The sequence below is a fragment of the Thamnophis elegans genome, chromosome 14, assembly GCF_009769535.1.
Source record: "Thamnophis elegans isolate rThaEle1 chromosome 14, rThaEle1.pri, whole genome shotgun sequence".
Classification (NCBI taxonomy): Eukaryota; Metazoa; Chordata; class Lepidosauria; order Squamata; family Colubridae; genus Thamnophis; species Thamnophis elegans.
Genome location: NC_045554.1, coordinates 23876953 through 23996744, shown reverse-complemented (window position 1 = coordinate 23996744; position 119792 = coordinate 23876953). Strand labels below are relative to the sequence as shown.

General features: G+C 45.8%; 2 protein-coding genes and 1 long non-coding RNA gene across 4 annotated transcripts; 2 read left to right on the top strand and 1 right to left on the bottom strand.

The window, feature by feature from the left end:
* Positions 1-6180: 6180 nt before the first annotated feature.
* On the bottom strand, positions 6181-28102 carry GPI (glucose-6-phosphate isomerase). The gene is made up of 18 exons (XM_032230356.1): positions 27939-28102; positions 24590-24680; positions 23690-23758; positions 21270-21389; positions 19309-19392; positions 19072-19218; positions 16966-17037; positions 13219-13263; positions 13039-13092; positions 11929-11989; positions 10857-10900; positions 10376-10528; positions 9726-9855; positions 9225-9301; positions 8132-8260; positions 7569-7644; positions 7399-7465; positions 6181-6659 (listed from the first exon to the last, which is right to left on the bottom strand). Exons 1-18 carry the CDS (start codon positions 28055-28057, stop codon positions 6536-6538), a joined length of 1662 nt encoding a protein of 553 aa, XP_032086247.1. The 5' UTR covers positions 28058-28102; the 3' UTR covers positions 6181-6535.
* Positions 28103-28401: 299 nt separating this feature from the next.
* Positions 28402-37603, top strand: LOC116517433. The gene is made up of 2 exons (XR_004256460.1): positions 28402-28488; positions 37348-37603. It is a non-coding gene; the product is annotated as an uncharacterized LOC116517433 (long non-coding RNA).
* Positions 37604-40022: 2419 nt separating this feature from the next.
* Positions 40023-115689, top strand: KIAA0355 (KIAA0355 ortholog). Of its 2 annotated transcripts, XM_032230551.1 has the most exons (14): positions 40023-40187; positions 76110-77398; positions 98483-98689; positions 100216-100362; positions 100531-100626; positions 100722-100883; positions 104302-104460; positions 107035-107132; positions 107494-107619; positions 108627-109633; positions 110235-110400; positions 110827-110961; positions 114044-114122; positions 114384-115689. In XM_032230551.1, the coding sequence occupies exons 2-14, from the start codon at positions 76916-76918 to the stop codon at positions 114693-114695; spliced, it is 3177 nt and encodes a 1058-aa protein (XP_032086442.1). In that variant the 5' UTR covers positions 40023-40187; positions 76110-76915; the 3' UTR covers positions 114696-115689. The 2 variants fall into 2 exon arrangements, with proteins under 2 accessions (XP_032086442.1, XP_032086443.1); XM_032230552.1 differs by lacking the exon at positions 76110-77398.
* Positions 115690-119792: the final 4103 nt, after the last annotated feature.

The following is a 119792-nucleotide window of genomic DNA, read 5'->3' as shown; positions in this document are numbered from 1 at the left end:
TTGTATATATCTTTCTAAAATGTCAGACTTTTAGTTCATAAACTTGTCAAAGTTTTTGTGTTACCACATGGTTTCTATGATTGTTGAAGAATAAATGTTGGGAAATATAGATTAATTTATCTAAAAAAACTACTTACTATTATCCTAAGTTATTTTAATATTAAAAGTCAGCATTTCATTTAACCTTAGATGTTATAATCTTTTTTTCAATAAAGACATTTTGTAGTTATCTCTTGATTTTATAGTGTATTACATACAAAAAAATTGACATAAGAACAACTTACCTGTTACATGACCCCATACTAACAGTCTTTAGACTTATTTTCTGTCACTGGGAATTAGTTGAGTAGCCATATAAATTTTCCTAATAAATATTTTTTGTTTCTTTGAATAAACCTATACATTGGTTTATAATCATTTCAGCCCAGAAACCCCAAGCAATTCTAAAAAAGAAAATGAGGGGAAGGATCGGCTAATCGGTTAGAAACTTCAAGCAGCCGCTTCATGGGAGGATTGCAAGGGATTTTGCAAATCTCAGTTGGATGTGATAGTGGAGGCTGAAGAGAGAGAACACTTCTAGTGGAGATATTTTAAGATACAAAATTAATTCCACTCCTTTCTGAATAAGCTTTTTAGCCCTAATAAGTTGTAGGGTTAAAGAAGTTTCATTCTTATGTCACCATATATGCTACAGCAGAATTCCCCAAACTTTGTGGATCGGGGGGGGGGGGAAAGGATGATTCCACTCGAGTGGTGGGCAAGGCACGCAGCTCAAATTGCACAAGTGGGCACACATGCACACTGCTCGCGCCAATGGAGCGCACATTCTTACTTGCAGCTCACACAAGTGGGAATGTGCACATGTGCACTCACCCTCCACTTCCGCAGCCCAGTTCTGAACGGGTCAAGTCTCTTCTTAAAAGCCTCCAGTGATGGAGCACCCAGAACTTCTGAAGGCAACTTCTGTTCCACTGGTTAATTGTCCTCAGTATTAGGAAGTTTCTCCTTAATTCCAGGTTGCTTCTCTCCTGGATTAGTCTCCAGCCATTGTTTCTTGCCCTGCCTTCTGGTACTTAGAATGTTTTAGACTAGAATAGAGCTGGAAGGGACCTTGGAGGTCTTCTGGTTCAACCCCCTGCTCAAGTAGCTGCTCCTATGCCATCTCAGACAAGTGACTGTCTAGTCTCTTCCTAAAAACCTCCGTTGATGAAGCACCCACAGCATCCAAAGGCAACGTCTGTTCCAGAATTGCTTAGAGGTCTCTGCAAAAGACACGTACTTACTTCCAGAGAACTGTTGTTCTTGCCATTTGTGACAAGATTATCTGGCTTTAGTTTGTATGATTTCTCTTGTCTGGAGGCAGGTTATTTCCAGTGTCTGTTTAATGCATTGCCCGTCTCACAAGAAGTTACTCTGGGCAGAATGCAAGAAAAAATGTAAAACAACATGCCAAAAGCACATTAGAAAGACAAGTTTGAGTTTGAGTTTATTGATCTTGTATGCTGCCCACTCCCGAAGGACTCCGGGCAGCTCACAATAAACAAGGGAAGGGGATAAATACACAAAACAACACTTTAAAATACACAACAGTCACAGTTTCCATGGGGCTGGATATTTCGAGAGCACCCCGGCCTGTTGGAGCAGCCAGGACTTAACAGCTTTGCGGAAGGCCGGGAGGGTAGTAAGGGTCCGGATCTCCACGGGGAGATCGTTCCAAAGGGCTGGAGCTGCGACAGAGAAGGTTCTCTGCCCGGGGAGTCGCCAGCCGACATTGGCTGGCAGATGGAATCCGGAGAAGACCTAACCTGTGAGATCTAATCAGTCTATGGGAGGTAATTGGCAGGAGGCGGTCTCTCAGGTACCCAGGTCCGATGCCATGTAGGGCTTTATAGGTAACGACCAGCGCCTTGAAGCGGATCCGGAGACTATGGGTAGCCAGTGCAGCTCGCGGAGGATAGGTGTGACGTGGGTGTACCTGGGTGCACCCACAATCGCTCGCGCAGCTGCGTTCTGGACCAGCTGAAGTTTTCGAACACTCTTCAAGGGCAGCCCCATGTAGAGCGCGTTACAGTAATCCAGCCTTGAGGTCACAAGGGCGTGAGTGACTGTCTGAAGGGCCTCCCGATCCAGGTAGGGTCGCAATTGGTGCACCAGGCAAACCTGGGCAAAGGTCCCCCTGGTCACAGCCGACAAATGGTGTTCTAAAGTCAGCTGGGGATCCAGGAGGACTCCCAAATTGCGAACCCTCTCTGAGGGGCGTATAATTTCACCCCCCAGCCTGAGAGATGGAATACTTGGCCAATCTTTGGGAGGGAACATCAGTAGCCACTCGGTCTTGTCTGGATTGAGTGCCAACTTGTTTACTCCCATCCAGACCCTAACAGCCTCCAGGCACTGGCACATCACTTCTACTGCTTCGCTGAGTTGGCACGGGGCTGACAGGTACAACTGCGTATCGTCCGCATATTGATGGTACTTAATACCGTGCTGGCATATGATCTCACCCAGCAGCTTCATGTAGATGTTAAATAGGAGGGGGGACAGGACCGAACCCTGCGGCACCCCGTAATTGAGGGGCCTTGGGGTCGACCTCTGCCCTCCAACCAACACTGACTGCGACCTGTCCGAGAAGTAGGAGGAGAACCACCGAAGGACGGTGCCTCCCACTCCCACCTCTCACAACCGTCGCAGAAGGATACCATGGTCGATGGTATTGAAGGCCGCTGAGAGGTCAAGGAGCACAAGGATAGAGGGGTGACCCCTATCCCTGGCTCACCAGAGATCATCGATCAGCGTGACCAAAGCAGTTTCCATGCTGTAACCAGGCCTGAAACCCGACTGAAAGGAATCCAGATAATCGGTTTCATCCAAGGACCGTCGGAGTTGAGAGGCCACCACTTTCTCAACAACCTTCCCAACAAAGGGCAGGTTGGAGACTGGACGATAGTTGCTCAAAATGGCTGGGTCCAGAGATGGTTTCTTCAGGAGGGGCCTCACCACCGCATCCTTTAGGAGGAGCGGGAAAATTCCTTCCCGGAGAGAGGTGTTAACTATCGTCCGGATCCAGCCGCGTGTCACCTCCCTGCTGGTCGAGACCAGCCAGAAGGGGCACGGGTCCAGTATACAAGTGGAGGCACTCACCGCTCCCATGGCCTTATCCACTTCCTCAGGAGAAGCAAGTTGAAACTCAATCCATTTTATGCAAAAAGCATAAAATACCTAAGAGGTTAGATCAGCAATAGAGAGGCTTGTGATCTCACCCCAGAGACACAGTCTGTCCCACAAGGCCTGATGATGTAGCCATGTGATATGGGGGCTTCCCAAAAATTAGTAGGGATAAACATTAACTCACTGGGATGTGTGTGTGTGGGAGGGTTTCCACAAGGCAGGCCACATGGATGCGAAGACTCACTTGCCTGGGCCCACCAAGAGTCATTCCCTGACAAGCTGCATTCCTCATGCGGCATCTGATGGGACAAGCAGATGTAACCAGTTTGAAGCAGAGCCTAAAATAACCCAGACCTTTGCTAATGAACCTGCAACTGGAGAAGCCTGAAGAATATCTGCGGCTACAGCAGACCTCCCTCCCTTGTTAAAGAGAAATAACAAGTGGCAGGCCACCTGTATGTGTTCTACTTTGAGAAGAGATCAGAGTCTTCTACTGCTACCTACCCCATCTCAGGTACACACAATAGCTAATTTTCCTACACCAACCTCCATCCCCCTGGGCCCTCCACCTCTGGTGAGCTCAGAAGACGACGTGTGAGGTCTATTTCATAGAGTAAAAGATGTAAAGCACCAGGCCCAGACAGAGGAACCCCTTGCTTGAAGGCCTGCCCCCTCTCCCTTCATACAGTTTTTTTAAAAATAAATTACTGGACACGGGTCATGTCCTTTCTTGCTTCAAATCCTCTAGCATCATCCGAGTTTCTTAAAAATCCTCCATCACGGAGCTGAATGATTACAGGCCAATTGCTCTAACGTCTGTGGTTATGAAAACCTTTTGAGAGGTTGGTGCTAAGGATGCTGTGAATTTGACTTGGCACCACACCTTGAATTGCCTGAAAACCTATGCACAAGTGCTTTTTGTTGACTCCGCCTCAGTAGTCAATACCATCATTCCAGAAATTCTTCACTCTGAAGAACCCATTCAACTCACTGTGCCTGTTCAGACAGCAACCAAAAAATAAAGACTCCAACAGAGAGGACTACAAAAAACACCACCACCCCAACTGCAACCACCCTGCCTTCCTTAGAACTGTATGTTGTACAGGTTAAAAAGAGAGCTAAGAAGGTATCTGTGCATCCACACGTGAACTGCTTCAGCTTCTTCCCTTGGGATGGTGCTTTAGGGGCATTGCATACCAAACAACTAGACACAGGGACAGCTTTTTCCCTTGTGCCATCTCTCTGCTGAACACAAAATTCTTAACAGTGCTGTCTAATGTCTCTCTATATATATTTACTCATCTAGTCTGTCTGTAGTATTACTATTTATCCTTCTTATCTTCTTTGGTCTCTCCTTTTGTTGCTGTTGATAATTCTGTTGCTTTGTATGTACACGGAGTAGTTCTGTACTGGAGATGAATTCCTTGTGTCATATCTACCAGCTTCGGCCATCAATCGGGGAGGAAAGGGAGGAACAAATGGGCAATAAAGCTGTATACCTTTATGATGGGAAACTGACAGCTGAGAAAGAACAGCCCGCTTTGGAATCCAGTTCCTGTTGGCGCACTGGCATCTTCAAGGCCGTTTACCCTGAGAGTGGAATTTCACAAGCACAAGCACCTCAGTGTTTCCCAAAACATCTTGGTGGTGCCAGATTGGCTACCCACAAACACATTATTTGGGTGTGTGTGTGGGGGGGGGCGGTTAAGGTGTTCTGGGGCAGGTTTGACATTAAGTGGAATCTGTGATTGCTGTCAACCCTGAAAGGACACCACCTCCACCGTGAGGACCATGTATGCTATGTCTGCTCAAGGGAAGCAACCAGGAGATTGAATGTTGGAGGGAGGCTTCATCCAGGTCCCTCCTGGACTGGATCTCTCCGACTGGACAAAAGCTGTGGAGAGCTGTGGCGATCCACCAAGACCGAGTTTATTTACTAGTTTATTAGTGCAGTGGTTTGAATGCAGTACTGCAGGCTAACTCTGCCAACTGTCAGGAGTTTGATTCTCATCGGCTCAAGGTTGACTCAGCCTTCCATCCTTCTGAGGTCAGTAAAATGAGGACCCAGATTGTTGGGGGCAATATTATGGTGATATTTTAAACCACTTAGTACTCCATAGTGCTTTACAGCCCCCTCTTAAGTGTAAGAGCTATTGCTCTTATCTGTATTTCTGTGGGGTGTATGTGTCAGTGGTGGGTTGGCAGGTGGTATGCCCCGGTACAGGTGTACCGGAGCCTGCCCGGAGCACTGGATACTGTTCCGGTACGGAGCTTCGGACGGCCCACCTGCCCACCCAAGCTCCTCACTGATCTTTTAAGTCTTTGGTACTTCTGTGCACGGCACGTACAGCGCCTGCACGATGCTCCACTGAGCAGCTGGAGCGTCGCGGAGGCACGTAGAGGCACTAATACGCTGCACGCATCCATATGGACACCACCGGGCCCGTTCCAACCATACCGGTTAGAACAGGATCCGGAACCCACCACTGATATGTGTGAGTGTCTGTGAGTGACAGAGAAGGGAGGGGGGGGAGGAGAGATCATTCTTTTTTGACCAAGTGGCTCTTTGGAAATTAAGAGAGAGATGGAATTTGATGCCCCCAACCTGGCCTGGCCTGCAGACCATTAGACATTCTCAACCTTTCCTCAAAGGGCAGAACCAGAGAAGAGAGAACAACGGGGAGGGGGCTTGGGGGGGTCTAAACTCCCCCAACATGCCGCCTTTTCAAGAAACCTCTGAATATTTGTGGATTTGTGTTACAAACCTCACCTGACCGCAATTTTTCCCTTTGTGATGACTTCTGATGTCAAAATGGACTTAGCAGGAGCCATTCATCAAAGCGTTCCATAGGGAGACCACCACAGTTCTCTGGACTGGGAATCTCGAGATAGCATGAAGCCTTTTTTCTGAGGATGAAAAATCTAACTTTGAAGGGTCTCAGGATGCTTGAGTCCCTCTGTACACAGACCAAGACAACTTACAGTCCAAATAAGGAAGAAGAGAAAGAGAAATGTGATGATTAATTCTGGTTTATTTCAGTGCATGTAAGGCTGGGTCTTCACAAGACAACACGGAAAAGGTTTAACCACCTTCTACAGGCTGCTCCCGTCTCCGCAGCAGGGCCAAGCACGGGGACTGACACGGAAGGGATGCGGTGCTCTGCACATCACAGTTGCCATGAAACAGTCACTAGGTCAAGTTTCTAGATTTTGTAAGGGTTCCTTTACAAACACTGCTTCCGATACAACAAAGCTAACCATGAAGAACAATGAGGCCGGAACTCTTGGGAAGTCTGGCCTGGGAAGTGGCTAACAAAAGCAGCAGCTACAACACTGATCTGGGCATCAGCCATGCAGCCTGTTGCGGTCAGGCTCGGTGCTTCTTGATGAAGGCGATTAACCCGTTAGTTGAGCCATCGTGGGAGGTGACTGGTGCATCAGTTGCCAGTTCAGGCTCAATTTTCTTGGCCAATTGTTTTCCAAGCTCAACACTTAAGAAAGCAAAAAGAGGAGGAAAATTCAGGCTCCAGAATGAAAAGCTTTAAAACAGGCAGCAAATTCCTATTCTCACCATCCCCAATTGTTGCGAAATCCCCTTGTAAGATAACAGGAGAGGACAGCTGCGCCTGATGTCAAAACCAGACTGAAACATGTTTTGTTGTGGGAATCCAACCACTGTTCCTTGTAATCCACAGTTTATGGCTTAGCACACCATCACAAACGTTTAGGGGACAAAAACCAAGTTCACAACTACACAAACATTAAATGGTAAAAAGTTACCCAACTAACTTCTCAAACGTTGAGAAAAGATTGGAATCTTTTCATTAGAAGTTGACCGGGTCATTCAATATGTTAACCTAAACTGGGAGAAAATGTACCAAAAAGAGGTTTTATGGCTATGGCCATTTGTGTTGCAGGGAAGGTGTCAACTCGCAAAGCCTTCCAATTAGGGCATTGGTCGGAACCCCGACAGCAGGCACCTTTGATCTTCAGCCCAGATTCAATTCTTTTTCTCCAAACCAGGCAGCTTAAATTCATTTTGCCTTGTAAGGAACGCAGAACATTGATTGATTTTACGACTGCTCATTGCCCAGAATCACTTCTTTGAGATGGGCAGCCAAACAAATTGAACTGACTAAGTAAGGAGCTTCTAACTCCCAGGAAAAGCCAAGGATACAATCTCAGTGAGTGGAAACAAACACCATTAATAATTTGTATATAGACACTTACCCCCACTGGTCATAGCTATTAATATCCCATACAATTCCTTGAACAAAGATCTTGTGTTCATACATTGCTGGAAAAAGATTGTTTTCAATGAGAGAGCAGTGTTAATAATAAGTCTTTTGAGACAATATATTTAAGTCAAGAAACAAAAATATGAAAGAGGAAAAACTTACCAATTAAGGATCCAAGAATGAATGGAGTAAGTTTAGTAAAGACAATGGAATTGGTTGGGCGGTTTCCTTCAAAGACCTTTCAAGAAAGAGACAGAGGTGAAGTTTCAATGTTCAGACACATCTGCTAGTGATAAAACACTATATAAACACAATATCTTGAAGTCAAGAAAGTTTAGGGTTGGCTTCATAAACATAAACCGTGTTCCTAGGCATCCCCAATGTTACCACCTCCTCATACAGAGAAGCTCCTGGTTGCAACCCCTTTGGAACAGACTCCCACAATTCCTCATGTCCCTTTAAAGCAAGCTCAAGCTTGACGCAGCTCACCAACCTCAGGCTCTGCCCTCTATCCAGGTGGATTAAAAGGCTCATCCTCTGAAAGCTCCTAATCAATGGCAGCAGGCTAAATCAACCCATGGCATCTAGGGCACAAGCCTTGATCCCTTCCCCTTTGAGAGGACCATCCAATCCACCATCCATTGAGCAAATCAGGGAGCAAACCGAAGGAAGGCACGGTAAGTGGGCTCCCACTGAGATCTGGGGGAAAGCTGGATTCCAAGTACCTTATGTGGAAGGAGCTTCTCCAGAGCCTCTCCACTTAGTCCAGCGGCTTGTAACTCCTGGCGGGCCTCCTCTGTCGTCTTCCCTTTCATTAATGCCTCTGTTTGAGCGAGAAAGTTGGCCAGAAGAATCTAGCAGGGAAAAGCCAGAGGTTAGAATGGCAAGTTGGGCACCTGGCTGGGACAAACAACTTCTCTGTCAACTCTGCAGAATTCAGAAGTTCTGCTGAAGAGCAGCTACCAGGTCTGTAGGATCACCAGCTAAACAACAGGGAGGTCAAAAGATGCCCGGCGGGCATTCCAGGGCAACAAGGCAAATGCCAAAAGGCCAAACCTAAATCTGCCCCCTAAGTCCAGCCTGAGGAAATTAGGAAAGCATCCAATTTACATGCAACTCAGCTGTCTTATACTTTTCCCTGAAAACAGGAGAAATTGGCTCACTAGAAAAGAGGGAGACATTTAGATATGGCAGAAGTATAGAGATGTGTGTCTTTTCTTTTGTTATGCCCCCACCTTTTGGTGTGACTTTGGGGCAAAGGACACATTTTCACATGGGATATTTGGGCTTTAGTTTCTCAGCTTTGCTAGTTAAAGAAAGATCTTTCTCCGGCTAAAATTCCAGAATGCCAGGACAGATGAAGGGGGACCTGACACAGGTTGAGGTGCCTTCCTAAACTCTGCTGGGTCACACCAGGGTCTTTAGAACTGCATGGATCCACACCCTGGCTTGTGTTTTGCCTTTCCAGCAGCCAGACTCTCTTCGAAGTCTGCAACTTGAAATGGGTCCACAAATAAGTCATGGCTGAAACAGAGAAATTACAGCAGTCGATTCTTGCCGCAGGTGTGTAGATTGTACACCTTACAATGGCAGCAACATTATATGGAGAAATATAATAATTTCTCAAAACAACAGAAGAAAACGCAGGGTCAACACACTATTTTGAGAGTGGGAGAAGTTATCCCTGTATAAAAGAAAGAGTCTCATGAACTGACCCCTTTGAAATTATTGGAGGCAGGAAGGTTGCTTGTATAAAACGTGATGGACTCTGGACGATTAGCACAAGAAGGTTAGGAAGTTAAGGAAAAGTGAGCTTACCTTGTGATGCAGGCCATTTCTGATTGGATTCTGGGTCTGGGCTGGAATCAGAAAGTCACAAGGGATCATGCGAGTACCTGCAAAAAGAGGAAAAAGTCATTTTACAATAGCAGGGACACGGAACTCCTGCTGGTCATCTTATCTCATCTCTGGTCCCGGTCATGCAATCTGCTGGTGAGGCCAGCTGGAGCTCAACAAGATCTGGAGGGTCAGAGTCTGATCCTATCACGATTGCTGTACAGAGAACATCACACAACTATGTTGGCCATCAAGAACTTTGCGGACAAGTTCTGTGCAGTTAAACCATACAGCTTTGTATTCTAAATGTTAGCCTATACTCCCTCAACTCTCCCACAAACTAACTTGATGGAAGGCACAGCCGTTTGACCCCCAGGAACTCCCACCGAAGCGAATGCTTTCCTACAGTGGCTCCAGACAAATTGGACTCCGGCCTTCTTTGATTGGCTAAGATGGCTTTAAAAACCCACCCCTTCTCTGTACCTTGGTGAATCAGCTGATAGAAGGCATGCTGCCCATTGGTTCCAGGTTCACCCCACACAATTGGTCCAGTATTATAGTTCACACGGGTGCCTTTCCTTGTGATGTACTTCCCATTCGATTCCATATCCCCCTAAACAAGAACAGCAGAAGACCATCAGGCTCACTTAGCCCTCTGAAAGGACAGGAGAGCGTGGACAAGGCCAAATTCTGGGCCAGAGATGGCGCAAGGCCACGCGAAGCATGTAAGGAGAGTCAGGTATTGCTTAGGAACACATCCACCCCATACATGCATGCAGCAATGAGACTGTTCCCCCACCCCCAATAGCAATAGCAGTTAGACTTATATACCGCTTCATAGGACTTTCAGCCCTCTCTAAGCAGTTTACAGAGTCAGCATATCGCCCCCACAGTCTGGGTCCTCATTTCACCCACCTCGGAAGGATGGAAGGCTGAGTCAACCTTGAGCCGGTGAGATTTGAACCGCTGAACTGCAGCTAACAGTCAGCTGAAGTGGCTGCAGTACAGCACTCTAACCACTGCACCACCTCGGCTCTTTGTGGCTCAGGACCACCCTCAAAGAAGCATGGCCCTCAACTCCCCTCTCCACGTGAGAACCCCTTCTGCTAGAGAACACAAAGGAGTCACCTCACCTGCTGAAAGTAAGCAGCAAAGCGGTGCATGTACTGGTCATAGGGCAGCAGCGCATGGGTCTCTGTGCCGTAACAGTTGATGTACCAGACCCCCAACATCGCCAGCAGAACGGGGACATTCTTCTCCAAGGGAGCTGAGCGGAAGTGGTTGTCCTTTGGGGCGAGGAGCATAAAAACAATACTGGATTAATAGGACAAGCTAGACCCCTAGAAGGCCCAGGGCAAAACTCTAATGGAATACGGAGATTTTTAGGGCTTCCCAATTCAGATCCACTGCTAGGAGAAACATTGTTTTTTTTTTTAAGCTGAGGCCATTTTAGCCAGAGGGAATTCTAACCTGGGCCCAATAGTTCAGAATCCTCTCCGTGGGCAGCAATTTGCTTGTTATCCTTTGGGAGTGTAACTCGAGGGCTACATAGAGCCCACAGGCCCCTATTTTCCCCAACTCCAGATCAGCTGCCGAGAAGGTTCAGGGACTTACCATCCAATGGGCTCCTGCCAGCAGTTTCTCAAAATTGTCAAAACCTAAATAAAATTGTTATATTATTATGTATGCAACATTTCAAGAACGCAGGCCTTAAAGTCAAAGGCGGAATCCTATGTGCTGCTGCCCAAATCATTGCCCTCGAGGGGTTTTGAAGTAAATACTCATGTGGCTAAAAGACCCTCCCTCTGCCTGATCAGAAGGCTCTTGGTCCCCTCCCTCCAGACTATCTGCCTCCTATGGGGATCCCACATCTGAATATCTGGAAGGTGCAAATCACAGGAGTTTGTTATTTTTTTCTAGCAGTGTCTCCTCAATTGGTGCATCCCCTGGCATTGCAATATCAATGGACCTGACTTTTTTCTTTTCCACAAGCGTCTCTTTCGACCCAAAAGTCCCACATGACCTTGAATTGCTCATTTTCAAGAACTTTGTGAATTGGGTGCTCCCAGTCATTTTTGCTGCCTTCGAACCCCAACTTCTTCCAATGTATGAAAGTCAAGGTATTATGTCACTGGGAGATTATTGCTATTGCTATTATTATGGTTGATCTTCAATTGGATTCACAGTCTGGGACTGGTAAAAATTTCACAGTCCAAGTCCTACCCAAGGACCTAAGAGCTCTTAAGGGAGCATCTGACTATATAGGCAGTTTCAAGTAAGGTGGGGTTCTTTTTTTTGCAAAGTCAGAATATCCAGGTGTAATAAGTTCAAAATGTCCATGTACCTGGGCAACTCTTCAGGTATTGCTCCAATAACTCCTATTGCTATTGGTACCATTCATTTCTTCTTCCTCCTCCTCCTCATTATGCTGCTTGGCATGTGCATTGAGCGGTTTTGTACAGGCAACAAATTTCTGGTGTTTCTAATCCCACTTGGCCAAATAAACTATTCAGATAAGCATGGAAGCGCAAAAGATTGATGGAATACCACAACCTTCCAAGGTGTTTTAAAAGCATTTCTTTCCTCGGGAGAAGCTGCCTTAAGAAAGACCCAATCAGTTATTCAGCTAAACTAGCTTTCATCACCCGCCATGGAATAGTCGGTTCAGAGGGAAGCAGATACATACCAATATGCAGAGCAATGGAGAGGCCAATGGCTGACCATAGGGAGTAACGTCCACCGACCCACTGCAAAGGGAGAGGGTGGAAGGAGAAACAGAGGTTACATTTATCTGGAGCATAGGAGTGAAAATGGAAGCTTTGGGGAGGGGGGGGGCACAAAGTCTAGAAGAGCCCTTCTCATCCGGCATGAAGAAGCACCCTGTGGCCACCCTTCCAAGTTCTGCCCTGTTCTATACGTGAGAAGAAGAAAGTCAGATGGGATACTTGATATGTTACTAAGATTAACAAGCAGGGAAATAAATATTGCAACTGACAAATATTCCCCGCCTTCCTCCAAAAGGCAGATTACTCAGAGCCAACCTCCTAGGGCTTTGCATATGAGATGATCAAGGCTCCCCATTTAAATGATTAGCCCTACAATCAAGATTGCACTTCTGCCACGCAGCCCACAGCTTCCCAAAAACTTTATTGCCAAAGCCATTTTGCTGCAATCACTTGGGAGATTCAGGGGTCTCCAACAAGATGTGACCTTTAGTGGCCCAAGTGACAAGCTTTCACAGGCAAATGTCACGGCTTATAATAGCATCTTTGGATCGGCCTGAAAGCAATTAAAGCTCTTTTTACCCAGCAGCTGTTTAAACCAAGATGAAGAGCAGGATGGGCCTGGCCACTGAGGAGCCCCTGGCAGGAGAGCTGAGGAGCAATTGCAGATGCCCTGCCCTGGCACTGCTGCTGCCACAGCAAATCCCATGTGCCCCTCTTGGCCGTTCTGCCCCACATCCACTACTGCTCCTGCAACGGAGGCCACAGCCCAGGAAAAGGGGGGGGGGCTGGCAAAAGTCTGAGTTCTTTGAGCATTGCTGCCAGAGGACAGGATCCATTGGGGGGGGGAGTGGATTTATATTCCAAAACAATTAGAAAAGAGATGTGAGGTGGGAAGAAAAGCTTTACGACACCAGTATTTCAAGTGAATCAGGGTGTTTCAGGACCTGTGTTGAACACAAGGATGCCACTGCATGGCCGTGGAGGGGGCATAACACCTTCTCCAAAAGGATGCTGGCGGTGAGAGGGAAAAACTGTCCAAGTAATGGTGACCCTACATAGATTTTACTTACATCCCAAAACTCAAACATATTTGCAGTGTCAATTCCGAAGTCTTTGACTTTAGGCTGAAATACCAAGAGAAGAGAAAGCACATATGGAGGTTTGTAAGGATGTATTTCCCAGCCGTCATCCCCCGCCGCCTCCCAAGGACAGGCATTCGCAGGCGAAGGCTCCCAGCGATATGTACTCACCCCATTGGTAGAGAGGGCAGCAAAGTGCTTGGCCACAGCAGAAGGCTTTAAGTAAACAAAATAAACCAATGAGAGCAATGTTACAAGTTTTTAAACATAAGATTTATGAGAAATTTTTAAAACCAATAAAAGATGAACACGAAAAAATATACAAAATTAAATAAAGGAAAAGAAATATTTAAAGTAGTGATTTCTGATTTTTTTTCCTTACAGCAGTTACAAACCCATTGTAACTCCTCCCCCCATCAAGGCTCACTTCATCAGTGAACCTATTCAGCCCTTTTCAATCAGCAAATATAGAAGTCATTCCTTTTGCATTCATTTTCAACAAAAAGTCCATCAAGCCCTTTTCCTGTCTTTTATAATAAATTACTTATTGTTTCAACTTTGGTCAATCAGCTCAATTTTGTCTCTTCTGCTAATCCCATCATCTTCACAGTCCAACCCTCCATTTTTTCCATCTTTGTGCACATAAATAACAGCCTCCCTGTAATCATCGTATATAAAACCAATTTTCCATGAGTCTTTTCTACTTGGTTCTCTGTGAGACCTAATAGAAGTAATTCTGGTTTCATCTCCATATTAATTTTGAAAATTAATCTGCATCGTTACCTATATTTTGAGCCAATATTTTTTCCCTTTTTCAACATTACATCTTCTGAGGAGCAAAGGATCCCTCTGGAGCAGCCAGTAGTCGCTTCTACGTTGTGAGATTTAAGTCATGCTTAAAGAAATTCCTTCAGAGAAGGCAAATCAAGAGAAAAGCTGCTCTCCGTCTCGATTCAAGGCAGCCTATGGGTAATGCACCATTGCACAGTGAGCTCCAGAGAGTCTTCATCCCAGTGGGAGCCTTCAGAGATGCCAAAATGCGATTTTTTAATGGCCCCAGTTTAAGAAAGGCAACTCTGGGGGAACTGCAAGATTAAGATAGCCTTTATTGCCATTTTTTACCACGAGCAACTGGGCCACATTAACAATGACATTCTGTCATTGTTGCTCTCAAGAGAAAGTATACAGCTACCCATAACACACATATATACATGCTATATACATACATATATACCTAAACCCATAGATGATAGATAGGGGATAGATGGCAGACAGACAAATCATTGTCCATTTTGAATACATAATGGAAAGAGGAGAGTTCACAAGGTTGATACTACTGTGTTTCCTGGAAAATAAGATAGGGTCTTATTTTTGGGGAGGTCTTATTATTTTTGAGGTGCAGGAGGCAGCGAGCGTGGTCACCTCATGGCTGCTGCTGTGTTGCAATATTTTCAAGGAGGCCTTATTTTAGTGCATGTGCTCAAAAGCCCCATTGGAGGGTCTTGTTTTCAGGGAAACAGGGTATATGGAACACAACTGAATCTAGATGTTCTGCTTTGGATACGAGGAAGGCAACTGAGGTCCTAAGAAATTGATCATTAAGATAAACCAGATGAATTAGGATTAATATGACATGCGTGCTCTGCTCCCACAAATAAGAACTGAAAGAACCCAAAGTTTCTAGGGAGCAGGAAGGCCTACTGCCAGCAGGCAGCCTGGCATGAGAGACTACAACTGACTCAGGCAAGGATGAAGGCAGGGAAGCAAAGGACCTGAACAAGTGAGAGGCAGGCCTGGATGAGATACCACCCAACGGTTCGGAGGCTCCCATAGATGGGTCCCTTGGCAATTTACAGACTGCTATGGGAATCAAGAATCCTTCCCCCTTTTCCATTCAGAGGGAGTCCAGAAAGCTGGACACAGCCACAGATTGCCAGCTAATTCAACGGCTGGGCCTCCCCAGCTGCCAGCATGCATTGTGCACTTTGGAACACAGCCAATTAGCGACTTGGAAGGCTGAGAACTCATTGCTGGAAAGTGTGTGTGTGTGTGTGTGTGTGTGTATGCATGCGTTTAGGCTGTTGTTGAGGAACATCAGGGACACCCCAATAATACTGCTCCTGTTCTGAATGCAATCTGGACACCACTTCCGTTATGCCTTCAGCTGGACAATATCACGTAAGAGTCCTCCTGGGTCACTCTAGGCCAGGGGTGTCAAACTCTATTTCATTGAGGGTTGTGTTTGACCTCAGGGAGCTGGGGTGGGCGTGGCTAGCGGACCAGATCTAAGTACCCCGCAGGTCAGATCTGGCTCCTGGACCTTCGGTTTGATACCCCTACTCTAGGCTATAGTCCCGTCCCAGAAACTCATTAATGGGTCCTCATTGATTCCTCTACACTTTCAAAAACTAGTCTTTCCTCTACACTTTCAAAAACTAGGCTTTTATCAGCTAACTATCCCTGCCAAAGATAATCTGATAGGAAACAGATAGCAGAGAAGCTACTGGAGAATAGAAGGAATAACTTGAGAAGCCTATTTATAGACCATCTCTGAAAAGGCCACTCTCCCTCTGGCCATAGTCCAAGGAAAAGCATCCAAGTCATCAAAGCATTCTCATGTTGTCGTGCCATATCACAAGCCCCTCAACGCTGCAAGGCGTTTAATAAAACAGCTTGGGTGAAACTGGGTAGGCAGACGCCCCTTTCAGGAATGGGTGCTTCACCCCAAGTAAAATCCCCTTCTGTGCCAAGTTTAATCTGACCGGGATGAATAGTGGCTCCCTCCTAAAGCAGAGTTGGGAGTCCATGGTTTGGATACAGCTTTAGCAATGGATGCCCCTCTCTTCTGCATCAGGAACTTTGGCTTGAAAAGCAAAGGGGGAGGGGCAATGTGAGGCCTGCAGCCATCTTTTCTTTTGGGTCTTTAGCCTGCCACACCTTCTATTATTCTGCTATGCATTTTCTATTGTGATGAAATGGGAGGGGGGATTGTACGGAGTTAGATGCTATGTAGCCATAACAAAATTCTTTCTAGAAAGCCAAGGTCATCCTTTGTCTCTGCACCTGACCGGAACTGGATGGGTGGAAGGTGCCAGCATGGCAGTGGGAGATTGGACCGAGTGATGGACTTGTGGGTATGGGGATGCAAGATCTTGAACTTTCCACTGGGTGGGGAAACCCGGGAAGCCTTCAGATTCGGGTTTTCCCAGATGTGCCAACATGGCTCTCTTAATAAACTGGAACTTTGAGCAATACTTTGCCTTGGATTCTGATGTACTTTTGGATGCTATTTGAAAGCCTGACAGGCAGGTTGATTTGACTTTGAATGTAGACTTTCAGGTAGGATGCCAAAGTACCAACAAACCCTTGAAAAATTCAAAAATTGTCCTTCTGAAGATTCAAAAAAGGCCTATATATATCCACACACCTTTTATAGTAAGAACTGTTTGCATGACACCAGACAGAAGTTTTGCAGTGGTGAGTCCTATCTTGTTCCCGATCTTTAAATCATTCAAAGACAAAGCCAGGCAAATTATGGAATGCTCCCAGGTAAACTGAATACCCAGCAACCGTCAGTCGAGATCTCAACTTCTCACAGGCTGTAGAGCAATCAACAACCTTCTCAGGATGCACAGCCCCTTCCTCTGGGAGGACAGGCATCTCTAATCCTGCTGGCATTTGGAAGCAAGTTAAAACCATCTTTTGGCTCTTAGTTCTTCCTGGCACCTTTGTTTCGTTATTTCACTTTTCTCATTTTGTGTTCTCTCTTTTATCTTTTTGTTACCCACCCAAAAGACTGGGATGGGAAATGTTGGAAAAAAACAAAGCCACCCAGTGTCATTCTAGACAGCTAGATAGGTAGCACATAAATTATAAAATAAAATAATAAAAAATAAAATAAAATCAACCTTTACTTACATCTTTAGCAGCTTGAAGGAACCATTCTTTGGCAGTTTCAGCATTCGTGATGGTTTCTTGAGTGGTAAAAGTCTAGGAACCAAGAGAGAAGAAAGAGTGAAAGGCCTGGTTAGGTCATCTAGCAACTCAGTACCTGGTGGAGCAAAGCCAGGGTGAAGGTCCCTTCAAATGGGCCCTGGGGCTTCTTGGGACAGAATCAGCTGTGCAGCAGTCGCAGAGACAAAGGTTGAAAGTCTTGGTAACCCGACTGGTTGCAGAGAGAGAATGGAGAACTGCTTAATTTTGAATCAGGTTAGCACTAACATAATGAAGCATCTTTGTGAACAGGCCAAATAAGTTCCTTTTCAACTATTTCATTACCAAGGCCTCTAAGGAAAACTACCCCGATTCTACAGAAAGAAAGGCTAAATTCCATGCTCACTCACTGATTGCATGTTTTGGTACTTCATTAGGTTCTCTCAGTCACAGAAACGACAAAAATACTAGAACTCCAAGCCACTACAAATCAATGACATTCTGACTCTTTAGCGATTCTGCTTCGACCTGTCTAAATAACATTTTGCATGTTTTTAGTTCTTTGACTTAATTTGATATTTTAACTATTATTGCAAACATACTTGTTTATTACTGGGAGAAGGAAACAATCCATTTGGAACTCTTTATGCAATTGGGGTAAAAGCCACCAGAGCCCCAAGACTTATTCCTGGAAAAATGTGTGTAGTCCCATTCTCTAACAGCTGATCATTGGTAACAACTTGGAATCATTGGTGGCTGCCTTCCCCCACTCCCCCCATCCACCCAACATTTAAGCAGGCAACTTGGCTACTGAGTTCCAGCCAATCTGCTCCTTAGCCAAACGTGGCTACAATGTAGCAACTGCAATTGCTTAAGCTCACTTTTTCTTCTGCAGCTGTTTCTGTGTCACTCTCTCTCTGCCATGTTGTTGTTCATGCAAAAAATTGGTTGTAAGTGCATGCACCGATCAGATTTTTTTTAAAAAAAAATACTGTTGAACTTATGAATGGTCATCAAATGAAGTAGCCACTAAATGAGAAATGACTGTTTTTATGACATAATTATGCAGCTGATTAGGGACCAATCTTCTCTACTGGATCTACTTATTCAAGCACTCACATGTAACCCTAGGGACTAACATTACCTCTTCTCCCAAAATAGTTTGTTTTTTTAAAAAAAAGCAAACTTAAAAAATGCCACTCATACCGTTACATACCTATCTAGTTTTTCAACAATGACAAGATAGTTTTCCCAATGAAAATGTAAGGCCAAATATTTTAACCCATGGAGTCATCGTGGTAAAGTACTTAGAATGCAGTATTGCAGGCTGATTCTGCCCACTGCCAGTAGTTCGATCTCAAGGTTGAATCAGCCTTCTATCCTTCAGAGGTCGGGAAAATGATAACTCAGATTGTTAGGGGCAATAGGCTGGCTCTGTAAACACCTCAGAGAGTGCTAGAAAGCACTGTGGAATGGCATGAGTTTAAAAGTATAAACGTATAAGCGCTATTGTTAATGAACCCAAATGTACACTGTGAAGTTCTCTTTATATATCAGCCTCCAAAACCTAATTATTTCCAAGAAGGGATTACAAGGACTGTAGCAGTGCACAAATTGCATTTTGCATCCATCACACTTCCCAAAACATTAGAGTGCCTAGATCCAGAGTTTTGCTATCATTTGAACCAAAGATGAGGCAAAGATAAACAAGATGCCTCATCCTCATAACCCTCAACAGAGGGGTTGGCCCTGGCTGGATGGCCCCAGACAATCTCCATCACCATATTATGCTCATTCCAAAATAACACTTGGTGTCAAAAGACCCCAATGACTGCTCCTTCAATGACTGAGCTGGCCACCCTGGAGAATAAAACAGGAAGCAAGCCAGTTGCTAATCCCTCCTTAGTCTTCGTATGGATGAAAAAATGAATGCTTAGGGCTCACCGACACTTTGAATCTTTTCCACCACATTAATGATCCTGAGCTGCTTCAGCAAGGCTCACCCTCCAGATTGCCAAGAAAGGCAGAGACCGCCTCACCTCTACTGATGAAAGAACGGGAAAAAGTCTCCTTCCCCAGAGCAGGACATACCTTGGAGGCAATGATGAAGAGCACTGTCTCAGGATTCAGCTCCGCCAGAGTTTTGGCCATGTGGGTGCCATCAATGTTGGACACAAACCAAACACGAGGGCCTCCCTTGGAGTAAGGCTTCAGCGCTTCGGTCACCATGAGGGGCCCCTGGATGAAGAAGACAAGCCTTGAACATTGCTATGCTCCGGAACTCACCAGTCCTGCACAGGCAGATGCTGCAGAGACTCACTCACTCACCAAATCAGAACCACCAATGCCAATGTTGACCACGTCCGTGATGGCTTTTCCAGTATAGCCCTTCCAGTCTCCACTACGGACTTTCTGTAAGAAAGAAGAGAACGGCCTGTTCAGAAAGTATGTTTGCCTCTGGGGGCCATCAGGTTTTAAAACTTTGCTTTAAAACAATGCTGAGGCTGAATGCCTTAATATTCTGCGACTGGGGACGTCCAATCTGCTCATTTAAGTAAACCTGCAAGATCGTTTTTACAATTCTATGGTCCTAATTTTACTCTTCAATCTGCGATTCAGCCTGTTTTCTTATTTTGCTTTTTTATGCTAGAAATGTTTCCATGGGCCTTTCTTTTCATGACTCCGTTGTGCCTCCCCAGCCCAACCTCTTGCCTTCTCCAAAGTATGCTGCTATAATTCCACAACAAACAAGGGCATCTCGCTCTTTAGACTCGAACTGTAGGTCCACCACACCACATTCTACTTGGACAACTATATTCACAGCAAGATGTTTACCATCCCCCCTAAAACTCACAAGCCTGCAATTTAATGAGGGTTACAGTAATACTCAACAACTATCTGTTTGAGGACTGTTCAAACTTACAATGATGCTCAACAAAGGGACTAATGATCTGTGCCCAAAGCTAAAGCTGTTGCAATAAGCATACACACACACACACACCATCACAATTCAGAGCCAGCAGCCCACCCACACTTATGACCATAGTGATGCTTCAATTCACCCCACCTCTGCCACTTTGGCCCCCTGTGCTCCATTACCTCCTAGGCCAGTGATGGTGAACTTTTTTTTGGCTCCCTTGCCAAAAGCAGGGAGACCGCAGGAGGGGGGGGGGTCATGCACAGGTGTGCCACACCTATAATGGAATGTGCACAACCCCAGCGCGCATGACCAGCGCTCCCCCCCATTTTTGATGTGCTTTTTTCACCCTCCTCAGGCTCGAGAGGCTTTATAGATGTCTGGGGAGGGCGAAAACTGCCTCCCCTGCCCCCCCCCCCTGCCCCTCTGGAGGCTTTAGGAGCTTCCCTAAAGCCTCCGGAGTGTGAAAAACCGGCCCTAGGGGCAAAGCAGAAGTTCGGGAATGGACTTCCGGTTTGCTCGTAGGGCCGGTTTTAGCCCTCCGGAGCCTTCAGGGAGGCTTCAGGGAATCTCTGCCTGAATGTGCGCTGGCCAGCTGACAGGGCAACACCTCACACAGGCGGCACGCGTGCCATAGGTTCGCCACCACGGTCCCAGGCTGACTCCTCCATCTTCTTGCTCCCGCTGCTGACGAAGCCTGGCCAGCGTGGCCCTAGGCAGCTGCTGGCTGTTCCAGCTTTCCAGAAGCTGTGCATGGCCTCCTTCAGATCCTGTGTAGCCTCCCCAGAAGGTTTGGAAGCCTTCCAAAGGCTCACCAGGGGGCCATGGGCTCTTGGAGAATGGTGTGAGTGGCCTTGTGGAGAAGGACTGGCATGGCCAGAGGGTCTTGGTGGGCAAGGCTATTTGGCAGCAGGATCAAGTGAACGGTGAAGGTCCAGTGCAGGGTGGCGTGGGCATCTGGGCAGGGCTTCTGGAGGGAAGGGGGGCGCCATTGGAGGTTTATGGGCGTTGGATGCTTCTCTATGTGGGGGGCCTTTTTGCTGAGCTGCTGGGCCAAGTGGGGGTAGCTGTGGCCTCTTTCCCTGCCCCCCTTGTGCTCAGGCCACACTGCAACACCCATCAACCTGTGCTGAGCCTCCAAGTCCCTACCTGGGGCTCCGTCTGCTTAACCAGCAATTCTCGCATTACAATGGTGGCAGCTGGGATTGTGGTTGTTAAGCAGAGTGGCCACATGACGCCTCAACCATTTTACCTAGTGACCAGTCCCAATTGTGGCCGTAAGTCAAGGTAATACAGGTATAAGTCATAGCAGTATACCACCATTTTATGTAATACAGATAGTCCTCGGTTAATGACAGGAAATGCTTTATACCTGACAGAAATTCTTCATCTTCTCCAATACTTTGTTGACTTCTGGAACAACATCTTTGCCTTCAACGAGGATTGGAGTATTGGAGCGATTCCGGAGAGCGATGTGAAGCACAGCTCGGTTCTGCAGCAGGAAGTGAGGAGAGGAGAATGAAAGCAAGTTCAGCACACACAAACCCTTACCCACCTCCCCCGCAACTACCCAAGAGAGACCTGCAGCACAAGTGCCACTCTGCTGGGCATTCAACCAGAGTAACTGTTGATCTAGAAACCAGTGCAAGCCAAGACTATTCCATCTTCCTGTCACCTCGCCATTCCCACAATCCCCTTAGGAAAGACTGGAGGCCTCTTCGGCCTGGTTCCTCCTACAGCCTTTCTTCATCCTTGACTTGTGACCTCCCCAGAAAGGCTGCTTGCCTGTTTCCTCTAAAGGCAGGCTCCACACTTTGTGTAAAAAATATAAATGTAACGTGGTTCAAAATTGCTGAGAGCAAAGCCAGTCACAGCTTTCTGGGATGCCAAGCGCTGAGGGAGCAACCACAGGCAGGCTGCACAGGACCATAGCCGCCACAGAGGACTTTGGCCTGTTGCTGTGACAGGGGCCTGAGCGAGCCTTCCCGTGATGCTCTCCCAAGATCACGCTTAAGTAACCTGGCACTGCACCAGGCATGATTGGTGCTGTGTCGGTGTCTGGAAATTGTGACAGCCGAAGGGCCAGGAGGGAATGCCAACCGCTAGACTTGGCTAGAATTCCTCCCGATAATCAGGTAGTTGCAGCCCCCTAAACTAGTTTGGAGAACAATGGCTCCATGAACGTTGATAGCTTCTCTCTGTAAAGTTTTAATAGGTTTTTCCAAACCAAACATTTTAGAAAACTTAATAAAAAGCATTTCACTAAGAGATCAGTAGGCAGCTTGTCCTTAGCGGTCAGCCATCTATTTTTATTTTCACCAGCAAACCACCAATTATCTGAACTGAACATGGCTAGCCTATCCCATCACCTGCACATTCTGGTCCACAAATCCGGAGGCTAGGAAGAAGCCTAGGTTACTGGAGATTCTTCAGAAACCATTTAAATATTGCTTTTACTTTTGTGCAGCTATTACACAATCAAATAACGAACATAAGCTGAGGGTTATAGAAGAGGAACTCCAGTGGATTCTGAGGAACTTGCTTTGCTCATGTAATTCCTCTAAGATGTATTTTAAGCTGCCCTCCACCCTCCCAAAGAGCATCGGGTCATTTGGCTTTGCAGAAGCAAAGGGTTTCTGCAAGACTTTCCACGGGCATCTTTTCAGAACTTCTGACTATCAAAACGACACAATTCTGCTCAGATGACATTGTCAAAACCAGTCGGCAGATTTTATGTAAGTATTTCATATATAATTAATAAGATGCCCAGTCAGCTTGTAAGGGAGATGGGTGGCATAGGAATATAATAAATAAAAATAAAATAAATAAAATAAAAATAGTTGAATCAAGTCCTCATAATGTGTGTGTGTAATAAACCTATTTGCTCTTAATCTCAAGCCTCCAAAACCAGATCATAAATGTTATTTCCTCTGCTGATCTGACCACTGTATTATTTGTGGTCTCTGCATTTGGACAGAAAGGTCCCAGGGAGGTTGTGCTTCTTGACCTGATGCCTTCTCCTACTCTTACTCCTTCCAAACTGGAGTGGGAGGAAAAGGAGGAAATATTATACCACCTGAATGTCATGGGGAGGCCTGTCTCCACACCCAGATTTTAGAGACTCATGGGATGTGCAAAACAAGGCAGGGGAGGCAGGAGATGCGGCTTCTGCATTCTTTCCGGCTCCCCTACCTCCAGTAGGCACAGCAGACCGCAGTTTCCCTTGGATGGCCAAGTGCCACATTGTCCCTGGGCCTGCTGTATGCATGCGCTACTTCTCCTCTGGATCAGAAGGGGCCTGGGACAGAGCAGTTGTCAGCAGCCAGGGCAGGGCATTTTCTCTGTATGGCTGCTGGATGCATCTGGCCTATTTCCAAACACCACCTTACTTTTGCCAGCTCTCCCCCTTCCACAAATTTGGCCTAGGCTCTTCAGTTTAAGGAGAGTTATCTTCCATTTTTTCACACATTTGTATTTATATCTTGGGCCTTGGGATAAAAATACCCAGTGATGCTAGACACCACTTTCCTCCACCCTCCCCCACCCCAAGGAGATCACCCAGCCCTGGGCCAGACTGGCCTCTCAAATTATTTTTCTGTTCTACTTAAGAACCCAAAATTGTTCGGATCCAGTTGCTTACAGCTATTAATCCTTTAAAAGAGTTGAAATCCGCCGATCGGATGGGCTGAAAAAAGCAACCAAATGATGGCACACTCTTCTAGCCCGAAGCCTAAAGGTTACTATTTCACAAGCATGAAGAACCTTCAGATCACGGATAAGAACAGCTCCTACCTCAGTGAAGTTGATTTTTTCTCCAGTGAACATTTGCTCTCTAGCTTTTTCAACGCCTCTCGATTTGGCCTGAAAGTTAAAGGAGCTGTTTAATGTAGGAAATAACAGGCTTTTCAAATCCTCCAGCACAAACCAGATAAATAGCTGGTCCATTTTCCATACATAGCCAACTTCTCCAGGTATCTGAGCTGACCTTTTGTCTGGCAGCTCAAGGTAGCCCTATGTAGCTGTTCTCTTTCTCACTGACTCCCATAACAACATCCCTTCCAGGTGGGCTAGGCTGAAAAACTGGCACAAAGTTAGCCCAGGCATTTTCCACAGTGGAATGTGGGCTGGAACCTGAGTATGCCAGGTGCAGGTCCAACCCATCCCCATTGCTGGTCATCAGGGAGGCTGGTGCATTAATGGCAGAGTTCTTTTCTGCTTCATTTTCTTTCAATTAGAACTGGGCATATCAGAGACTCCTAGTCGAAAAGAGGGCACTGAATTCACCCCTTTCTCATGGCAGAAATCGAACGTCCCTGACAGAGAACCACTCCTTGTGGTCCATGTCTAGGAAAGGGGAAAGTAAAATATCCCTTAGGAAAGTCAGGTCAAACCCCCAAAATACCTCCTATGGTCAGAATTAGTGGAGGCAAGTGGTAGATCGAAGGATTTATAAAGAGGAACACCTAAAGCCCAACCTGCCAGAGCCTAGAAATATGGAAACACCACCCTCTATCAATTCATCAATGTTTCTATCTGGAGGAGATTCGTTTTAGATTATTTATAAGATGAGCTGGCTGTGTGGGGATTTTTGTTTGCTTATGGTTCATTGTAAAAAGCACATGCAATGCAGGTCATACATAAATGTGACCAAAAGTTTTAAAACATTATTGAAGACGTAACGGATTAAATTACCAGTTCCACCAGCAGCTTCATAACTTCTTCTGTAACAAGATTCTTCGAATAGTCCACCAAGATGTCCCCATTCTCTGTCTTCAGGGTCACACTGCAAGAGAGTAAGCAACTCCATTGCATAAACGAATATCCTACCACTTGTCTTATCTGAGGAAGGAAAATATGTAGAAGGAAAATCCTAATAATCCGCTAATCCAAATAGGAGCCTGAGAAAAGGCATCAGACAAATGATAGTAAACATTTTGCTGTTGTACAGATTATTTTTAAGCAAGCCAGTTTTTCAGGGAAATATCCACAGGTGTCAGTCCATAGGGAAAGAAGAACCAACATTAGGAATGAACAGTTAACTCCTCAGCAGTTCCTCTTCCCAAATCAAGAAATAAAGGCAGCCAGCAGCTGAGGTACCTCTAAAATATCCCCGAAGGGAAACATGGGTGAAGTCGTCATTCCAAATTTCCAAGGAAGGCTCCTACACTATGGCAGAGCAAGTGAAACACTGGGACAACACATTAAATAGAGCAAGCAGCTGGCTCTCAGGTCAGCTCAGGACAATACCGCCAATTAAGGCTACTTGCGTAGGCTTTAGTGCACCCATTGCCTTGGAAGGGTAGCACATTGCTAGCACCAATGTTACCTAGTTTAGGTAATGAAATGCCTGCAAGAAAACAAGCTCAGAGAGCACCAAGGACCCCTCATTTCAACTTTGAGCTACGCATATTCCCCATTATAGGGTAGGTCTGGTTTTCTATCGCAGAGCAGGACCTGAAATCAGAGAAATGGTCAGGAATACAAAGGAGTCCCGGAGTTAACCAAATCCCAGAGGTTATTCCTCTCAGTCTCTAAAAGTTTACACCACCACCTCCTCACATGCTTTCTTCTCATGCTCATTTCCCCATGTACCCTCCAAGAAACCGAGCGCTCAGAGAAAAATAAGCATGTCATGTATGCCACAGGCACATTGAAAAATCAGGGGCAACTTGTCTTTCTCCAAGCTCAAAAATTCTTCTGCTGCTGAGGAATGTTTGCCTTCACTTGAGGAAAGATAAGAAAATGCGTCCATAGAGCATCAAACAGGAACAGAATTCACTGGGAATCCTGGGCCTTTGGTACCAAGGTGTGCCCCCCCAAAGATACTGTCTCTGCACAGCTCCTGGTCATTCTCCTTCCAAGGTCTAGCTGGACTTGAAGCTTCTCCCTCCTATGCAGTTCAAAAATTTTGAAAATTAGTGTACAGCATAGGCTGGAAACTTTTTTCTTAGAGTTTATGGATAAAACAGTGGAAAGATCTCATGGTGTTTTGTTGTTATGTAAGATAATAGAAACACAACTTTATTTGCTCAGCTTTGGAAAGATCCTATCCGCAAATGGTTAATAAAAACAGAACTGGCAACAGCTCTCATGATAGAAAAATAATCACCGAAGAAATTTATAATTGGAAGCCCCTTTTGTAAATCAAATTTTGACATACGGATATGTTGATTGTTAAAACTTAAAAAGGGGGAAAGAATTACTATTTTCCTTTCGGGGGGAAATGGAAATTTTATTATAACCTTAAAAATTAAGAGTCAATTTTAAGCATCCTTTCTATCCCTGGAAGAAGTCCTAAGAAGAAGTTCTTTGTATATTGGTGTTTTCTTTTCTTTTTTAATACCCTTTTCACACTATATCTATTCTCTCTTTACTCTTATAGTTTCTATTGTTAGTTTGTTTTTACATGTATATTTAATAATTTAATATATGTAATAAAATTATTTGACAAGAAAATGTAGCTTGTTATGTTGAAAAGTTACTTGCTTTTGTAATAGATACAAAAGAGTAAAGAAAAATAGTGAGGAAAAGATGTTCTTTATTGTATCAAAAGTTCCAATGCATTTCCAAGGAGCCATCTTTCATTAAGAAATCAAATGAACTGGAGAGCTTGTAAAAAGTGGATACTCATTTCCTCCTAATTTTATTTTGTGGCTATTTCCATAAATAGATCAGCCAAAACAGAACTCTGATGAGTTCTGAAGGGGTATTTTAGAAAATGCTTTATTTATACCTCACCAAGACATTGATTGCACCTCTTACTCAAGGAGGGAAACATTCCACAAAAACGTTCAGTTCAACCATAAAAAAATGTATTTCAAACTGGACATGAGAACATGAGAATCCAGATTTTCTGGATGTGCAGGATATTTTCTGTGTTCCTTCAGGTCATGTTTCTGGCATAAGTGGTTTGTCCTTGCCTGCTTCTTCTGGCAGTTTTCAAGGTCACCCAGGTGGCTTTGGGCCAGCAAAGAAGCAGAATTCTGGGTTTGTAGCCTGGTGCCTTAACACCACACCCAACTGACCCTCTGGATAGAGAAGGCGGAAGAAATCTCTCCGCAGGCAGAAAACCAGAAAAGAGCTACTTCCTGATTTTCTTTAAAATGTTGAAAGCCATTTTGCAACAGGTAGTGGAAACTCTACCCAAAACCACCAAAACTAGTTCAATGAACAGGCTAATGTTTCAAGAGGAATGCAAGAGCCATTTACTGCAAACTGACCACACATAGAAGAAAGCAAAAGCGTTGCTTTGGATGCTTATTTTGCTATCCCAGTTATCATCAGAGCTGCTGGGAGTCCAAGGACATCAGGTTTCTACAGAGCAACCGAGGAAGCAGCTTCACACATTCATGAAGGCCCATCGGCAGAAACAGCCCCCGATTCTCCCTTTGCACAATCCTCTCGACTTGCTGGGTTCGTGCAACGCACAAAGACAATCGGGGACTGACGCTAATCGAGTTGGACGGAGGGAGCCAAGGCAGCCGCGGGGCCTTCTCGGGGATGGTCCTGGGGGAGGCGCGGGTGCAGCTTCCACGGGGCTCTGCGGGCCCACCAAGGAACGACGGGCGGAGGCCCCCATGGCTCTCTGGGCCTGAATGGGTGCAAAGGAAACCCCCCACCACCGCCCGCCTGTTAGAAGCGGCCGAGCCCCAGCCACGCACAGAGGCCCCTGCGGGAGGAAGGGCCCGAGCAGAAGCGGCGGCCACGCAGGGCGCCCTTCCCGGGGTTCCCTCTGGAGAGGCCCCCGCAGCGTCTCTCCCCACTGCGGAGCAGAGCCGACCCTTCGCCCCCGAGCCCTTCCGGCCCCTCTCCCTGGAAAGCCCCCACCCACCCAGACCGCCTTTCCAGAGCCTTCTGCGGCGCCTGGGCTCGGTCCTCCGCGCCACGGGCCTCCAGGCCGCCCGCTTTCCCTCCCTTCAGCCCCGGGGGACCTTTCCCCAAAGCTTCCCCGCTTTGCAGCCGCCACCGCCCCTGGGTCAGCCCGGGGAGGGGGAGGGGGAGGCCGGTGGGGGAGGAGGCCGGAGCGGCGGGGGGCGCCCACCTGAACTTGTGGAAGCGCTCGGGGTCGGCCTCGAAGAGCTTCCGCAGCACCAGCTGCCCGGCGTGGGCCCGCTGCCATTCGGCCAGCCGCTGGAAGCAAGGATCGGCGGAGAGCGCCATGATGTGTCGGGGAGCGCAGGAGGGGGGGAAAAAGGAGGGCACGGGCGCTTTTGACCGGAGTCTAAGCTCCGCCCCCCTCTCTTTTGCCACGCCCCTCGCGACGCCTCTCCGGGGACGCTGCTGCTGCTAATGCAAGAAGAGGAGGAAGGAGGAGGAAAAGGAGCGCGAGCGCTTTTGGCTGAGGCTCCGCCCCACGATTCGCCACGCCCCTCCGGGGACGCTGTTGCTGCTGCCTCTAATGCGCGAGGAGGAGGAGGGAGCCGCCCCGCCTTCGCCCCGCCCACCGGACCCCCCGCGGCGGCTTTCTAGGGTCACGTGAGGCCTCTGGCCCAATCCGGGTCGCCCTTTGGTCGGAACGGACGCTCCTGACTCGGCTTCGCGTATCGTGTGGATCCCCCATGGCGGTTTGCTCGATTAAAGCTTAATGTAGGGTAAGGTGACCAGATTTTCAGATTGGAAAAGAGGGACACCCTTGACCGGGGGGGGGGGGGGGGGGGTGTTGATTAAAAAAAAATTTTTTTGTCAAAAGGTCACCCCAGGACACTGAAACCAGCATAAATACGAATCTGTTGCCAAACAAAATTTTGATCACGTGACCATGAGGATGCTGCAACGGTCGCTAAGTGTGAAAAATGGTCGCAACGGTCGCTAAGTGTGAAAAATGGTCATCAGTCACTTTTTTCAATGCCATTGTAACTTTGGTCACTAAATGTTTTCCCCCTCCTCGAGACTCCTCACTTAGCCTTGCTTTTCTATATTATCTTCACTGACACTGTTAGTTTTATTGTTTTCTTGAAGAGATATTTTATTATTCTTTTGTAAATCCTTTTGGATTTTTTCATGAAGAATTCCAGTATAAAAATAAAAAAACAACACCATAGAGTAAGCTATCTTTTTCAAATACACTTGCAGTGGCAACCTATTACATATTACCTGGCAAAAGAAATCAGTGTTTCTTAAAATCTCTCCTTGGAGTCCAGAGGGTCAGACCCAATCAAGGGTACTCAAAATTCAAATTTGCCAGCCTATGTTGAAATCCCATCAAACAATTGTGAGAATCCACAGTAGCAGTGAATACTTAGATTTCAATATTTAATGCAATACATATTGATAAATATAACCCATACAAACAAATACCATTTTGGGATCCTGAGAGAAAATTTTTAAAACAAAGACAGTAATATAGATTCAGGCGGCTAACACATACAACTGTAATGTTTTGAACATATTTTTCTCTCTACACTATACAGCCTTCTGATGCATGAAATGAAACTCTTACTCTTAACTCTATAGGCACACAATCTTTCCAGTAGTTCACATACTAGTTGGTAACATCTTAATTTGAGGCTTGATTGGAACATTATACAGTTATTGAAAGACAGTAAAATGGACATCAACAATCTCACACCCTGCTCAAAGTTGTGACAGCAAGTTTAAATTTTTGACCTTAACTATCAAGAAAAAAAACAATTTTAAAACTGGCATGTCAGTGACTTCTTAAAAGTCAGGATGCCTGGTCAAGATTAAATTGCAGGTAGATTTCTTATCACTTTCTAAAAAGAGAAAAATTCAGAACATAACAAATAAAAGGTTGTGAATTTCACAGATGAGACAGAAAACCACAAATGGGCAAATATGACCTACAAAGGCATGAATCTCCCATATTATGGGAATCCCATAAACCCTGCAGATGTTCATAATGAAATTATATTTAACTATTTGGGACAGAAAGACAACACAGGCTATTTTTTTAAAAAATTCACCAATATCACACCATAAGATTCTTTATCTTTTCTTTGCAACAATTCCTAATGGCACAAGAAATCTCCATCAATATCTATCCCCAAGAAGAAAACTCTTCTTTAACAGCAAAATAATGTAGAAAAATTACAAACAATAACTCTTTTCAGCTTTATGCACCACCCCAGTAAACACAAATGTTTGATCAGAAAAAATATGTCCAAGATAGGAGCAATAAGCTATACACCATGATTTAGGAGTTTGATTTTTTTCAAAAATAAATGCTAAAATACTAAACTGTATATATATGAACATTTAGGTAAATAGTGTTCTGTATACCCTCTCGGAGGCGGCGATGGATCCCAATCACGAACGGACGCCGCCAGCAGATAACTTCCAAGCGATTCAGGGGCTTTTGCCAGGCGGCGGGACCCCCGAAAGCGAGAGAAAATTGTCTGCAGGCAGCTGGCAGCGCCCCAACCTCTCCTCCTGCCGCACGGATCCATTTTGATTCACGAACGGATTCCGCGGCGGTTCAGGGGCTTATGCCGGGCGGCGGGACCCCCGGAAGTGAGAGAGGAAGTTCCGGAAGCGAGAGGCTGCCCCGGCGATCGATCCCAATCACGAACGGACACCGCCCGCAGATAACTTTCCATAACTTTCCGGGCGGCGGGACCCCCGCACGACGTTCTGTGCGGGCGGCAGCCGCTGCGCCCATGCTCTCGGAGGCGGCGATCCCATTCACGAAGAGGCAGGAGGAGAAGTTGGGGCGCTGCACGAACGGACTCCTCGCGGCCGCTCCCACGCTCTCGGAGGCAGCGATCCCATACACGAAGAGGCAGGAGGAGAGGTTGGGGCGCTGCACGAACGGACTCCTCGCGGCCGCTCCCACGCTCTCGGAGGCAGCGATCCCATACACGAAGAGGCAGGAGGAGAGGTTGGGGCGCTGCACGAACGGACTCCTCGCGGCCGCTCCCACGCTCTCGGAGGCAGCGATCCCATGCACGAAGAGGCAGGAGGAGAGGTTGGGGCGCTGCACGAACGGACTCCTCGCGGCCGCTCCCACGCTCCCGGAGGCAGCGATCCCATGCACGAAGAGGCAGGAGGAGAGGTGGGTGCGCTGGCAGCTGCCCCGCAGACAACTTCCACACGCTTCAGGAGCTTCTGCCGAGCGACAGGAGCCCCGGAAGCGCGTGGAAGTTGTCTGCGGGCAGCTGCCGCTGCGTCCACGCTCTCGGAGGCCCAGAAGCGAGGGGACGTTCTCTGCTGCCGGCGCCGCTCCCCCGACCTCTCTTCCTTCCGCGGCGAATCCCATGGATTCACGAACGGACTCCACGGAAGGAAGAGAGATTGGGACAGCAGCGGGGAGGCCCAGAAGCGAGGGGACGTTCTCTGCTGGTGGCGCCGCTCCCCCGATATCTCTTCCTTCCGCGGCGAATCCCATGGATTCACGAACGGACTCCACGGAAGGAAGAGACATTGGGACAGCAGCGGGGAGGCCCAGAAGCGAGGGGACGTTCTCTGCTGGCGTCCGCCGCTCCCCCGATATCTCTTCCTTCCGCAGCGAATCCCATGGATTCACGAACGGACTCCACGGAAGGAAGAGAGGTCTGGTCTGGGCAGCACGCACAGAGCGGGAAAGGCAGCACCAAAGCCTGGCCGCGAGCGAGGGAGCGTGCGGCGAGCAGCGACGCCGGGCTGCTTCCTCCTCCGCCGCGTGCTGCTTCCTCCTCCGCCGCGTGCAACGCCGCTTGCCTTCCCCCCTCCTCCTCCTCCGCGAGCAACGCAACGCCGGGCTGCTTGCCTTCCACCCCTCCTCCTCCTCCTCCGCGAGCAACGCCGGGCTGCTTCCCCCTCCTCAGCCGCGAGCGAGGGAGCACGCGGCGACCAGCAACGCCGGGCTGCTTTCCCCTCCTCCTCCTCCGCCGCGAGCGAGGGAGCACGCGGCGACCAGCAACGTCTCCTCCCCCCAGCGCCTCCCGATTCCCACGGTACCAAATTAATTAGACAATACAAAACATACTCACCACCAGTGAGTAAGCGCAGCAGCTGCAACCCCAACAAGAAAGAAAGACGAAATAAAATGGAGAACTCGCGCATGCGTCCTCAGCTAAGGAGTCCAGCCAATCAGTGAGCTGGTTGGCCAGCTCACTGATTGGCTGGAGTCCAGCCAATCAAATTAGTGAGCGGCAGGCTGGGCTGGCTTAAATTTGTAGGTAGCATAGAACGAAACGATGAGCCAGCCCAGCAGCTGATGGGCGGGAGCTGCCAGCGCCAAAAAAAGCGTGCCTTTTTAAAAAGCGGGCGGGACGCGGGAATATGCATCAAAAGGCGGGGGTGTCCCGCCAAAAGCGGGACGTCTGGTCACCTTAATGTAGGGGTGTCTAAACTTGGGAACTTAAAGACGCGTGGCTGGCTGGGAAATTCTGGGAGTTGAAGTCCACAAGTCTTAAAGTTCTCAAGTTTGGGCAGCCCTGGCTTAATGGGAAGAAGAGCTGGCGAGTTTCCGTTCCGTCTGAGGGAAAGTGAGCCGATTGTCCTGACAGGAAAAGATGCCGCCTGTCTCTCTAATCCCCAAACGGGGCTGGAGCCTCAGATTGGAATGGAGGAAGGTCTCTGCCAGGCTAGGAACCGGCCTTGGCCACAACCGGCTGCCATAACAGGCGGTGTAAGGAAAAAAAATCCCAGCTCCAAGCCGTGAATGAGATGGAGGCTGATGGGTAAGAAGCAGAAGCACCAGCAGCAGCCTCTGATTCTGGCCCAGCTAGGCAAATAGCAATAGCAGTTAGACTTATATACCGCTTCATAGGGCTTTCAGCCCTAAGCGGTTTACAGAGTCAGCATATCGCCCCCAACAACAATCCGGGTCCCCATGGCTGAATGAGTGGATGGATCTTTATAGTTTCTGTAACCTTGCTGTTTGGGATTTGTGCAACATGGGCTTTGTGTTCTGAGAGGGTGTTGGGTAGTTCTTACTGTGGTTGACGGCTATGACCTGTGTTAGATTTTTGGGTGAGGGGCCGCTTGGTCTAATCCGATCACTCTGCTTTTTTTAGCAGTTAAACTTTGCCCTAAGGGGTTTCAAAATATCCTGTCTTGAATGGACTTCTGCCGGCAGTATTTGCTTTGCTTGTGAATGGAGCCATCTTGACAGCTGGTTTCCTCATTCAATAAGCTTGTTTGGCATCTGCAGTTAGCTTCTTCTTACAATGTTTCCTTTAGGTGTCTGGATGGATTGTGGAATGGTCTTCAGGCAGTGTTTTTTATTAGTGAATTGGTCTTTTGGCTTTTCTGAGGCTTTTCCCTATGGCTAATATTTTATTTGGGATGGAAGGTTTGATTTCTTCTTACAGTAATTACCGTACTCTAGAGACAACCCCTAGGAACTAGGACCAAAAAAGGTAATTTGTATATAAGAGCAAGGGATGGTAGAATTAGAGAAGTGGGAGATGTAATCAGGAGCAGAGATAATGTATTCACTTTAGACGCTTTGGATAGGTTGTGACGGCCTGGGTACTCAGCCAGTGAGGAAAAGGTGGGAGGTAATTTGGGGAATACACCCTGTTTCCCTGAAAATAAGACTTCCCTGGATAATAAGCCCAATCAGGCTTTTTCGTGCATGCACTAAAATAAGCCCTCCCCCCAAAGTAAGCCCTTGCTGAAAATATTGCAACACAGCATTAGCCATGAGATGACCATGGTCACTGCCTCCTGCACCTCAAAAATAATAAGAGCTCCCCAAAAATAAGACTAAGCATTCATTTGGGGGGTCAAATTAGGGTAGGAGGCAATAAGGAATATAAGGGAAACCTATTGATGATCCAGTGTGTGTGTGTGTGCGCGCGCGCGCACGTGGGGCACCCTCTTTGCAAAATAGTAAATAAAATTACCATTGTTTTCTCTTGAGAGTTTTGGCTGGTGTTTGTTTACTTCAAAACTAGACAATGAAGCCCACAATTCTGTTGTACCATCTGGCCTGCTACCATCCGAAGGAGAAGTCAGCTTGGCAGTCTTTCAAATCTCCCTCAGCCAATTTGGAAGGAAAAGGGAGAAGGAGTCCTGGGTGCTCTCTGAGCTTGGTTGTTTTCTTGCAGATGTAACATTGTTGGTGCTAGTAGAAGTGGATTTGCTCTCAGTTCATCTTGTATAGAAGAGACTTTGGAGGTCTTCTAGTCCAGTCCCCCCTGCTCAAGCAGGAGACCCTATACCATTTCAGACAAGTGACTGTCCAGTCTCTTCTTAAAAGCCTCCAGTGCTGGAGCGCCCACGATTTCTGAAGGCAACTTCTGTTCCACTGGTTAATTGTCCTCACTGTTAGGAAGTTTCTCCTTAATTCTAGTTGTTTCTCTCCTTGATTAGTTTCCATCCATTGTTTCTTGTCCTGCCCTCTGGGGCCTGTTGTTGGTACTTGAAGTTGAGGTCCATTTTCTAAAGGCTTCCCCTGTCAGTGTTGATGGAAGTGGTCTTGGAGGTTGGTTGGTTGGCTGATTAGCCAGTTGGTAGTTCCTCAATTGTGGTAGTCTTCTTGATGATGGTCTGATGCTAATCTTGGAATTGATCTCTGCTCATCTGGGTGCTGATTGCTGGTGGAGAGGTGCTTGGGACTTTTTGTTCCCCTTTTGGTTTGTTGCTTGTCTCTTTTGTCTGGTTTCATATCTATAGCAGGTAGATATTGTTTATGGCATACCTACCTATTTGTCAAGAGGTCCAGATTTCTAGAAATTCCCTGGCGTTTTTGGATTTGGCTTGGTCTGGGATGGTCACTTTCCCATTTGAAACTATGGTTAGGTCTGTCCATATATTGTGAAATTAAAGAGTTTTCATCATGTCTTCTACCTGCTAGTTGTTTTCATGGATGCGTTCTGCTCATCTGCCTGCTTGTCCTATGTAGTGGTTGTTGCAGTCATTACATTGTTTGTTGTGGACGACCCCTGTTTTTTGTGGGCTGCTGGGTCTTTTGGTTTACTTAGGGTGTTTTGGAGAGCTTTAGTGGTACACTGATTCCATGTGGTTATAATAGACTGTTGATACCATGTTTCCCTGAAAATAAGCCAGGGTCTTATTTTCTTTTGACCCCCAAAATAAGTGCTTGACATTATTTTCGGGGAGGCTTTATTATTTTCGAGGTGCAGGAGGCGGCAAGCGTAGTCACCTCATGGCTGCTGCTCTGTTGCAATATTTTCGGGGAAAGGCTTATTTTAGTGTATGCGCTCAAAAGCCTGATTGGGCTTATTATCCAGGGAGGTCTTATTATCAGGGTAGTTTCTGAGATATTTTTGATGTGACAGTGTTATTTTTATTACGGCTTGTGTTGGTTGTGCTATATTGTGTTTGAATGGCCAAGCACTTTTTGATGAAATTGCATGATATTAATTTTGTTGGAAGACATTGTATAGATGCACACTTTCCTTTTTCTGTTGTTTAGAGTTGCTGCAGTGTGTTACTGCTTGTTTAAATAGAGTTTTTATGCAGCTTCTCTTGTGGGGGGTTGGGTTATTGTTCTGGCAATGGAGCACTTAATTGGTGTGGATGGTTTTTGCTACACTGTCTTGTGTTTCTAGTTTGCCATCATTGTCTCTTGATCAGGGATATCCAGGAAGGTGTCAGCCTCTATATCACTTTGCTTGCTATCAGCTGCCATAGTAACCAGGGGAGTGGGTTTCAGTATTTGGGAAGAGGGAATTTTGCTTTCACCATCTTCTGCGCATGCTGAATGGACTTGTTTAGGCCTGGTCAAGGCCACCGTCTCTGCGTACCAGATGGATGAAGCCACCTGAAGATGCACCCCTTGGGAGCTAGAGACTGGACACTTAGCTTGGGGTTGTTGGGGGGAGGGTGTTGGGTAAACTTTTGATATATAAAATTCTGCGCCTTTAGCCTCAGACCTTGCTTTACTTTCTTTGCTATCAGGTCATATCCAGTAAAAGTACCTTTTCTCTAAAACCATGGGAGTTGTGGGTTTTCTTTCTTGGATTTTGAAAGAAGCACATCTGACATTAAGCAGGGTCTGCTTTATCAGCCATCCTGGAGTTAATACTTCCAAGGGGGCTGAGCAAAGAATGTCTAACCAAGGCAACATCCAGGAGGACCTGGGCGCTGCTGGATCCACTCCTCCCCTGGCTCACTCTGGCTGGGAAGAAACTGAGTGGATGGCTCACATTGACAGCCATTTATAGTGTCACATGAGCACAATTTATGAAGTTTTCCTTGTTTACTTCTGGTTTCCTGCAATAAACACTCAGTGGGGAAAATGGATTTGCTTAATGATTGCCACACTTGCTTCACTGTTATAAAAACAGATTGCAATTCTGAGTCAGGTTATGTGGTGCCTCAATGCATGACAACAACTTACAACTGAAATTCTACACAATTCTAGACAAATGGTTTTCCAATCTATTTCTGAAAGCCTCAAGTGAGGGAGCACCCACAACTTCTTAAGACAAGCCTTTCCACTGATTATTCTGTCGGGAAATTTCTCCTCAGTTTATATCAAGTGAGCTTGGGGGGGGGAGGGGGGATGGCTTCAAGTCAGTGTTTATTCCTGATTTTCATTGGACAAGTCCCTGCCGTTTTCTTGGCATGGTTTTTTTGGAAGGGATTTGCCATTGCCTCTGGGGTTGAGAGAGGGACTAACTCAGCGTCATCCGACTGCTTTTGTGCCCAAGGTCTCCCCGTTTCTAGACCAAAGCTGGCTCTTGAAGAACTGAGTTGCAGTTCACAAAAATATTATGTCTTTTAGTACAATTTGTTAGATTTCAGCGGCAGGCTCCTAATTTGGGATTATGTATGTGAAGCAGTCCAAGAATTGAATTGGTTTATAATGCTGTACTTGACATCTACAGCAGATGGCAGTGCACAGTAGCACACAGGCATTTTTCATCAGTGGCTTTTTCTCTGTCTTCACCTCAGACTAGTCTGCCTAAAAGAGTTTATGGGTAATAAAAATAAAACTGATAAAAGGTTTAATTCCATGTCCTGCACAACGTTTAGCCCTTTGGTGGTTCAAAATAACAAGCAGCATAGGTTATTTCGCAGTTAAGACAAGCTGGTTACCCTTTTAGTTTCAGGTTTAATGCTGTTTGTTAGAACAATGTGTTATTAATCTGCTGTTAAGAGTCATTTAATACTGCTGTACACACCTATATCACACCTCAGTCTGCTTACATTGGGCAAAATTTTTAAAATGTAGTTTTTATTTAAACTTTTTAAAAATATAAAACTACAACAAACTAATATAAACAAAGTAAGGGAAAAAAGGAGGGAAAGGAAGGAAGAAAATAAAGGGAAAACAAACTGCAAGAAAAGAAAAACAAGTAGAAGAAAAAACAAAAGAAGGATACAAAGTAGTTTCCAATATTCTTCACAGCAGTTATACAGTAAGTACAACTATATTTTAGCCTCTCTATCTAAAGTTAAATCATGATGCTCTTCTTTCTAAATCCGTCTAATCATCAAAACCATGAATCATGTTTTCCCCTTTTTATGCAAAATGTCTACAATGGGTTTCCAGTCACCAATGCATGTAAATACTGTTTTTTTCTCCAATCAAGTCAATTTAGCGATTTGTCGCCTGCCCACCCAGCAGTTCGAAAGCATGCAACATTGCGAATAGACAAATGGATACCACTTTGGTGGGGAAAACCTAGCTGAGTTCATGTGTGCGGAGAGCAGAAACTGGCAATGGACTTGGCCGGACGAAAGGCATCGTGACACAAGGCGAAGCGAGGCGAGACTGGCAGAGGAGCCCAGAAAAGCCAGCACTACTATCGTAATCAGCTGGTGTAAAGCTAGTTCACTCCCCACCATGTACCAAGGACAGGCGCATAAGCACCGAACAGAATGAACCAGCAATTTCGGCTATCAGGAGGACTGCATTTGTGTTTAGCATGTGTAGATTTCCCTGATATTGTATGCCATACACTAAATAATTTTTTTTCAAACTATAACATAAATGTCTATACTTTCAATCACATATTCTATTTGTATATCAGAATCAAAATTGTAGCCAATTTAAGCTTACATCCTTTGACCTTTTTTCTTTTTAAGTTTCAATAAAAGCTTATACATTTTAGCAATTACACATCATTTGTACACAATTCCATTTCAAATTCTTACATTGTTAAATACCATGAATGTTTTGCCTATTTTTTTCTGATAACTAAGTAATGAAACCATTGGCAACAATGTCCCTCTATCATCGGTGTTCTCTTTATTTTGGCATTTCATGATATGTTAATTCTCTGCCTATTGTGTCTGAAATGCTTCTTGTGCTGAAATTCATAAGGGTGCTTTGGGCACAGCCTGGTTTGTATCTATTCCTTCTCAATGTGGCACATTTAACATAATGATTTATGTTAATTATTTTGACTGTTGTATTATAAATAGCACATCACCCAAATCTCAGATCATATCCTACTAACACTAAACATCTTTTATTTCTCAGGAATACCCACTCTTTCATTGCAACCAAACAAGTTGCAAAATACACTTTCAGATCAGGTAAAGGTAAACCCAACCCTCTTCTTTCCTTTGCATGTTATAGCACTTTATACTTGGCTCCTAATTTTTTCCCTTACGACACAAACTTAAATATATTGTTTTGCAGTTACAGGGAAAAAAGTAAAAGGGAAACTTTCTGCCCCCCCAACCCCCCCCCCCCCCGTTTAAACTTTGTATCCTTAATACTCATTTGACATTTATTTGAGTCTCATTTGATACTCTGTAGTTGCATTCATTCAGTAGCATGTAGAAGCAGTCGGCGTGAGTTTAAATGGACTCCAGAGGATGGTAGAGGACAGGAAGGTCTGGAGGAACGTTGTCCATGGGGTTGCGATGGGTCAGACACGACTTTGCAACTAGCAACAACAATAAGTTGCATTCATACTCTGTTTCATATTATCTTTATCTCTTTTGTTTTGTAAAATAGACCAATTGCTTGTGTTCTGTAACATTAAACAACATTCCTATGAAAATCCAGTCCACTGGTCTATTTAATATTTTCAAAAGCACTTTTTGCCAAAAACATATTTCAAAATTACTGTTCTTTGTACATCAAACCCTTGTTAAGGTTTTTGCTAACTATTTAAAATCCTTTAAAACAATTTTAACTTTCTTTGATCCAGAAAAATAGTAGATTCACCAAGCAGTTTTTCCTTAGTCTGCCAATTGGAAGATCTTTAACTGTAAATTTTTTATCTGATAGTTGTTAAAAAAAGGATGCATGAAGCTTTGGAATGACATGGAGGGAAGTATGCAGAGGGGTACCCCAAGGCTCTATCTTAGACACAGTATTCGTCAACATCTTCATCAATGATTTGGATGAGGGGATGGGGAACTCATCAAATTTCCAGATGACACCAAGCTGGCAGGAATAGCCAATACTCCAAAAGATAGGCTTAAGAGTCAGAAGGATCTTGACGGGCCCTATCTAAGAAATTGAAATTCAGTGGTGAAAAAATTACAATTAGGCAAGAAAAACCAGGGTTCTGGTTTTTAAATAGTTTATTTTTTTAACAATTACCATCTTGGAAAGTAAATGAGCAGAAGAGACACCCAAATAATTTCAACATTTGGGGTGGACTCTTAGTAAATTATGAGTCTCTCAGCGCTGGATAACCACAATCACTCCTCCTCTCAAACATATGACTAGTTTTTCTTTTTCTTTCATTTTCTTTTCCCCTAATTACTTGTATTGGGATTATTCTTTTTATTATTTATGTTGTTTGCATTTGTTGTCATGGATTGCACCAGTGAGGCTAAAACTAATTTCGTTCTATTTAGTTTGTGCAATTACAATAAAGGCTATACTATTAATATACATCAGGGGTGTCCAACCGTGGGAACTTGAAGACTTGTGGACTTCAACTCCCAGAATTACCCAGCCGGTATAGTCCAACCGTGGCTGGCTGGGGAATTCTGGGAATTGAAGTCCACAAGTCTTCAAGTTCCCAAGTTTGGACGCCCCTGCTATACCTAATGAAGAAGAGCACAAGAGTTGAGAGTGATAACCGTCCTCTTCAAAAGAGAGACGCAGGCGTGGAATCCATTCCCCTCAATCCCGACCCAAGCCACGCGCTCCTCTTCCCGGGGGACGAGCCTGCCGGCCTGCCTCCTCCAGCGTCCCGAGACCAGCAGGAAAAAAGCCGCTCCAGGCACCCCACCGTTTCCGGCCGCCCCGCCCCTCGCCTGTCAATCCAGCGGAAGCCCCGCCCCACGCAGACCCCTCCCCTCGGCGTCCGGCTGAGAGCCACCGCTGCCGTCGCCGCCGCTCCTCCGTTTCCGGGCCGCCGCCGCCGCCCAACCGCTAGCCCGCCGCTCCGGAGCGCAGCCAGACCCCCCGCCCGAGCCCGCCTGACGGGCAGAGCGCCGCCGGCCGTCAGCGCGGTGGCAGGTGAGCCAGGGCCGCGCGCCACGGGGCCTGGGCTCCCTCAGGAGGGCCCGTCCGCGCTGGGAAGGGGCGCCGCTGCCCCCGCGCCTGACGGGCCGCCGCCCAGCCCCGCGCACGGGAGGGCCGAGGCGGGGGTCCGCGGAGGGGAGGGGGAGAAGGGAGGCCCCTGCCCGGAGGGCGAAGGCTGAGGGCGGCCAGTGCGCCTGCGCCGGCGGGGCCACGGATCGCCCCTCGCGCTTCGGGATCCTCGGCCGCCGCGCCCGGAATCCCCGGCTGCCCCGGGAGGACAGGGCCGGAGGCGAGTGGCAGCCCGGTGGTCCCGGCTGGGGTGGGCCGCCCTGCATCCCCGCGGAGGGCCTGGGCCGGTTGCCTTCGCAGTAATAGCAGCAGCCGCGGCGTCGGCTGGGAGGTCTCCCGGGGCTGTAAGGCGGCCTGAGGCCCTTTGAAGCTGGGCTGCTTTGAGTAGGGAACGGCCCCCTTTGGGAGCGGGGATCGCGTCAAACGGAGGACTGGATTCCGTTGGTTTTGAACCTGGGGAAGAAGCCGAAAGAGCCTCGGTTTTTTTTTGGGGGGGGGATCTGGCCCTGCCTTGGAAAGTTCATCGCCAGCATCCTTTGAGAAGCAGGAATGCAATAATGGGTCATTTCCAAAGCTTAGATATTTCATCAAATAGTAAAAAAAAAAAAAAAAAAAACAACCCAGAAAGAATAAGCCAGCATCTGAAAAGAGAACATAAGGAGGGAGCTTCATCTTTTTTGTTTTTGAACCTTCTCAATAGGATTGAATTTTCAGGAAAGACTTCCAATAAGCAAAGCATGATCCCCTCTATCCTAAAATTGTTATTTTTAGTTTATTTCTTGGGTGTGATAAATTTGCCATTAAGTTGCAAGGTTACCCCTATATAGAGTTTCTAATTGTGCACACCGTAATATTAAACTGCTTGTGGTATAATGTCTTGCTTTAATGCAGTAACAGTATTAAAATACACATGAAGGCCCAATAAACAAAAGTGTTGAATATGAAAGCATGTTGAGCTAGTGGGGTAGCTTTATCTCATAATTTTAAATGCTATAAATAAAAAAGACATCAATAAAATTGTTTGGAATAGTTCTTATATATATTTGGGCTATTTGTACATACATTAGCCTGCTGCAGCAAAAATTTTAGAGTTGTGATCCTTTCAAGAGTATAGTAACACATTTATCGTGCTATATATTGCATGGACTATAGTGTCCTTATCATCCAGTCCATGAATTATCTCAGTTCAGCTGATTTCATAGGTTCACAGGAGTGGGTTCAAAGAAAAAGAAAAGGCAAAAATTTACCATTATGCAAAAGATTAAGCAGGAACATCTTTAATTTAGAGTTCAGTTGTTTCAACAGGCTTATTTGAAGTATATTTAGTTAAGAATGTTTCTCTTAAAAGAGCTGTGGAAAGTTAAAACTTGCCATTTTTACATATGTTATTGTTGAATCTTATATCCTTTAAATGTGTTTGTTTGAATTCAGAATTATTCTACTTGTAACTTTCAGATGGTATTTATGCGGCAGGAAAAGTGCAGTTTATAAGGAAAAGGCATACTATGAAGCTGGTCTGCCTTTGAATGCAGCTTATCTCAGTGTTGTAAGGAGAACTGAGAAAAGGAGTTTTATACAATATTTGGTATCTTCACGTACTTTAGGAATGATAAGATAAAATGTACTGTGTGAATAAAATGCTCAGCGGTACAAGTAGATTTACAACAGTTCATCTAGTGATGGTTCAAAATTACAATATCACTGGAAAAAGTGACATGATCGTTTTTCACACTTACGACCATTCCAGCATCCCCATGGTCACATGATCAAAATTCAGAGACATATTTTTGATGGTTGCAGTCTCTCAGGGTGACCTTCTGACAAGCACACTTAACAAGAGTGTTACTAACTTACCAAACTGCAGTGGTTCACTTAACAATAAGAAAATGGAGCTTCACTTAACAACAGAAATTTTGGGCTCAATTGTGGTCATAAGTCAAGGGCTACCTGAACTGCTCTTCTAGCAGTATTTCTATTAGATTCCCTGTGTGGTTTCTACTTTAAACATATTTTTTTCCAAATTCCATGATATTTTTTTTATATTATGTCAATTTGTGCTTCATTTTCCTGCAGTTGGAAGTATATTGCAGTCTATATATATATGTAAGACTGCTCTTTATTTTTCTATTTTTCTGCTGTTCTGTCTTTATATTGCTGAGATGATTGTTTTACCTATGCAGCCTTAATAAATTTAATCCTGTGATGCTGAAATGGCATATATGCCAGTGTTGCAGATGGAAATGCTGACTTAAAGTTTTTGGGAGCCGCAGTAGAAGTTGCTAATTAAGGAAAGTCATTGTTCGGTCACTGGTATGACATGAAGTTGATATGCGGATTGAGATCTCAATTGTGCTGTTAGTGAATGGATTTGGATAAGGGACTGGTTGGATTCACACATTGTATTCATCTGTAATATGGCCTGTTTGGCCACTGCTGAGTCTGTAATGTGAGCCACCAATTAGGACTTGTAGACTATAGTTTGTGAAATAATATAACTGCAGATGCAACTAATGATGGGTTAGTCAAAGACTATAGTTAAGCACAGTATGTGAGCCATCTATGTTTTTTCCTGTATTATTGAAAAGTTATGAAAATGACTTTAATAGAACTTAATAAAGGCATTAAACCTGTAGTATAGCATGGCAAAACTTCCAAGAACTGAGTAGCATTTATAGTAAGGTTTTCTTTTCTAAATGACCCACAATCTGTGCTTGCCTTTATGAAACTACTGTTGAGATATGCAGTCAGACTCTCGGAAATTTTGTGGCTCCAGGAGGTGGGACGGATGTTACTTTGCTCTTCTGGATTCACAGATGTTAAGAATTGTCCTCATTAAAAGGAAGAGAGAAACAAATAGCCCAACAGGCAAGAGTATTGCAGTTTTCTTCATAGCCATCTTTGTAAACAGCTTGTTTTGGGGGCATAAATGTCCCACAAGATGTTTTCTTAGTAAATTATATAATCCTTTGTGTACTACTTAGTGTTGCTGGTTTGAATAAATATAGCTGTCTCATAGTCAACACACATATTAAGCATGATTTATTAATAAACCACAGTTAGCTGGCTTGCCTATTGTGTTAAAGATACAAGCTGTGTTTTATAGACTACAGTTGTTAGGTTCATACAAGCTAAGCAAAAGTCAACAAATATTTAGTCAGTGTAAAGTTCTCTCAATTATGGCTTGTCAACCATGGCTTATGTCTTATTAAAATGTGCAAATGCTGTAGATGCAAGAATCTTCTTTGAAAATATGAACTATGGCTGCTGACATTTATATTTAAAGATATTACATTGTTTTAGTTAGTGTAATTTGTGAATATAACCAGAACTAAGTTAAAACCATGTTAGATTTGATGCAATATTTGAATTCAGCATCTATTCAAAGTCTTATTAACTAGGAACAAAACTTATTTTAATATGTGAACTTGCCATTATGCATGCATTAAAAAGCAATAAAGGATTGTAATTGTAGGAGAACTCATGTTACAAAATCTCTTGTAGACGATATTGTATTCTGGATCCTACTGTATTTTACATTTTCAGGTGTTAAACAGGCACTTGATTTATGAAAATGAATCAAATTGATGCATAATAAGGTTAAAGCAAATGTGTAAACATGCAGGTCCAATCCTAAATTTCAGTTATTCCGCTGACCTACTGTTATAACAAGAGCCTGTATCTTTCTTTTGATGCAAACGTACTCTGTAGTATTATATTTCACTTTCAGATATCTGTGTTTTGAGACACTTGTTACAGATAGGCATTTTCTGTTGATTCTGCACAGGGGAAAAATACTGTTATAGAGATGAAGTTTGATACATGTTATAAATTTTGTGGTTATTGCCTATCTAGAAATGTTAAATGGATAATTACAAACTTCAGCTGTTCAAAATATTAGTATAGTAGTTAACCATGATTAACCCAGTTGGATTCACAATCAGAAAAATTCATAAACCTTGGTACATAAGAGCCGAGGTGGCGCAGTGGTTAGGATGCAGTACTGCAGGCCACTTCAGCTGACTGTTATCTGCAGTTCAGCGGTTCTAATCTCACCGGCTCAAGGTTGACTCAGCCTTCCATCCTTCCGAGGTGGGTGAAATGAGGACCCAGACTGTGGGGGCGATATGCTGACTCTGTAAACTGCTTAGAGCAGTGATGGCGAACCTATGACACGCATGTCAGTGCTGACACGCGTAGCCATTTGGGGTGACACGCACAGGATTTCATGCGATTCATCCTCGGCTCCTGCACGGCCGCCGAGGATGAAAGAATCTGTGCTGGAGGAACGGGGGGGCGGGACATGTGATCTCCCCCGCCCACACTCACTTACTGTATCGCCGCCGCCCCTTTCTGAGCGCAGGGGCTGCTGGTAAGGCGTGCGTGCTGTGCGCACACACGTCATCAGCGCGGCGAGGGAGGACCCGCAGGAGAGGAGCGCGGGAACAGTGCGCGCCTCTCTCCAGTCAGGCCGGCACAGAGAGTCTACTCCTGGGACTGTCGGTTACGACCGCACCACACTTATCTCAGTTCATGGCAGGGCTGTGGAGTCTGCTGCTTCCAGCTCCACGTCCTCATCAACATGCCGCTCCGGCCCGCCCCCGCTATGAATATTCATATTCTTCGCCCTCGCGTCACTAGGAATATTCATAGCAGGGGCGGGCTGGAGCGGCATGTTGATGAGGACGTGGAGCTGGAAGCAGCCGACTCCACAGCCCTGGTTCACGGCACCCCAAACAAGTTCAATAATATCAAGGGCAACATACGAAATCGACTGATGAACAAAGAAGTTATTAAGCAGGTATGTTAAATAATTTGTTTTTGGTTTATTAAATACAATTATATATTGCAATTATACATTTTTGTAGTTTAAACGATAAATTGCGCAAAATTATGTTTTTGTCGAAGTGACACACAACGCGAGTTATGCTCGATTTTTTGCCGATTTTTGACACACCACGCCAAAATGGTTGCCCATCACTGGCTTAGAGAGAGCTGAAAGCCCTATAAAGCGGTATATAAGTCTAACTGCTATGCTATGCTACGTAGAACATACTAAGTTGAAACTATCTAAACCATATTAAAATACAGGATAACAGTTGGAAGGGACCTTTGAGGTCTTCTAGCCCAATCCCTGCTCAGGCAAGGTATATAATCCCTGCAGACAAAGGTTTGTCTAGTCTCTTTTTAAACACTTCAAGTATTGGAGCAACCACAAAGTCTGGAGGCAAGTTGTTCCATTGATTAATTGTTCTAATTGTCAGAAAAATTCTCTTTAGTTGTAGGGTGCGTCTTTCCTTCATTAGATTAGTTTATTAGTTTCCATCCTTGGCTTCTGGTTCTGCCTTCTGGTAAATAAGTTGACCCCCTCTTCTTTATGGCAGCCCCTCAAATATTGGAACATTGTTGTCATGTCACCCCTTTTCATTAAACTAGACATACATACCCAAATCCTGCAACCTTTCTTCATGTTTTAGTCTCCAGCCTCCTAATCATTTTTGTCATTCTTCTCTGTCCTCTTTATAGAGACAACATCTTTTTTACATTGTGGAGATCAAAACTGGATGCAGCATTCCACGAATCTCACCAAGGCATTATAAAATGGCATTATGTGGTCTTGCTTCTATCCCTCTGTTAATGCAGCCTAGGACTGCATTGGCTGTTTTGGCAGCTGCAGCACATTGCTGGCTCATATAATTAGCTAGCTGTGAACTTGTAATTACAATTTCTTACATAAATTATCATCATGGAGACATGTTGGCCTGGTTCACAACAGTCTGTTTAAACACCATTTGTCCAATTTGCCATTCATTCAAAATGCTAAAAGCCAAAATCAAGCCAACCATATTATAGCTTAGTTTGATTGATTGGTAATTATTGAGAGGTCAAAATTATGAAAATTATGAAAGCTTTGCCTTTTATTTATGAAATTAGTGCAATACTTCAGATGAGTATCATATAAGTATGTACAGATGAGAATACATGTATGCAATGACATAAAAATGTGAATTTTTCTAACCTTAATGTCAGGCCTACAGCCATCTTAATGTGATTTAATTGTATACACCAGCCAGCTGAGAATGAATCTTGTTAATGCAAATTAGTTATAAGTGAAAGCTAACAGTACTCAATGCACGCTTAATATAGTACTAGTTTTCTGAAATTAAAACTTTAAGTGAAGCCAAATAGGTTGCTGGTCATCCTCTTTTCTTTTACCTTTTCCAGCATTTTTCAGAGAGCTAGGTATTCATAAAATGTGTCCAGGGTAGGATATTTTACTATAATAATTTTCATTGCATTACATTTCGGTTAGCTATTGACCACATTTCATGGTTTACTTTAAATTCACTTTATTGAATTGCCAAAATTGCTGGATCCATAAGTGTAAAACCTTTATGTAATTTATTGATTTTTGGCTTTGGGCATAAATCCAGCTACCATATTTTTCAGAGTATAAGATGCACCTTTTTTCCTCAAAAAAGAGGCTGAAAATCTGGGTGCGTCTTATACACCGAATACATCATTTTTTGCCTTCCAAAGCCCCGCCCCCTTCTTCAAAATGCCCGTGCATACCCATGGGAGCTTTCAGAGAGCTCCTGGGGCCTGGGGAGGGCAGAAATGAGCAAAAAACAGACCATTTTTTGCCCCTCCCTAGCCCCCAGGAGTACTCTATAAGCCTCCATAAGGCTATGCATGCAATTTTTTTGACAAAAAGCGGGCCCGTTTTCATGAAAAATGGGCCATTTTTTTGCTCATTTTTTGGGGGGCCCAGGAGCATTCTGCAAGCCCCCCCCCCAAGGCTATTCATGCCTTTAAAAAAAATGGGCCCGTTTTCACGAAAATCAGGCCCATTTTTGGGAGGTTTGCAAAAACTTTTTTTTTTTCCTTTTGGAAAGCTCTTTAACTGATTGATGATAATTAGATTGATCAAGTGCTTTGCCAGCAGAAATAAAGTCTTAGGTGCTGCAGATTGTCAGCTATTTCCTTCTCCAGCACATGGATAAATACACCTGGAAACATCTACCTACCTTCCTACTCTTTCTCCCTACCTACCTACTGTATTTCTCTCTCTTTCTCTCCCTCTCTATCCCTCTATCTACCTATCTACTTTTTTAAAATTTACCTCTTCAAAACCTTGGTGCGTCTTATACTCCGAAAAGTACTTGTGTTCATTCAGGAAGCAGTGGCTAAAGCAAATATAGTTTAGCATAATGCATGAACTCAGTTACTAGGTCTGTACATGATGTCAAGCAATTAAAGCCAGACTTTATAAACTCGATTCACATGCTGAGCTAAAACAGCATAGGCAGAGGTGGCTTCCGGCAGTCACTACTGCAGGTTCACTTGTGGCTACGCTGCTCGTGCATGCACAATACAATAAAAATTGCTCTGCGCATGCACAGAAACAAAAAACAAGATGGCGCCTATGGTGCCGCTGGGAGAACCAGTTTGGGGGCAAGGTAGGCCTGGGTCACTGCCGGTTCCAGCGACCCAGACCGCCAAACCACGACCGGTTCAGCCGAACCGGTCCGAACCGGCAGGAACCCACCAATGAGCCTAGGACTGAACCATATTATGGTTTGCATGATGCACGAATAAGCATTACTTTCCCCATTATTTAGTCCTTAAACTGCTAGATTGGTTGAGTTTTCAGTAATTTCAGATCTTACTGTAGTCCACAAGTTATTTGTTAACTGATGGAAGTCTAATAATAAAATAAAATCTCTCTCTTTAAACAGATTGGCCTTAAAATTAGAGATAGAAATAGATTCTGCTGAAAAATGATAAAAGTATGTTCAAACTGAGAAATCTCACCCTGATGTAATGGATCAGGGTCAAGATAGTAGATTTAGTAGGTAGCAGTAGAGTACAGATGAAATTGCCATTTGGATACTGAAGCTTAATTCCTCCTCTTCTTTAAGATAGGAATCTGGATGGGCAGTGAGCTGTTACTCTTTAATGCTGTGAAAGATGCATCTCATGAAGGCTTGTGTTATTGTTTATGTATGGCACAGTTGCATAGCTATGCATAGCAACATTTAGGGTTCTTACCTGTGGTGGGTATTCCAGGCCCTCTTTTTCTTTCTTGCATAAGTTCAGATGGGGGTTATTTCCCCCTATTTTTGAGAATGTTACAGGAAATAATTCCAAGCTGCAGGGTGAAAGAATGTGGGGTCAAATGGAGCACAACTGAAATTAGTGATCATTAAGACAAACCGCTTGTTTTTTAGTGAGTGCGTTAAAAGCAAGTGTCATTACTTTGTTTTCCTCAGAATTCCATAGCCTTATCATTCATCCATAGTTTCCTTTTGCACATATATTTCCCAGTATGTAATCTTTATTTGAAAAATAATAACAATGGAGAAATTGTAGTTTAACTTCAAACAGAACTATTTGGAATCTACCTGACTTAAAGCATTTATGTCTTTCTTCAAAAGGAATATGGGAAGACCAACTGCTATGAATACGATATGACAGGAATGTTCTGGGAGCCAGGTGGAAAGTAAATTTGGTGAATTTTACAGTTAGAAAAAATAATCTTTTTCCCATTGAAAATAGAGCTTAATAATTAGAGAAGTAAAAGTAGAATGACTATATCTTTCCTTTATCCTCCATGCATGTTGGAGTATAATTCCTTTATTCATTGGCCAATCAGATTTAGAAGCAAAGTGATTATGCTCCAACACAGTTGGGAAATAATAGTCTATAAAATCACTCAGCTGAGCTCCATTGCCTATGACAATTACGGTAACTTTTAAGATAGCATGACAGAATAGAGCAGTGGCTTTTCTGTCTTAATACAAGGGGCTTTAGCAGTTTGTGCATGCCTGGCATTGTTGTTTTTAGAAATATTGTTCAGTAAATGTTAAGAATAAGTTTACTATATTTTGTGCCTTTGCAAATTTATGGCTGTCTTTTCAGAATTTTTAAAGCTCTTTAGCTTTAAAGAGCTATATTACACAAGCCAGAAAGAGAGCTGAGAAAACATCTACAGACCCCTTGATCTAAACTGTTTCAATTTCTTCCCTTGGAATGCCTCTGTAGGACATTGCATGCCAAAATAACCAGACACAAAAACAGTTTTTCCACATGCCATCACTCTGCTAAACACGTAGTTCCCCCAACACTGTTTTATGCCTAAGCATATCTGACCATGTAGGGAGACTGTATTGCTATTATCCTTCTTCTCATCTTTCTATTACCTACGCCTTTCTTATGATTATCACTTTGTTGGTTGTATCTTATCTGTGATTGTATCTTATGATTTATCACTTTCATTGCTTGTATGTACACTGAGAGCTAATGCACCAGAGACAAATTCCTTGTGTGTCTGGCCAATAAAGAATATTCTATTTATGTTTGAAGAATGTTTTGACTGAGTAACACAGCTTTGATTTAACCATGAATTAATAAGGAGTGAATCTTCAAGTAGTTTGAGAATTATCAACCAGCGTTCAGATTCTTAAACCAAAACTAATTGCTGTTTGATTTTGAGTTTTTTAAAATTATTATCTTGAAGTAAAAGATATTTATTTTGGTTATTGAGATTTTCAAACATATTTCGTCCACAAAGGATTTATCTTTATAATTTTGCTAGCATTGATAAAGTTTAGAAAAGCATTAACTGGAAAGGACACAAAGATGGAGATATAAGGATTTATGTGTGGATTGACACTAGGCCTGTCTCTAACATACTAAGACAGGGCATTTAGGTCACAAGATGTAATGTTTCATATGAGAAATAATGTCTCATAAGACAAAATGGGTTCATTCAATAGGTCTGCAGCCTATTCTTATCTTTCCTTTGTTGTTTCTCTAAGCCTGTGTTTCTTAACCTCGACCACTTTAAGTAGTGTGGATTGGCAAACTGGCTGAGAAATTCTGAGAGTTTAACTTGACTTAAAGCTTTTACAGATATGTTGTAGGATGTATGGAAAGTTGTTCTAAGTTGCCTTTTGCAATTGACTGATGGTGAATTTGTCAATCCTAATGGTATTCAATAAAGTGGTGCTCCATTTGTTTTGGAATTGCACCCAAGGCATATATGACTTGGTCCTGCCTTTGCTTTCTTTTGTCAAGGTCGTTTGATTTCTGTTTGTAGATCTTTGTATTTTGTTATGTTTTCCATTTCCGTGCAGAGGTGGCACTTACTATCTGTTGCTGTCACAAACTTAATTCTTTAGTACATTAAACCTGAGCAAAATGGCACACTCGGGATCAGTCTAAGGCTTTCTGACATGCTATTCTTTGTGCAACCTAATAATTTGACCTGTGTTGCATAGCAATTAATTTGTTGCTTGGTTTTGTGACTTTAAAAATATCTTGACCTAATTAAATCATGATGTTTGCCTTGTACTTGTGGCTGAAAAGATAATCTGATTAATCTAGTCAAACTGCTAGTGATTAATTTCTGATTTTACGGTAAAAGTATGTTGAATTTTGTAGTGAAAAACTGGTGTGACCAAGGAAATTTATGATCAAGATAAAAGTAGTTTTCCTTTAAAATCTGAGCGAGTAAAATGATTGTCTTCTACTTAAGTGATTTTATTTTATTGCATAATAAAATAAATTAGCTTTAATCAATGAAATTTAACACATTTTGCCTGTAGATTTCAAAGAATATAAATTCAGTTAACTTAATAAGGTAAAGTAAGTGTTCCTTTGTTAGTTTCTAGTTTTCTTACTTTATATTGTGAAGAAGAAGTAAGATGAGCTCAGGCTATATTTCTTGTATGGTAAGAAATGTTGAGCAAACTCAACATTTAACTCAATCCGATTATTAACAAATTATTATTCAAGAAATTAAATATATGGAGCTCAATAGTGAAGATACTTAACAGTCATCAAATATGTTGAGGATTGCAGAAATGGTAAATAAATGAAAATATATTAGAACAAGGTGCAAGTTCATTTCATTAAGCAACGCAAGACTTATGAAAAAGATGAAATTTGATCATGATTGGGGGATGTGGTAGTTCAGCGGTTAAAGTTGGTGAGTAGTATTAACTTTTTGTAGTAGCTTTTTGGATCATTCATGTGCAGTTTGCTTTTTCGCTCAGACTTGAAACTAAATGTCAGGATGGATTTAAAATGTTTTAGTGGAGCTTTAATTGCACATTAAAATAATATAGTGGGTTTGTTAATAAGAAACTGAAAATTAAAATTGAAATAGTTTTGAGTTACTAGTATTCCAAAATGATAAACCAAGATTTGATAAAATGTATATGTTGCTTGTTCATTTACGCAGAAAAGCCCTTTAGCACAATTACCATATTCATGCAAAATGATATCTTGGATTTGAAAAGAATTCTCATTTCTTCTTCAGAATGGTGGGCCTATGTACAGTGGCTGATTTGTTCTCACTTGGCTTCTTCTGTCAGTGGGTGCAGCTACAATGCGTAGAAACTTTCCAGGGAGAAAGAATTTAATGTTGCATTCTAGCAAGGGCTTCAGGCATTCTTCTCCCAAGCAAGCCAGTAATAATTGGAAACCAGTGTTAGACCCTGGCTTTAGACTCTAACGTGGTGGTAAGTAACTTCAAAGTACAGAGGGTCCTTGCTTACCAACCAGATGTTTGTTCAAAGTTATAATGGTCCAATGAAAAAATAATCTAATGGTCCATTTATGACCTTCACAGTTCTCCTCAATCATTTTATTGCCATTGCAATCAGTATGTGTTGAAACATTGAAAGCAATGCAACCATGCCTGCAGCCTGGGGCTGAGGGCTGCAACACATCATATAAACAGCTTACAGCTTAGCCTTGAAATCTTCTCCTGTTTGTTTGCTCTGCAGGGCGTTGGGGAAGCAAGCGTAGACAATAGTGGAGAGATTGGTGAGGAAGAGAGTTCAGGAGAATAAACCGTTTGGTCTTCCACAGATCAAAAGGAAATGTTCACGTTTGCAGTGGGAAAGGATCAGTGGAGAGATTGGAGAAAAAGGGATGTCAAGAGAGTGCCGTAATGTATTTATTCAGCACTCCCTGCCCAAGTCTGCCTGTGACCACATTGCTTTCTATGTGTGCAAGACAGTAGGCAGGCATCAGAGCCTTCCCAAAGGGTGAGGGAGTGATCAGGAGGCAAGGAAGAGGAAGATGTGAAACTGACTAGTTTGGTCTCTTTTCATCCAGAAAATACAGGTAGTCCTTGACTTATAACAGTTCACTTAGTGACCATTCAAAGTTACAACAGCACTGAAAAAAGTGGCATAACCATTTTTCACACTTATGACCATTGCAGCATCTCCATGGTCATGTGGTTTACATTCGGATGCTTGACAACCGACTCACATTTATGACGGTTGCAGTGTCCCGGAGTCACATGATTCCCTTTTGCAACCTTCTGACAAGCAAAGTCAACGGGGAAGCCAGTTTCACTTCACAAGTTTGTTACTAACTTAACAATTATGGCAAGAAAAGTCGTAAAATGCGGTAAAATTCACTTAACACATATCTCACTTAGCAACAGAAAATTTGGATTCAGTTGTGGTCGTAAGTAGAGGACTACCAGTATAGTCATGGCCACCTGCTTTCCTAGTTAGCGGAAATGCTTAGTACAATTGTGGTTCCAATTAGGGTTGTTAACTGGGTATCAAATTTAATTATGATCAGTGGTTTGATGGGAAGTGGCAAACCAGGCATCATTTTTTTCTGATCATTTTTTTTAAGTTGGGAAGAAGTAAGCAGACTCAATAGGACAACATAAATTACTATGCTGTAAACCATAAGCCAGATATATTTCACCTGATAAAGGAGGAGAGCCCCTACTTTTTCCAGAATGGGAGGAGGGAATGGTCACACGTGGGTTTTATCACAACCTGATTGGTCCAAGGCTGAGAGGAAATCTATAAATACTGGTGCCTGTCCATTGCTAGCCCAGATTCTCTCAGCCTGGTCCAAGCTGTAGAGTAGTTGGATAGGTTCTGTTTGTTTTCTCCTTTTGGGTGAGTTCTATTCAGTCTGATTCCTATTTGGCTAATTGGGCACTTTAAATTTAAATTCTAAATTGCTCTGCTGCGGCCCCAAGGGACAGATCTCTGCCTCGGGCGGCTGGGGGAGAGCCCAGTGGGGCTCTAGTCTCCCCCCCGCAGGCCAGGAACCTTTGCCCGTCCCCGGGTGCGGGGGTGCGGTTCCATTCAAACTGCTTCGTTCAAACTACTTGAAGGGGCTGTTTTTTTGCAGCATTCAAACTGCTTCGTTCAAACTACTTGAAGAGGCTGTGTTTTTGCAGCAGGAAAGTGAAAGTGAAACTTTAAGCCTCGAGGCTCCAGCTTGCAGATCGCTCCGGAGGGGGCCCCTCGCTGCAGGCTTCCTTTGTTTGTGTTGCCGGGGAAACAGAGCAGGGGGGGAGAGCGGCTCTCCCTGCTCAATTTAAAGTGAAGCCGGCTAGAAGCCTGGCTGGGCTGCTGGTGATTATTTCCAGCCCTTTTCTCCCGCACACGGAGTTCCGGTGGCCATTTTGGAGGCTGCCACGTGCGTGAGGCCTGGCCCTTATCGACGGGCCTAGTGCGGCCTAGTGAGAGGCCTTGAGCCTAGGTCTCCCCACAGGCTTCAGGCCCTGGTCTCAGGTGGGACTTTGGAGGCCGATTCCTGCTCCTTTCGTCAGACACGTGAGTGGGGCATGGACGAGGGAGCGGAGATTCCCCAGGGGCAGGGGGCAGGCCCTACTGGGAGTGAGGAGGCCTTGGATCGGGAGGTGGGGAGGGGGGCTCCCCCTCAGAGATCCCTTTCTTCTAGACGCCCCTCCAGTTCTGTCTCTAGGGATGAGGCAGCTCGCCATAGGGCGCTGGAAAGGACCTTTGCCAGGGCAGAAAGGCAGGCCCAGTCCTCCAAGCCTTTGTCTAGGGACAGATCCAGGTCCCCTGTTAGGCCCATTTCAGAAAGGTCTCTACTTAGAGGTTTTAGCCCGGCTTCTTCATGCAGCTCCCCTGGTAGGTCGCAGGCCTTCTCCAGGAGGGGGCGTTCTCCATCCCCCATAGATGATCCTCTGGAGGGCACGTCCAGAGGCCCCTGTTCCCCCCAAAGGTTGGCTCCTCAGGGCCCTGCTTCTACTTATGGGGATGTGGAGGATCTGGATAATCTCCCTGAAGGGATTAAGAGGCTTATTTCGGCAGCCATCACTCGGGGCATTGCCCAGCGGGACAAAGGCTCCCTTTACTCTAGGCATGGTGGGCTGAACAGGGCTCAGTTTCGGGCTTCCTCCCCTTCCATGATCAGTGAGGCTTCATTCCTGGGTGGGGGGGAGTTACCCCAGGAGATGGGATTCTCAGATGATGAGAATACCACTGTTTCGGAGGAACCTTCTTCTAAGGTCCTATTTATGCCCGCCTTGTTTAAAGTTCTCTTGGATAAGGCGAGACACACCACCAAGGTCGGAACTGGGGATCCCTCTGTGCCCCCCCCAAGGGATCCCGACATGGTCATGTTCTCTGCCACGGCCACCAACAAGGAAGAGATCCCTGCCCCTCCCTTGTTCCTAGAGGTTCTGACCGACCAGTGGGCTAAACCTTCCACTTTCTCTTCTCCAGGTAGTACCGACCGTCGACATTATAACATGGAGCAAACCTTTGCTCAGGCCATTCAGCTCCCGACGGTTGACACCCCTGTGGCCGCATTGGTGTCCTCCTCCCCGGTGGTGTCGGGCGATGCGGCAGATAAGATGAAGCCGGAGGATAAGCGCGCAGAGCTTACCTTGCGGAAGAACTTCAACGCCACAGCGTGGGCCATTAAGGCGGCGGCCTCGGCTTCCTACTTTAATCGTGCCACGGTCATGTGGCTCAAGAAGCTGCAGGCACGCATTCCCATACAGGAGGACCGGATCCATCAGGATCTGGTCAAGATTCTGGCGGCGTGTCAGTTCTCAGCTGACGCGACCTTGGACACGGTCAAGTTTGCTTCTAGCGCCCTGGCCACCTCGGTCACCTCCCGTAGGCTCCTGTGGTTGCGCCATTGGCAAATGGACAACAAAGCCAAATGGGATTTGGCGGCTGCCCCCTTCAAGGGGCCCGATCTCTTCGGGGAGGCCCTTACTCGCATCCTCGTGGAGGATAAGGACAAGAAGAAGGTCCTACCCTCCACGGCTAAGAAGGCCGAGAACAAGCCACGTCCCTTCCGTAGGCAACGGTATAGGGCCCCTAACTTCGGCTATAACCAGCGCTTCTCTTCTTTCTCTTCTGACAGGCATTTCTTGGGGCAGCCCTTCCAGGACAGGAGCCGTTTCCAGGGCCAGGCTCGGCGGCCCTTTCGGGGGGGAGGCGGCCGTCCCTTCCGCAGGGGGAAGTGACTCGAACCCGAGTCATCCCATCGGCGGCCGCCTCGCTCTTTATGCGGACCGGTGGGACGACATCACGTCGGACGCCTGGGTTCGAGCCACGGTTCGTTACGGGCTCAGGTTAGAATTTCTCTCCACTCCTCCAAATCTCTTTCGGTCGTTCCCTCCATCCCGGAGTCGAGAGCGCTGCCGCCTGCTGAGTCAGGCGATCGCCCACCTCCTCGAAATCCATGCGGTGGAGGCGGTTCCCGCAGGGGAACGGGGCCGGGGCCACTACTCAAATCTCTTCGTGGTCCCGAAGAGCACGGGGGGTTGGAGAGCAATTCTAGACCTCAAGCGCCTGAACAGGTTTCTGGTCTACAGGCGGTTCAAAATGTCATCGCTCAAGTCCATCCTTCAGGGCATCAGGAAAGGCGATTTCCTGGCCTCCGTGGATCTCACGGAGGCCTATCTTCATATCCCCATCCTGCCCGCTCATCGCCGGTTCTTGAGGTTCTCCCACGGGCCCCACCATTACCAGTACAGGGCTCTTCCCTTCGGCCTGGCCTCGGCCCCGAGGACCTTCACAAAGGTCCTGGCGGCTCTGGCGGCCCATCTGAGATCGGTCCCGATCCGCCTCCAATGTTATTTAGACGATGTCTTGCTTCAGGCGGGCTCCCTGTCTCAGGCCGTTTCAGATCTTCAGATTACCATTCGAAGCCTCCAGGCCCTGGGGTTCTCGGTAAACTTCGAAAAGAGCCATCTCACTCCCTCCACTCGCATTCTGCATCTGGGGACAGTCATAGATTCCAGGTTGGGGGAGGTGCGTCTGTCTCAGGAGAGGCAGGTCAGCCTTCGTCGGCTGGCAGAGAGCGTTCGCACAAAGCGCTCCGTTTCCATCCTCTCTCTGTCGCAGTTATTGGGCAAGATGGTCTCTTGCATAGGGATTGTCCCGTGGGCCAGACTCCATCTTCGGCCCCTTCAATGGGAGCTTATCCCCTATCAGAGGGGACGAATGAGCAATTCCCTTCGGACTCTCCGCATCTCGACGGGGGTCCGTGCATCCCTGGTGTGGTGGCTCTCCCCGGCCATCCAGCGGGGGTGTCTGTTCTGGGAGCCGAACAGGGTGACCGTCACCACGGACGCGAGTCTGTTCGGGTGGGGGGCCCTGGTGGGCTCTCGGATGGCTCAGGGCAGATGGACGGCCTCGGACCTCCGTCACAACATCAATTGGCTGGAACTGAAGGCCGCGCGTCTGGCTCTGAGTCACTTTCGCTCCTCGGTGGAAGGGAGCCACGTTCTCCTCCTGACGGACAATGTGGCCACCAAGGCGCACATCAATCGTCAGGGCGGGACCCGCTCGAGAGCCCTCTGGCTGGAGGCTCTGCGATTGGGGTCGTGGGCGGAGAAACACTTACAGTCCCTGGTGGCGGAGCACATCTCGGGACTCTCCAACGTCCAGGCGGACTGGCTCAGTCGAGCAACTCTGGACAACGGCGAGTGGCAACTCCACCCGTCGCTGTTCCGGGAGATCTGTCGTCGGTTCGGGTCCCCCCGGGTGGACCTGTTTGCGTCTCCCGAGAACACACAACTCCCGCGTTTCTTCACCCGTTTCCAATCCAGCTCGGCGGAGGGCACGGATGCCCTCAGGAGCCGGTGGCCCCCGGGCCTTCTCTATGCCTTTCCCCCCATTCCACTCATCCCGGGGACCGTCAGGAAGGTGGTGACGGAAAGGGCCCTGGTCATTCTGGTGGCCCCGTTTTGGCCCAGGAGACCCTGGTTTGCGGACCTGGTTCAGCTGTCAGTGACTTCCCCGTGGAGGATTCCGCAGGGGGAGGTGGTCTTACGGCAGGGGGCCCTGATTCACCCAGAGCCTCAGTGGCTTCAGCTGACCGTTTGGCTCTTGAACGGCGGCTTCTAAGGGGGGCTCATCTGTCTTCCGGGGTCATTCGCACCATCGAGGCGGCCCGTCGTCCCTCGACGACCCGCATTTATAACTCCACCTGGGCAGCGTTCGTCAGTTGGTGCTCCCTCAAGGGCATCTCTCCCGACAGAGCCACCATCCCCAACGTCTTGGATTTCCTTCAGAAGGGCCTGGAGGACGGGCTCTCGCAAAACACCTTGCGTCGCCAAGTGGCGGCTCTGTCCTCGGTCTTGGGGGGGGCGGGGTCTTCTTCTCTTTCCCAGTCTCCTCTGGTCAAGCTGTTCCTCAAGGGGGCGGCAAATCTCAGGCCTCCCCCCGTTCATAGATTCCCCACGTGGGATCTTCCGCTTGTCCTCAAGGCCTTGACGGGAGCTCCGTTTGAACCTCTCCGCTCGGTGCACTTGCGCTTCTTATCGCTGAAGGTGGTCTTCCTGGTGGCCATCACTTCCGCCCGGCGTATATCCGAGCTGGGCGCCCTGTCTTGTAAGGACGACCTCTGTCATTTTCACCAGGACAGAGTGGTCCTTCGCCTTGACCCGGCATTCGTCCCCAAAGTAAATACCCCCTTTCACAGGGCTCAGGAGATCGTCCTGCCTGACTTCTGCCCGAGTCCGTCCACTGACAGGGAGCGTCTTTGGCATCGCCTGGATGTCCGCCGTGCCTTGCGGATCTACCTCCGGCGGACCAAGGATTTCCGCAAGTCGGAGGCCTTGTTCGTCTCCTTCCTACCTGGAGCTCTGGGTTCGAGGGTGTCCTCGGCTTCCATCGGCCGTTGGCTGCGTCAGGCCATCTCGGAGGCCTACGTGGCCTCAGGGCGGCCGGTTCCGTCAGGCGTCACGGCGCACTCTACAAGGAGCGCGGCAACCTCGGCAGCGTGGGCCACGAGGGCCCCGTTTGAAGACATCTGCCGGGCGGCTACCTGGGCCACTCCAACCTCGTTCATCCGACATTATCGTCTGGATGCTTTCGCGTCAGCGGACGCGTCTTTCGGTCGTAGGGTCCTACAGGGGGTGGCAGCTGAGGCTCCCCTTGGTTCCTAGAGTTCCTGTTCTCCCTCCCTGGGACTTTAGCTTGGGTATGTCCCACGTGTGACCATTCCCTCCTCCCATTCTGGAAAAAGGACGTTGGTCTTACCTGAACGTCTATTTTCTGATGGGAGGAGGGAATGGTCACAACCCGCCCTGAGTTCTGTCTGTTGGGGCCAAGGGGAGGGCCCGGGGGGTGTTTCCCGGGGTTTGTTGTGTTGTTTCTTGTTTTTCAGTTGTACCGTTCATGTTCGAGAATCTGGGCTAGCAATGGACAGGCACCAGTATTTATAGATTTCCTCTCAGCCTTGGACCAATCAGGTTGTGATAAAACCCACGTGTGACCATTCCCTCCTCCCATCAGAAAATAGACGTTCAGGTAAGACCAACGTCCTTTTTCAGTAAACCCCCTCCCCCTTTCTTTACATTATTTATCATATACTTGTGGCTGCCCATCTCACCTGATGTGACTCTGAATGGTGTACAAACAGAGATACTCATGGAGTCGTAATGGCTCATTGCAGAGCCAGAGACTGTGAGTTCTTGTAAAGGAATGTGTGGGTGACCTTGGGGAAGGAGGGGAAGAGAGGCTGCCTGGGAAAGAATCAGAGAACTGGAAGAGAGGCAGGAGCCCCAGTCAGAGAAAGAAACTCGGGAACCACCTGCCATAATGGATCAGGCAGGAGCTGTGGGAAGTTTGGACTTTCAAACTTGCAAAATTCAGTTAATGCAGCCTTCCAGAAAATTAGAATTCACTCATTTAGTCATGTTTTCTTTCTGGTTTACCCGGAAGGGCTGAGGGTTGTAATCCTGCCTTAAGCACAAAGCCAGCTGGGCGACCTTGGGCCAGACACTTCCCCCCACCTCTAGGAAGGAGGCAATGGCAAACCACTTATGAAAAACTCCCCCCCCCCCAAACTGCAATACAGGCGGTCTTTGAGATTGTGCATGATTGGATGCAAGAAAGAAAAGATCATGCTTTGCCTATGGCCTTTCCCCCCCATTTTTGCTTGGTCATCACCATAAAAAATTCAACAGGCATGAAGGATATAAGTTGAGAAACTTTGGTTGCTTTTATGAAGGGCCGTACAACAAGACTGAAAAGCCAACTATAGCTCTAAAACAATGCACATATTGTATATATATGAGGACAAAAATACAATTCATTTCAGTATAGCTCTTAATTCCAACTGATTTGCAACTAATTTCAGGGCTCTTAAAATACTAAAATATATGTTATAAAATATATTTTAATGCCAAATTATGTTTCATAAGTACATCATACACTATATTGCCAAAAGTATTCACTCACCCATCCACATAATCAGACCCAGTTGTGAGCGAATACGTTTGGCAATATAGTGTATTTTAGGAGCTGATTTAAAGATTTATAGTTATTGGGAGCAAGGATGTCAAAATCCGTAGAAAGAAGGGTACTTCAAAGCAAAAAGGAGCCTAAATTTAAGGCAATAGAATAGTAGATAATCTCTTATTTTGATTAAAGAGCAATGCTGGAGAAGGGTATTTAATACTTACTTTTTTGAAGAAAAAGCAGCAATGATTGTTACCCTTTATTCCTGTCCCAGTGGTACAGAAGCAATGCATTAAGTTCGTTTGGGAAGACTGCTGTTCTGATTTAGCATAAGCAAATTATGCTCCGATCCAAAGGAAAGAAAAATAGAAGGAAATCCATTCTTGTTTCTCCCATGTCACATGATCTTTGACTCTGAAACAAGACAGGTATAGGTTCTCCTGCATGAGCAAGGGGCTGGATTAGAAGACCTCCAAAGTCCCTTCCAGCTCCTATTCTATTCTATTCTATTCTATTTCATTCCAGTCCATTCTTACATATCCATTTCCCCATAACACTTTTTTTCATCAAGACAATTCCAAGTTCTTCTTTATCAAAAGATGCTTCCAAGGAAGTGGTGCTGTCAGCCTCTGTTTTGCTGCTTGCTTTTCGGCTGCCATTGAAATGGGGAGAGCGGGGCATGGTATTTGGGTGTGGGAAATATTCCATACAGGAGAGACTGTAAGAAGGGAGTTGTTCTCACCATGTACTGTGCATGTAGCGGGGAGAGGAGTTTCCCGCCAAGGCCAACTGTCCGGCATACCAACCTGATGATGGGTTTTGAAGATGTCTCCCACATGACACCTGCAGAGTAATTGGACTGAACTGGGATTACCAAGGGGAGGGGAATGGGTCATACATTGATATGTATGGTTGCGGTCGCTTTTATCTCAGATCCAGCTTTTCTTAGCTTCTATTTACTTATATCCAGCCCCGCTTAGATGGAATGGATGATGTGGACTTTTAATTGTATTTTTTATTCTTAAATTTTAAATGTTTCTTTTGTCTTGCTGCGAGCCGCCCAGAGTCCCAATGGGAGTGGGCGGCATACAAATTTTATTAAACTCGAAACTTATAACCAGTAAAAGTACTCTTAATTCTGCAAAATGGAGTTGAGTGGTTTCTTTCTTGGTTACTAAGTGAAGCAGCCATGACAGGTGCATTGTGGCTCAGGAAGGTTTGGGTTTGTCATGCAGAAGCAGTGGTGGACATTAATTTATTCATTCAATTGATATGATGCTTGTCTTACTGTTTTGAGTGATTCTGGGTGGTTTATAATAGTATAAAATATACATATAAAAGTTTAATAAAATTTAATAAGTAAAAGGTTAAAACTAACTACACAAACGGTACTGGGGTGGACATTTTTCTCTCACTCTATCAACCATATCCACCAGAGGATGCCCCATCTCCATCAACCATGGAGCCAAGTGGCAGAGCCAAATTTGAAGGCTCTTCCAGAAAGTCAGAAGGGTGGAAGCAGATCTCACCCCAGGAGGCAAGAGGTTCCAGAGGGTGGAGACCACAGCAGCCTCCTTGATCCCACTAGTTGAAATGTTGAGCAATTTAGTTGCATCAATCAGTTCTCTATTGGCATTTGCTCATGGTTCTTACCGCGCGCATGCACAGGGGGGCAGGGGATGGACGGATGCACATTGCATTTTGGTGATTCGGGCGTGTGCTTTGGGCACTCAGTCTGGAAAAGGTTAGCCCTCACTGCCTGGGCCTGAGAGTTATACTGGAGAAGGCTATCAGGCAGCCGATCATTTGGTAGGCAAGAGGGGCATTTGCCAGTGGCTTATTTCAATTGGGTAGGTTTATAGGAAGAAGCTATGGGCCCTAAGCTGTTTAGGAGTTTAAAGGTCAATGCCAGCACTTCAAATTGTTTCCAACATTTGGTAGATAGTACACGTTTTTCAGGACTGACACTCTGTGATTCCTGTAGTTTGGTACCAGCTAGCAAACCTGTCTTTTATCTGACTAGGAAGTTTGGATACTTTTCAAGGCTGGCCTCATGAAGAGCTCATTCCTCAAGTTGACCCAGGCTGTAACAGACTTGTGAATAAAGGTCTGCAAATCTAACCAGCTCAGGAAAGATGGCAGCTGGCTGAGAGTTGTGAAACACACACAGTTCATCGCACAATTCTATAGATTCAGTGAAAATGGAGGTTAAGGAACAGTTCCTAACTGCAGGTGTCAAATATGTGGCCCATGAGCTGCATGCGGCCTACAACCTTCTGAGGGTAGCCCAAATCAGCTTAAAATGCAACAGGGAAATATTTAACAAAGTAAAATACAATAAAGCACTGATGATATTCTATTCAATCAGAATAGAGCTGGAGGAGACCTTCAAGGTTTTCTAGTCTAACCCTCTACTCTGGCAGGAGACCTTATACCATTTCAGACAAGTGACAGTCCAGTCTCTTCTTAAAAACCTCCAGGGATGAAGCACCCAAAAGTTCTGATGGCCAGCTGCTTACTTCCCTCCATGTAGATTAAGGCTAACTAGTTGTGTATAGTTCGTCAGCAGTTACAAATCCCTCTGATGGTGACGTTGTCTACCTCACGTTTTTCTACCTTACCAAGAAGTGGTTTGTGGTTTGTGGTCTACTTTGTCAAATTTCTTACTGAAGTCTAAGTATACACAGTATTTCGCTGGTTTACTAATTTAGTCACTTTGTTAAAGAATGAAATAAAATTGGTTTGGCATGATCTGTTTTTAACAAACTCATGCTGGTTTTTAGTTATAACTTTATTTCTTTCTAGGTGTTCACAGATATGTTGTCAACTCTGAAGCAAACCTGGTTGAACCATTGTGCTGCCTCATAGTTGCCACAAACTTTTAGAGGGGGAAGGGAGGGGGGAAAGTAGATATGCTTGGTAATAGTCAAAACAAAATGTTTTCTTGTGTGAACCAAGGTCATCCCAACAGGTGGCAGTTGAGGGAAGAGAGGAATGATCAAGCACCGTGCCAGCTACTCCCATTGAACAATGCGACTTATGACATCTGGGGAGGGAAGATTTGCTTTTTTAACTAGGGAAAAACCACAGGAACTTTTTGAGTTGGCTTTCACTAACTGTGCCGATATGATGTACTGTATCTAATAAACATATTCTTTGAGGAATCTACCTGCCTTGAAGTTCTGATTTTAGTGGATGCGTTACTCAGAATGCTGACATATGTTTTTTGATGATCTTTTCCAGTATCTTCCCAAGTATTGATGTTAACCTGATAGGTCTGTAGTTTCCTGGATCTGTTTTTTTTCTCCTTTTTTGAAGATGGGAACCACATCAGCTCTTTTCCAATCCTCAGGAAATTCCTGTTCTAGGATTTTTGAAAGATATGGTACAATTGTTCTAAGATAACATCTGCCAGCTCCTTCAAAACGTTGGGATGTAATCCATCAGGTGATTTGTATTCATCAAGATCAGATAGGTGTTTTCTAACCATTTTTTGCTTATTTTCATTTTAATTTCTAATGTGTCTTTTACAGGTATGTTTTGATAGGTTGGGCTATAGTTTCTTTTTGTAAGAAGACAGATGCAAAGAATGAGTTAGGCAGCTCTGCTTTCTCTCTGCTGCCTGTTACTTCTTTGCCATCTTCTCTCTTTAGTGGACCTACTTGTTTCCTTGATTTTTTTTCTTGTTATTTATATGTTGGAAGAAACTATCTTTGACTTTTGTTGCAAGTCTCCATTTATTCTGAGCCTTTGCTTTCCTGACTTCCAAAACAGATTGAAATTTCCTCTTTCCAAAAAGGAAGGATTAATTAATATCTTTTGGACTGTACATAGTTCATGATTGTTAACTTCATAAAATTTTCAGTGTTTAATAATTAAAGTTGAAATCAACTTAGAATACCTTTAGAGAAGAAGGAAAGAAGGTGGAAACTGAAAGAGAGGGGCAATTTTCTTTTTTCTTTTATTACAATATTTAATTTGGAAAGAAAAAGAAAAATTTAAATTTAAATGCTTACAAACTATTGGGAGAAATGCGATCTCACAAATAGACATAAACATCAACATCAACTCATAGGGCTGGATGGGATCTGAGAGGCCTTCTAATCCAACCACCTCACCTGCCCAAGGCAGGAGTCCTTATTCCATCCTGGGCAAATGGTTGTCCAATCTTTTCTTGAAAACCTCCAGCAATGGAGCACTAAGAACTCCGGGAGGCAAGCTGTTCCATTGACTAATTGTTCTCATCATCAGGAAATGCCTCCCTATTTCCATTTGGATCTTTCTCTGACAAGCTTCCACCCATTGCTTCCTGTCTTGCCCTCAGGTGCTGTGGAGCAGCGGTCACCAACTGGGGGTCCCTGAGAAAATTTTGCTGGTCTGCAGAAAAATTATTTGCATTTTTTATATTGCACTAAATCGGGGTCCTCAAACTACGGCCCCTGAGACGGATACATGCAATGAATGCTTGTGTTGCTGCGAGAGTCTCCTTCTTCAGGGTCTTTTTGTGCAGGTCGGAGAGGGGCAGAAATTCCAATGGGGTCTGCTTCAGCTTCCGCGGGGGGGGGGCCTTTGGGCGAAGACTGGAGGGAAGAGCCGCTGGTGGTGAAGAGCCGGAGGGCCTCGTTCCAGTGGGACTGCATCATGGCCTGGAACTGGCTGACCATCTCAGTCCGCTAAGCCTCCAGGTGCCAATACCTGGCCTTGCACTCCCACAGGTCTTCCCTCTGCTTGGAAAGCCTATGCTCCTAGTCCTCAGTGAGGTGCTTCTGCTGAGCCTCCTTCTCGGTCAGATCCAATTTGAACTGAACCAGCTATTTTGCCAACTCTTTCTCATGGTGGCTACCTTAAGGTGACCAGACGTCCCGCTTTTGGCGGGACACCCCCGCCTTTTGATGCATATTCCCGCGTCCCGCCCAGCTGTCAAGATGGCTCCATTCACAAGCAAAGCAAATACTGCCGGCAGAAGTCCATTCAAGACAGGATATTTTGAAACCCCTTAGGGCAAAGTTTAACTGCTAAAAAAAGCAGAGTGATCGGATTAGACCAAGCGGCCCCTCACCCAAAAATCTAACACAGGTCATAGCCGTCAACCACAGTAAGAACTACCCAACACCCTCTCAGAACACAAAGCCCATGTTGCACAAATCCCAAACAGCAAGGTTACAGAAACTATAAAGATCCATCCACTCATTCAGCCATGGGGACCCGGATTGTTGTTGGGGGCGATATGCTGACTCTGTAAACCGCTTAGGGCTGAAAGCCCTATGAAGCGGTATATAAGTCTAACTGCTATTGCTATTTGCCTAGCTGGGCCAGAATCAGAGGCTGCTGCTGGTGCTTCTGCTTCTTACCCATCAGCCTCCATCTCATTCACGGCTTGGAGCTGGGATTTTTTTTCCTTACACCGCCTGTTATGGCAGCCGGTTGTGGCCAAGGCCGGTTCCTAGCCTGGCAGAGACCTTCCTCCATTCCAATCTGAGGCTCCAGCCCCGTTTGGGGATTAGAGAGACAGGCGGCATCTTTTCCTGTCAGGACAATCGGCTCACTTTCCCTCAGACGGAACGGAAACTCGCCAGCTCTTCTTCCCATTAAGCCAGGGCTGCCCAAACTTGAGAACTTTAAGACTTGTGGACTTCAACTCCCAGAATTTCCCAGCCAGCCACGCGTCTTTAAGTTCCCAAGTTTAGACACCCCTACATTAAGGTGACCAGACGTCCCGCTTTTGGCGGGACACCCCCGCCTTTTGATGCATATTCCCGCGTCCCGCCCGCTTTTTAAAAAGGCACGCTTTTTTTGGCGCTGGCAGCTCCCGCCCATCAGCTGCTGGGCTGGCTCATCGTTTCGTTCTATGCTACCTACAAATTTAAGCCAGCCCAGCCTGCCGCTCACTAATTTGATTGGCTGGACTCCAGCCAATCAGTGAGCTGGCCAACCAGCTCACTGATTGGCTGGACTCCTTAGCTGAGGACGCATGCGCGAGTTCTCCATTTTATTTCGTCTTTCTTTCTTGTTGGGGTTGCAGCTGCTGCGCTTACTCACTGGTGGTGAGTATGTTTTGTATTGTCTAATTAATTTGGTACCGTGGGAATCGGGAGGCGCTGGGGGGAGGAGACGTTGCTGGTCGCCGCGTGCTCCCTCGCTCGCGGCGGAGGAGGAGGAGGGGAAAACAGCCCGGCGTTGCTGGTCGCCGCGTGCTCCCTCGCTCGCGGCTGAGGAGGGGGAAGCAGCCCGGCGTTGTTCGCGGAGGAGGAGGAGGAGGGGTGGAAGGCAAGCAGCCCGGCGTTGCGTTGCTCGCGGAGGAGGAGGAGGAGGGGGGAAGGCAAGCAGCCCAGCGTTGCACGCGGCGGAGGAGGAAGCAGCCCGGCGGCGCTGCTCGCTGCGCGCTCCCTCGCTCGCGGCCAGGCTTTGGTGCTGCCTTTCCCGCTCTGTGCGTGCTGCCCAGACCAGACCTCTCTTCCTTCCGTGGAGTCCGTTCGTGAATCCATGGGATTCGCCGCGGAAGGAAGAGATATCGGGGGAGCGGCGGATGCCAGCAGAGAACGTCCCCTCGCTTCTGGGCCTCCCCGCTGCTGTCCCGATGTCTCTTCCTTCCGTGGAGTCCGTTCGTGAATCCATGGGATTCGCCGCGGAAGGAAGAGATATCGGGGGAGCGGCGCCACCAGCAGAGAACGTCCCCTCGCTTCTGGGCCTCCCCGCTGCTGTCCCAATCTCTCTTCCTTCCGTGGAGTCCGTTCGTGAATCCATGGGATTCGCCGCGGAAGGAAGAGAGGTCGGGGGAGCGGCGCCGGCAGCAGAGAACGTCCCCTCGCTTCTGGGCCTCCGAGAGCGTGGACGCAGCGGCAGCTGCCCGCAGACAACTTCCACGCGCTTCCGGGGCTCCTGTCGCTCGGCAGAAGCTCCTGAAGCGTGTGGAAGTTGTCTGCGGGGCAGCTGCCAGCGCACCCACCTCTCCTCCTGCCTCTTCGTGCATGGGATCGCTGCCTCCGAGAGCGTGGGAGCGGCCACGAGGAGTCCGTTCGTGCAGCGCCCCAACCTCTCCTCCTGCCTCTTCGTGTATGGGATCGCTGCCTCCGAGAGCGTGGGAGCGGCCGCGAGGAGTCCGTTCGTGCAGCGCCCCAACCTCTCCTCCTGCCTCTTTGTGTATGGGATCGCTGCCTCCGAGAGCGTGGGAGCGGCCGCGAGGAGTCCGTTCGTGCAGCGCCCCAACCTCTCCTCCTGCCTCTTCGTGAATGGGATCGCCGCCTCCGAGAGCATGGGCGCAGCGGCTGCCGCCCGCACAGAACGTCGTGCGGGGGTCCCGCCGCCCGGAAAGTTATGGAAAGTTATCTGCGGGCGGCGTCCGTTCGTGATTGGGATCGATCGCCGGGGCAGCCTCTCGCTTCCGGAACTTCCTCTCTCACTTCCGGGGGTCCCGCCGTCCGGCATAAGCCCCTGAACCGCCGCGGAATCCGTTCGTGAATCAAAATGGATCCGCGCGGCAGGAGGAGAGGTTGGGGCGCTGCCAGCTGCCCGCAGACAATTTTCTCTCACTTTCGGGGGTCCCGCCGCCTGGCAAAAGCCCCTGAATCGCTTGGAAGTTATCTGCTGGCGGCGTCCGTTCGTGATTGGGATCCATCGCCGCCTCCGAGAGGGTATACAGAACACTATTTACCTAAATGTGCATATATATACAGTTTAGTATTTTAGCATTTATTTTTGAAAAAAATCAAACTCCTAAATCATGGTGTATAGCTTATTGCTCCTATCTTGGACATATTTTTTCTGATCAAACATTTGTGTTTACTGGGGTGGGGCATAAAGCTGAAAAGAGTTATTGTTTGTAATTTTTCTACATTATTTTGCTGTTAAAGAAGAGTTTTCTTCTTGGGGATAGACATTGATGGAGATTTCTTGTGCCATTAGGAATTGTTGCAAAGAAAAGATAAAGAATCTTATGGTGTGATATTGGTGAATTTTTAAAAAAAATAGTCTGTGTTGTCTTTCTGTCCCAAATAGTTAAATATAATTTCATTATGAACATCTGCAGGGTTTATGGGATTCCCATAATATGGGAGATTCATGCTGTCAGCTTCTGCCTTGCTGTTGCTTCAGCTGCCATGAAACGGGAAGGGGGGGGCTGGTCTTTGGGAGGGGATAATTGATGTGCTGGAGGAATGTTCTAGGATGTACCAGATATTGGGATTGCGCATGCGTGAGTGTTCCCGCCTGCATCAACGGCCTCGACATTCCATCTTTGGCCTGTCTTTTTGAAGTTATCTCACACCTGACACTTGAAGGACTTATGATTGGCCTGGAGCTATGATCCTAAGGGGTGGGGAATGGGCTATTCTATATATCAATCGCTTTCGCGCCTTATTAAGTAGACTTTGCTTCGCAACTGCTTGCTTACCATTTATAATTAGTAAAAGTACTTTGAATTTCCAACTCATGGAGTCTCTTAGTTTTCTTTCCTAATTATGGAATGGAGTAACGCTGACAAGAAGCAAAGTCTACTTTAAACCCTTTCCAGGAGATTTACGTCTACCGTGAAGGGAGATATGTCTTCACCGATCAGAGATACGGAAGGGGCCGTTAGCGGCGTGGATTCCAGCGAAGCCGGACCTCCTGAACTTTCGCTTCACGAGCCAGAGGGCCCCGACCTATCACTTCATGAAGATTTATTTCAACTGCAAATTTCCAGCCAGCCGGACCTTCCTCCCCCTCGATGGTCTACTTCGGCCAGGCAAAGAGAAGAAGAGGCGAGCTGGAATGCAGGGATCACTCAAAGGCAACCCCAACAACCAGCGCTGGAGACTGGAGCTGTGAGAAAACCCCAGAGGAGTGAATTACCTGATTATTGGGGTCAAAGGTATTTTGGGGAAAGAAGGGGGGAAGATGAAAGAGACTGGAGAAGCTGGCGTCAACAAACTCCACGCGCACCTTCACCCCCTCCCCCTAGGCCTGCTTCACCCCCTGTGGCTAGAGGCTTTGCTGGACCCGGGGCCCCTCCTCCCCGACGGCACCGAATGGCAAAAATCCCTCCCCTGCCTGTGCGTTTCAATGGTGATTCTGCTACCCTGGCCTCTTTCATTATGCAGGTCTTTAATTCTATGGAGATTTATGGCCGTGATTTTGAAACTGATGGCAGGAGAGTCCGGATGGTTCTCTTATCTTTAGATGCTGAAGCTGCCACGTGGTCCACGGCTTTGCATATGTCTGGTTCTCCCCTCTTGGGAGATTTCAACCGCTTTATGGAGGCTTTCCGCCAACGCTTTGATGACCCTTTGACAGAGAAACGAAGCAAATTGAAATTTATAACCCTTGAGCAAGACGATAGACCTGTTGCCCAATACATCCAGGAATTTCAATGTCTGTCACAATACATGAGAGGCTGGGGGGAGGACGCACTCCTGGACAAATTTGCTTGGGGGTTAGATGAAGACATTTATCAGCAATGTGTCAATCGTAACCTGCCCAGGCGTTTGGTCACTTGGTTTGAACATGCTGCAGACGCTGAGCTCGACCTCACCAGGCTCCGTTATGCCAAAGAAGAAAGAAAGAAGCGAAAGGAGAAAGCTGCGAAGTCTTCTCCCCCTCCTGCCAGGAAATCCCTCTTCAAACGACGGGGGGAAGGGAGGGGGCCCCCTTCAGGCCTCTCCAGACCGTTAACCTGCTTCCGTTGCGGTAAATTGGGGCACACCGCCCCCGAATGTCGTGCTAAATTGCCCATCTCTGCTCAACCCCCTCCCAAACGTGAGGAAAAGTCTGGCAGAGTCTCAGAGAAGAAGAAAAAAGAAACTGCCTTCGCTGTGGACAACAAACCCCCTCCTTTCGCCCAGCCATTAGAGGGAGACGCGGACGCCAACTCCTCTTCTTCTGAAGATTCCGATGATGACACATCGCCTCACTGGGTGAGTTCAAACAAAGGGCCCCTGCTAATCCCCATTGAGTTAAAAGTACCCCCCCAGGGACCACCTGCCACCCTTCTGGCCTTGCTCGACTCCGGCTGTTCCCGATCCATGATCAATCCGGCCATGGTGGAAAAATTGGGCCTCAAATTGCGCACATCCCCTGGCTCCGGAAGTGGAACCCTCACATAAATTGGCGCACAGGCCGCTTACGCGTCCGCTCCAGGGTGCCTCCAGTGGGGGAGGACTCTCCTGAACAACCTGTAACTGACATTCCTGAAGTGGTCGCTAGAGGGCAGGAGAGAATTGCAGGAGAGGAGAAAATTCCGAAAGAGTATTGGGATCTTAAGGAAGTCTTCAGCGAAAAATCTTCAGACAATCTACCCCCCCACAGGCCTACTGACTGCTCCATAGACATTTTACCCGGGGTTAAGCTCCCTAAACCCCAGATCTACTCCATGTCTCCCAGGGAAATGGAGGAAATGCGTTCTTTCATTGACAAAAATTTGAAACGTGGTTTCATTGAACCGGCTCGCCCCAAAGTGGCTGCCCCTGTACTTTTTCGTGAAAAAAAAGATGGCTCTCTTCGTCTATGCTGTAATTTTAAAAATCTTAACGCTGTATCAACTCAGAACCTCTACCCCCTCCCGTTGATGAAAGACTTATTGGCACAGCTGGGGAAGGGCCGCATCTTTACTAAATTGGACCTCCGGGAAGCTTACTATAGGGTCCGCATAAAAGAAGGAGACGAATGGAAGACTGCTTTCAACTGCCCTCTTGGTTGTTTCCAGTTCCGGGTTATGCCTTTTGGCCTACAGGGGGCTCCTGCTGTTTTCATGCAACTTATTAATGAGATCTTGCACGATCACCTGTATAAAGGGGTTATCGTATATTTGGACGATATCCTTATCTATACTCGCACATATGACCAACACGTCGCTCTGGTGTGCACTGTTTTGAAAAAACTACGTGCCGCTGACCTCTATGCCAAATTGTCTAAATGTGAGTTTCACCAAACTAAAATTGACTATCTTGGCTATCGCATCTCACCAGATGGCATTGAGATGGACCCTGAGAAAGTGAGGGCGGTCACTGAATGGGACGCACCCAAAACTCGTAAACAATTGCAAAAATTTTTGGGTTTCGCTAATTTTTACCGTCAATTCATTCCCTCTTTTGCTAAGATTGCTCTTCCTATTACTAATTTGCTCAAGACTAAGGGCGATCCAAAACCTAAACCTAATAGGCCTTTGGACTGGAACATGGAATGTCAGGCGGCATTCGAGAAACTTAAACGCCTTTTTGCCGCTGAACCAGTACTTAAGCATCCTGACCTAGACCGGCCTTTCGTCGTCCAGGCTGATGCCAGTGATGTCGCCGTAGGGGCCATTCTGCTGCAAACCAACGACCAAGGTAACCTGCAACCTTGCGCGTACACCTCCCGAAAGCTCACTGACACGGAGAGACGTTGGGCGGTTTGGGAAAAGGAGGCTTTCGCGGTCCGTTGGGCCCTGGCTACGTGGCGCCATTTCCTAGAGGGCGCGAAACACCCATTTGAGGTGTGGACTGACCACAAGAACCTGGAAGCGTTGCGGACGCCTCGTCGTCTCTCCCCCAAACAAATGCGATGGGCCCAATATTTCAACCGTTTCAATTTCACTCTAAAGTATATCCCGGGAGGGAAGAACTTCATGGCGGATGCTTTGTCCAGATTACCTCAATATAATTGCTCTAAACTGACTATCGTCCAACCACTCCTGGCAGCTCCGGTACTCACACGTCAACAGACCCAGGCACAGAGAGAGGTGCCTCAAGATCTACTTTCTGACCTTAAAAAAGCTCTTGCTCACGACGACTGGTTCCTGAACCATCGTGACGAGTGCACCATGAGGGACGATGTACCGTGGATTGGTGCTAAATTATACATCCCCGCATCCCTCCGCCTCGTGGTCCTTCGCCGCGCTCATGACTCCAGATTGGCGGGTCATTTTGGATTCGTAAAAACTTTACATCTCGTGAAGCGACAATTCTGGTGGCCCTCTTTAAAAAAGGACATTGAACTTTACGTGGCTAGTTGCCCTATTTGCGCTGCCGCCAAGAAACCACCTGGGAAACCGCAAGGACTGCTCCAGTCCGTCGCTCGCCCAGTTGCCCCTTGGAAGGAGATTTCTATGGACTTTATTGTTGAGCTTCCCGAAAGCCAGGGGCATACCGTTATATGGGTGGTCACTGATTTGTTTTCCAAGCAAGTTCATTTCGTGCCTTGTCACAAAATTCCTTCCGCCAAGGCATTGGCTAAACTGTTCATTTCCCACATCTACCGTTTGCATGGAGTGCCCGACCGTATTATCTCAGATCGGGGGATCCAATTTACATCTAAATTTTGGAAGGAATTTCTCAAGCGCATCGGCTCCGCCCAGGGCCTTAGCTCCGCCTACCATCCTCAGACTAATGGCGGCTGTGAACGTACAAATTCTGTTCTTGAGCAATATTTACGTTGCTTCATCAATTATCAACAAGACGATTGGGTGGACTTGTTACCACATGCTGAAGTGGCCTACAACAACTCGGTTCACTCCAGCACAGGGTTCACCCCTTTTCGGGTCGTTTACGGTCAAGATTTTGTTCCTATTCCCGAATTGCCTAGTGACCAACCGCAAGTCCCTTCAATTGCGGACTGGAGTGAACGCCTCAGTCACATTTGGCCGTTGACCCTTTCCACTTTGGACGCTGCTCATAAAGCCCATAAGAAGCAAGCAGATAAAAAACGCACTCAGCCCTATGAATACCGCCCTGGGGATTTGGTATATTTGTCCACAAAATTCCTGCACACTACGCAGAAGTCAAAGAAATTGGGGCCCAAATATGTTGGCCCTTTCCCTATTGTAAAGGTCATCAATCCTGTTTCTGTTCGTTTACAATTGCCAAAACACCTCAACCGCATCCACCCGGTTTTCCACATCAACCTCATCAAACCTGTTCGGGTTTCCCACTTGCGCCCCCCAGATGAACCTCCGCCTACTCCGTTACTAGTGGATGGGGAACGTCATTTTGAAGTTCGTGCCATTCTTGATTCCCGCAAACACCGTAATCGCATCCAATACCTAGTGGCTTGGAAACATTTTCCTCCCTCCCACACTGAATGGGTTGATAAATCCCATGTTCGAGCTCCCCGTTTACTTCGAGACTTTTATGCTGCTTATCCCGACAAGCCTTGACTTTCTTTTTCCCCCTCCCTCTTTTTTTTTTTGTGTTTGTCGTTTGTCTGTTTCGTTTGTTTTTTTTTACAGGCCTAACAGCCTTTTTTCCGGGGGACGGCCGGATGTCAGCTTCTGCCTTGCTGTTGCTTCAGCTGCCATGAAACGGGAAGGGGGGGGGCTGGTCTTTGGGAGGGGATAATTGATGTGCTGGAGGAATGTTCTAGGATGTACCAGATATTGGGATTGCGCATGCGTGAATGTTCCCGCCTGCATCAACGGCCTCGACATTCCATCTTTGGCCTGTCTTTTTGAAGTTATCTCACACCTGACACTTGAAGGACTTATGATTGGCCTGGAGCTATGATCCTAAGGGGTGGGGAATGGGCTATTCTATATATCAATCGCTTTCGCGCCTTATTAAGTAGACTTTGCTTCGCAACTGCTTGCTTACCATTTATAATTAGTAAAAGTACTTTGAATTTCCAACTCATGGAGTCTCTTAGTTTTCTTTCCTAATTATGGAATGGAGTAACGCTGACACATGCCTTTGTAGGTCATATTTGCCCATTTGTGGTTTTCTGTCTCATCTGTGAAATTCACAACCTTTTATTTGTTATGTTCTGAATTTTTCTCTTTTTAGAAAGTGATAAGAAATCTACCTGCAATTTAATCTTGACCAGGCATCCTGACTTTTAAGAAGTCACTGACATGCCAGTTTTAAAATTGTTTTTTTTCTTGATAGTTAAGGTCAAAAATTTAAACTTGCTGTCACAACTTTGAGCAGGGTGTGAGATTGTTGATGTCCATTTTACTGTCTTTCAATAACTGTATAATGTTCCAATCAAGCCTCAAATTAAGATGTTACCAACTAGTATGTGAACTACTGGAAAGATTGTGTGCCTATAGAGTTAAGAGTAAGAGTTTCTTTTCCAATCTGAAAATCTGGTCACCTTAGGCTACCTGGTTCTAACAACTGCTTCCTATTGGGGCCCTAAAGCGCCTGGGCAGGGAGGTGAGGAGTGGCTGAGAGGGGAGGGGCGAGTGGGGGCCGGCGAAGCACCCCTTGACATGAGTGACATTAGGTTGCCCATGCCCACCTAGCCATGCCCACCCAGCCAGTCATTAGGCAGATCATATTAGTGGTCTGTGGGATTTAAAATTATGGATGTGGTGGTCCCTGAGATCCAAAAGGTTGGGGACTCCTGCTGTGGAGAATAAATTGTCACACTCTTCCCTGTGCCAGCCTTTCTATTGTTAGGTGATAGTTACTGTGGCTTCCTTAAGTCTTTTCTTTGTTAGTCTAAACATAGCTAGTTCCCTTAGCTGTTCATTGTACTCCATTATCTTAACCAAGAAGTAGGTCGTGATCTACTTTGTCAAATACTGGAGTCTACGTACGCTAAATCCAAAATGTTTCCTCGATCCACTAATTTAGTCACTTTATTGTAGAAGGCAGTACAGTTTGTTTGGCATGATCTGCTTTTAACAAACCCATGCTGGTAATCGGCTTGTTCATTCTCGGCACTCACAAATCTGTTGCTTGATCATCTTTTCCCAGATAGCCCAATGATATGCCATGTAGGGCTTTATAAGCAACAGTAGGCACCTTGATCCACATCCAGAAGCCTACTAAGAGTCAGAGCAGTGGCATCATATGGGTATGAGAGAGGCCAAAAACTGCCTGAACTGGATCAGTTACAACTTCTGAATGCCCCTTACGGTGTATTTGTAATATAGAGCATGTTAGAGTAATCCAAATAGGAGGCGATTAAGGTAAGAGTTGCTGTGTGTAGTATGAGTTACTGTGAGCAAGGCTCCCTGGTCCTGACATGGTGGGATACAACCTGTGCAAAGTCTCCTTAGCTGCAGCTGCTCTTGGAGTAGGAGCTCTAAGTCCAGAAGGAACCCCAAATTCCCTACCAAGTTCCCTGGGGAAAGGTATCCCTGGGCAGAGTTAATGGTGGAAAAGGAGGCCTCCTTCTCAAAAAAGCCTGTAATCCTCCGTTAGACCCACACAGGCCCCAGACAATAGGGAAGGACCGTTTTGATTGGCCCAGAAGGGAAGTGTGCAACTGAGAGGAAGTCCAGCTTTTGCATTCCCTTCCTTTGTAAGTCAGCTGGTATTGATATGATTTACTTTTTTATAACTTATAACCCTCCTCTGGATAGTGAGCAAGCTCTAAATATTTTAAGTAAAGAAAAAACTCCATAATTTAATAAAGATGCACTATGCTCAAATTACTGGTTTCTAACTGCTCGGGTGATTTGCAGTGACATTGGAGAATTGGAAACAAGTGGTCTTAATACTCTTGGACTTAACTCTTCATTTTTATTACTTCTCCTTTCTTTTTGCTGTTTCTAATGGACTTGAGAGCCAGGAATATGGCATTATGTTTTAGGTGTAAAAGTGGCTTGCATGAGCAAGAGACTGTAGAGAAAGAAAGAAAAATTTTCTAGGCCTTATCCTGTATTTTTTTTTTAATTATAGTTTCTGACACCTATATTGGTAGTCTTTGCTTTACAACATTTCATTTAGTGACCATTCAAAGTTACAACGGCATGGAAAAAAATGACATGACCATTTTTTACACTTGGGGCCATTGGAGCATCCCATGGCCATGTGATCAAAATTTGACAAGCAAAGTCAGTGGGGAAGCCTGAGACGCTTAACAACTGTGGTAGTAACTTAAGTGATTCACTTAACAGCGGTGGCAAGAAAAGTCATAAAATGGGGAAAATTCACAGTGAGAACTGTCTCACTTAGCAGTTAGCTCAATTGTGGTTATAAATCGAGAACTATATATGCATTCAGAGGTGTATGTATACAAGTGTGTCAGATAGACAGATTTTTTTATCCAGCCGGAAGGTCTCCAGTATTAATTTCAATTAAAACTGGTGATTTAACTGAGAAGTGGCAATGCTGGGGGTTTTACAGTATTTCTAAGTACTCTTCAGCAAGACATTTTCTTAAGATCGCTCACATTTAAATATCTGACTTCTCTCAAGGCATTTTGCAAGACAAAAAGTATAAACAGGAAGTGTTGAATATCTGAACTTTAGATTGAACTATAAATGACAAAAGACTTGTGATATCTTGAATATATTTATTGTATTTCAGTTCAGTTTACAAATAAGATACATAAGTGTTTATGTGATAATCTACTATCCAGATTATTGTCAAGACAGGTAGGAGTTAACTTTTTATAATAGAACATATTACTAAACAATAAACTTTTTGCAATTTTCCCTTGCCAGGAAATGACCTAGAGGCCTTACATTTCTGCATCCTATATACTCTACAATCAAGAAAATTGAACCCTGAAAGCACCACTTAGTAATATTAAAAGGAAACTACCTCAGCACCAAGAAGCAAAAGTGGAAAGGCTTGCAATAAAAAGAAAAGAAAACATATGTTATGAATAAAGTGTAGTAGCAAAGACTCTAGAAAAATATATGCTTTTTTCAGTATTAAGATGGGATTTGACTGACGGGCTCTGTCAAATCAAGAAGTTATTTTGTCTGCTGATGTTAAGACTCAGTGATTCTTCAAGAATAGTCATAGTCTGCATTACTCATCACTGTTGAGCAGTGATTTTGCTTTTCCTTTCCTAATACTAACTGAAGAAAAATATAACAATGGTACTAATTTTTAAACATGAGTTTTCTTCAGTTTAAAACAATATTAACACCAGGTGTCAGAAATGCATTGACAAGAAAACTACAGCAAATGGTTTTTGTGTCTTGTACATTGCAACAACATTTTGGGTGCCCACTGTAGGATGCTTAAGGAGGAAATAGTACTTTTAGTTACCACCACTTGCTTTTATGATTATAATTTGTAATTGCAGCAGTGCTGCATTTGAACAACAAATTGTACAAGTCAGCAAAACAGCTGCCATTTTCACTACTGACACCTAGTAACTAGATTTTTTTTTTCAAATGCCTTTTCTGAAAATTATGTAAATGCTCCTCCTGTGCTATTGCTACACATAGATGGATTTCCAAGAGAGCAACTCATGAGAATGAATTAATTCAAAAAACCCTTGGCCAAGTACTTCCTTATGTATTGCTGCAGTGCACAAGAAAGTAAAATGGACTATAAGCGGCGCTTTTTGCTTGGCGGGTCCAAGCAAAAAGGGCAGCAACACCAGCAGTATCAAGTGCCAGAACTGGGCAAGACTCTGGGCGCCTCCTTAGCATCTTCAGCTCCAACCTCTCCTCTGGTTTCCCTGGCTGCTGCTGGCAGCTGCAGTCACGCGACTCCAGTCGCAGACCTCCAGCAGGGAATCTCCAAATACCTAGATGCACTCAATGTATTTTGTCGTGCAAGCACTTTCCTCACAGACCTTTTCAGCAGTGTATTCCGGAACTCGCACTATTCTAAGGCAGCTATGCAACTGAAGGACGTGCAGGAACATGTCATGGAGGCAGCAAGTCGACTCACAGCAGCAATAAAACCAGAAATTGCAAAAATGCTCATGGAACTTAGTGCTGGAGCAGCCAACTTTAAAGATCAGAAGGAGTTCAGCCTACAGGACATTGAGGTAAGTTCCTTCCTTCCTTTAGGCAAGATATGCTAAGAGGTTTTAGGGTTGCAATCAGGTTAGACATATCCAGTAGAAATTAGAGAAACATCTGAGCTACTTGCACCTGGTATTTCCTTTGGAAAAATAGTGGTTGTATTCCTATGAAATGTTTAACAAGTGGACTGATGATGTCATAACACATACCTTCCCAAGTAACTAAAGAACTGCTAATAAATGTATGACAAAACAAACTTTCATGGGGTTGTGGAAAAATGGTAAGTTAGCTTTAGCTTAATACTGACATTATAAGAATGAATGCAATTGTTGTTTTTAATTTCCCTGGAATCTATGGATCCCTTTTCTTTTATATCAATCCCTGTGCATGTAGGAAATAAAATGCAAAAATTCACCAACATACCCATCTATTACTGCAGTGACATTTCAAAAAACAATTGCATTATAGTGTAGAGTTTGGAAGTTTAAACTGAATCCATGTGTTTGAGTATGCTGCTTCTAGACATTACCTCTAAGAAGATGAGATTGATCTAAGATTAAGTTTCGAACCCTTTGAATCTTTTTTGAGGTTTGGTACAGTATTCAGAAATGTGGTGGTGGAATTCCGCGACTCGCAGGTATCCAGGGCCGTTTTCGGGGCCGCGCGGTCGCCGTTCCCCAGGCGGCCTGCCTGCCTGCCGGCAGAGCTCTCTCTCTCAACCCCTCCCATTCCTTGGCACTCCAGGTGGGAGGCTTTAAAAGGTGGTAAAATACTTGTTTTGCAGTGTGGTAGAGTTTGATTGTCTCTTCCAGCAACAATCGGTGTATATCGAATAAGAGCCACCCATACTGATAACACACCTTCTGTTTGTAATAATAATTAGCTCTCTTGAATTGGTAATGCATATGATAAAGCCCAGTCCTGAAAAGATGGGCGATCCTCTGAATTGCTCCTCTGTTTGTGGAGAGAGAGATTGAGCTAATTTTGGATGGTGTCATATTTTTTTTAGCATTTTAGGCTTGCTAAGTAGCTTTTAAAAATGGCTCAGAACACAGAATAACAGAGTTGTATATAGGGACCTGGGAGGTCTTCTATTACCCCTCCCCTGCTTAAGCAGGAGACCCTATGTGATTCCAGACAAATGAGGGTATAATCTGTTCCTAAAGCATCTGTGATGGAGTATCCACAACTTCTGGAGGCAAGCCATACCACTGATAGTTTTCACTGACAGGAATAAAATAGAATGGAGCTGGAGGTCTTCTAGTCCAGCCCCCTGCTCAAGCAGAGAACCTAGGCAATCACAAGACAAGTGACTGTCCAGTCTCTTTTTAAAAACTTTCAGTGATGGAGCACCCACGATTTCTGGTGGCCAGCTGTTCCACTGGTTAATTGTCCTCACTGTTAGAAAGTGTCTCCTTAATTCCAAGTTGCTTCTCTCTTTGATTAGTTTCCAACTGTTATTTCTTGTCCTGTCCTCTGGTGCTTTGGAGAATAATTTGACCCCCTCTTTGGGGCAGCCCCTCAAATACTTGAATACTGCTATCATGTCGCCCCTAATTCTTCTTTTCTTTAGACTAGCCAGACCCAAAATCTGCAGTCATTCTTCATATAGTTTTGATCATCTTGGCTGCTCTTCTCTGAATGTTCTTTTTGGAGTATGGTGACCAAAATTGGTTGCAGTATTTCAGGAAATTTCTCCTTGGTTCTAAAATGGATATCCCTCCTTAATAAGTTTCCATTTATTACTTCTTGTCCTACCTACAGATACTTTGGAGAATAATTACCACCTCCTGTCTGTGATAGCCGTTCAGATATTAGAGGACTGCTATCATGTCATACTTAGTTCTTCTCTACGTCAGACCAGACATTCCCAGTTATGGCAAACATTCATATGCTTTAGCTTCAAGTCCCCTAGTCATCTTGGTTGCTCTTCTGTAGGAGATGATCAGGCTGAGCCCGAGGAAGGGTCAAATGTGTCATAAGTCACTAGACCCTGCGCCCCCACAAGAGATCTTAGTCCAGCCCACCATGAATGCCACCTTAATTCCTACTCATTTGACCTTGACTGTTAATAGCTGACGTTTTTGTAGAGAGCTTAAGCTTGCAATAAATCTTTATACTCATTTGAACTGCCAGAATCTCCTGCTTGTCATTTGGAGTTCCTTGGTAAAACCATGGTGCTTTACAAAATGTGTGGCTGTGTTGAGAGTCTGTGGGGGTGCGGTCTGGTCCAAGGCTGCTGTGGCATCCTCATTCTAAGCTGCAGCAAGAGCCTTAGCTGAACTCTGCAAAAGCTTTGGAGGGAATCCCAGCTTCCTCTGAAACCGCATAGGGTCCAACAGTCCTGACCGCATAGGGTCATTCTCCTAGGCGCTGCTTGGAGTGTCCAAGCACGCGTTAACTTCAGCTTGCTGCCCAAGGAACTGAGTTTAAATTTGATTGTAGCTCCACCTCTTGGTTGCCTCAGAAGCTCAGTTTTAAAAAACTCAGTCGCCCTACAGGACGTCTACTCTGGGGCTCCAGTCCTTGTGCAGCAAGCGGGACCCCAAATTATAGCTTTATTCTAGATATTGTAGCTCCCTTGTTTTTAAGAAGTTTGGATTAGTTTAGTTAGGTTGCAGATAGGAAATTCTTTGCAGTTTGCCTTTCTGTTAGCTCCGTCTGCCTTTGTATCGCGCACACAGGCTCCCTGGAGCGCTGGCAGCCCGGGCATTGCCTTGGGCAGCTCGTAGAGTCGGGATCTCTCCAGGGCACCATTTGCTGTGAGTACTAGGGGGGCAGCCAGGTAGCCAGAGCCCCCGACAGGAGCGTTAGGCTCTGTGCGACCCGACAATGCTCCAGGCGCGCGGCGCGAGTGGCCACCATTTTAAAAGCCTCATTTTGGCACGCTTTCGCCTCCAGCCTTTGCCACGCAGCCTGTCAAACACAGCGGATCGCTGCGGAGGGCCGCCGTAAGCCCGGAGCCTCGCATTGGGTGGCCAAGCAGGCTCTTGCCCTCCTTTCTACCAAAGCGGCTGCGGGGAACCTGGGCTTGATCAGCCTGCCTACCTGCCATCAGCGCGGATCCGCCGGCGCGAGGCTGTCCCTTCCAGCCAGCTCCAGCCTCCCTCTCCTCTCTTCAGCCGGCTAGGCCTCAGAGCCTTTCGGAGGCCCAACACGTGGATCAGGCTCTGACCTACCTCAGGCCTGGTCTACTGTCGCTACCAGAATGGAGAAGCAGCTCAGCTCTCACAGCGTGGATGAGAGGCAAGGGGAAAAGACCTGGCCCACTCCCAGCAAACGTAGCAGGCCCAATCCATCGGGCAAGGGAGTTGGGGGAGGGTATTTCCCCACGGGAGAATCAGCCAAAGGCAGGGATGGCCTCCAAGGCTGAAGAAAAGATGGTGCTGCGCTGCAAGAAGGCCATGGAAAAACAATTTCAGAAGGCCCAGGCCGCACAGCGCAAGAATCCTGTGGAGTCCTTCCCAAATGAGATCGGAGGTGGGTCCCCCAGAGGTGAATCCCAGCGAGGGGAATCTCCCTTGGGCCCAGGCAGTGAGGACTTTGGGTTTTCCCCCAACCTCATAGGGCATCCTTGGGATCACCTACCCATTCCATGGCTTTAGATTCTCTGGCAGACTTGGATTCGGGGGCTGAGGAGGAATCCTTAGCTCCCTCAGAATTGGAGTCCCCTCCCCCTCAGGGGCAGGAGTCCATTTTGTCTAGGGCCATGGAGGAGGTTGTGGCTCATGCCATATTTAAACGCATTTCCGATGGCATGGTGCAGTTAGCGGCCAAGTTGCCCTCTGTGGCGCCCAAGCCAGCTGCCAGCCAGGCCAAGGCCCCTAAGGCTTCAGAAGCTAGGACACCATCCCCCACCCCAATGGGGCTTAGTGAGGTATCGGACCTGGAGGAGGCTGAGATAGAGGTTCTGATTCTATCTGATGATGAAAACCCCGCCCCTGAGCAGGCCACCGGCTCAGAGCTGTTTAATCCCACCATGTTTAGGGCCCTTCTTACCAAGGCCCGGGCAGCAGGGCCCCAAATGGGTCTTCCGGCCCCTGAGGCCAAACCTCCATCTGACCCTGTCACGGGCGTAAGCATAGGTCCCCAGGATCCCGGTGCAGGCCTATTTAAGGAGGTGCCTCCACCCTTGGACCTAGTTCTAGCTCCTCAATTATTTATAGACATTATCCAACGGCAATGGGCCCAGCCGGGGACAATGGCCAATCCAAGTGGGACGGACAGAAAACTGTTCACTATGGAGGCCCCACTGGAGGAGCTCCTAAAAGCTCCCCCAAGTGGACGACCCTATCATGTCCCTTATTTCCCCCTCTTCCCTTCCCGCGGAATTGCTGGAGGGGCTTAAGGCGGAGGACAAGAGGGCGGAATCCGCGGCCCTTAAGACTCACCAGGCTACCGCCTGGGCCATGCACGCTTCCGCCAGCTCCTCTTATTTTGGCATTGCAGCCCTCTTCTGGCTTCGCAAATTGCGGGCTGGGCTTCCGGCAGAGAACTCCAGAACTAGGCAGGACATCACTAAAATTATTGCCACCGTGGAGTACTTAGTTGACGCATCCCTTGCGGCCACGAAATTTTCCTCCAGGGCTCTGGCCTCGAATGTCACCTCGAGGCGCCTGCTGTGGCTCCGCCACTGGCAGGCTGACAAGGCGAAATGGAAGATGGCTTCCGCTCCCTTCAAGGGGGGTAAGCTTTTTGAGGGGGCCTTGGATCCATTCCTAACTGAGACCAAGGACAAGTGCAAGGTGCTCCCTCCCCGGTCACTAATAAATAGGAACGGAAGGGCCAGCCCTTCCGCAAAAATTCATTTCAGAATAACGAGCCCTCCACTTCCTCAGGTGGTCCCAGTCACGCCTACGGTCCCCCTCAGGATCGCTCCCAGGATAGGTCCTCGTTTAGGGACAGGGGAAAGCAGCAGGGGTTCCGCAAGTCTTTCCGAGGGGGCTAGTCTAACAAGCCCTTTAGGAAATCCAAGTGACCGTCACAGGGCTCCTCCCATTGGCGGCCGGCTCCAGCTCTATGCCGCCCAGTGGGTGGAAACCACGATGGACATTTGGGTCAGGAACACGGTCCGCCACGGGCTGACCCTGGAGTTCCTGTCATTTCCCCCGAGAACCTTCCTCCGTTGCCCCGTCCCCAGGTCCGCCCACAAGCTCCAACTCATGAGGGCGGAGATAGAACACCTCCTGGAGATAGCGGCCATAAAGGAGGTCCCCAGGGGTCAAGAAGGCAGGGGGTTCTATTCCATCCTCTTCCTGGTCCCCAAGTCATCGGGCGGTAGGGGGTGGGTGAGGGCGATCCTGGACCTCAGGAAGCTGAACAAACATCTGGTGTACAAGCGCTTCAAGATGCAGTCCCTCCAAACCATCCTGGGCTGCATCAGACCGGGCAATCTGTTGACTTCGATCGACCTGAAAGAAGCATACCTGCATGTTCCGATCCACCCGGCGCATTGCAAGTTCTTGAGGTTCCAGTTCGCCAATCACCATTACCAGTACAAGGCCTTCCCCTTCGGACTTTCGTCGGCCCCATGGACTTTCACCAAGCTGCTGGCTGCCGTGGCTGCACGGCTCCGGTCTCTTCCTGTGAGATTGGAATGCTACCTGGATGACATCCTTATCCACTCGTCGTCCAGGGGGCAAGCCCACGCAGACCTTCACCACCATGAAGGTCCTGCAGCTTCACGGGTTCTCAGTCAACCTGGCAAGAGCCACCTGGACCCGACCTGCAGGATCCAGCACCTCGGGACGATCATCGACTCTGAGACCTGCCAAGTCTTCCTTACCCAGGACAGAGTTGACAGCATCTTGACCCTGGTGAGGGGCATCCGCTCGACTGGGTCTGCATCGGTCCTCTCTCTCTCTCAGCTGATGGGGAAACTGGTGTCATGCATCTTGGTGGTCCCGTGGGCGCGGTTGTACACGCGGGAACTGCAGTTGTTCCTCCTCCCTCTCCAAAGGAGGAAGGCCAGCAACTCCAAATGCGTGATACGGGTCCCCCCGAAGATCCTCCGATCCCTCCGGTGGTGGCTGTCGGATGCCCTCCTCAAGGGCAGTCACTTCAGGGAACCGGAGCGACTGATTATCACCACAGCCTCTTCAGCTGGGATGCTCATCTAGGGACCTCGGTGGTCCAGAGCAGGTGGTCGCCCTGGGTCGCTGGGCGGAGAGACATCTGGCATCAATTCGAGCAGACCACATCTCCGGCGTGGACAACGTGACGGCGGACTGGCTCAGCAGGACCACCATCCAGAACTTGGAATGGCGGCTACACCCGAGACTGTTCTGTCAGCTGTCCCAGAGGTTCAGCCACCCGGTGGTCGACCTGTTCGCCTCGCCAGCCAACACGCACCTCCCCCAGTTCTTCACCCGGTTCCACTGCCCTGGGGTGGAGGGCACAGATGCTTTAAGGTCCCGCTGGCCTCCGGCTCGACTGTACACCTTCCCTCCTCTTCCTCTAATTCCACATGTCATCCAGAAGATACTGGAGGAGGGGGCGGAGGTGCTTCTGGTAGCTCCTCACTGGCCGAGGACTTGGTTCGCCGACCTGGTAAGTCTGTCAGTGTCCCGGCCGTGGCGCATACCTCAGGAGCAAATCTCCCTCAGCCAGGGGGCCGTCCAACATCCAGAGCCCCAGTGGCTGCAGCTGGCCATCTGGCACTTAAGGGGGACCTCCTGAGGCTTCATCGCTTTTCCGACAGTCATCCAGACGATTTAAGCCTCTAGACGACCTTCCACCGTCAGAATCTACAAGGCAACTTGGTCGGCCTTCTTCCGTTGGTGCCTCAACCGTCACCTTGTGGCATCCTCCGCGACCATCCCGCAGGTCCTCGAATTTCTGCAGGACGGTTTGGACAAAAGGCTGGCGCCGAACACTCTCCGCAGACAGGTGGCTGCCTTAAGCACCATTCTGTCTTCTGACACTCAGCTACCGCTTTCCACGCATCCCCAGGTTAAGGGCTTCCTAAAAGGGGCATCCAACCTCTGTCCGCCTCCCATCCAAGGTATCCTACCTGGGACTTGACTGTCGTACTGCAGGCGCTTGCCGCGCCTCCATTTGAACCATTACGAACGGTAGTCCTACGCCACCTGACACTTAAGACTGCCTTCCTGGTCGCCATCACCTCAGCCCACAGGATATCGGAGTTGGCCACCTTGTCAGTTAGAGGCGACCTCTGCATCTTCCACTCCGATAGTCATCTTACGGTTGGATCCTACCTTCGTCCCGAAGATTAACACCGTCTTCCACAGGACGCAGGAGGTGATACTTCCGGACTTTTGTCCTCGCCCAGGCACCAGAGAGAGGTAACATGCAATGTGGCGGGCGGTGCGCATCTACATCAAGTGGTCCACTCCTTTCCGTAAGTCGGAAACCTTATTTGTTTCTTTCCAACCGGCTTCCATGGGGAAGAAAGTCACGTCCTCCACCATCGGACGCTGGCTCAGGGCAACCATCAAGATGGCTTACGAGACTCAGGCCAGACCGGTTCCTCCGCGTATCACAGCACATTCTACGAGGAGCGCAGCGACTTCGGCCGCCTGGGATACTCAAGCACCAATTGAAGAAATCTGCCATGCTGCAACGTGGTCTGATCCGTCTCCATTCATCCGTAACTACAGACTTGACACTTTCGCCTCTGCTGAGGCATCATTTGGGAGAAGAGTTTTACAGAGAGTTGTGGCAAGCACCACGGCCCCGGACATTTCTTCTTCCCTCCTGACTTCGACATAGCTTTGGCATGTCCCGTGCTTGGACACTCCAAGCAGCGCCTACGAGAAAGACCATTGGCTTACCTGAATGGTCGTTCTCTAGGCGCTGTGGAGTGTCCAAACCCACCTTAAGGTGGGGCCGCGTGGTGTATTATTAGCACCTTCATGTCTTGGACTTGGACTCTAACTTGTTCGGTCATGGACTATTGTTCTCCTTCATTTTTTGAAACTGAGCCTCTGAGGCAACCAAGAGGCGGAGCTACAATCAAATTTAAACTCAGTTTCTTGGGCAGCAAGCTGAAGTTAACCCGTGCTTGGACACTCCGCAGAGCCTAGAGAACGACCATTCAGGTAAGCCAATGGTCTATCCTAATCAGTCTTGGAGTGGGCTGATCAAATAGGGACACCTCTCTTTAATTAGGAGCAGTCATGACAGTGAACTCATACCAACATTCCTAAACTCCAGATCACAAAACCACAGCCCCAAGACAAAAACAGGCACAATGTGTGACCTCTCCCCCCTCCCCATGTGAGTCAGGCCCTGACTGTCCATGATCCTCAGTGAAGTGACCTTCTGTCCATTTTTCTTGGAAAAAGACTGCACATTCCATTTTAGTCAAGTATCAAGAGCCTGACAACACATCCCTTTATCTTATACCTTTGATTTGTTTTCACATCCAAATGAAGATCTTTCTCTTATTCTAATCATCTTATTGGTTATAGCCTTTTTTTCTCCAGCTTCTCAATAGGTTCCCAGACCACAGCCTACTTTTTAGTAAAATAGAAAAATGTGGGATAGACAGCCTCACCACCAGATCAGGGGTGAAATTCAACCAGTTCAGACTGTTCTGGGCGAACTGGTAGGAACGATTTGAAGTGGTTCACCGAAAAACCACCCCTAGTTGGCCCTGCCGATCAGCCGATTGCTCCTTCTGGCCGCTACCCGCACACCCACCCACCCCTGCCCTATATATGTTGCCTTTGCCCACAGGCCCAGCTAATCGCCTCGCCCACTCAGCTTACCAAAGGTAAGCAATGCATACCACCTGCTCACCCTTCACCTTGGCTCAGGAGCCAGGGTTCAGGGACATGCCATTCCTCCAGGCCCCGGAGCTGCCCACATCTCGCCCCCCTTGTTGTGAGATGCTTGCAGCTGCCACCTCTTTTTTTCGGTGCAGCTGGACACTTTTTACACCAAAAAAGAGACGGTGGTTGTGCAGGCGTCTTGCAGCGAAAATTACCAGAGCTGCTCTGCTTCTTGAACGCGCTGCCACCACCGCCCTGTTCCATGTGCCGGCCATGCATGCACACACCGTTGCCTGCTGCCACTGTGGGGAGAGACTTGCCCGGACAATTCCAAGCGAAATGGCACAGCAGGCAACAGTGTGTGCATGTGGGAGGCCTTTGACAGATTAGGCCAGGCCTGGGCCGAAAATAGGTAGAATAGAAATTCAAACTTTTTTCCTACCAGGTTCTGTGGGGGTGACGTTGTGGTAGTTGGTCGTGTGACTGAATAGGCGTGGACATGATAGGCGTGGAATTGGCAATGCCCACTCAGCCACAACACCCCTCCACCAAGCCATGCCAATGGAACCAGTAAGGAAAAATTTTGAATTTCACCACTGCACCAGATTGATTCATAACTAGCTGACCAACTGCACTCAACATGTAGTTCTTAATAGATTGTATGTAGTATACGATCCCCAAGCTTAATATGTATCATCTGCAAATTTGAAAATCATATTTTTGACTGTGCTGTTCAAAATATTTATGATTTATAAATAACACAGAGCTTCTGCCTGACAGTCCCCACTAAGTTAAAACAGGCATACTAATCAATGATTTGTTTAATACAGTTGTTCAACTTTTTCCAGTCTTATGGTAGTGAGGTTCACAGCACACAGTTTGCCCTCTTCTCACTCTCACTTACTTGCTCACTAATAAATAGATCTTTTATTAGCAAGTACAAATACAGCCAAAATGTATGGTACAATTTTATATTCAACTTACTCTACCAAATTACTTACAAGAATTGAGTTAGTGATTAGTTGTTTGGGCCCTGAGTTTGATCTTGATACTATCTTATTCTAACCTGGTCAGAATCATTCTTTTTTTCTTGCATAAATGCTTGCTAAACAGCAAGATTATGCCACTCCAGCTTAGTGATGTCTCTCTTTATGTTGTCAATAAGCTTTCTTCACATCTTCTTAAGCTACGTGTTGCTTCATGTCCTATGTGTTTTTGTAAGAGATACCCCTGGTAAAAAAAATTCATGTTCTAAATTTGCAAAACTCTCCTGTGCAACTGGTACGGTTAGTTAAATTTTCTGCATTCTTGTTCTCTATATCCATCCCAACAGTTTGCCTCAGGCATTTCTGTTTTAAGTAAAAGTGACAGGTGCCACTTTATTTTTATTGCATAGTGGCTATTGCTGATACCACATGTGTTACCTTGCCATCTAAGCGTTGGGGAGTACATAGTCAGAAGTGTATTTTTCTTTTAGCATAATACTCACAAAACATATACTCACAAAATTTATAACGGGGTATGTAAGTATATATGAATGAAGTTACATTGAAATATATCTCCTTTTATTATAGATAGGTGTGATTGTTCTTCTGTGTCTTCCTGTCTGAGTTTATGTGTAAGATGATTAAAGTATTATTTCCAGTCCTCAGAGCTGTTAAGCTTCTATGGTGTTTATAGTGAGGATAGCAAGCAGCATGTATTTTATTTTATACTTAAAGTAACTTCGAAGTTTAGGTTAAAATACTCTGCTGGTAAAATCTGCCCAACAGTTTACATACAGAGGCTATGCCCGTTTTGGGAAGTTTTTAAGGAAAAGCGGGAGAGCATTTCTTGAGGATGATTTAGCAGGCTTTCTGGCACAATTTAACAAAATAACAGATGACAGGTGATTCTTGACTTACAACAGTAATGGAGCCTGCCTATTATTTTTGGAAGTCAAGTTATATGTTAAATGAAATGCATAATGAATGGCCTCCCCATCCCTGCTTTCCCCAATGCATTGGTTAAATGAATGAATGGATCGTTAGGTAGAGCATTGAGTGACTTGGGTTGGGGAGGCCTAGTGCAGGTGGAGGTGCACCTCACCTTCTGAGATATCTCATGCTCTGCTTCTTGCCCCTTGGTTCCCCAAATCCCTATGGGCCTCCTCTATACCCCACCCTGTCACACACACACTTACCTTTTGAACCCAGGAAGTTAGCATAGGGGAAGGCTGCTCTGTTGCAGAGCTACATGGCACAATCCAGGAGAACAAACACTGCTGCTTTTGCTCCCCTTGCAAAAGGCGAAGAATGGGGCATTGGGGAGGAAAGGATTGCGGAGGGAGCAAAAGCAGCAGCATTTCTTCTCTTGGATTGTGTGTAAAGTTAGCTGTCAACTCTGAAGTTGGCCTGACTGAGGCCATCTTTGAGGCTTCAGTGTTGCCACAATGGAGATGAGGGTTATGGAGGGGGAAATAGAAATAGCTGGGGGTTTGTAGCCAGAACAAAATGCTTTCTCCTGGGAGCCAAGGACATTCCAACAGGTGGCTAAAGAGAGGAGGAGTGATGTTACCAAGCAACGGGACAGCATCCTGATTAGACCATGTGTCTTTTTGTTTGGGAAAAGGGGAAAACTTTTACTTTTAATTGGGTGAAAACTGTGGAAACATTTAGAGCTGGTTTTCACCAGCCTGTGCCAATATGATAGATCCAATAAACCTTTTCTTTGAGGAATCTACCTACCTCGGAGTTCTGTTTGTTATGGGTATATTACTTGGAACTTTGACACTAGTGTGGCTGGCACTGGGGAGGACAGGATTGTGAGGGCAGCAAAAGCAGAAGGATTTCTTCTCGATTGTGTCACATGGCCCAGCAATGGCTCAGCAAGGGAGCCGCCTTGCCTACTCTGACTTTCGAAGTTCTGGATATCTTCAAAAACTAAGTAAGCGAATGGTGATTGGGGGTGGAGAGGAGTGGCAAAGGAGGCCCAGTGCCTTTGGGGACCTGGCAAGCCAGGATGTGGGGGGAGGGGAAGATATAAGTGGGTGAGTGTGCTGCAGCATCTCTGTGGTTGGTCATAATGACTGCGAGATTGCTGCAGTGGGTTGTAACTTTGAAACGGGTTCATAAGTAGCTTTTGGGGAGGGTGTTATAGCTTCAGACATTCGTTAAATAGCCTGTTGTACCTTGAGGACTATCTGTCACAGTCACTTTGAATGCAGTAAGGATTGTCTGACATGATCTGTTTTTAACAAACCCATGTTGTCTTCTAGTAATGTTTGCTTCTAGGTGTTTGCAGATCTGTTACTTGATTGTCTTTTCCAGGATCTTCTCAGGTCTTGATGTCAGGCTGATCAGTTTGTAATTTCCTGGATCCGTTTTTCTTTTTCCTGTTTTGAAAACTGGAACTCAGCCAGCTCTTTTCCAGTCCTCTGGATCAGACTTTCCCAGCCAGCCTCTTTGAGAGTGAAATAGCTGCTTACTGAAGGGATTCCATCCCATGTGGCATGAAATCAATCTGGTAGGAAGCCCTTTTGCTCTTAAAGAGGCTGGCTGAAAAAGTCCATCTTGAAATCCAAGCAATATGTGGTGTGGAGCGTTTGCAGCATGGGGTGTTTGCAGCTGCCCCCCAGAAACAAGAGGACTCCTGGCTCCAACCCCCCCCCCCCCCCGCTGCAAATGCTCCATGCCAAAAACCTGTTTGATTTTGGAACTCGGCTTTTCCAGCCAACGCAGGAACCAGAGGGAGTCATCTTGGCATTAGCAATGTCTTGCAAACTTCTCTGCTGGCTTCTTCATTGACTTTCCAAGGAAGGGAAATTGCAAGAGTGGGGGGGTCACACAGTGGTAGGTTCCTGCTGGTTCGAACCGGTTTCCCCAACCGGTAGTGGTTTGGCGGCCTGAGTTGCTGGAACCGGCAGCAACCCAGGCCTGCTACGCCCCCGAACTGGTTCTCCGGGCGGCACTGTAGGCACCGCCATCTTGTTTTTCGCTTCTGCGCATGTGCAGAAATTTTATGGCACTGTGCACATGTGCACATCAGGCGCACGCACGCAGTGCGCCCACGAGCGAACCAGCAGTACTGCCTGCTCGAACCCACCCTTGAGATCACATGATTGCAGGGCATAAGTGTAAAAGATTTGCCAAGTACCTGTATTGCAATTGTGTGATTGCAACAACATTGCAATGGCCGTAACTTTGGGGGCATGTTGTAAGTTTCCGTTCAGCACCATCATAGTTTCAAATGGTTGTTAAGCGAGGATTGTCAGTAGTTGGTGATTCTGTAGAGAATATTGGTACATGAACAGAGAATAGTTTGATATTACCTTGAAAGGATCCTAAAAGCCTTCAGGCCTCCTATAGCATATAACAGTGATGGAGAACCTTTTTGGCACCGAGTGCCAAAAAGATCGCGTGGAACCGGTGCACGGGCACGCACTCTCATTGGGGCCATGCTCTAGAAAAGCTGAATTTCTGGGTTCTAGCGCACTTGCGCACCCAATAATCAGGTGGCCGGCATGCATGCGCACACCAGTTTTCAGCACTGCCACGCACAAGAACGACAGCTGATCGTCATATGCACATGCACACCAGAAACCCGGAAAACAAACAGGCAAGTCTGTGCATGCCGGGAGATATGGTTTCACATGCCATTTTGGGCACGCTTGCCATAGGTTCGCCATCACGGGCATATAGTGTTATGGGAATTAGTTATTTTATTTTATGTATTTATTTCATTTATTTTCTCCTTTTCATTCAAGAAGACCAAGGTGATGTATGTGCTTATGATTGTATCCCTCACATTGCATCAAAATGAAAGTTGAACTTTTCCTAAGCCCTTTTGGGGGACTATTGCTAAAACATACTGGCGTGCTAGTCAGAAGAATTAAAACCATTTCCAAAAATCATTTTGTTCCTTTAAGCTACTGCAGTTCCTGGAGAGAAGTATGAGGTGCAAATCAAGTGAAACTTTTGATGCAGGCTTTGGAAATGTTTTGTCTGGAACTTGTAACAGTGCCTCCTATCTGCAAGCAGAGGACAAGTTAGGGTTATTCATATACCAACCTGCATTGACCCTTTAACGTCTGCTCGGAATCTTATTCAGAATTGCATCCTTAATATACACGTGCTTCCTGCCTGTCATCTCTTGCAAGCTCCCTAGAAGCTATTCTTAAGCAAAACTGCAAGAGATAGCCAAGCTTCCTTGTCCGTGATGAATGTATTTAAGAATTTTCATGTAATAAAAGTCTATTCAAAAGAAAAAAAGAAGTGCCAGAAAAGAAAATGAAAGTTAGGAAATAAATAAATTACTTCCAACCATTTTTGAACAGATAATTACAATCTTATTGTTCCCCCGCCCTCTTAAATGTTTTTCACATCCCCATCCCTCCTCATTTAGTCTGAATCTGTCTCGGTCTTCAAATCCAACAATTCATTTTTTTATTCAACAAAAAATCATATAAGATTTCCATCTTTCAAAAAAGTTTTTGTTCTTTGTTCTCTCACTAAACAGAGAACATTAACATCTGTATGAAAAGTTTCGTCATTCCTGCAAATTCTGACATTTTCACAATCCCCTCCTCCACTGTGGGAATTCCATTATTCTTCCGTTGTTGTGCATACAATAAATTTGCTGCAATTATGGTATATATCAATCTGCCATGAGTTTTTCCTAATGTATTGTCCATACGTTCCAATAAAAGAAGTTCTGGTTTTTTAGCACTATTCACCTTTTAAGATCCTTCGCATTATTATATGAATTTGTATCCAAAACTTCGTAGCGTTCTCACATGTCCACATGAATCCTGATGGGCCTGTGCTCCATCCACATTCAGATGCTTAGCAACTGCCATATGCCCACTCCTCTAAGGTCACACATACTGGGTGGTAATTGAGAAAAATGTCATCCCTTCCACTATTACAATCTCTGGGTAAACCTAAGACACTTTTATTCAAGTGATGATGGTTTGTGCACATAGACAATCTTTTAACATAAAACACTCAAATTTTCTTGCATCTCAATCTGCAACATTTTAAAGGAAAACCCGTATTTTAAATGGATATAGAATTGTAGGTTCTGAAATTTTGTAAATTAAGTCGGCTGTGTTGACAGCCTGCTCTGTAATCATAACTTGTTTTTATTTATCATAGTAGGCCAAACTATGGGGCTGCAAACTTCTTTGTATTATCATGTGCCCTTTAGTCTGATATTTTCAAAGTAAATATGAAAGTAAATACGTATATTAAATACATTACTTTAAGTAAAATAAATTGGATTCAAAACCAATGGTTTTGTTTCTTTAAGAGGTTTTGTAATTTTTTCCTGCTATTTTCTTGATGAATACTTAAAATAATGAAACTTCACAAAGAAGTCAGTCAGCATACCTAAGCTGTTAGGCTTAAACTTTGTAGGAAGAAAGGAAATGATTGAATTGTAATGGAATGTCAGAGGAGACTGGATGTAACGGAGGAGGAGGAGTCAGCCACTACCAGTTCTACTCAAGTAGACCATTTCTGACCAATTCTTGTTAATAAATAAATAAATAAAGTACGGGGAAAGGTTAAGAAGACCATAGGTGCTTTGGTCTGTGAAAAGTGTTTTGATTGTCATTCTTTTTTTAATCATAGAATCTTCAAAATACTGGCATCAGTTAATTTGATAAAAAATACACTTCAGTCAAATAACTTTCCTTGAAAACTCTTCCAGATTCCATTGGCAACAATATCACGGATAAAATACAAGGTTTTTTTTGGGAGGGGGGTGTTACATAAGTAAATGGCAAAAGTAACTGGAATTATATATGTATATTTAATAAGACTTCTATAATAGGATAATCATCTGAAACTTTACTGGAACACTTGAATTTTATTTAAATTTGCATAGGAATCAAATACTGAAAATAGGACTAGCTGACTTGTAAGTTGCTTATAAATGTATGAGTCTATAAAAAAAAATTTATTCCAGGAAACAGTTTCTGAGCTACAGCTGTTCTGACAACTTGTTAGTGTATCAAACCCTGCTGATCAATAAGATTTCCACAGATTGATTGATTGATTTGACTTAGGCTCTGCCCAATTACAGAATTCAAGGTCAACTTGAACAAATAAAAATATATAATCTAAGTAGAAAATGTTAAATAAGATGCAACACAAAAATCTATAACACACTCATGCCACAAGGGGTTGCAATCATCCTAGGTCAGAGCCTTGGAGAACAGCCAGATCGTTAAATCCATAGGAGCACCAGCATGGTGGGAGCCCTCCAAATTTCAAGGGGAGCCTCATTCCAGAAGAGACTAAGATGGTTCTAGATAGATAGCACTGCTTGATCAAAGGAACCCAAATAATACCAATTCTGCCAGATTGAATCTTCTGGATTGACACCAGAAGAGATCAGTAGAATCAGGTAACGGAGCCCTGTGCATACTGGGAAGCAGTGGGGCTTGCAAAGCAGGTCTCTTGCATTGACATGTTGAAGGATGCTCAGGACTGCTATTGCTGTCGCTTTCTGAGTAGTATTTAAAAGCAGCCCCGTGCAGAGTGCTCTGCAGGGATCAAGCAATGAAGCGACTAGTGATATGCAGGTAGTTCTCGGCTTAGCACTGGAATTTCCATCACAAAGGGATGTGATTGTAAACAGCAGTGCCACAGGACTGCATTGCTTAGCAACAGAAATCCTGGCATTGCTGTCATTAATTGAATTAACACTAGTTATTAACTGAGGACCCACCCCTATCAAAGCCGCTCTGCCATAATCCCTCCCAGTCTTGAACTTTGGTAAAGTAAGGGACTGCCTTCCCCTCCCCTCCCCATCTATCTACTCTCCCCCATCTCTGTCCTTCAACCTCCTTTGTGGGGCTGAGAGCAGCTCCAGAACCGGGGAACTTGTTTGTGCTTGTCATCCTGTAGCTTTTGGGGGGCTTCTTGGTGTTCTGTGGTTCTGGGGATTTCTTTACATGCCACTGCTCTGGGGCTGCAAAAAACACCTGAGCCAAAGCGCAGAGCAGGAAGCCACAACCCTCATAACACCCGGCCTAACGTTGCAGACCAGATATTCCCTGTGATACTCTATGCAAGTGAAAGTTGGGCTTTGAAGAAGCAAGATAGGAAGCGTACAGATGTTTTTGTACTCTGGTACAAAATAAGATTCCTAAAAACAACATGGACAGCCAAAACAAACCAATGGATCATCTGACCAATCAACCCTGGATTTTCACTCAAGTCACAAAAGTGTCACCGGCTGAAATTGTACTCCTTCGGACAGATTATGTGAAGACCTCTCTCTGGAGAAGGCTCTATGCTGGGAAAAGTAGAAGGAAAGAGTTTTAGTTTTGATTTTAGTTTAGTTTATTAACTAGCACAACCATATTAAATACAATAAGATAAATAATGCTGTGTATTGGGATATAAACATATTCAGTGAAATAATCATATCCGATCATCCCCTTGGCATCAAACTCCAAACTAATCTAAACTGGAAGCTCTCAAGTTGAATGGTTTTAGCTGTAAACATGGCAGTTTTTCTTAGCGTCCATGAGTCTGTGCCTTGGTTGAGGTAAGAGCTTATTGAGGGTTCCTAAAGGGCTATCTTGTCAATTAAATGCTATGCTCTGTCTGAAGCATTTAATGGACATTCAAGGGGGATGTGAGTGATGTCCTCTATTTGCACTGGGCCACATCTACATCTGTTTTCTGGATTGAGGTGCTTGATGAAATTGTCCAGGTTTAAAATCAAGGTGCTCAAATCTTACTCTGATTAGGACTATTTTTTGATCTTGTATCACACCATAGTTAGATATCTTTCTGTTGTAATAACATTCTGAGCCAACCATTTCAAAGATTTGATGTTAGTAAATGCCACTTTATCAACGTGAGCACTAGTATTAAGAACCTTCTGTTTGAACATGTCCTTGACTTGGCCAACTGAGATTAAATATGGACATGAATAACCCTGGAGTTTTGGTAAACTGATTTTAACATGTTAATAGGATGGAAGATGCCATACTGTTTAACAAGATACTTATAGATAATTTATTATGATCCACTGAAAGAACCTTCAATCAGTAGTTTGAAAGCTTGAATTTTTGTAGAGCTGTGGATGGAGTGGATGCCTATTTAAGCTCTTGTCTACAGAGGCCGGGGTGTTTTTATTTGTTCCCAGAAGGAACAAATTTAAGAAGGTAGTGTGGCTTCATTCAAGTAATGACATTTGTGGCAGTTTTGCACCATAGGTGGTGCTTTAGCCTTACACAGATGTTCCTCAGGTTGTGATGGCACTTTGGGAACAGAATATCTGTTGCTGATTGATAAAGCTCATTATCATGTGACCACATTGCTTAGCAATGGCAATCCCACAGCCCAGAACCAAACAGGTTGTTAAGTGGAAAAGAAAAGAGGTAAGCTGGTGGTGGGCACTACAGATGGGTAGGTGGTGCCCTGGGCTGGAGCCTGGTCAAGAGAAAAAGCAGTGGAAGCAGGAGGAGCAACCTCTTTACTTCCTGCCAGCTTCCCCATTGAGTTTGCTCGTGGGAGGCTGGCAGAAAGGATTTGCAATGGGGATCATGTGGGACTTTGCACCTCCTCCCATAAGAGAGAGTTGGTTGCCAGGCACCCAAATCGTGATCACATGACTGGGGGGGGAATGTTGTCATGGTTGCAACTTCATGGACTGGTTATAAGTCTCCCTTCTTCAGGGCCATTGTGATTTTGAATAGTTGCTGAATGAATGGAGGTAATCCTAGCGCTGCCCATATTGATTTTTAACCTTCAACTCTGGGAGGAATCTAGGTGTCCCTAGTGGACCACCATTCAGGTATGAGCAGCCGTGTGGAAAGCCAGTGCTGTCCTGGGCTGCTACATCAGCAGAGGGATAGCATAAACATCAAGAGAAGTGATGGTGCTGCTCTATACCACACGGGTGAGGCTACATTTGGAATATTACTGTCAGCCTCTGTTTCGCTACTTGCTTTCGGCTGCCATTGAAACGGGGATGGGGAGGCCTGGTATTTGGGAAGGGAAGTTTTAAGTACAGGAGGGATTGTGTAAACGGAGTTTTGTTGTCAACATCTACTGTGCATGCTGGAGATTGTGATTGGAGCCGCCAAGGCCAACTGTCCTGCATACCAAGCTGATGATGCTTTTTGAAGATGGAACTCACATGACACCTGAGGGATTTGCAGATTGGACTAGGGATGGGGTTACCAGGGGGAGGGGGTTGGGTCACATATTGATATCTATGATTTCGCACACTTTTGCCTCAGATCTTGCTTTGCTTAGCTGCTATCTTTTCATAACCAGTAAAAGTACTCTTAATCCTGCGAAATGGAGTTAAATGGTTTCTTTCTTGGTTGCTGAGGGAAGCTGGCTTGACAATTACATCCAGTTCTGGATACCAGAACTGAGTTCTCTTTATCTAGTTTTAGGATCTGTATGGAGAACAGATAAATTTCCAGTAATATTTATGCAAAAATATTAGAAATGCAAGAGCTCGTAAACTTTTAAGTGCTACTTAAGTGCTACTGTGCTTCACAAGGGCAGGCTTCTTCGTTGCCCAATGTCCAGGAAGGATATTTGAATAGGTGACCTGCTGCCTGGCGTCTGCTCAGCATTTGAGCAAAAGGAGCCAGAAAGATTTGACTCTGCTGCCCAGAAAAATGGGGGCTGAAAAGTTTCTTTTAGCTTGTAGCTTGTGAATGGATTCATTACCCAAACTTCCAAGTGGAGATAGCAGCAGTTCCTAGCCTCAGTGACCTTTGTGATGCCTGTCTTCAGCTCCCCCCAGATAAGCCCCTCACCTTTTATTGGTTTCAATTCATGGCCTTCCCATCAAAAGGTTCCCACGAAGGCTCAGCCCCAAGAATTCCTTTTCAGTCTTAAGCTGCTTCTTTATTGGTCTAGGAAACTAATCAGATCTGGGTAAAATGATCCTGTTATTTCTTGCTCCTCATTCTGAGAAATTAAAGTCAGCAAAGACCCCCTTTGTGTACCTTCTAATCTTGGTTGAGTTGGGTTTCCAGCAGCTAAGTTTCCTTTGATTGCTGCATTCCTACCTGAAAGTCCTGTGAGGAAACCCAGGAGGGAGTTTTTCAGATGATCTTGTCTCTTGGCCATTTATGGCCATCTATTCCTGCTCTCTTGACTCCTGCTAATTTAGCCTCGTGTGTATCTGACAAGGTTGTGCCTTTCCGTCTTTCAAGACATTGTGTGTCACTTGATTAGAGACTGATTCAGATTATTGGGGGGGGGGGGGGAGAGAGAGACTTTGTAACTTTGAGCCACTTTTTTCAGAGCCTTTTTTGGTTTGAATGGTCACTAAATGAATTGTTGTATGTCGAGGACTACCTATATATGCTTTGCAGTTGCAGTGTGAAGTTTTAATACTGTGAACCATGGTCTTTCAGTATAGAGGAGGAATGCTGTATTAATTTCAAAAATATACATAGGATAGTGAAATAACATTTTTCCTGTAGAGTCGAGGGAGGGGTTACTCGTGGGTATAGTCACAGTTTGATGGGTCCGTAGACTGAGGGAATTTTCTTCAATATCCCACCATTCCCTATTGGCTCCCAGTTTCCTCAGTCTTTTGGTCCAAGCACTGCTTTGGCTCCTAGGTAGGAAATATTTAAAATTCATAAAAAGTTCATTGGATATTAATTTGACTAATTGATTATTCTAAAGTGTTCAAAATTCCAAATTAACTGCGATGCTGCTCCTAGGGACAGTTGTTTCTGTCTTGCGCGATGTAGGAGAGCCAGTTGGGCAATTCCCTCCTGCCTCGTGGGGCGAGGAGCCCTGACCGATTACCGGGCTGACGAGTGTGTCAGGCTCCACAAAACAGCTGTAAAAGAGCACACAGAGGGCTGCGATCCAGGCACGACTTGGCTGAGGAAAAGGCGTGCCATGACTTTAAAGCGACCAGAGGCTTTTCAACACCGGCAGCCGGTCGGAAGGACCCTAGCGAGCCACAGACTTCAAAGGTGTCATCCTTCAACCTCAAGGAAACTGGGAGCCAATAGGGAATGGTGGAATATTTAAGAAAATTCCCTCAGTCTATGGACCAATCAGGCTGTGACTATACCCACGAGTAACCCCTCCCTCACCTCTACAGAAAAGACACCTAAGGACCAACGTTCTTTCTCTCAAGTGGAGCTTGATTTTGGGTGATTTTGTGAACAATTGCATGGAAATGGGCTGCCAATGAAAAGCTGAATGTGCTTGGGCTGGTTCATATTTGGGTAAAAGGCCACTGGGAAATGCCAGGGTGTGTGGGGGGAAATCAAGGACGAGATAATGAAATATTTTGCATGTAAAGATCTAGTTTGAGTACAACCCACCCCCTCCTGTTCCTGAACCTAATGATGGTCTATTTTTTCATTTTTATTTTTAACAGGTACTTGGACGCTGCTTTTTGACCGTGATGCAGGTTCATTTTCAGTTTCTATCCCAGGCTTTGCAGAAAGTCCAACCAGTGGCTCAGTCATGCTTCATTGAGGCTGCAGCCCAGGAGAGAAAAAATTCTAGCTTGAGTGAGACATCCAGCACAAACCCCCCAACCGAACTGGATGAAGCAGTGCGGTCGTGGAAGGGAGCAACAGAGGTAGGACTGGGCCGCTGTGTGGAGATGTCAGGAGTTCTACATTCAGGCCTCCATCTTTAATCAGGATATATGGAAAATGGATTGATCTTGGCTTCCTTTATGGTAGATAGTTTTCCATCTGTAGGGAGTTTTCCAATGGTCACATTCAGAAGACATGTTTCATTAGGTTAAAGAGTTTAGTGGGTGACAGAAAATTTGACCCAGCCAATCGAACTTAAAGGGGGCTACTTTTAGTCTCTTTATCCACTCAATTGATAAAAGTAATTCTGCTTTATCAACTAAGTGGATAAAATAGCTGATGAGAAGGATAATTAAGACTTCTAATTTTGCACCAGGGGCAGAACCTTAGAATGCTGTATTAATAACAATCGCAATAGTGTTTAGGCTTATATACCACACTGTAGCGCTTTGCAGCCCTCTGGGCAGCTTACCACTGTAGAAGCATTATTTGCATATTGCCCCTAACAATCTGGGTCCTCATTTTATGGACCTCGGAAGGATGGAAGTCTGAGCCCCATTAGGATCGAATTCCAGGCTGCAGGCAGAACTTGCCTTCAACGCTGCACTTTAATCACCGCACCACCAGAGCTCCTTCATTTTTGTGGGCATTTGTGGATGAGCCCGACAATATTTTATTGTTGATCATCTATATTTCAAGAATCTTGTCAGACTATCTGCCTTCCTTTGGGAAACAGATATAGATTAGAGCAGGGCTGTCAAACTCCCTGCTCACAGGCCAGATGTGTCATGCGCTGGCCACGCCCATGCACGGTTTAGTGAAGGGGAAGTCCAATACGTCACATGATGACGCTATGATGATGTGAGTTTGACAGCCCTGGCTAGAGGTTTGACCTGAGACGTTTCCTCCCTGAATGAACTCTTTAAGTTGGGGTGTCTCATCCCCCTCCAGGCAAAGCCCCCTTACCTTCAGCTGCTGGTGGCTCTCCCAGTTCCACCCCAACCTTTTGCCACTGGCCAAGGCAGAAGCGCCTCACTCCCTTGGCTATCTGCTTTGGTTGCTTATCTGCCTCCTTTGAGGCCCCAGCTTCTACTGGGGCCATTTGCTACACAGGGCTAAAGCCAGGCTGGGTTTGGAAAGTTTTAAAGAAATAGCTGGCGAAGATAAGAGAATTATTAGAGATGGCAAAATTGACTTATTTATTTAGAGAAACGACAATAACTAACATTCATTAGTGATTGGAAATGCCTTTTTTCTTTTCTTTCCTTGCTTTTTCACTTATTACTTTCATTTCCTTTCTTCTTTCAAAATTTGTACTATTTTTATTTCTAAAATGTTTTAGAAATGATACAAATGAGTTACATGTGTATAGTTAGCCTCTGTGCCTATCACGATGAGGTGATCTTTGATCAGAGCTGTGTTTGAAAAAAACGCTGCAGAGTCTCTTTCCTAAACTTTGGATAATGTCCCAGCATGAAATGCAAATGATGAAATTTAACTTAACACCATTCAAAGTGACTTCTGTCACTTTGTCACCTTCTTCACCTTTCCTGCCATCTATTTAAAGGCCACTTCACGGCTTCGAGAGAAAGAGGGAGGACGTGATGGCGGTTTGGCTGGAATCGAGGTCCAGCAACTCTTCTGCTCTCAGAATGTGGCCATTCCAGAGCACCAGCTAAAAGAATTGAACTTGAAAACAGACAGTGCTTTGCAGGTCAGTTTCCCTGGTGGGGTTGTTTTCTTTACTGTCTAGACTGGGCACAGCCACAGGTCCATGTTGAGGAGTGGTTGAATAGTGGGGTGATTTTCCTTTGTGGGGTTTTATGGACAGTTTGTTCTGATATTCATCTCTCTATGTGGTGCTTTTTTTAACATATATCAGGCATATAAGATTGCTTTGGAAAGTTTGGGTCACTGTGAATATGCAATGAAGGCCGGTTTCCACTTGAATCCAAAGGCAATTGAAGAAAGCTTGCAGGTAAGAGCCTCTTTCTCTGGATCTAGTCAAGAGGGGCAAACCTGCTGGGTAGCAATTGAGTGGCTATGTTTTGCTTTGGTCTTTTGTGTCCTCAGGGCTGCTGCAGTGAAGCTGAAGCTCAGCAGACGGGACGGAGACAGACTCCCTCTCAGCCTATTCAGTGTGAGCTGCCGACAATTCCCATCCAGATAGGGGCCCACTTTCTGAAAGGAATATCCTTCAATGAATCTGCAGCAGATAACTTAAAACTGAAAACGGTAAGTCTGTAAAGGTGTTATGAGAACTCGGGGGTGGGATGGTGATAACAGGTCATCCTTGGGACGCTGAGGCCTTGGATAACAGGCTGGAACCAGCTGGGAGGGAGTCCATCCTGATGGCCCAGTCCCCCTCCCTAATTCCCATGCAGTTACAGCAAAAGTGAAAGCATTCAAAGCAATCAGCCCCAAGAAGCTTCCCGCCTCCCTTTCGGAATGGCAGCTTTCCGACAGGAGCCTGTCACATGCACCTCTCTGAGAAACACCCAATGCTTCAACAGTGAAGCTGTTCTTACAACTTGAGGTAGATCAACTATGTATTACATTCCTGGTTCAAGAAGAGTTGGAAAAACGACTGCATGTGCAACCAACAACTGAAGCTGGAACATTTCCACCCCCTCCATTACGGAGCACAAGCGCCAATATGGAATATAAGAACATGGATAAATTAGCTGCAGTCAACTCTCAAGACCAGCTACCAAGATTCAGTGGAGAAGTGCCCTTAGATAGTACATGAGATGTCCGAGCCCTTGTGCCAATCCTTATTGCCATCACAATTTAACCCAGTGATACGCTACAGCTGCTGTAATCCTGGAGATGATTGGATGCATAATACATTTAAAAGCCCTCCCCCCCGAAAATGAGGTAAGAAATTTTGAGGGATCTCCAAATTTTAGAGGGAGATTAGTCTGTTGATAGAACAACAGAAAGTTATAGAGATTAAGGATAAGACTTGATTACTGAAAAAACACAAGGGCCTGACTATCTGATGCCTTAGAGCTGTGATGGCGAACCTATGGCACATGTGCCACAGGTGGCACGCAGAGCCATTTGTCAGGGCACGCGAGGCGCGCTGGCCAGCTAACTTCGGCCTTCTTTTGAGGCCATTTTTCACCCTCTGGAGGCTTCCTTGAAACCCTATGAGCAAACCAGAAGTCACTTCTGGGTTACTCATAGGCCCAGTTTTAGCTCTCCAGAAGGCCCCTGAATGCTCCGGAGGGCTAAAACCAGCCCTACGAGCAAACCGGAAGTCCATTTCCGAACTTCCGGTTTGCCCATAGGGGCGGTTTTTCACCCTCCAGAGGCTTCAGGGAAGCTCCTGAACTCTTCAGAGGGCCTCCGGGGAGGGGGGGCTGTTTTTGTCTTCCCTATAAAGCCTCTGGAGCCTGGGGAGGACAAAAAAAGCACACCAAAAATGGGGGGAGTGTTGGTCCTGTGCGCATGCGCACTGGGGTCGTGCACATAGCATTATGGGTGTGGCATGCCCGTGTACGACCCCCCTGCGCTTCTCCCGCTTTTGGCACGCGAGCCACAAAAGGTTCACCATCACCGCCTTAGAGAATGCTGAAGCAAAGCTTACGGCACTGGCTACCAGATTAAGGAGGTATGCTAGTAAAAGCAGAGGCTAAGAAGATAAATGGCCAGTTCTCCAAAGAATCATCCAAGGTGAACTAACTGCAGTTCAATAACAAAGAAGCAGCAGAACCACCAACAGCAGAAAATCAACAGAACTGGAAGAACATCTTGGAGAAAGAGAAGATAGGTAACACCAGTGTAAAGTGGCTGCAGGAACTGAGAGCAGAGCACAGCCATCTCCCAGAATACAAATCGATCACCATCGCAGTAACAATGGTGGACATCCAACAAGAGTCCCTCTCTGAGGGGGATGGGTGGTTCCGAAATGTGAAAAATAAAAAAAAAATAAAAGAAGCAATGGATCAAGAACATGAACAGCTGAACAATACCTGGTCTGGACATGAGCATTGCCTACAAACCCCCCTGGGCTAATCAATAAAGTAACACCTAGCAGCACAGATGCTGCTAACAGCTGGCTTCCACACAGGACAGGGCTGATTATGAAAGACCCCCACAAGGAAACATACCAACCAACTACTGTGTTTCCCCGAAAATAAAACTGCATCTTATATTAATTTTTGCTCCAAAAGACGCATTAGGGCTTGTTTTCTGGTTAGGCGTTATTTCCGGGAAAAATATGGTTCTAAATGCATCCATCTTGGACTTAACTCTTAACTGGGGCTTATTTTTGGGGTATGGCTTATATTACAAGCATCCTGAAAAATCATGATAGGGCTTATTTTCCGGTTGGGTCTTATTTTGGGGGGGAAGGGTACCTGTCAATAACCTTTCCCTCCACAACATGGAAAGCCCTTTTAGACCTTCAAGGTGCTGTTAGAAGAGACAAGAAGCAGTATTACAACATCTGTAAAGACACTGAAGATAGAAACAAACAGAAGATAGCCCCTCAAATACTAGAAGAGACAGTACATCACTCTTAGTCCTTCTCTTTGTTAGAATAGACATACCCAGGTCCTGCAGCTGTTCATCATACGCTTCAGCCTCCAGTCCCCTAATCATCTTTGTTGCTCTTCTCTGTCCTTTTTTTGGAGTTTATAAAACAGAATGAAAGCAATTTTTTGTAGCTGCCAGTAACCTAAGATGAAGTCTATCTGGCCCCATGACCTACATTTCTTTAAATTGGTTACATTCTTATATTCCCCTTGCCTAACCTCGGTTTTCTCCAATGTCATAATATTGGTCAGCTAGGTCTCTAATTTCCTCTGGTTCAAAATAGAAATTAAAAGTTCTACCTTCTTGCCATCCATCACACTTTCTGGAACTACACAGATTAAAATTCGTTCTGTTAGCATAGTCTATCTTGAATTCTGCATATCTTCTCTGTTTCTATCAATTGGCACAGTATATCTGAGCTGCAGAAAACCAGTAGTTTTCATTCAAACATGAAAAAGTTGCTTCTTTTCACATTCTTTTTATATTCATTCATTCATTTTTATACATTCTACATTTGGTCAATCAGTTATGGCCTTGAAACTTGCAAATATCTTAATAGGCAGATTCTGTTCTTGATTAATTTAATAGTATAATCAGATAGAAAGCCTTTTCTCTGCTATTCCTCTTGGTCTGTGGGATTCCTATCATTGGGATAATTTCGACGGAAGAGAGCAGAGCTCCACTTGAAATATCATAGCCTGGCTCTTGTTTTCAAATATGGAAAGTTGGATTTAATGTCAAAAATAAAAATTAAAGCAAAAGCCTCTCTTTAAACTATCCCCAAATCTCTCCAACAGGATGATTTCATGCATTGTTTCTTTCTCTCCACTCAGTACCACTTTCCAACATTCTCTTGTACTGCTTCTGGATGCCATTGGCATTTCCTTTTGATCCTGTCCATGTGCACATCGAATAATTGGAGCTGGAACGGGGGCGTGGCAATGCCTGGAAGCAGTAAGTTTGTGGGAAACTGGTGAAGTTTGGCTTGGGCCATCATAACTTGAGCAACGGTACTATAAGTTGGCAGTGCAAAATAGATTGAGTTGGAGTGGGCAATATTTACCTTGCTTGTTTTTTTTTGCTTAACCCTCCCCCTTGTGTATATTGACAGCACACTATGATACAATTAATTAAAGAAGCTGGCTACCATAATGGAATGACTCCAAGAGATGACTCTCCTGTGACAGAAGTCCTGAATCAAGTTTGCCCTTCTACATGGCGGGGAGCCTGTAAAACGGCGGTACAGTTGTTGTTTGGACAAGCTGGGCTGGTAAGTAGCGGTGGATTGACAACTGCATGAAGATGGCCAGAGTTAAGGGAAGGCAGGTCTTGCAGCCCTGAAAGAGTAACATTAAGTTACAGCATTTGGGCCTGCAACAAAATGATGGATTCAGGGTTTCCGCCAGTTTATTTTCTTCACTTTGCTCCTCTCAACCGCCCTCCTCCTCCGCTTCGTCACTCTTGAGACGATCACTTCTAGGGTTTTCTGTTGATTTCTCCCCTTCAGTTTTTTTCCTTTGATCTTTGCAAGTATTGCCGATAACACCTCTTGTCTGTAGAACCTCTGGTCATAAATGCTTCTAACCACGAACAAAAAATTCACACAATGTTTGAATCTGGTCATGAACACGTACTCGAGGGGCGATCAAACACGGCTATGGTCAATTTCCCCTTCCGTGCCATTTTTTTGTAAGTGCCAAATTTCTTGTTGTTTGTTTACTTGTTTCCTGTTGTTTGGAAAAGGAAATGAAGAAGAAGCAGGTGGGGGGGGGGACAGGCCCTTGGCTCATGCTGCCACTCAGCTGCTACTGCTGGTGATTTTGCTCCTCTGCCCCACTGGTTGTCCTCTTCCTCCTCCTCCTTCTGACCGCCGCTTTGGCTCTCGCCCGCTCGGTCTTGCCTTGTGCCTATCGCTTGCCGGGCTTGAAGAAGAGGCTGGCTGGGAGCTTCTTCACAGCCGCTGTTGCTGCCTTGGCTACCTCAGATGCTCTCAGCTTACCTTCACTTGTCAGCAGCCAGAGCAGCATCTGGAACCCCAGGGAGAGACCCACAAAGCATCTTGGGGGATGTAGTATTTCCTCTTCGGCGAGGTGGTGGAGGGGAGAGCAGGAAAGGAGATGGAGCTGACTTTCAGGGCTGGACGGACGGGGGGGCTGTGTGAACCAACCAGGGGCGGCAGAGGCGCTTTGGACGCGATACTCTAATTGTTAAAAAGAGGGATAGAAAGAGAGAGGCTATAGGATCTCGGGGATCCTTGCGAGGTGCAGAAGGCAAACTTGGCTGGAGTAACTGGGGAGGGGGGGGAGTCAGCCTACCTCTTCCTCCCACAGTTATGAGCCAAACTTTTTCCAGGGTTCAGTTTTAAAGAAATGCTCAAGTGTAACTTCCCCTCCATACCCTTCCTCTCGTGTCCTCGTTCGGTTTTTTAAAACTTTCGGAGATAGCTGCTCTGTGTTTGTTTAAAGGTTCAGGTCACGATCAAATCGGGTTGCAACCAAAGTTATGGAACGAATTGTGGTCTTGACCAGAGGTTCTGCTGTCTCACGATATCATTAATCAGCCCGTTCTTCCTGATCATTGTTTTGGGAAGGACATATAAACTGAGATCAAAATGGTTCTGAGCAGAAATTTGTACACATTTCCCTGTATGGAAGATGGAGTTTCACTAGTTTCATCTACTTTACCATGTTTTTCTTTGAGTTGTGAGAAAAAGAGATGTCCAAGTGGGCTTTTTCTAGGTACCTCTTGTAGCAGCTTAGTTTTGAATTTGACATGGGAAAGTATTTCTATTCCTGATGATGTTTCATCCTGATTTCGGGCAGTTGTTTTCTTCCTCTGCCCACAGGGGAAAAATTAGAGGTGGGTACATAGGTAGTCCTTGACTTACAACCGTTCGTTCAGTGACTTTCAAAGTTACAGCATCATTGGAAAAAGTCACATGACCAGTTTTCACACTTATGACTGATGCAGCATCCCCAGGGTCACTTAGTCAAAATCTGGGGACTTGACAACTGACATGTATTTATTTTAGGAGTCACTGAGTGACTCTTGAACGCCAGTGTCCTTTGAGGTCCATTGTTTCTGGTGAGTTGAACAGAAATCCCTTTGGGTGCTTTGCAGAGGCAGAGAAGCAGTTTCAGGAAGTCCACTGCATTGCTTCTAATTGACTGTGCTGGTGAAGATCCTGTTTGCTGGGTGGTGGTAGAGGAAACATCTGTCCAGCAAGAACAATGGCTGCCGGAAGCCATTTCCCAGGCCGGGGGTGTGGAAGGTTAATTTGGCTGGGATTGAGTCAAGTTCGATTGACGGATAGGCTGGTTGTGTGCTTGTTTCCTCTGAAACAGACAGTGGGTGTCTACCACTAAAACCTGCTCTCTCAGAGTGCAGACTGTTTGAGGCCTTTGAGAGGTGAGAGCAAAGCCTTCATGCAAGGGACCAGAGGGTGGTCAAGATTTGACTTTTCCAATCTTGTCTGGCAGTTTACAGGACAAAGCAGGATTGAAGTGGATCCCCTGAGTTCAAATGTTTACACCTTTCCAAAAAAGCATGAAGAGGAAGATGAAATTATCAGCTGATGAAAAATGCTTAGTGAAATGCTCACCTCTTAAATACATCCTGAACTTACTTAGCTATTACATTTCATGATTAACATTTCAGTACCTCCTCATAACTCTAAATACCATTCATATATATCTCTTGTTTTGATGTTTATATACACTTGGTCAGTGTTTAGCTCCCCAGGGGCCATGGTGGCTGCGACAAAATGATTTGTTGTTACGTTTGAAGAGGGACATTCTAGTACTTTTAAAGTGGCGGTTGTTTACTTATTTTTCTTTGCAATCAGGTGGTTGTAGACACAGCACAGAATGAAAACAAAGAAGCTTATGCACCACAAATCAGCTTGGAAGGCTCCAGAATTGTGGTTCAAGTCCCATCAACTTGGTAATTAGAATTTGCTACTTAAGGAAACCCAGAATAGTATTGTGTGTGTGCTTTGGTGTGTGGAAAAAGTTAATAAATTGTATTAAAAATCTTAGTGTGCTTTACAGTATCATCCAAGCTATCCTAATACAGCAATTTGAAGGAAGTAAATAGTTTGTCATGCAGTTGATAATTACAGTGGTAATAAGTTTTGAATCATCTCTGGAAGCTTCACTTCACACTGAGAGCCTGCCTAACCTTTTTCAGAGGATTGTGCCATGATCAGAACATTGGTAATCTGATCATTAATTAGGAATACCAAGTAATGTAATTAGTAATACCATTAGTAATCTGTGAATATTTGATTCTCCATCTGCATCAGGTGCCTGAAAGAAGATCCTGCAACAATGTCTCTCCTGCAGAGAAGTCTGGATCCAGAGAAAATGTTAGGACTGGTAGATGTACTTTATACTGCCGTGTTTGACCTAAATCGCTGGAAAGAAGGAAGGTAGGTAGGCCTGGCTGTGGCTGCGGTTGGTACAGAATTAGCATTGCATAACACACCTTGTTCAGGTGAAAATGACTATGAGAAGCTTCATCTAGTTCAGGGGTGTCCAAACTTGGGAACTTTAAGACTTGTGGACTCCAACTCCCAGAATTCCCCAGCCAGCCATGCTGGGAGTTGAAGTCTACAAGTCTTAAAGTTCCCAAGTTTGGACACCCCTGATTTAGTTATTGAAGCCACTTACACTATTAATCAGAATTTCTGGGCAGCTGCATTTGACATGGTAGGAAAACCATGGTGGGTTGGTTTTTTTTTTTTCATACACAGCTTCCCATTTCAAGGGCATGATAGAGTGATAGGCCTCTGAGAAATTTGCTTTAACCTGTAGCTTTAAAATGGGGATTGGATGGGAGTGGACACAGAGAAATCCACAGAGAAAGAGGATGCGATCACTCTATAGCAAGGGACTGATCACCCAAAACCCAGATCAGAAGATCCCCTACCCCGAGAGAAAGACTAGATCTAATGTGTGACCTCTCTTGTGGGTTGGCTCTGCATAAGTTGTCGCATGTCCGTGGTGTCCATGAACTCCTGAATCAGCCTTGTTACCAGGTTCAAAGAAGGCAGCCTGAACTCCACTGCTCACCTAGCTATAGAGTTGTGGATCTCAGGCAGTTGCTGCTATACTGCAAGGAAAGAGATAAGCAAACAGAAACCCCAGCGGATCAATCTCCCCTAGTAAGTCTCCCATCCAGCTGTGTCTGGAGCAGGACACCTGAAGGCCTTTGGAGACAACCCTCAGTCTCCATACCTGTCCTGGAGTCTTGGCTAATGCCACACCCAAAACCCAGGGGTGCACATTACAGAGAGGAGGCACAGACACACCTGATTTCCGTACTAGAACCAGGTAGGCCATTTGTTTGTATTTTGTTTGTTCCTGAATTGGATGTTTATCTGGTTTTCTGAGCCATTTTTAAATCTGAGCCGGAAGGTCATTTTTGTTTCGCCAGGGAACAGGCGTTGCCCTACATCCAGATCCAACTGCAACGTGAGAGCTCTGACTTTGGAAGTCACACCGACTTACCGTCTGGAAATGGCAGTAAAGCAGCAGGGGGTTTGCAGAAGACTTTCTCAAAGTTGACATCACGATTTACCAAAAAAACGTCTTGTACAAGTTCGAACAACAGTGGGAATTACTCCATTCCTAATATACCTTCTAAAACCCATTTTATAGCTAACAACTCAGAGGACAAAGCAAAACTACCAAGTAATGCGGATGCACGACTGCAAAGTATTTTGAACCTTGGCCACTTTCCGAGGGTTCTTGAGCCTGCCCAGCTGATGCAGAGCTCAAACCATCACGGGGTCAACGGCCTCCTTGAAAGGCCGGAGGGAGGCATTGTGGAAGATGGTAAGGATGCCAAGGGCATGAACTTACCAACTGACCAGGAAATGCAGGAGGTCATTGATTTCCTTTCGGGTTTCAACACGGGCAAGTCCCAACAGACTTCTCCCCTGGTGAGAAGGAGAACCTCGGTTGCCTCGTCTTCTTCTTCTTCTGCTGCAGCAGAACAGAAAGCAGCTGCTGTGCAGCTGCCGTCACTACAGGCGTCATCTCACACCCCACTGCACCATCTTCAGCCCGGGATGCCCCAGCAGCCCCATCCCCAGAAACCCCAGCAGCAGCAGCAGCAGCAGCCGCACTATCAGCCCTTGCGCCAGCCCATTGGATCGCAGCAGCGCCTGCCCAGTAAGTGGCCAGGGGGTGCCAGCCAGCCCCCCGGCCAGGCTGTTGGGCCAGGACTGTCCTCGTTGCCTCAGTGGAGCAGCCACGCCTTTTCCGACCTGAGCTCCGACCTCTACAGCCTGGGCCTTGTGAACAGCTACATGGATAACGTGATGTCAGAAATGCTGGGGCAGAAACCTCAAGGGCCAAGGAACAACACATGGCCAAACCGTGACCAAAGTGATGGGATCTTTGGGGTGCTGGGAGAATTTCTACCTTTTGACCCTGCAGGTAAGTTCAGCTAATCCGTACCTTATTTCACAGCGTATTGAATGTCTCCAGATGTTTTTGAGTCCCAGGTCGTTATCCTGAACTAGCATTCTCCTCTCTGATCTGCTGTAGGGGCAGCCCAATTTTGAATTTAACCTGAAACTTTCTGTCCTCCTTTGATCTGAATTGCTTTATTTGTTCTTGCTTTTCAGCTAAGTTGTGTTTATGCTTTTAATAACATAACTGCTGTTGTAAGCAACCAACGGCAGCTTTTTATGATGATTGTTTTATTTGTATTCCTTTTCCGATCAGCAAAGAAAGTTTTCCTTCAGGGGTCTGTGGGCATCAGCCATTACTGCTTCCACTACACTGGGCATTGCCTGTGTTGCTGCTTTGCTCATGGCTTGCATTACACAAAGACAACTTGCCAGGAAAGCACTTTTCTGTGAAGTGCTGAATATTCAGCATTCAACAAACATTCTGGACTACTAACTGCTTTCTTATGCATATCCATGGATGCAGGCACACACCCAGGGGTGGCTTGCTAAGCATAAAGGATTAAATCAAGGGATAATTGGGGAAGAAATAGCTGACTGATAGAGATTCCTTTTTTTCTGCCCAGTTGGCTCAGATCCAGAGTTTGCCCGCTATGTGGCTGGAGTCAGCCAGGCCATGCAACAGAAAAGGCAGGCCCAACACTTTCGTCGCCCCAGCAATGCACGTAGCAACTGGTCTCATCCTGATGACCTCCACAGGACCTGGCCCTTCCCAGAGTATTTCACAGATGGGTAAGGAGCCTCTTGGTAACTCTCCTTTGTACACTGTATTGTGCAGACCATTACAGAAATTAAGTCAATTGGTTTTAATTGATTGTTAGGAGGGTGTTTTATTGTTCCAATACATTTTATTTTTTTAGATTAAATGTTCATGTTGCACTTCTCTCAGGTTCAAAATGGCACATATAGATAAGCAACGCCTCTATTTTTTTCCTTTTAAGAGCGCAGGATATTTAGCTAAGAATAATTCCAAACATAGGAATTTAAGCTATAAGATAAAATCTGTATTTTACCCTGCAATCTAGTGAATTTGAAATTGTCCCTTGAAATCTTGCCCTCTCGAGATTGACTCTGAATAGGGAGTGCAAGAGCCCCATCCCCCCCCCCCCCCGCTCCCTGGGCAGCAGCCCTCAACCCGGCCTTGCTGTTTTTTTGCAGGGAGATGACCAGCAGTTGGTCAGGGACTCAGGGGGACTCTGCCAGCTCCAGTGACGAGACCTCCTCAGCCAATGGAGACAGTTTGTTTTCCATGTTCTCAGGGCCGGACATTGTGGCTGCTGTCAAGCAAAGAAGGTACGTCACACAAGGAACGTGTGCTTTGCAGAAGAGCTTAAGAGTCTTAACTGTAGCTTTTTCCTTGGCCCCAGCAGGAACCCCAGAAGCAGCCCTGTTTTGAAATTCAGATCTCTCTCCTTTCTTATTGTCCCTGAATTGATTCCCATGTAAGTTGGTGCTTCCTCAACTTACTCTATAGATTTATGTTGTGGCCCAGCAGGAGCCATTAGAGCTGCCGCCAGACTCCGACAGCGAGGGGTCTTATGAGTTGGCCTTGGAGGAGATGGAGGACCCTGGACAGGGTGTCAACTCCAAGCAGGGCGAGGAAAGACTGGTTGGCCACCAGGTGGCGGCAGAGCATTGGATCAAAGGGAATGTTCCTGAAAGTATTTGGGAGTTGTATCAGGAGGCAAGCAGGCTTAGGTCTACTCAGCGTAAAGGACAAAGGAGGAACTATAGGAGATGATTGCAAGCAGCTGTTGCTCATTGGGATCCTCGTCTGAGTATAAAGAGACTGCTGGTGCCACACCCTGGTTGCAGAAGTCAATGTTCCGTTCCTGTTCTAGTGTTGGGTCTTGTTTGCGTTCCCCGTTCGCTTGCAAACATCGAGTAAAGTCAACTTGGATAAGTGACTTGATTTATATAATCCTGTTTTGCAGTAGTTTATGAGTTATAGGACTTTTGGTAGAGCAATTTATCTGTGTTTATTTTGGGCTCGCAGCCAGCAAGAGCCGGGACTGATAAAAAACATTCCTTTGAACGTTCTGTTTGGCTTTCGTTTCTGAACTGACAAGGTGGGGGTCAGAACAGATTTACACCGTGAATGGGGGGCTGAGAGACAGAATTTAAATAGGTTGATGACGCATACATGGATCAGTTGCGATGGCCCTGCTTTTGCCGAGTCAGGATAATTGCTGTAAAGAAATTATGAAGAGAGTCTGTGTGGGAATGTCTCACCTGTCCAGGTAACAAAAGAATGGAGCTGGTATGCATTGGGTATGGCTCCGGTCTTGGGTCAGAGCCAGTAAATGTGTTCACACAATCACTGGATGCCTCCTAAGGGTAACCCAATGACCTGGGTTTGCATGGCACCTTGAATCTTTGCTTAGATATCCAGCAAGTCTTTATTAAACATACTTGAACTACCATGTTTTGCCGAAAATAAGACAGAGTCTTATTTTCTTTTGACCCCCCCCCCCCCAATGTTGTTTGGGCCTTATTATCAGGGAGGGGGTGTTATTGGTTTGAGGTTGCTGGGTAACTGCTCTCTTGCAAGCGGGCGCCCGAAGAGCCGGGTATAGCCTCAGGGGCAAACGGCTGTGTTGCGCTGTCGCAGCAGAGCAACACAGCAGCCATGAGGTGACCACGCTCATGAGCAGCCACCAGGCAACCCTCCCGTTTCCAGCTGGGCAGAGCACCATTCACTGACCCAGTAATATCCCAAAGGCGTTAAGCCGCATGGCGCTCTGCCTGGCTGGAAAGGGAGGTTGCGCGAGTGCCTGTTCCGCCCCGGCTCGCATGCCTCCCAGCCTCACCATGCCCTGGCCCAGCTCTCCCTGCAGGGCCAGGGTACCGCCGCTGCCGCCAAGTATAACCGGCTTTCAAACTCTGGAGATTCGCTGCATAGTTTTCCGGCAGCGGCCGTTCTGGGACTAGGCTCTATGGTTGTGGACCAGCTGCCGGAAGACTCTCTGTCCCACCAGAGTCTTCCAACAGCCAGCCCACAACCATAGATCATAGTCCCAGAGCAGCCGCTGCCAGAAGACTCGGCAGTGGATGTCCGGAGTTTAGAAGCCGGTTATACTTGGAGCTCAGTGACGGCGCAGCAGCAGCAGGGACAGCTGGGTCAGGGCATAGTGAGGCTGGGAGGCACACGAGCCGGGGCGGAACAAGCGCTCGCACAACCTCCCTTTCCAGCCGGGAAGAGCGCCACACGGCTTAGCGCCTTTGGGATATTACTGGATCAGTGAGTGGTGTTCTGCCTGGCTGGAAAGGGGGGGTTACCCACACTCCATCTGGGCACAGCACCACTCACCAACCTAGCTGTCACTGCCCCTTCATTTAATAACCAAGAAAGAAACCACTCAAGTCCATATTTCAGAATTAAGTGTACTTTTACTGGCTACAAACGAAAAGAAGCAAAGCAAAGCTGAATCTGAATAAAAAGGCGCGAAAGTAATAGATATCAATACAAGATTCAATCCCCTCCCCTTGGTACTCCAGTCCATAGTCCAATCATAATTCACCCAACTGTCAGATGGGAGACATCTTCGAAAATCATCATCAGGATGAAATGCTGGACAGTTGGCCTTGGCGGGAAACTCCCTTCCTTCTGCATGCGCAAAGAGATGGTGAGAATAACTCCCTAATTAAACAGTCCTCCAGCACAGAATGATTCCCCTCCCCCCAATACCATCCCCCCCTCCCTGATTCAATGGCAGCTGAAAAGCAGCAGCGAAGCAGAGACTGACACTAGTGGTATCCCAAAGGCAGCAAGCAATGTGAGCACCTTTGTCCCCCCTCCTCCCGGCTCCTGCGGCTTGGCGCCTTCGGGATATCGCTAGGTTGGTGAGTGGCACTCTGCCTGGCTGGGAGGGGTGTCCAGGGGGCTTGTTTTCAGGAGGGGCTTATATTTTTGCCCAACCAAAAAATGTGGCAAGGCCTTAGTTTCAGGACTGGTCGTCTTTTCGGGAAAACACGGTAGATGAATTCTTGGTTGAGTCCAGCGAGCTGATAGGGGGAGCAAGTACAACTTCCCAGTTATTCCAGAAGAATACTAGGGTACTAATTGATGGAATTCTGAAGGAGAATTCTCAGAGTGTTGTGTGTGGATAGGTGGGTTGGTATCTCCACTGAATGGAATCAGTTAATGGGGCATATTTGGGGGTGCCGTGCCTTCTTTCAGTGTGACTATAGATTTACTGAATACAGGATTGCATAGATTAAACATTTTTCTTTTCATTAGACTATCATGACATTTTCCCTTCATTGAAATGAATACATGTAAATCATTGCTTGTAAATCGCTTTGAAGAGAGATGGGCGGCAAACAAATTTACTAAATCAATCAATCAACATTTTTATTTTTTTTTATTTTTCAGGAAACACAGCAGTGGGGAACAAGACACAAGCACACTTCCTTCACCACCACTCCTTTCCACCGTGGATGATCATAGCCAGGTAAGTCTTGGACTGAATAGGGAGCCTCTTAAAGAGGCTCAGAGTGGAAGGCCTGCATTGAATGTTGGCTTGCGGGTCAGTTTTCAAAAGCAGCAACTTGACCACATGGAGATTCAGATTAAGCCGCTTTCTTAAACTAACTTCCTAAATTAAAGGCTGGTGACTCCCCATTTAAGGAGGGGTTGGGGGAGGGTGTAAAGTCATTTTTCCCTCTCCTTGGGGACCGAGTGTGAAGCTCAGATGTCCTCCTTGCTCTTGCAGGACAATAAAACGAAAACTTGGCCCCCGAAGGCTCCTTGGCAGCACACGCAGTCGGGCCCAAATATGTCTTTATATCAGCTAAGCAGCCCTGCCAGCCACTGGAACGACACCATGCAGATGCTGCCGTCTCCCGTTTGGTCAGCCGCCAATGACTGCCCTCCGCCCACAGGGATGGTCTCCCCGTTTGCCTACACCCAGCAGCCTCCGCAGTCACCACCATTGCCCCTGGCTCAGCACAAGCAGGGGCACAAGGGCTTTAAACCTTTTCCGGGCAAGCACGAGCGTCGGCCATCCTATCTGCCACAGTACTGATGCCCCGTTTCCTCCTGGCCGGAGAAGCAGCAGCCGAGGACCAAAGTCTTTGGTATGATCCGGGCTGTCTTGGTTTCGGCCTGCTGGGGAGGGTGGGGGGAGTCGACAGCTTTGGTAGTGAAGTTTCTCGTTCCTGGCAGCCCTTGGCACACGGTGTCTACACAACAGCCTAAACTGTGACCCTTTCAAAGCCTATGGATGCCCCGGTAACAAATGGTGACACGCTTACCACAGAAAACACTGTATTTTATAGCTATTTTTTCATATAGATTTATAGTTACCATTTCTTGCTAAAACAGATTTGAGTATTTTTAAGCCAATCTAGCAGTTTTGCTCAATGCTCATTTTCTTCAGATTTCTAATTGACAAAATTATAAAGTCTTCGCTCTGAATTTCACAGGCTGTGATAGCTTTTTTAATGCAGTAATTGCTAATATGCTGCAAACTTTGAAACAGGAGTGGGGCAAACAACGACTGAAAACCTAATTCTTTCCAGTTATTTAGTTTGTGCAAAACAGCTGGAACCGCTCAAAATCTGTGAAAAGTGATCTGGCCAAGCAGTGAGCACCGTCCACCTCCATGAAGCCCTTTTGGTGGGTTTATGACACTACATCTGATACTCTTACATTTGGCCAAAGGCATTATCCATACAGTGCTCCTTAAATATATGAAAGAATAGTTAAGACTGCTTGCAAATATAAGTCTTATTTCAATGCTAGACTTAGTGTGTAAAAACATGAGCTGGCTCAGAAGAGAGAGAACTTAAAACACTATTTTTTGTAGTGCTAAGAATTAAAATAAAGTACTTACAGTCAATATGTGCCATTAAATAAATGAACCTGTGGGATTAGAGATATCTTCCAACCAAAGTGGATCTGGGGAATGACTGGTGCTTCAAATGGGAAAAAGGTAAATATGTATAGTGATCCCATTGTATATTAATTGAAGTGAGAGAAGTCTTTATAAAACCTATTTAAATTTTCATATTTCATCTTTGAAAGAGTAATTATAAACCACAATATTTTCTGGTATAAAGGTTTTTGACAGTATTAATATTATTTTTATATTTTCTTAATTCATATCATTCTAATACATTGACAAGTAAAATGGGTTATTAGTTATAAATACACATAGTTTTTGATGAAGATAAAAGCACATTTAAGTTCCCATTTTCTACAAACTTACATGTGTATATTAAAGATACCAAATTTATACATACATATATATATATATATATATATATATATATATATATATATATATATATATATATATATATGCATATATATATATATATATATGCATATATATATATATATGCATATATATATATATATATACATATCACATATATATACATATATATGCATATATGCATATATATACATATATATATGCATATATATACATATATATGCATATATATACATATATATACACGTATGTGTATGTGTGTGTATGTATGTATATATATATGTATGTGTATATATATATATATGTATATATATATACACATACATATGCATATATTGAAAGACACTAAATGTTGGGGTGGATAGCATAAAAGCCCTTCCACCCTCTGCTTGTGCGCCGTTTGGCGGGCCTAAAATGTTACTCTTTGTGCTGGTTAAGGATGCCAATGTTGCCTGTATTTATGATATTGTCATCTTGTTTCCTGAAATCCCATCCTTACCATGTTTACAGAACTGTTTGCTGTGCATAACTTTACAGTCATGTGCTTTGCACAATCAGTGTGGCTTCTGTCTGTACATTGTTAATGTTCTGTACTTTCTGCTAAAATGTTGGTGAATTTAAAAGTGATTTTGAGTCTCCTCAAGTATACAATTGAAAACTTGTATTGGACCTAAAATTGATTGCAGTTGTATGCCGCAAGGCTTTCAAGTACAGATATATGTTGTGTTGAAATTTCCTTTAGAGCATTTAAGCTGCTGTTGCAGTTGAGTGACAAATGCAAACATTGGCAATTTTCTAAAATTGAAGTTAAATAGTGGAAATGCAGGTGAATCATTTTTTGTCTGGTAGGTGCTGCATCATCCACTGCTTCCAGTTATTCTGAACACCTATAATTTTCCCAATTATTGGCAAGCAAGGTTTCACACAGCCAAGTGCAGGGGGCATGGTGCTTAGTCAGATTATCTTTTAATGCAGTACTTATGTGAATAACTAATGCTTTGGAACTGGAACTGTACCTTTTGTTTTTAATGTTGAAGCACCTGTAAGTAAAAACTACCCTATTTGCTTTATTAAAGATATACCTTTAATAATAGATTATATCTTGTTAAAATAAGATATATCCAAAAGATAACAAGTACAATTATGTTGAAAGTTATTCTCCTGCTGTAGCTGGAGAGAATCGTTAGCTGGGCTCCTCCTCATTCTGGCAGACAGGAACAATTTTGGAGTACACAAGGTGGAAGTAAGACTTCCCTCCTACTGGGAGTTGGGAGGCAGCCCCTACTGCATGGATTCTACGGTATACCTGCCGCCTCCATTATCTACGGCAAGAGCTTCCCACTAATCGGTCTCCAGCCTTTCCATTATTGTTAAATATTTTGGTGTTATGGATTGTGGTGCCCTTTAAAAAGCTTGTAGATCCTGTAACTATCTTGAATACTTCAGGAGACATCTCCGATAGATGGCTCTATAATTTGGAGGGCTGGCCTTCCAGCAGCTACCTATCCAGGAGGCCCAGTCACCTCATCTGCCAGGCAGCATTCTCTTCTCACATCCTGGGGGTCCTCCTTGGAAAGCCCAGGGCAGATTCCTTAGGAGTCATGGTATCATCCTTGATCCCTTTGCCCCTGACATGGACCAAAGGGGGAATGGGGTGTGGTGTTTTTTTAAGAAAAAGAACATTGAACGCCCAGAGAAGAGGGGCCCCTATGGCTGACCCTCTCCCTGGTGGATTTCTGAATCTAGGTAGGTGGGAGGGGAGAGGAGGCTGTCAAAGGAGCAGGTTCCCATGAAGCTTTTATTCCAATCCAGTTTCTCATAGCTGAGCAAAATTTGTTTTATAAAATTCTCCTTTCTGAAGGAATCCAATCCTAGCCATCCACTAATCCATTATTGAATATGGTAACTGAAGCCTTCCCAGTAGGAAGCAGCCCATTCCATGCCCCTTCGTGGAAAGCAAACTACCAATCAAAGCAGCAGCAGTCCAGATCCCAAATAACAAAGACTTCTCAAGATCTTTTTTTCCCTGTTTGCCTAAATGACCCACAGCATCATAGATACCTGAGTGCTTTGCTGTTTTCCATAGCCATATTATAGAATCCAAGGCCCTGTATCACAATGGATTTATAACTCTGCCCTGGTGATAATAGGAAGAAAAATACTTCCAGGGGCTCCAAATCATTGGTCACATTCTTGCCACCAAGGCCATAAAGGCAGTTCCACTGGCAAGAGTCTTAATTTATTACATGGTTTGTTTTCCATAGTACCTCAAAACAAGGTGGATTGGAGTGGCGTAGATTTCATAAAAATAAGTCAGTATGCGAGTCCTCCCTATTTCTTATGGACATAAAAAATCCCTTTCCGGTTGCCTTCGGCCTAGAAAGTATTAAGCTTCTTGGGAAAATTTACATACATTCTTTGCCTATTCCACGTTCTTGAGATATGAATATCAGGGATGCCTCTCCCCATGGACCCTCCTCCTTTTGGGGCTGGCATTGACTTCCAGAATGTATAGAGACACCAATCTACCCAATTCCAGTTGACCTCATTAAAAAGCCATGCTTCCTAGTTTAAAAAAAGACAAACATAACATCCAGAATCCAATACTTCTTACCTTGGCATCACTCAAATATATGTACCTAACAATGTGCAAGCTACTGGAAACAATTTCAGGTAGGTGCCTGGTTCTCCCAGATAACAGAAATTATAGGAGTTATCAGGTTAGACTTGCATGTCAATTAAACTGAATAATCTTGGTTTATGTCCAGGGCCTCATCATGCATGGCTTGAGTTCACTCATACCCTGTTTGGGCAGGGGGTTGGACTTGAAAACCTCCAGGGTCCCTTCCAATATAATAACCTTTTTACAATGAGTGCTGTTTTCCTTTCAGAAAGCAATAATAGTGGGAAAACATGCTATGATTTCACTGGACCTTACACATGGAAGAGTCCTTTGAATAGTGGATATTTAAGGCTGTAGACAGGAAATCCCACCTTGGAAGTATCCCCATTCATTCTAATCACCACCAAAGTTAGTCTTCTGAATTGGAGGATCCGTAACCATGGCTACATAGTCAGTGGGCCACACAAGGCTTGAGCATACCATAAAATTTTAGTGGGCTGGAAAACCAAATCTGTAGAAATCTGCGTTACCTTGAAATACATTTACTACCTTGACAAGGTCGTCTGATTTTTGCAGAAATGAACACATATGATACGTGAAAGCAGAACCAAGTCTTAACCTGTCGCAAGAGAAGCTCTAAGAAATTAGGAAGAAGTGGGATTTCAGTTTCTGTTCTTCTCGACAGAACACATCTAGGGCTCCTTCAGTTCCAAAGGCAGATTTGGTTTAGCTGGTCTGATGTGGAACTGGTAGAATGTGGAACAGGGATGTCAAACTCACGGCATCACGTGACATATCCCAACCTTTTTTCCCCTTTGCTAAACTGGGGGTGGCCAGTGTGTGACGACGTGTCTGGCCTGCAGGCCATGGGATTGACAGCCCTGATGTAGAAGAATGTAGGTTCTCCTGTTGAACAGGGGGCTGGACTGGAAGACCTCCAAGGTCGCTTCCAGTTCCTATCCTATCCACAAGTTTTTCAAGAGATCACCACGTGGTTCAGAGTAGATCTCTTTCCACTATAAGCGAACTGCTGCCTGAATAACAGTCTCTTCATGGCAGTAGCCATAGATTCTCTGAACATAAGATGTTCCCAGAGGGTCTTCTGTGTCTAGCCTCCATTCACTCTGCTAACCCAGATGCTGCATTTGATTCATCTGAACACCACAACTGGTTAAGGAAAGCCTGAAGTCCAAAATGATGCAACTGTCCAAACATCCGACTTTTCACACTGAATGCCCTTAGCCAGTGAAGCCAGCTGCCCTTCTGGGGTCCACTGCTTG

Excerpts from the sequence above, each read along its gene's own strand:
- KIAA0355 (XM_032230551.1), top strand. The coding sequence starts at position 76,916 with ATGTATTGCTGCAGTGCACAAGAAAGTAAAATGGACTATAAGCGGCGC. Across the intron at positions 77,399-98,482 it reads TCAGCCTACAGGACATTGAG|GTACTTGGACGCTGCTTTTT; the intron begins GTAAGTTCCTTC and ends TATTTTTAACAG. Across the intron at positions 100,627-100,721 it reads CAATTGAAGAAAGCTTGCAG|GGCTGCTGCAGTGAAGCTGA; the intron begins GTAAGAGCCTCT and ends TTGTGTCCTCAG.
- GPI (XM_032230356.1), bottom strand. The coding sequence starts at position 28,057 with ATGGCGCTCTCCGCCGATCCTTGCTTCCAGCGGCTGGCCGAATGGCAG. Across the intron at positions 24,681-27,938 it reads GAGCGCTTCCACAAGTTCAG|TGTGACCCTGAAGACAGAGA; the intron begins GTGGGCGCCCCC and ends ACTCTCTTGCAG. Across the intron at positions 11,990-13,038 it reads ATATGTTTGAGTTTTGGGAT|TGGGTCGGTGGACGTTACTC; the intron begins GTAAGTAAAATC and ends CTCCCTTTGCAG.